At 44.7% G+C, this 121,896-nt stretch overlaps 1 protein-coding gene across 2 annotated transcripts; it reads right to left on the bottom strand.

Moving 5' to 3' along the window:
* Positions 1–7,518: 7,518 nt before the first annotated feature.
* FRMD1 (FERM domain containing 1) lies at positions 7,519–68,748 on the bottom strand. Of its 2 annotated transcripts, none has more exons than XM_082217104.1 (14): positions 68,446–68,748; positions 44,673–44,871; positions 36,266–36,356; positions 31,251–31,330; positions 29,294–29,370; positions 28,047–28,233; positions 25,099–25,254; positions 21,913–21,978; positions 21,655–21,723; positions 21,291–21,465; positions 18,061–18,396; positions 15,985–16,101; positions 14,741–14,820; positions 7,519–11,093 (listed from the first exon to the last, which is right to left on the bottom strand). In XM_082217104.1, exons 2-14 carry the CDS (start codon positions 44,766–44,768, stop codon positions 10,806–10,808), a joined length of 1,818 nt encoding a protein of 605 aa, XP_082073230.1. In that variant the 5' UTR covers positions 44,769–44,871; positions 68,446–68,748; the 3' UTR covers positions 7,519–10,805. The 2 variants fall into 2 exon arrangements, with proteins under 2 accessions (XP_082073230.1, XP_082073231.1); XM_082217105.1 differs by lacking the exon at positions 68,446–68,748 and adding an exon at positions 45,197–45,292.
* Positions 68,749–121,896: the final 53,148 nt, after the last annotated feature.

The following is a 121,896-nucleotide window of genomic DNA, read 5'->3' as shown; positions in this document are numbered from 1 at the left end:
TGCTTCACTCACTCCCTGCTTTTTCCCCACCTCCTGCAGCTTCTGGTAATCTTGTTCCACACAGAACATAATGGTAAGCAGCTTCAATGGGGCGTGAGAGCAGGGGATGGCCCACTGTCATGAACTAGCAGGAAGACAGGGGGGAGGAAGAGAATTCCATTGAGGGGTGTAGCTGGGACTGGGACACACAGGGACAAGCAGGGGAAGGAAGTACTCACCGGGTGATGAAGGGGCACAGGAACCAGAGTAGCAGGACCCATCATCAGAGCCAGAGGGGCCCCTGTCTCCACAAACACGGCAGGGTCTGAGGCATAGGGAGCAGTAGGCAGGGCACTCCAGGAGGCTGAGGCAAGCAAGGGCCCACAGCCCAGCTCCCTAGCTGGCCAGGTGGGGCTCTGAGAGGAAGTTGTGATTCCTCAGCTGGAGTAGGCTCAGGTCAGGTGCGGGTCACATGCCTAATCAAGCCCAGGTGTTGCAATCAGCATGCAAAATACAAAAGGGAAGCAGAGCTGAGGCGCTGGGTCTGCTCAACTGCCCATGTTGGTGGACCTCGACTTGGATACTCCTGGACCTCTATGTGCTTTGGACTGTGTCCTGACTGCTGGGCTTCAGACTTGGTCTACTTGGATTGACCCTGCACTGTGTTCCCTAACCTCAGACTTTGAACTTTGGGCTCAACATACTGACTTGCTGCCAGGTAAGCCAGGGGTTCAGGACACCAACTATAGATCTCACTTACACACCCAATAGCTACACTGTGAGCTCAGCAGATTCCAGCTCATCAGGACATTTGTTCCCTATGATGTAGGAATCTGATTTTTCGTGTGATGGCACCTACCCTTTAGAAATCCTCCCCAATATACTTAAGACAGGCGCGGTCTTCATTATCTTTCAGCACTTATCAAATACTATTTATTCCTTTGCGTGTCTCTCACAAGTGAATTGCCCCTGTTACTTTTATACAGCTGTGCAGTTTACCATGGCATGGAACATGTAAGGCATGAGTAGGCAAACTAAGGCCCAATCACCTTCTAAATCCGGCCTGCGGACGGTCTGGGAATGTGTGTTTTGACATGAGTAGAATGTGTCCTTTTATTTAAAATGCATCTCTGGGTTATTTGTGGGGCCTGCCTGGTGTTTTTACATGAGTAGAATGTGTCCTTTTATTTAAAATGCATCTCTGGGTTACTTGTGGGGCATAGGAATTCTTTCTTTCTTTCTTTCTTTCTTTCTTTCTTTCTTTCTTTCTTTATTTCTTTTTCAAAATATAGTCCAGCCCTCCACAAGTTCTGAGGGACAGTGGACCAGCCCCCTGCTGAAAAAGTTTGCCGACCCCTGATGTAAGGAGAGGGGAAATAGTGGATAAGCAAATACCCACATTGATGTGGGATGAAAAGTTACATGCATCACTGTGGGAACAAGTGTTTTGGCAGGGGTGGAATTGCTGCTGCGTGAAAATGGAGCTTGCTTTGTATTTGGCAGCGGCTAAAAATGTGTCTGTTGGGAAACAAAAGGCACCCGAATGCCACACCAACATTAGTGAGGTTTTGAGCAGCAAGGCAGACGAGTCCTAAGTAAGTTGCCAAACAGCACTTGAGAGTTTTCACTACAGCCTAGAATGCTATCTGGTTGTTTAGTTAGGCTTGTGGGGCCTTGCCAGGTGCTGTGGTTTGCTGGAGTGTGTGCGTGCGTCTATGGGCAACTGCCACTAATCCATCCCTGTTGTCTGGGGAGATGACGAGGATGTCCCTAGATGCATTGCTGTTCTTGGAGTGCCACTTTCCCAGCTAAATGGGGTGGCTTGTAAACAGCAGTTCTTATCCTTGCAACAGGCTTGTGGCCAAGAGACTGATCTACAAACCAGAAAATCTCTGGTTCAGATTTCATTTCAGTCATGAAATCCACAGCCCTGGATCAACTGAGATGTCTTTCTCGATCTGGCCCAATGCCTCTTGGGAGTCAGTGTGCACTGCCTATTCCAGCCTGGCTGGTGCATCAGCCTCTGCCATCCCCCAAATGGGACAAAACACCAAAATGTACACGTGTACAGTTCAGCTCACAAAGGTGGAAATTGTGGGCTTTGATGCACTACCTCGTTGTAATGATATTTTTCTTCCTATGCTTGTGGAACTATATGTGCATCAATGTTGCGTTTCTGTGCAAACATACAAGGCTGATGGAGATGGAGATGTGGACTGTTGTGCAGTGTGGGCTGCATGAATGTGGTTCTCTTCACTGCTTTAGTCGGGACTGTTGAACTGTTGGGATGTCAACAGTAGCAATTTTGTCATAATAAGAGAGGAGCTGCGTCTTTAAATGACCCCTTTTAGGCTGTGCATTGTCATTCTGTAAACTGAGCTGCGCATAGCGGAGAGCTGTGGGTTTTCAATGTTTGATTTTTATTTTTTTTTATTTTGGTATTGTTGGAAGCTGCCCAGAGTGGCTGGGGCACCCCAGTCAGATGGGCAGGGTAGAAGAAATATAGTATTATTATTATTATTTGTCTTGCCTCCTGCTTGTTCTTTGCATTTTCTGTCTTCAGATGAACTTAGTTTGAAACCTCCTGAAGTCTCCTACTGGAAACATTTTTTTAACTCCATGTGCTCCTGTGTGCTTTAACAGCGTTATAGAGCTTGGGGCTGGTGCAACAGAATGATTCTGATGTTATGTTGCTGCAATTTTCACAGGAGTAACTGTGCACTGACATAGACTCCCGAAAGAAAGAAAGAAAGAAAGAAAGAAAGAAAGAAAGAAAGAAAGAAAGAAAGATAGATAGATAGATTCAAGGTAGATCATGCACTTCAAGTTGGTTTAGGTGTTAACAGAGCTGACATGGTACCTTTCTTTATTTGAAGTAAATTAGCAGAAACCTGAAACACAGTTTGATTTTTCGGGAGAAATGTTACAGGGAAGAGTAAGGGTTTGACCCTATGAGCTGCTTATGGTACCATGTTTCAGACTAGGTTTTCAACTTTTTTTTTTTAATGAACAGAATTTCTGTGCCTTTTTATTATGAAAAAAAGCAGACAAAAATCAGCTGATGATGTACTCCCCTGCCCCTGTTACTGCTTCTCCATATTGAGAAAGGATCTGTGTCTGTATTTCCGGCTGCTATTCATCTGCTGAGGGTACAGAGCTTCATAAGAGCCTATGAAGGGCCCTGCTGGATCAGACCAAAGGCCCATCTCACCCGCATCCTGTTTTCCACACTGGCCAACCGAATGCTTCTGTGGGGAAGGCCACATGCAGGGCTTGAAGGCAGCAGCTGTCTCCTGTTTTGAATCTCCAGCGATAATCTCCAGTGGCCGGTGATAAGTGATGCTGGAGGTTGCGTACAAGCCCAGACCCTTCAAGTGTCCTGATTTTCCTGGAACATTACTGGAATTACAGAAGCCACCCCAGCTTCTGATTTGATCCCAGAATGTCTCATTTTCCCCTCCAGAGTCATCACTGTCAAACTTGGGGAGGAGGGTGAGCCAGCGCTCTTGCCAACACTTGTGTTTGCAGTGTTGCCCCAAGGGTATGTTATAGTAGGCTCCGGGGGCCTACTGGTGGTTCCCTCGCTGTGAGAGGTGAGGTTGCAGGGAACCAGGCAGAGGGCCTTCTCGGTGGTGGCGCCCACCCTGTGGAACGCCCTCCCATCAGATGTCAAGGAAATAAACAACTATTGGACTTTTAGAAGACAGCTGAAGGCAGCCCTGTTTAGGGAAGTTTTTAATGTTTGATCTTTTATTGTGTTTTTAATGTCTTATTGGGAGCCACCCAGAGTGCCTGGGGAAACCCAGACAGATGGGCAGGGTATAAATAATAAGTTGTTGTTGCTATTGGAAGCAGGCCAAGGTATGTAGTGGTGGCAAGGCAAGCATGGGCCTCTTCTCACCACCTTCTTGGGCCCATCCCCACTTGAAGCAGAACCTGGGGGGGTGGGGAGGCAGTTTGCTGCTGCAGCAGAGGCAACTGGCGCTCTTGCCGGCCCCTCTCTGCCAATGCCACCACTGTCACGGTGGCCTGAGGTGCCCCATGAGAGGAGAAAGAGAGAAACGCCACTCAACTTTCATCTCAGGAATGTTGGAGGGTATGCAAGCATAGGAGCCAACTTCTAGGGGCTGAGGTGGCTTCAGTCCCCCCAATAAAATGTTTGAGGGGGCCAGCCCCCCCAAGTTGATGGTCATTGCCATTCAAATGATGTGCGTGCACCGCATCATGCAACTGATAATGTGGGACAGAGCCTATCTGGGGCCCCCAATAATTTATTCAAGTTGGCACCCCTGTATGCAAGCCATCATAACTAGTAGCTGTTGATAGCCTCACACTTCATGCATTTGTCTTGTCCCATTTAAAAACCATCCGAGCTGTAGATGGTTGCAACCTATGGCAGCAAGTGTCATAAACCAAATATACGTGGTTGTCAAGAAATGCTCCCTTTTGTCTTTCACAAATCTAATTTGTTCTAGCAGACACCTCTAAAACATGTGCCAGCCCTATTTGAGATGAAAAGCATGAGGGTGAGGCTCCTCAACACCCTCCGGTGTGTCTCACCTGCCTCTCACTTTGCTGTGTATGTTCAGCGAAACCCTGTACCAGCAAGAAATGGTGCTATCATGCCACATTGGTAAGGAGAGTCTCTGCACAGGTGTGGCACAAGGGGAAATACTTCTGTGCATCTGTGCTGAGGGATATGCTGTGCCCCAGGGAATTTTTGGGTCCAGGACAGGCCCCTAGTGGAATCTAGACAATTCCCGTTTTGTTGCCTTGTGCAGCTGCAGCCCAGCCAGAACAACAGATTGTATTCTTGATGCTGCAACCAAAAGGTCATTGTGGCAGTTAGGAAGGATACATTATAATGGCAGATCATTCTTTGTGTGTGATTCTTGAACAGAACTGTACGGCTCTACACCACTTTCCATGCTTACATTCTAACTATGCCCAATTCCAAAGTTGAATTCCATCTGCTAGTCTATCTGAAATGGCTAATAAGAAATAAAGGAATAAGCCCCCAAACAAATAACCTAGGAAAAAAATATTGGACAACTTGTCAAGCTGATGCTCAGAACTGACTAATGAACAGATCCCCCATTCTTTTGGCTGACAGGATGTGCTACATAACTCCTCCAGTGCCCTCTACTGTCAAGAAAGGGCCATGCATCCCACCCCTTGCAATGCAACTCGCTTTGGAAACAATTCCTATTAATGTGTTGGACTCGGAGAACAAAATAAAGTGTTGAGTATATAAAACACAGTTTGGGGTCCTGAATCAGCAGTCAAATAGTGGACCTTATTCTGATTGCCCCATCTAAGAACCTTGCAACCTTTGCAGTCATCTGCTCCTCTTGATCTGCCAGGAGAAAAGACACTGTAGCAGTGGTTGGGTGACCCTGAATGGACAGTAAAAGAGGAGTGAAAATCTTGTTCCTCAGGTCTTTATAAAGAGTGCACACCAGAAGGGTGTGCGCCACTGATTTGGTGCTGCCATCTCTGCAGGGACATAAGCGTTTTTCGTGTGGAATCTTTTGGAATCACCCCTCAAGTACAGCCAAGGGCAATACATTCAGTCTTGCGAGGGTAAAAGCGTGTCTATATTTTGGAATTGCTAGGTTGTACAGGTAGGGTGCCAGAGAATCAAAGTGGGAAGATGGAAAATGGTCATACCACGGGCAAAATTTCCTTATTGTGACCAGGTTGTTCTGACGCTCAAATTAGACTGTTTGCTTTACCCACAGTGAGTAGTTATAGTGGGGATAAACCACAAAAGTAGTTTTCATTGGCAAATTTAGACCAGGCAATGCAACTCGCTTTAGAAACAATTCCTATTAATGTGTAAATGTGTTGCACTCAGATACAACTAGAAGTCCCTTTTGTGGCCATGGCAGCGCCCATGTGTACTGTCAGGATTGTAGGAATTCCTGCAGATAATGCTGGGAATTGTAGTTCTGCTGGAGGTAAACTACGTCTCCCATCATTCTTTGGAGGAAGCCATATGCTTCAAATGTACAGCATGTATATTAAAATAAATGAAACCATGTTACAGCTATTAATCCTATTAAAGGTCTAAAGACAGGGGGGAAATCAGCCAAACATTGTCCAGCTGCTATGGCTCACTGGTTTTATGTTGTGATAATGGCTCTGAAATTGCTCATGGATTCTGGGTGATGGACTGAACATCATGAGGTTGAACACGCCTTGCATGCAGAAGGTCCCCTGATTCAGTCCCCACCATCTCCAGTTAAAAGATGGAAGCCAAAAACTTCAATAAAATGTGCAATGGCTCATTAACCTCTTAGGTACTCAAAGGCTAGCAGGAAATGGATGTGCCAAAGAATAGCAAAGATGGTAAAGAGCTTTTCAAATGTACCCATAGACCTTAAAAGGCTGGTGACCACTGTAATAATTTATTGGGCTGGCAAATGGGAAGCAGTTTTAGTTCAAACCCCTACAGTGCACTGCTGGCCTTGGGCAAATAACTGCCACTAAACCTACAAGATTGTTATGAAAATTATATTTTGGAAGACAAATGACACACTGAATAAATTAACTATGCAACTTGCATATGTTCCAGGAAACTATAGTGAAATCCTAGCTGTCACATGCATTAGTCACACGTGACAATGTAATAGTAATACTGATCTTTTATATAGAGGCAGGGGTCCTGTGGCCCTCCAGATGTTCAGGGATGATGGGAGTCATAGTCCAACAATATCTGGAAGACCACGGGTTCCCCACCCCAGCATGGTGCTTATAAGGGCTCAAAGCATTTCACATGCATGTTCTAGTTGTACTTCTTACAACAATCTGGTAAGGGAGGGCAGTATAAAAATCTTCCCTATCACAGGGACTGAGACATAGTAACTTGCTTAAGGTCACCTAGGGAGTGCATGACAGAGTCAACATTTGAACTCAAGGCTTCCCGATTCATAACTCAAGTCTCTTTGCCATGATGCTATCCCAGTTCACAGGTGCAACCCACTGCTCCCTACACAAGCCTTTTCTGTTTAAGAGGATATACAGTTAGCAGTTCTCTGTGCTAATGGACAAGTGAGAGAGCCAACAGCACCCTGGGGGAAGGGCTATATTGGAAAAGGAGATGGTGATTGCTGACTGGCTGAGTTAGAAACTTCGGAGTCTTGATTTTAAGAGTGGAAGCACTTCATACACTATACCTGATCCTTCAAATTATGGCCACTTGGAAGTGCTCTAAGAATATTAAGGAAATAAGGCCTCAACAATTAGGAATGAGGTGGCATCAGAGGGCATGTTACCCAATTCTACATCCAACGTGCCACCAGCCATGGTGAAGCAAGCACACATTCACTGGCTATTGAAAAGCATTTCCCTAACTAGAATAATTTGCAGTCTCCAAAACACCTCAGAAATACTTAGTCTTCAAACGCAAAGTCTCATTGCTGCCCAAAACTTACGAAGCTGTTTACTGGTTTTATGTATTCACACTGTGCCTTTGGGCCTGTCAAGAGTGGCTTATCTTGGCAATAGGAGTAGTGGCATAAAAGCTATGAGGAAGAATACAGTTGGCAAATACTTTATTTCCCTCTCTCTGAACTTCATCTCTCTGAGGTGACCATTTTCACATTTCTCTTCCACACTCAAGTAGCACACGATCAAGACTGCTTTTCTAGCAAGCTTTTATTACATGTGTGTACTGTATATGTATGAGTGGGAGTTAGATGGATCCATCTGCGTGCAAGTCTGCCCCCCCCCATACAAAAGTTTTCCTTTCATGGAAAGGAGGAACACTGACCATTTAAAAAAACGGAGAGGCTGCAACAAGTAACTTACAGCTGAACAAATATTGACAGCTGGTTTCCATATCTTCAGCAGATTAAAAGGCCCTTTTCTTTAATCACATACCGCAGCTAAGCTAAACATGAAACAGAACCTCAAGATTAAAATCAATACATATATATATCAGAACTCATACGTTTACATGAACCAAAAGGAGGCTGCACAGCCATCATAGTGGCTGAAGAGGTTTCAAGACAAGGGGAATGAAACACTTAGCCCGGGTTCTCATGTTACCTTTTCAGCAGATGGAAGGGAAAGGGGTGGGGGCACAATCCCCTCAGAAGGTAAGAAGGGACCCAGCTGTGATCCTGCCCAGTTTAGGCACTTTCCATTCTATCGTTTAATGCTGGGCTCTTCCCATTTGAAATAATCAGTGGGCCTTAATGAGGGGAGTTAAACTATGATGCAGTGGAATATGAAAGGGCTTAAATTTGGCAGCTGGCTCCCCATGAGAAGTGGTCCTCACACCCTGAACACAATTTGGGTGCTCCTTCATTTCCATCTCATCTATTTCAAGGAATCAAGACATGTGGAAGTCTGCTGTTCCCTCCCCCATTTTTGCTCACTACAAATAAATATGACAATACAGACAGAAATGCAAAGCTGAGAGAGAGAATCTATGAACATATTAAGCAGTGGGCAATGGACAAATGGACTAATTCAAGGGATTGGCACCAATTCTTCATATGTGAACTATGGAAAGTTAACTTCATTTTTTAAAGGAATAAAGCCTTCAATAATTTCTCAGTACAGTACCAACAATAAGTATTGCTGGTCTAAAAATGCCTACAGGGTGACTAATTGGCTCATGGGGGTCAGGAGATGTCAAACCAGAAGGTGGTGATAGAGGCCACAATCTACTGAGACATTCTCTTGCACAACCTCTGCAGGAGAGCAGCTTCCATTCATTCCCATCAGGCTCCTGCAAGGGAACTTCTTACTGGGAAGTGTCCAGGATTTGAAACTGATTTCACACCTCTCGTGAAGAGGAAACGCCTAGGAGAGTAGAAACCGCTATAGCAGCTGCCTTTCCATCTCCTCTTCACTGTCCTCCCTATTCCTGCTCGTTAAATGTGTGCAAAAGGATCAACAGCACCAAATTGGGATCTCACTAGTCTTTCTAGCCCTATAATTTTGTGGAAAACTTTTTTTTTTTAACCTTTAGTTTCCTTTGCTGACAACAGCTGGTCCAGAAAGAGCCATTCCACAGAAATGGGGTGGGGAAATCCAATGTGCTCTTGCCAAACAATTAGGTTAATGCACATTGTCTTAATTGTCTTAATCCCCTGATTCTTACATTAGACAGAATGTAATGCTACCCCGAAGCAGGCAAAAGTGAGCCTAGAAATATTCAGCACGAGAATGTAAGAAAAGTCCTGCCATCTAGTCCAGCAGTCAGTTCTCTCAGATGCCTGTGGGAAGGCTGCAATGTGGTTAAGTGCAGCAGAGCTTTTCCCACTTGTGATTCCCAGAAACCAGGAGTCAGAGGGATAGTGCCTCCAACAGGGGAGGTAGGTACATAGTCATCATGACAAGTAGCTACCTCATCCCCCTTTAGGGCCATGGAAGTTGATGGCCAGCCCTAGTTGAAAACAACTGTGTGTGCCTCCTTGGGTCTTCTCTAAATTTCCCAACATCCAGCTTCATTGGAATGGGCTGCATTCTCATTACTGAGACAGGGAGAAGAACGTCTCACACTCCACTTTTTCCACACCATGCAAAATTGTACCCCCCTCCCTTGAGGAGGTCTTCATTGCCCAGCACTTATTGGCACTCCATCAAATGGGCCAACTATTTCTTTCCTTTCATACAAAACCATCCAAAGTTTAAGCTGACCTATGTCTCATTGTCTGTGACCTGCATATGAACATGGACCTACATGGGAACTTCAACCATGCCTGTACAATTCTGGGAAATTCCTGTCCCTACAGAACTTACTGATCAATGACCTCTATGCCATTTCCACAAATCGTGTGACATCTTGCCTCCGTTTTTCACACTGTTGTTTTGTGGCACAATTCAGCACTCTGTGAGCAATACTGTACCAATGCTACTTGTCCCCAAGAATGATGCACAGTGGGCTAACCAGGCAGTTTTCAAGAAATGGTTGCAAAAGAAATAAGGAAAGGCATAGCCTGGAAGTGACATTACACCCTCCAAAAGATTTATTGGTGATATAAATATGTCTGATAGATGTGAGTAAATATACATGTTTGGGCAAAGAGCATTCACCTCGATCTAGCAAAGCTGCTATGGTCCTTTACTAGATAAAGGCATAAGAGGGTTTTTTAATCCAAACGTGTTGGGCAAATTTACATTTTGAGGTAGTGCTTTGAGATTCTGCCTCTCCTCTGGGGCTGCCCCTCTCTTTCTTCAAGAAACAGTTGGAGGGGCATGTGTCACAGGCATGTTTCAGATATGATATCTGACTCTTTCCAATACTGCTACTTGACAAGTGGCATGGGAGAGGAAAACTGCATTTAACAGAAGACAAGATTCTGCTCCTTATGATGCCAAATGGCAGTAGAGGCTTGAGCATGGCAGACAGTTGATGGAGACACATTTTAGGAAAACAACATCCCTAAGGATTACACATACTGAAGCAGTGTGAAGAAAAAGTGGTGAAAATTGGACCAGAGTTTGGAAAACAGGAGGCAAATATTTCCGGGTCCTGAGAATATGTTCAGTTTTTTGACCACTGCTGGTCTTCATTTTTTTGTTTTCAGTAAGAAAATTGTTCCTGAACAATTATCCTGAAGCGTTCCTCAGTTATCCAGTCTGCAATCATAGCATTTTAAATGCTATGCTTTAATGCTATGCAGTTTGATCAGATCTGCTGGATCAAACAACAATGACAAACCAGAGAGGGCAACAATAAGGAAAGGATCCCACACAATGAGGTAAAATCAGTATCCATTTCCCATCAGAACGGCAGTCACTCCTTTTTTTCTTTTTCTTTTTTTATAGGTGACCTTTGGCAAGATGGTCCGAAAGCTTCTCGTGTGTGTCTACACCACAAATTCCTCTGGGAGCTGATCTTCCCCCAAGAGATCCAGAGACAGGCAGTTCATGGACCTCTTCCCATAGAGGGCAGACTTGGTTTTGCAGTCGGCTGTTGAATAAACACATCCATAGCTGGCCAGCTTATCCTCTAAGGCGCAACCAAACGTATAGCTGTGTGAGGTATCTGAAGATAATGTGGCACTTAGTGGAGGATGAAGACACTTGTGAAGGCGGATGTCATCTAGACTATGGCTGTGCTGGTCCGGGCACTTCATAGCTTTGGGCTGTGCAAGCTGCCAGTTTAAGACAAGCATATATTAAAGCAAACAACTTTAAAACAAACAAGCAAGACAAAAGAAAAAGATTGCATGCGTGCAAGCTCCCATCTCGTCTCAAATTGTTAACATTCCTCTCATTCTCTTTAAGGAAAATTGTCTTAATGAAGAAGCTGTGAAGCATTATGGAATTGTGAAGTCATTCAACTATTAACGCCTAGATTCTGAGCTTCAGAACACAGTGTCCCCCTGGCATGTACAATGAACTGAGTGTTGGAAGGGAAGAGTTTGGATGAAACAACGGTGCTTGTCTAGGTTGGAAAAAGGAGGGGAGAGCCAAGAGGGGTGTTGCTTCTTATAGTTAAAAGGTTTGATCATGGTAAGCAGAAGATTAATTTGTCTTCCTTTTAGAATCACTATATTTTGATTGGTCCTTCAATGTCAGCATTTGTCGAGGTTACCATGTCCTTGTGGAGATCTACTGAAAATTAAAGTTTCATGGGATGGACTTTATTGCATGAGAGGCCATAGGAAGGAAGGAAGGGGGAAAAATAAGCCACATGGAAGTGGTTTAGGAGGAAGAACTCCAAAACTTATGAAGAACTTCAATTTCTGACAAGTTCTTATCCCTGAGGATGTACTGAAATAGAAAGGCAATAGGAAGTGCCTTCCTGGGTCAGACAAAAGATCCCTCCTATCCAGCACTCTGTTATTTTCAGTGGTCAGCCAGAGGAGCAAGGAGCCATTGTGGTGTTTTGATTATAGACTGTTGGACTAGGATGGCTGAGGAGATATGGGTTCACTCAGCTCTGAAACTCACAGGTTGACCTTTGGCCACTCATTCTCTTTCATTATAACCTACCTCTCAAGATGTGAGGAGAAATGGCTTCGGGGGCATTTATGCTGCCCCATAAGAGGGGAAAGTGGGTGATATCTGGTATTCAGAATAGGAAGCCTCTGAGTATAGAAGTTCCCTTTAGCTATTAAGGCTAGGAGTTGTGCTTATGTTTTTCGACATAAGCATGCAATAGAATCTCTGTTAACCAATTTTTGGAAATTTCCTGAATGTTATATGTATGATATGGGTGTGCATATTCTGATTTAGTGCTTTGGGAAACAGCCCATTTTAGACCAAGGGGGCTTCTAGGCTGCCCAAGCCAGTTTCATTTCTCTCCCTCACCACTTCATTTCTCCCTCGCCCTCTCAGAAAAACCAAAGAACAGCGGTAACTTTCCCTCCTTTTTGACAGAAGTGGATAAATTATTGGGAGTGACTATGGATCAGGGCATGACTTGGAGCGCAAATACCACTGCTCTGGTGAAGAAGGCCCAGCAGAGAATTTATTTCCTCAGACTTTTAAAAAAGAACAATCTGAGTGAGAGACTGCTGGTGTCCTTCTACCGAGGCTCCATAGAGAGCATACTTACATACTGTATTTGTGCTTGGTTCTCCAGTTGTACAGCTAGGGAGAGGAAGGTGCTCCAGAAGGTCATAACCACAGCCCAAAGGATTATTGGTCACCCTCTCCCACCTTTGGAAGAACTGTACGGTTCCTGTTGCCTTAGGAAAGCAAACAACATCCTGCGGGATCCATCTCACCCGGGATACAGTCTGTTTGCACTACTGCCTTCTGGCAGGAGGTATAGAAACATCAAGTCTAGGACAAATAGACTGAAAAACAGTTTCTATCCAAGAGCTGTGGCCTTTTTGAATGCTGTAACTCGATAGTGAGACCTGGGAGTTTGATGGGTGTGGGTGTGGTCGGAAGGTGGTTTGTTTGGTTGTTGCTGTTGTTTTGCTTTTGTTGTTTTTAAGGGTTGGCATCCAATTTCGTTGCACTTGTGCAATGTTGCACTAGTGTAATGACAATAAAGAATCTATCTATCTATCTATCTATCTATCTATCTATCTATCTATCTATCTATCTATCTAAAATGGTATGTATGAAGGGGCATGGTATGAAAAAAGGATGACTGCTACCATCAGCACAATGTATATTCAATTATACAGGAAGCAACGTGCTTCCCTGAACATTTTTTTAAAGCAGCCCTTGGACCACTGTGTAACTTTTATTTGATTTCCAATGGTTTATGCAGATATTTAAAGAATTTTCTGGAATTATCCTAAAAAATCTGCACAGGAACAGGATAAGGAAGTCTTTCATTTTCTATAGCTGGTTTTTCTGCCTCCCTTCTGTAGGGACACGTGTGAGTGTGCGTATCTATTATAGATACAACGCTTCGTGCATTTAACTGAGGGCTCTGTGCCACAATAATTTTCATAGTCTTTACAGGTGTCACCAGACATTTCTTTGTTTCTACTACAACAGACTAGCATGACTACCAGTCTGGAACCTATGCAGAGAACCTGTAGCTCTCCAAATGTTGTTGGCACTCTAACCCTGCCAACACAACCAATAGTCAAGAAAAGGGATGGGGAAGAGTTTCCATTCTGTTTGCCTTTAAAGGCAAATCTATCAAATTCACACTTTCTGAAACAATAGGAGAACCAAAGCACAACCATCCTCCAAAATTCATACTTGTCAGAATTTTGCAAAGTTTACAAAAAAGGTATATATTCACGGGGAATGTGCATAAATCTAATGTATTAGTGAAAACAGCATACAAAATGCAGCATGTTTGCTAGAGAAATTTGCACTAAAATGTTGGTGAATTTTCATGGGCACTTTTAGGACACAGCTTGCAACGTATACCAGCCTCATCCTATACTCTGAATTCAGTGGGTTATATTTCCAAGTAAATGCTTTTAGTCTGCAGCCCTTAATCACATGCTTAACTCTCCTACTGAAATAAGAGAGACTTAAAAGTGCATAACTCCAGCTGGGTTGTGCCCACTAGTTAATCAGAATCAGCCCTGCAGGCTGTCTCAGTTTTAGACGTATAAACCATCTTGTTGAGCACCCTGGATTATGGCGAAGTCTACTGAATTAATTCAAGCTAGGATTCCTTTGGTGCTGTTGACAGAGTGAGTCTGATTTTACTTTCAGATCTTTGCTGTTATGCTGTGCTGGCGAACGAAACGTTAGATACATTCTTAGCGGAGCAATTTGTGCACTAACCACAGACCAAGAATAAACAGTGGTCCCACAATGCTGAAGTCTACAGTCAAAGGATCTTTCCCCCCTTTCCTGATGATGGCAACCACATTTGGAACATAGAAACATTAACATTAAAATGTAAAGATAGAAGTATTCTTTACAAACCAGAACGTGATTGCTTAAGAAACAGCATCTGATTACACCACTAGAAACAAAATCCATGAGTTAAACCCAACCCTGTGCATTCTTTATTTTGAGTTGGATCCAGTTTCCCAAGTGATTGATGCTATCTTTTAGGCTTAGAAATAGATGCTTCAAAAGAAAATGTCCTGGGAGTTTAAACCCAGAACTCATCCTAATGTGGCATATGATATTTGCCAAATTTCTTATTACAGAGAGTAAATGAGACAAGAGTTTGGTATGGCTCATAGCAACATAGCAACCTGCCTCATACTATCTAGCTCATTGATTCATCCAGCTCATTACTGCTTATACTGATGGACAGCGGCTGTCTGTCTCCTACCAGGAGATGCAGCAGGTTGAACCTGGAACCTTGCAGCTGCTTTGCCACTGAGCTACACCCTTCCCACACCAGCCAACATCTTACCTGGCGAAGCGATTCCTCACTCTGGCCTCTGACCTTGATTAAAGTGACTTGCACTACTGAAAGATGGTTCGGATTTGTGTCTGTTGTGGGGGTGGGGAGAGAGAGAGAGACAAAATCAAAATGATAAGATTCAAACTGAAAACAAAAATGTGGATCAAAGCTTGTAGACATACTGGCCATGTTCACGTGGTCATGTCTCAGCGTATTAAGCCATGATATATGCACAAGTATTTTACCCACACATGCCATACCTCTTTGCTCCTTCCTTGGATATGAGCTGCAATTAAACCAGGAAGGTTTTAATTAGCCATAGTTTTCCATTTCATCTGAATTGGGAAAATACAGCTGCCAGTTTCTGAAAAAGCCAGGATATCAAACCATGGTTTGAAGTGGGTTTAATGCCCTGGCTTGTTCCTGGTTGCCATCACTTTCTATAGCATAAAACCATAAATTATGATTGACTAAAGATTTCCTGGTTTAAGCATGGCTAGTGGCAAAGGGGGTCTGTAAGTGAATGAAAGGCCTGTCCGAGCTGGCTCCGTATATTGAGAAATGTGATATGGCAGAAGCATCAGAAGGAGAATGCTCAGGTTGCAAATTCCTTGAATTTGAAAGGCATTAATAGTGGGTATCTGCTACTTCTCTCTTCCTCAAAATATTCCTTACTCCTGGCTTATATTAAGATTCTGTATAGAACACCAGGCAATAGAGTGTTAAATGCACCAGTTACTGCACCCAGTCCTATCCATGTCCACCTTTTGTACCAGCAGATGTCAATAGATTATTCAAATTATTTTCTTAAGCAGGCTGGGGAGAGAGCAACAAGATGCAAGTTTAAGAATTACAATTCTATTTATGACAGTAGGTTCTCACTTCGAGATGCTTGGTTCAAGCAAGTTCCTAGCTCATTGTTACGAAAAAAAGTCATTGTGGGGACATGTATATTTAGCTAAACTTCACACAGGAAATTGGGAATTCCAGCACTTGAAGGAACTCTGCTTATTTCACAATTCTTTGTGGCTTTCAGTCTCCACATTTTTGTGCCCCTACGACCTTTTTAAATGATGATACCCTGAAATACTTTCCCATGTTCCACACACCCCTTCACTCCACAAACAGATTTCTTCAAATTTAGTAAAAGAAATGCCACACTGGAATATTTTATGCAAGTCAGAAACTTGAAACACCGTGAAACAGGATGCAACACTGACAAAGTTCAAAGAGTTGCGCAAATATCAGCTCACCCTGGCAGCAAACACCATCTTTTGCAAGCGAATCTACAGGTTTTCCATGTATGACGTCCTCTAACTGAGGCTCATCCACAGGCACCTCTTCCGACTCATCCACTGTCAATTCAACTTCTGAAAATTACGAAAGAGAAGGTGGCACAGTGATATATCTTTCTCTAAAGTCCCCTGCTCACCCATTCATCCTACCCACCGCGCTGCTCTTAATTTTGTTCCCACAGAAATTTACAGCATGCAATGCTTTGAAAGAAAATGTGATGAAAATGATGTATAGGTGGTATATTACCCCTGTGAAATCAGCTAAAATGTATAAAACAAATAATAAATGTTGGAAATGTAAAGAAAAGGAAGGAACTTTTTATCATATGTGGTGGGAATCTAAAAAAGTGAAAAACTTCTGGAAAATGATATATAATGAGATGAAAAAGATGTTGAAATATATGTTTATTAAAAAAACCAGAAACATTTTTACTTAGCATTGTAGGAGATGATATTAATAGACAGGACTGTAAGTTGTTTTTATATGCAATGATGGCAGCAAGAATATTCCAAAAATGGAAGCAAAAAGAATTACCGATGAAAGAAGAATGGCAAATGAAATCAATGGACTATGCATAATTAGACAAATTAACAGGAAGGATTCAAAATCTGTGGGATCAGAGATTCTTAGAAGACTGGAGTAAATATTTGAACTATTTGAAAAGCAATTGTAATAAACAGATTACGCTAGTAGGACTGCAAGAAGTTCTGTAAGGAAGACAATTTGAAATATTGCAAGAAAGACTATGATGAGAATTATTGGTTAAGGATAATTAAAAGTACCGTATTTTTCGCTCTATAACACGCACCTGACCATAACACGCACATCATTTTTAGAGGAGGAAAACAAGGGAAAAAACATTCTGAATGAAACAGTGGATGTATCATTTTTGTGCTTCATGCTGTGGCCACAGACATGTGATCTGATGGTGAATTTGGGCTGACCCAATGCAAATGAGGATCCATGTGGATCCATGCTTTGTAACCACGTTTTTGCACCATTGCAGCCCCAGACAACAGTGGGTGCGTGATTTGGGGGGGCAGGCTGTAGCCATGGACATGCTATGTTCTCTGGTGGTGAATTTGGGGGTGACCCAATGCAAAGATCCTGAGGATCCATGTGGATCCATGCTTTTTAACCACATTTTTGCACCATTGCAGCCCCAGGCAACAGTGGGTGCATGATTTTTGGGGGGCAGGCTGTAGCCATGGACATGTTATGTGCTCTGATGGTGAATTTGGGGTGACCCAGTGCAAAAATCCTGAGGATCCATGTGGATCCATGCTTTTTAACCACATTTTAAGTGGGGAGGGAAGGAAAAACACAGAAGGGCTAAGAATGCAGGAGTGGGGTATAACGGGAGGGAGGAAAGGAAGGCAAAAGTTTCCCCCACGCACCCACCCAAGCCAGCCAGCGCTCTCTCTCTCTCTCTCTCTCTCTCTCTCTCTGTCTCTCTCTCCCACCTGCATGTTTTCAGTAGCACCGGAGCACAGAGAGGAAGGAGCGGAGCACAGAGAGGAAGGAACGGCACTCTGCTTTCCTCTCTGCTTGCCTGGAGGGGAGGGGCTTTCCCTGCTCTTTGTTCCGTTTGAGCAAACACAGTAAGGAAACAGAGAGGGTGGGCAGTAAGACCCTGAGGCAGAATGCAGGAAAGCACCCACTTCCTCTTTTCAGGTTTGTTTCCCTTCTCCCTGAAGCGCGATTTGATTTTTGCCCGATTTTTCGGCTCCAGGGACCACACATTCGCTGCATAACACGCACAGACATTTCCCCTTCCTTTTTAGGAGAAAAAATCTGCGTGTTATAGAGCGAAAAATACGGTAATAGAGAAATTAAGAAATGAAGAACAAGTGATAAAGAACGGAAAATCTTCAGAAGTGGTTGACAGAAGTCTAAAATATTGTATAAGATAAGAAGTTATGTTAAGTGATTGTTGGAAATGATATGTTAAAAAAACAATAAAAATGTATTAAGTTTTTTTTTTTGTTCCCACAGAAAAGAAATATCTGCTGGCCATTCGTTCCAAGCCTTACCATCATCCTGAGAGTCCTCTTCGGCTCTCTCTTTGCCACCGCTATCAATGCCAGAGCTTCCATAGCTGATGTTTGAGCTGCAGGACTTCTCCTTCCGATGAACCCGATCCATCCCAAAGGGTTCATCCACCGACATCTCCACTGAAATCCGATGCCTTGAGTCGGCCTCAATGCCCGACGTGTGAGAGCTGCCATGGCTGTCGGTCGACTGTCGAGACAGACGGTTGTTCTTTTCACTTCCTCTGCTGCTTCCACTGCCGTGCGAATGCTTGTCGGATGGGTCAAGGTCCATCTCCAATGTGTCACTGATGTAGGATTCCCGATATCGTTTCTTCTCTGCAACAAGTGAGTAGGGTGGAAAGAAAAGTTTGGAAAAAGAGAAACTTAAATCTCTTGCCACCAGTGCTGGCCTGATCACATGACAACACTGCATACAAATAGCGATACATATATTTAATAACTATTATGGTGGAAGGAAGCTCTTCACTGGTCAGACTAGCACATGTGGTGGAAGGCTCACCACCACCAGAGTCTCTGCATGGAGCAAGTGCTCTTGGGAGTGGCCCTCACAATCTATCCAGCAACCATCAGTCTTACCCAGAAGTGAAGCAAAAGGAAGAAGGGCCATGGAGACAAAATGGCTATAGTGGTTTCTCATTCATAAATCTACCCATTCATTACATTTCCATGTGGCCTGATTATAATAAAACTTTCAAACCTCCAACTCTGTCCATTTTCCATTTTTAACTGACACACCTCATTGGTGGTTAAGAGGATTTTCAATATTTGTTTTTGAATTCTGAAATCATATGTTTTATGACTTTTAAAAATCTTGTTGAAATGTGGAATGATACAAGCTAGCTAAATAATTTTTTTAAATTGTCACGTTTAAAGGACTGGAAGGGTCCCAGGTGCCTTCAAAAATAGGGGATTAAGTTCTTTAACAACTGAGGTTAGAATGCAAGGGAGACTGGGCCCACGTTCTCCTTGCACGGTGGATTGTAGCAAAAAGGCCATGCCTTTGAACAGTGGCATGACATCAGTGCCAGGATTTTGTGAACCCTACAGACCACATGGGAAGAACCAGAGATCTGTTCAAGAAAATTGAACAGATTGGAGATAAGAAAATTGGAGATATGAAAGGAACATTTCGTACAAAGATTACCATAATAAAGGACAAAAGTGGTAAGGATCTAACAGAAGCAGAAGACATCAAGAAGAGGTGGCAAGAATACACAGAGGAATTATACCAGAAAGATATGGATGGCTCGTACACCCCAGGTAGTGTGGTTGCTGACCTTGAGCCAGACATCCTGGAGAGTGAAGTCAAATGGGCCTTAGAAAGCACTGCAAATAACAAGGCCAGTGGAAGTGATGGTATTCCAGCTGAACTATTTAAAATTTTAAAAGATGATGCTGTTAAGGTGCTACACTCAATATGCCAGCAAGTTTGGAAAACTCAGCAGTGGCCAGAGGATTGGAGAAGATCAGTCTACATCCCAGTCCCAAAGAAGGGGAGTGCCAAAGAATGCTCCAACTACCGCACAATTGCACTCATTTCACACGCTAGCAAGGTTATGCTTAAAATTCTACAAGGAAGGCTCAAGCAGTATGTGGACCGAGAACTCCCAAAAGTGCAAGCTGGATTTAGAAGAGGCAGAGGAACCAGAGACCAAATTGCAAACATGCGCTGGATTATGGAGATAGCTAGAGAGTTCCAGAAAGACATCTACTTCTGCTTCATTGACTATGCAAAAGCCTTTGACTGTGTCGACCACAGCAAACTATGGTAAGTTCTTAAAGAAATGGGAGTGCCTGATCACCTCATCTGTCTCCTGAGAAATCTCTATGTGGGACAAGATGCTACAGTTAGAAGTGGATATGGAACAACTGATTGGTTAAAAATTGGGAAAGGAGTACGGCAAGGCTGTATATTGTCTCCCTGCTTATTTAACTTATATGCAGAATTCATCATGCGAAAGGCTGGGCTGGATGAATCCCAAGCCGGAATTAAGATCGCCAGAAGAAATATCAACAACCTCAGATATGCAGATGACACAACCTTGATGGCAGAAAGCGAGGAGGAATTAAAGAACCTTTTAATGAGGGTGAAAAGGGAGAGCGCAAAATATGGTCTGAAGCTCAACATCAAAAAAACGAAGATCATGGCCACTGGTCCCATCACCTCCTGGCAAATAGAAGGGGAAGAAATGGAGGCAGTGAGAGATTTTATGTTTTTGGGCTCCATGATCACTGCAGATGGTGACAGCAGTCACGAAATTAAAATACGCTTGCTCCTTGGAAGAAAGGCGATGGCAAAACTAGACAGCATCTTAAAAAGCAGAGACATCACCTTGCCAACAAAGGTCCATATAGTTAAAGCCATGGTTTTCCCAGTAGTGATGTATGGAAGTGAGAGCTGGACCATCAAGAAGGCTGATTACCGAAGAATTGATGCTTTTGAATTATGGTGCTGGAGGAGACTCTTGAGAGTCCCATGGACTGCAAGAAGAACAAACCTATCCATTCTTAAGGAAATCAGCCCTGAGTGCTCACTGGAAGGACAGATTGTGAAGCTGAGGCTCCAATACTTTGGCCACCTCATGAGAAGAGAAGACTCCCTGGAAAAGACCCTGATGTTAGGAAAGATTGAGGGCACAAGGAGAAGGGGACGACAGAGGACGAGATGGTTGGACAGTGTTCTCGAAGCTACCAGCATGAGTTTGACCAAACTGCGGGAGGCAGTGGAAGACAGAAGTGCCTGGCGTGCTCTGGTCCATGGGGTCACGAAGAGTCGGACACGACTAAACAACTAAACAACAACACAGACCACATACATGACCTCCTCTTCCCCACCACAGCTGTCTCTGTCTTGAGCAAGCAGGCCACCAGTCAGCCAACAGTTGCCAGCCGTTCCTCCTCCTTAACTCTCATCTGCCCACACATCACCTCTGGGCCAAAGAGTTGGCAATCAGCCCCGTGGTGCTGGTGAGTGGCAGCAACCAAGAGGCCTTCAGTGCTGGACCTCATGCAAAGTGTGGGCCTTGGAAGGTGTCCGGTTATGGCAGCCACTGATGTTGGCCCTGCCTGCCTCACACCTTTTGAACTCGACACAACTTTCTGACCTTGCAAATATCTTTAAGCTTTTGTGAAAACCAATGTCTTTGCATCTGCCCTGTGTTTGCCAGAGGCCTTGGCCCTTGTCAATGCAAACCCTCACCCTCACTTACCTTCTGCATCTTCCAGCATCTGGATCTGCTTAAGGATGGGTTGGATGTTCAGAAACACACGGTGGCTGTTGCTGAGCAGCTGCAGCAAATGCCGAGACCGGAAAGGGCACCCTGTGTAGTAAACCAGCTTCCGAGCTGAAGGCAAACCATCAGGCTGGATTACAAACTTCTTCCCCTAAATTACAGAGAGGGGAAAAGGAAAGTGCTCTTGGTAAATAGGACTGCACATTTTATTATCTCTTTATAAAAAACAAACAAACTCTCAAACCCTATTATGCATTTGCCAGCCCTGAGCCTTTAAGAAATCATGCGATTCAAACTGCAAGTAATCCAAATTAACACTGTCACGTTCTGCAACACTCACCAGAAATGCTAGCTTCCCAATGTGTGACCAGGGGAAGTCATAGAGCAGCTGGCGAACATGGTTCACCTCCTACAACAATGCAAACAAATGGCAAAAAAGGGAAAGAAAACGACATTGTGAGATGCACAGGAACAATAATCAGACTTGTAAAGTCTAGGACACAGGAAGAAGTTGGAAGTGCTGGCAGAGGAACTGTGTGTGTGAGAGAGAAAGAGTGTGAGGTGTTAAGGCCAGATTTAAAATCTTTCAACTTCTTACCTGATAGATGTGCATCCCTTTAAGAGTCAGGCCCAAAATGATGGTTGGGCGATCCTCCTTCTTGTCCTGGGAAGACACAAAGGTGCAAGGTGAAAAGACAGACTTTGCTTTGGTGATAGTCAAGGAGGCTAGGAGGCTACCAGAACAGAACTGTAGCCTGGACCACTCCTGAAACTGATGCTGCACATATACAAGCTGTGACCAGGATCACCTGTATAAACTACACCCGTTTCTTGCATGAGATGGATCTTGCCACCCTCATGCATGCCTTTAGGCAGACCACTGAAACACCCTATGATCTATTTGCAGGTCACACTAAGCCAAACCATGTCCACGTGTAGGGATTTGAAGGCCCAGAACCACCACCCTGCTCCAGGGGAAAATGAAAATGTTTCCCCTCCTGCTTTTTCTCTGCCCAATTTTTCTGGTTTTCCCCTGGGCCTTCACACCTATGGGCAAGAGTACAAATCCAGTTCCAGACTTCTCTTTCTGGAAGGGCCCCTGGTTAGGCACACTTGCCCTACTACTCAGAAATGGATGCCGATATAATCATAATAATATAAAGTGGAAACGAAAAATAAATTCCTATCAGCATATGAAAAAACAAAACCACACACACACACTCACACCAGTATTTCAGGTCAGATGGGAATTCAAGTATTAAAGTGACTATTTCAGATCTTTGGCATCCCTAGGCACAAAGCGTGTCAGATCTTGCCCCATATAACCCTTCCAGCTTGTACTTGCGCAGTCTCAATCAGCAAACAGCTTAGACTGGAAGAAATTGCAGGAGTGGGTAAGTCTTATAAGTGGTAGGCACAAGCAGGGCTTTCCTTTTTATATTTTCATTTATTTGCTTTTCTGATAACCTTCCACATCAACAAAGCATGAACCAAAACGATGCAACAAAGAAAAAGCTTTCCTTTCAAAGATTTCAAAGAATCGACCAAAAATCGCAAAACATTCCTTGACTTACTATCATGGTTCCTTTTAACCCCTCTTTTCCTCATGTTTTCTGAGTTCACACTATCTATCACAACCACTTTTATATACTTTAATTCTTATTCTGCTGAAAATGTTACCATCCTGCTAGGCAAATTTGTTTGCGTATAATACTTTTCCATATAATCTATAAATCGTATCCAGTCCTCTTTAGATCTTTCATCATTTTGATTTATTATTCTAGTGGTCATCCCTGCTATCTCTGCATATTCTAACAGTTTAATATGCCAGTCTTCTTTGGTTGACCCTTTTCTATTTTCCAATTTTGCACTAATAATACATGGGCGGCTGTTGCAGCATATAGAAACATTTTTTTCTCTTTATTGAAAACTACTGTTGTTATTAACCCCAGCAACTGTGCTTCTGGGTTTTCAGCAAAAGATTTTTAAACACTTTTTAAAGTTCAGTATAAATCATTTCCCAATAATTTTAAATTATGCTACATGACCACCACGTGTGGTTCTTCCTGTTGTTTTACACTTCCAACAGTTACCCTTTATTGATTTTGACATTTTTGCTAATCTGTTGGGTGTCAGATACCGCCTATGCTGCATCTTCAGGAAGTCTTCTCTTAACATATAGGTAAAGGTAAAGGTACCCCTGCCCGAACGGGCCAGTCTTGACAGACTGTGGGGTTTGTGCGCCCATCTCACATCTATTGGCCGGGGGCCAGCGCTGTCCGAGGACACTTCCGGGTCACGTGGCCAGCGTGACATCGCTGCTCTGGCGAGCCAGAGCCGCACACGGAACGCCGTTTACCTTCCCGCTGGTAAGCGGTACCTATTTATCTACTTGCCCCTGGGGGTGCTTTCAAACTGCTAGGTGGGCAGGCGCTGGGACCGAGCAGCGGGAGCGCACCCCGCCGCGGGGATTCGAACCGCCGACCTTTCGATCGGCAAGCCCTAGGCGTTGAGGCTTTAGCCCACAGCGCCACCCGCGTCCCTTAACATATAGCATGCTGTAAATCTTATATTTACTTTCCACAGTTGTTCCCATAGTATAAAATCAATATTACGTCCAAGGCCCCTAGCCCAACTCATCATTGCAGATTTTACTATCTCCTCCATTATCTCCCACTCAAGCATTAAATTATACATTTTTGATAATATTTTGAGCTTGGATCTTAGTATCTCTTCAAACTGTGAGCTCTTTTCAGCAAAACTGTATTTTTTGTCCAACTTAAATGTTGCCCTTAACGGGTAGTAACTTAACCAATCTGTCATTTGGTCTTTTATCTCTTCATACTCTGTTTGTATTCCTTCGCAACAAGGTTTAGGAGGATTCTATATGTACTCCAGTTTGTCTCTGTGTTAATTTTTTTTCTTGCCACAGCCTCTGTTGGTGATAACCACATCAGTGTTTTCCTTTTTAATAGGTTTCTTTTTTTCTTTTTAATAGGTTTTTATATTTTCCCCAAACCCTATAAGGTTTTTTTCTGATTATATGGTTTGAGAAACTCTTAAATATCCTTGCCTTTCCATACCAGAGGCACGCACGCCATCCAAATTTTAAATCATACCCGTTCAGATCTAATATGTGGGTGTTCTTTAATAAAATCCAATCTTTTAACCAGCATCAGCATGATGCTTCAAAATATATTTGTAGGTCAGGGGGAGCAAAACCCCCTCTCTCTTTATTATCATCCAGAAATATCAATGCTGACAAGCAGGGCTTTCCTATTGTCTGCTACAAAAAGGGAATGACCTTGTACACTCACAAATCATCATATTCCACAGAGGGCAATGGAAACCCCTGAACATAGTGAGCTACAGTCTGCTATCTGCAATCCTACTGGAATGACTCTAAGTTTTGAAGAATCATTTGCACTTAAGTAGAGGCCTTTGCTGTAATATTATGCATGCTATTGTGAGCTGGGTCAGGGTTGATGGTGGGGAGAATACAGGCTTTGTCTGAGTCAGGTGGAGACATCCCTGGATCGGTTCTGGCCACCCAGAGTGATCTGAAGGTGCCAGGTGGTGGAGCATCAGGTGGGAGGAAAAGGGCAGACTTCTGGTGTGAAGGGTGGATGGGAAGAAGCTGCAGGGGGTCTACCTGGCAAGCACCTTCCTCCCAACCATTATTTCCATTTGTTTGTTTGCTTGCTTGAGAAAAGAACTCAAAACCGCTGTATGCATTTCAAACACAGCATTTCAATGCTTGAAGCAAGAATCTGCCCAGTTTCACCTTCTGCAGTCTGTAGAAATGGACAGGCACATCTTCCAGCAAGCAGGACTCCTTGACGTACTTCAGAATGGCTTCCCTCGTAGACAGGCCTTGCTGTTCCCGGTGCATCTCTGGAGCGTGCTTCAGGATATAGTCACTCCCTCGCCTTGCAATAATCTGCCATGGGGGAAGTAAAGAGACAATGTCAGCAGCTTCAGTCTCTCTTAAATAGGTCTGCAAGACAAGGTGGCTGAGATCCACAGCATGGTTCGTGAGACTCAGGCGAGGTACTCCTCCCCCCCCCACACACACCAGAAGCTCTTTGAATGGTGCATCATTTAAATATTCTTAAAAAGAAGAATCCTGCTATAAGCCACTAAGTGTGTACTAGGAAATTCCTCAGTGTCTTCCTCTTTAATTACAAGGCAACAACAAAGAGGGGGGAAATCCTACTAATACTTGTGACAATTGTATTCGTAACCTAAGAACATAAGAATAAGCTGGTGGATTGGGCCAAAGGGCCATCTCCTTCAGCATCCTGTTCCCTCAGTGGCCATGGAAACCCGCAAGCCAGACCCAAGGACAAAAGCACTTTCCCCTCCTGTGGTTTCAAGCCACTGGTATTCAAAGGCAGTACTGCCTCCAACCGTGGAGGCAAAGCATGGCCTTCATGGCTGGTAGATATTAATAGTCTTGTTCTCCATGATTTTGACTAATTGTCTTTTAAAGCTTTCTAAGTTAGTGGCTATCACTGCCTTCTGTGGGAGCAAGTTCCATAGTTTAACTATGCCCTTTTAAGTATGGTTCTCAGCTAGGTTTACAAGATTCAATACAGAACAGGGGAATTTCAGCTGTTGCAAATTTTCCTACTAAAGGGTAAAGAGGAACACACTGTCATTCCTCTGTTTCCCCACCCAAGTGGTGCTAATCATTCCAAATCACTAGAGAAATAATCACCAGAGAAATAATTTTCACAGGGAATCAATCTCTTTGGGTCAATATTGCAATATGCACCTGAAGTTAATAGCCCAAATTAAGACAGAGTATCCGTGTCTTTAATTGTGATGGGAAGCTCCTTCTTTCACAGTGATACAGTGAGATAAGAAACTGCACTTCCATGCAAAACTTTTAGAAGACATCTGAAGGCTGCCCTGGAAGTTTTTTATGTTTGACATTTCATTATGTTTTTATATGTGCTGGAATCAACCCAGTGGCTGGGGAAACCCAGCCAGATGGGTGGGGTATAAATAATAAAATCACTGTTATTATTATTATTTATTATTATTGGTACACGAGTAGCATTCCAAGACAAGCAGTAGGCAACCCTTCTGAGCAAAGTGACCAGGGAAGATCAAAATAGTATAGCAATAGGAAAAACACAGTGGCTTTCTCTTGCTTAGAAGAAGAAAAAAACAACAGGCGGGGTGAACAGGGGTCCCACCAGGTGGCAGCGTTGAGAGAGGTTTGAAAAAGCAGCAAGTGACTGTAGTGGATGTCAGAGCTGAGACCTGCTACAGTCACTGGAAGACTTCTTACCATGCAAATTCAGTGTGCAAGACTGATCGCTTGCCCAAGCAGGAGAAATTCCTTCCAGGCTTCATCTAAACTGTGTGTAATAAGAGCTCATTGCAGTTTAGGTTGTATATCTTATTTCTCCCTTTCCTGAATATCACTCAACACTTAAGAGGCACTTAAACCCAGTCTTTACAAGGGAACAGTAAGCCCTCGAAGGGGATGTTCTTGCCTGAATGTCTTCTATTCCCTTAATTACAGGGAGGCTCCCTCAGGTCGCCGTACCACGGTCTCCCTTTGTCAGACTTCACATGGCTTTAATTATCCTGCTGCCACGAAGCCTGATCTTTCTTAACTCCACTCTGCCTCATCAGCCAGGTGCCATGGGTCTCATAAGCAGACTCCAAAAACAAGGCTGCCCGCCTCCCAGCTCTTGCCAACATCCTTATCTCACTACCGTGCACGATGCAGCAATCCTGAGCTGTGGAACCGAACCAGAAGCATTTGATACATGATCTCGCTGCAGTGCCCCGGGGACAGGGAGAGACACATCCTACCGGGTGCCAGGTTCCATCTCTGGCTGCCAATTCTATCAACATGCTTACTTGCATATGTGAGCTAGTGTGGACTTGGGTGCTGCGAGGTCACAAGCTTGCAGGGATAAGAAAAGATCCAAGACCCTTTTCCACCTACAAAACAACCCATGCCATACTCCTCACAGAATGGCAATTTCAAGAGTGATGAAAGTTTTGGCTGGGACTTTCTGTGCCAAACAGAGAGCTTGCCAGTGTGTGGAGTCTCAACTTGCCCGGCCTCTTAAAAGTTGCCTCTCTTCAGCTCTTCTTGTGGAGGGTGGGGAGAGAAAACAATATTCACTGATTCCCCCTGCAGTCTGAAAATCTGCTCCAGAGGATTGGGTTGTCCCTTGGAACAACAGTGATAGCCTGAGTGCTGCGGATTGCAAGGGAAGTTGATGCAAACTGCTCCCTCCAACAGCAGCCTCTAATGGATCTCAACTGAATGGGGTTTTCATTCACAGTGCTCAGGACGATGGGTTGTGGCCCCCTCTCTGAAGGCAGTAGCTTTCTGAAGATTATTGGGATGGGTAAAGTGCAATGAGATGGGGTCCTGCTTATGCAAGATGCCTCTACCTGATTTTCCCACTCCCAGTTTACATCCCAGACTTTTCCCGGGGGTCTCCTAACCCCCAGGGCTGCAGTGGTAAGTAGGGGGTAAGGAATTCTCCTTGCATGAATATCTTTACATTCATGCTTCACTGAAAGAGCATGAGTAAGTAATAGGGTGAATTCAGATAACCTACTAAGCCTTTCATGCAAAGTCATGTACAGGAGGACTTGGGGGGGGGGAGAGAGCTTAAAAAAGAAAAGCTTATTTATGTTTTGTTCAACTTGAAACTCCTTAGTGATTTTGCTTCCCTATCATAACACAAGACTTACCCACTGTGGGAAGTAAGTCTGAGGTTCAAAGTAGTTCCCTCGGTGGAAGTTCTCCTGGAAGTCCCCCACGTCAACCTGCAGGCCATAAGCAGCCAGCAGGAAGTAGACTTCTTCTTTGTCAGTGCACCGGGACCTCAACACTTGCTCCCGGAGATGGCAGTAGTAGTAATGGCGTGCTACCTTGTCACTGCAGGATAAGGAACAGCATTGGGTTAGAAAACGACAAGAACGGAAGAAGGTAAAGGAAGCACTGCAGTTAGTTACCAGAGAATTATCATTCTGATAGAAAAGACTATATGTGAGGCACATTATTTTTTCCACCATCAATCATTATATAAATTGTTCCCAGAACGTTCTAGAGCCTCCTTTCAGGCTGAGTAGGATTTGTTAGGAGTTAAATCTTTTGCTCTCAGGTCTGACCCTACCATTAGGCAGAGTGGGGCGGCTGCCTCAGGCGGCTGGTTTTGGGGGTCCTAAAAGGCTCATTATTGTACACTGACTGCCAGGGGTGTTTTGGGGAGCCACTTGTGGGATTTTACTTGATGTTATTTATTAAATGATTTATAAGCCACCTTTCAGGGCACAATTGTCCTCTTAAGGCATAGCACAAAACTCCTTAAGACATAAAACACAGTATGCATCATAACGTTTTCTGTTGAGAGGGCTGTCAGAATAACTTGATTGCCCACAGAATACTTTAACTTCAGCAGGGCAGAGCATTTGTTGTTCTGCCTCAGGCAGCAAAATGTCTTGAGTCAGCCCTGCTCCCTCCGAAGCACAAAATGGGCTGCTTTTAATGAAGGGAGGCAGAAATATTCATCTTGTGCTGACTAAGGTTTGAATGACATGTTGACAGGTGTGTTATAAAGGAGGACAAAGAGCCTATCACAAAACCAAGCTGCTTTTCCAGGATTGTAGCCTGGATATATACTTTGAGGAGGGCTCGTAATTACATGGTTTTTGTTTTAATTTAGGAGTTTTAAAAAACAGCGAAAGGGAGGTTGAGGAAATAAAGAGTTCAGTGATCCAGGATCAATGAATGAACAAGTAATACAGTTCTGCCCAAGATCTGATGGTTCCCCAAACTTGTGTGGAAAAGATATTAGCTATCACACACAATTTCAGACAAGTGGATCAACTGATATTATACCAAAACCCTTTCCCAAGAGCTACTATAGAGTGGCAGTAAGCAGAAAGAGTACAAAAAGAGAAACATGTATAATTTTCAAAGAATTGGGCGACTTTACCTTATAACCCGCCCATTTTCAACATAGTACTGTACTCTGAAGAAAGCAACCAAAGGAGGGCTGAACTTCTCTGTTGCCTTCAAAAGAAAGATGGTAGGGAAAGGAGGGATTACACAGTGTCCCTAAGCACATGTACACACAACACTAAAAAATGCTTTAGCTTTACATGTCCAAGCCTCTGCCAATCCAGACAGGGCCTTAGGCTTGAACATCCCCTGTTCCAACTCATAGCACAGCAGCTTCAAGGAAAGCACAACTTAAGTAACTCCAAAAGAAGACAGTGAAGAACTCCAAATAATTTGCCCATGTACTTGCACAAAAACCAGTAGATCTAGCTGAAAGGTAATACATGAGGATCTGTACCAATCATTGCAATGCATCCCTAATTATTATTATTATTGTATAATAATATTATTGTATAATCATGGAAAGAGTATGGTTGTGACTACCATGAAGGGACCTTGTACAGTGGTACCCCGCAAGACGAATGCCTTGCTAAACGAAAAACCCGCAAGACGAAAGGGTTTTCCGATTTTTAGAGGCTTCGCAAGACGAATTTCCCTATGGGCTTGCTTCGCAAGACGAAAGCCCATAGGGAAATCTCCTGGGACAGCGGGGAAACGCAGCGCACCTTCTCCTCTGTTCCCAGACCTGCTAAAGAGCGCCCCTCGTGCGGGGCAGCAGGCTGCTATCCGCAGCTTGGAGAGCCCTGCGGGGAGGTCCTGCAGGGCTCCCCAAGCTGCAGGTGTCTGCCCCGCGCGAAGGGCGCTCTGTTCTGAATGTTGGCGGTGGGGAGGAAAAACCCTCCTCCCACCGCAAGCCCCGGGAAGGCTCTCCAAGCTGCGGATATCAGCCTGCTGCCCCGCACGAGGGGGGCTCTTTAGCAGAGCGCCCCTCGCGCGGGGCAGACATTCGCAGCTTGGAGAGCCCTGCGGGGAACTCCTTCTTCCCCCGCCAGCCTTCAGAAAAGGTCTGGGGACAGACTGTCCCCGGACCTGGTCTGAAGGCGGTTTCCCTAGGAACGCATTAATTGATTTTCAATGCATTCCTATGGGAAACCGTGCTTCGCAAGACGAAAAACTCGCAAGAAGAAAAAACTTGCGGAACGAATTAATTTCGTCTTGCGAGGCACCACTGTACAACTGAGCCACAGACTTCCTCCTTGATTTATAAACTACTACTACTTCTTCTTCTTCTTCTTCTTCTTATTATTATTATTATTATTATTATTAATAATAATACCCCGCTCATCTGACTGGGTTTTCCCAGCCACTCTGGGCGGCTCCCAACAAAATATTAAAAACATGATAAAACATCAAACATTAAGAACTTCCCTAAATAGGGCTGCCTTCAGATGTCGTCTAAAAGTCAAATAGTTGCTTATTTCCTTGACATCTGCTGGGAGGGCATTCCACAGGGTGGGCAACACTACCGAGAAGGCCCTCTGCCTGGTTCCCTGTAACCTCACTTCTTGCAGGGAGGGAACCGCCAGAAGGACCTCAGAGCTGGACCTCAGTGTCCGGGCTGAACAATGGGGGTGGAGGCGCTCCTTCAGGTATACTGGGCTGAGGCCATTTAGGGCTTTAAAGGTCAGCACCAACACTTTGAATTGTGCTCGGAAATGTACTGAGCGCCAATGTAGGTCTTTCAGGACTGGTGTTATATGGTCTTGGCAGCCGCTCCCAGTCACCAGTCTAGCTGCCACATTCTGGATTAGTTGTAGTTTCTGGGTCACCTTCAAAGGTAGCCCCACATAGAGTGCATTGCAGCAGTCCAAGGCATGCTTACCCAAGAGTAAGCCCCATTGAACACCGTGGGGTGTCCTTCTGAGTACATGTGCATTGGGCTAAAAATTGGGCTAAAAAATGTCCAGTAGTTTCAGCTTCCCACAGGAGGAGCCTCACCACACAACCATGTCAAGAATTCAGTGTCAGGAATTTATACTGGCAGGACTCACTTTGCTTGCTTCTTTCTTCCACTCCTTTGGGAAATATTTGCAAAGCTTCTGCTCCAGGTCAATGAATACATATTCATTGTCTGAAAAAGAGACAGGAGAACTGATAGTAAATAGAAGGCTTCAGGGACAAACTGTGACATTTTCAACAGTGTGACACACACTTCTAATGTTAGTAATTATATATAGGCATAAAATTAAATACGCAATTAAATCATTTAAATTTGAAACCTGTTCTTTCTTTTAAAAGAATTTTCCCACTTACCAAATCTTGGAAATCATGTCAACTGGGCAAAAATTAGAGGAGCTACTTTATCCAGGCCTCTGTTGCCTGAATACATACAACCTCTGCTATGTGGCAGAGAGAAATAAGGATTGTTTCTACATGGGGCCTCTTTACTCCTGGGGCGTAGGGTTTGGGGCACAGAGTGGCAATTTCTCAAGGCACACTTCATATCCTGTAGCAGCACACTAGAATTAATACTCACACTTTTTACGAATGAAACATTTGGGGATCACTGCTCTAAACTATACTGCTAGCTGAGTTTAGTGGTGCTGAGCTCCTGCTGTTAGAGAACATAGATCGGGTCAACATATAGTTAAGCTCACAGTTATAATTCTGATTTTTTTAAATTAAAAAACAGCAAGTAAAGACAAGGCTATAATTGAAGAGTACATTCTGAAAAGGATCTAAAATGTCAGGCAAACTCTCTATATAAGCACAAAATACCACACACCCCTCTCCAAAAAGTGCTAGTTTTGTGTCATGAGCTTCTGTAGGCAAGAGCTTATGGCAGGGTTGGGAAGCCTTATGGTTGGGGTCAAAGGCAGCCCTCTAGACCTCTCTGTCTGGCCCTTGAGACTTCCCCCAGGGCATGCCTCTCCTCAAGCCAGACCCAAGATGGAAAAACGTGTGTGTGTGTGTGTGTGTGTGTGTGATTTTTGTGTAGTTAAATGTACAAGAGTAAAAATAACATCCATTGCTCTTCCCACTTTTCCCTCTGGCCCTGGCCACTAATGGAATGTGGCCCCTGTAAGGTTGCCCATGAGGAAATGTGGCCCTAGACTGGAAAAGGTTTCCCACCCCAGTCTATGGCTTCCAACACATGAAGGGGCCGACAAGTACATGTTCTGCCTAGGGGAAAGGGGAAGAGAGGCGCGTGTGTATGGTGAAAGCCAGAGTACCGCTTGCCTTGAGGCAATCCTAACTCACTAGAAGAGACCACACATTTGATGTTCTCTATCAACAAACCTCCCCTCTCCCCAAGAAAACTCCCAAGAAATTAATAGTGTGATGTTCTGGCGCCAGCTGAAACCTTATTTATTTGCCCAGGCTTTTATTTAATGATGGCTGTGTTTTTCTGCTGGCTATGTGGTCCCCCCCTTCCCATTTTGTCTTAATGTATATTATGTATTGGGTTTAAATATAATGCTGTCCAGGATTGCTTTGGCAATGAAGAGCGAGGGGAAATGGTTTTGAATAAATAAATAAAATAAAAAGTCACACCGACAGCAGGCTGAGAGTAGTAGCGGTTACAGATATTCTATGACCATATGGAAAAGCAAATTTATTCATATGTTTGCATAAAATTTGATGATCAATATTATTTGGGTAGGGGGTGGAAGCAAGGGAGGGTAGCGATCAGGAAAGCAGGATATCAAATTGTGGCATAAATTAATAACATAGACGCACATAAGCCAAGCTGAAGACAGTTTTCTTTTTTCCAAGCCAAATTCCTGGTGTAGAGGTTAACCAAAGGAGATGTTGAGGTGTATTATATGGCAAATCAGTATGGCTCACAGTCTTCCAGCTGTTCACTGGAATATGCCAAGCCACACTGATATATGGCCAAGGCAAAGGGCTAAACCAGATTTAAATAACGTGTATGTTTTTAAAAAATGCAAATAGCATTAGCTGGTGGGGTGAAGCGGCTGGCTCACACCTCGTGAGGAATTCTTTTTGGTCTGAAGTCAGAATTTGCATTGGGAGAAAAGTCTCACATGGACCCCCTTATGGGGAATTTCACCCCAGCTTCAGGAAAGGAATTTTACCTCAGAACCAAAGCAGGGAGAAGAAGGGGTTAAGCCCTCCTTCTAAGCCACTGTGATTGTTGTAGTAAAAATGTTATTTGCATTAAAAGAACACACAAAATACCCACCCTACAGTTCAATGCAAATATCCACAGGCCCCAAGAATGAGCTACTGCTGCTCAGCTGCTCCAGTCTAGTCTGAGGGACCTTACTCACGAGTAGAGCCAGCCCTGAGGACCAGGTACACATTCTCTTCCTCAGCAGCACTAGGCGCTGGGCTTCCCTTTGTGAAGACCACAAATCCCCCTCACATGCTTCGCAACTTTGCACATGAGCCCGTAGTGGTTTGCAAAGTGTTATAGACTATTTGTACCCTGAAAAGCACACCACTTTATTACTGTTTCAGCAGCATTTCTGGGAAAGGGGACATAGAAACCAAGAATTATTTGTATATGGGGGTGGGGGGGTGGCAAACCTACATGACTCGCTAAGCTGCTTTAGGATTTTATCAACAGTGCGTGATCTCCCTGCCTCCCTCAGCCAAGAAACAGCCCTTCTTTCTTTCCACCTCCTCTCTCCTCAGACGCAGCCTGCAGTTGTGGCCGTCCTCCCATCATGTGCAGGAATGCAGCAATACATTCCGACTCTAATGAGGTTAATATTGTCAAAATGCCAACCTGCAGTGTAATCCTTAAGCTACAAAAACAAAAAGTCCTTCCCACCCCCTCCAGCTTTCTCACATAAAAGCAGAGGGTCCAGTCTGTCCCCCCCCCCCAGTTAAGTGGATTAAAGGTTAAGTTTACAGAGCCTTGTCATGTGTTCCAAGTTGCCTCTTTTTTTAAAAAAAAAAGAAAAATTGTGTTCCTTTGATTACATGAAATTTGGGAACAATTTCAAGCTGATTACAGCGGAGGTGTTTGCGTGGGGTGGGGGGGAGGACTTGGATAGGCACACAAATTGGCCAGTTTAAGTGTCGCTCGCAAAACACGCCAGCGCAAAGGCCAAGTTTCACTGGTGCCAAGGCTCAGAGCCCCCAAACACTCATACTCAGTCTCAATGGCTCAGCTCTGGAATCGAAAGCAGTAACAAGAGTGTTTTTGAGAATGTACAGAGCGCATTTTCTGCTCCACTGAGTAAGCACGGCTGGGCAGCACGCATCTGACATTGGGGAGAAAGGCTGATAACAGCATAGGATCGCCAGGTTGACTTGAGTACTGACATTACGCATTTCAGGTTACAATCCTATACGCACCTGGGAGAAAGTCCCATTGAAATCAATGATACTTACTGAATGTGTGTGTATGATGTGCCTTTGCAGGTGTACCCATAAACATTCAGGATCACCGCTGGTGAGCTGTTTACTTGATTTCTGTAGGATGCTATGACATATAGGGAGCCTTTGTACCCTGAAGTGTATGCATATGCAAATGAGGACCACGGAGGACAGCAGACAGTGGCAGGTGCAGTGGGCTGGATCCCAATTCTGCCCTCTACGTGTTCATTCCTACTTGGAATGATCACCAGCACAGGATTTGTGAATGCAAATTATGTCATCCAATTCGTGGTAATTATATTGATTACAAAGATAGGGGCTGGATTTCATTTCTGCTTGCCAGATGGAATGATTTCCCTTCTCCTCCCCCTGCATGCTGTTCTAGGGGTTCTCCTGACACCCCTGAGCCCATCTGGGATGGGGTTCAGGGGCCTCTGCAGAGGAGGAGAGGGGAGGAAAGCCCCACTGATCTAATGGGACTTGTGGCACTTGTCTCCTGTTAGTGAAAACTATTTAGTTAAATGTGGCTCAAGGAGTCATACTCAGAGAAGACCCATTAATTAACCCAATTAGTCATATTCAATAGGTCTACTTTGAGTAGGATTAGCCATGAATACCACCCAAGGGGCTAAATATGGGTGCAATATGAGTTTCCTTCAGTATAAAGGCAAGGCACCTGTGGTCCTCCAGATGTTAGGCTGCAACTCACATCAGCCCTGACCATGCTGACTGGAGTTGATGGACTTCCAGCAACATCTGGAAGGTCACAGGCTCACCACCTCTGATAGAAAAAGGTGGCTGAATTTTATTTCATCTTGAAAACTGTGAACGTGCATCAGTCCATGCATTGCTGCTGCCATCACTTCACACAGTACATTTTAGGGGTAAACTAAGCTTTAAGGCAGGTTTGCCTCTGTCTAATGAGTGAAATGGCCCTAAGCAAAGGTGGATAGTGAAAACATCCTTTGTGTAAGGAGTGGTTGATTCAGAGCAACACCTGTAAGTCTCCAAACGTGCTTATTCCCAATTGTGCAACACCTGGGAGAGCAGTGTTAGCGTATTAAGGCAACCTTGGGAAAGGCAACGACTGGGAAACCAAGACCAGTTTCTCCTCTCCCATTAGATCCTGGCGAGCATCAATACAGTCAATGTTTGTTTTATCTATTAGGCTTTCCAAGTTCTGAGAGATTCCACTTGTGAGTCATATTATATACAGTACTGGTATCAAAGTGACCTGGATTATCGAAAAGAATGCTCTGGCCTACTGGTATGCTTCTTCAGCCTTCTCTGTAGAATAATTTAATCACGTTCAAACTCCTCCAAATGTCAGTAAAAACAACATTCCTCACAAATTATGGCTTTGAAAGCACTGAATACATCCAGTCCCAGACTTTCTAGATACAACCTCACCATACAACCAATATTTTAGAATTCTATCTAATGGAGAGGGAGAGAAAGAGATAGAGATAGAGACAGAAGACAGACAGAGAAAGAGAGAGAGAGAGAGAGAGAGAGAGAGAGAGAGAGAGAGAATAGCTTTATAAGACTAAATTTAAAAGCTCAAACCCCTCCTTTTTCTAATAGACATGTTCACAGGCCAATGATAAAAGGGCTTTGACACGAAGCTCCTGACTAGCGACCACACTACACTGAACGTCTCAGACCTACATCCAATCCCATGGATACTTCTGAAACAATTTCTCTCCATGCTTACTTTTTACAACACTGATGCCAAAGAAGTGAGGATCTTTAATTCTCAGTGCGTCACAAACTTGCTCGAAGAGTTCCTGTCCAGTGGCTTTTACCTACAAAGGAAAAGATAATGGTAAATAGTTTACCGTTTGAACAAGATAGGATAGTTTCCCCTTGCCTGAGAAAACTTAACAGGTATTTGGACAATAAAAAACCTGAAGGAGCAAAGTCCGTGCCTGCGCAAACCTTCGTAGTGAGGGAATTTGCGCTGCCTCGTGGCTCCATGCTCCATTGCATCATTGCATCTGACAGCGTGAACCGAACATACTGCCATAAAGCACATCCACAGCTGGATGGAAACAATTAAGATTGCTCTAGAATCCAATCTCTATTGCTAACATGTATATTGCTTCACAGTCAGTGAACTTAAGCCAGCTTAATGCTGTGTTAGATAGACAGTGGCCAGTATTTCATAGTGATGAATTAGAGGCAATATTATTACACATGTAAAACAGCGCCATGTTGCATGATATCCTGTTGTGCACTGGAATCACAGGGCAATGTAGAATAGTAGATAGCATGGATGAATCTGAACACTGGAGGTCAAGGTGAAAACCTGCTCAGTCATATAAAATCATTGCATGGTTCCCCCTCCCCGCCAATAAGTGGATTAAAGGTTAAGTTTATAGAGCCTTGAATGTTTTTCAGCAAGTCACAAGTTGGGGTTTCAGACATATCATGATGCCATGGTTTGTTTATCACAAGCTAACAACTTGCCCGGTAGCCATTTGCAACCAGGAATTCCATGCTGGCAAATGTGTAGGCTTGTGAAGGAGACACAGACCTCTCCATTTTTCCTTGGCCAGTCCTCTTGGTGTTGCCATCCAGCTGCTTATGCTAAATGCTAGTATTCTGTGTTTCCAAGCTGGCTACAGAAGAGCATTTCCCCTTCTCCTCTGCCAGACTGGGAACACACTCAGGAGGCCAGTAAAAAACAAAAGAACCACAGGCTAGTAACTTTTATGGCCTGATTTTCAAGACTGGGCTAGTACAACCAGGAGTGAGGAGGCACAGGCTCAATTGTTGTATGTGGCCATTCCATCTTCTCTATCTGGCCCTTGTAATTCTTAACGTATTATTACTGTATTTTTACTTCCCGGGAGAGCAACTTGCAGGATTTTCTGCCTGGCATGTCGAAATAACCTGCACAGCCTAGAGTACTCCCCCTCATTATAAAGGTCATCCATCAAGGTGACTGAGGCTGAGTCAGTCCCAAACTCAGGCCTGAATCCATACTGGCATGGATCCAGATACAGTGGTGCCCCGCAAGACGAATGCCTCGCAAGATGGAAAACTCGCTAGACGAAAGAGTTTTCCGTTTTGGAGGTGCTTCGCAAAACGAATTTCCTATGGGCTTGCTTCGCAAGACGACAATGTCTTGTGAGTTCCTGCTGGTTTTTTCCCCTCCCCCCTTTTTCTAAGCTGCTAAGCCGCTTATCAGCTGATCCGATCAGCAGATAAGCCGCTAAAAGCCGCTAATAGCGCTACTCCGTCAATGGGCTTGCTTTGCAAGACGAAAAAACTGCTAGACAAAGAACGGATTCTTTTCGTCTTGCAAGGCACCACTGTAATTAATCACATCCAGGAACGTCTGTGGTTGCTCTGCCACAGATGCTGCAAGAACCACTTTCAAGAACAAAATGAAATAGATATGTGGCACTGAGGGAGCATGGGAGCGGAAATTCAGAGACTGGCTTCATCATTTGAGACCCTGTTGCAGATCTCTCAACACCATGAGGCACACTTGGCAGTGGCCAAAGGGGTGGGGTGGGGTGTCTGTAGTGGCCCTCACATTATGCCAGTGCTTTGTGCCAGGCAAGCTGGATCAGGCCCCCTCACTGTATTGTTTCTGATGGCCACAAATAGATTGCTGTTTAAAAAGGGCTTTGGCTTAACATCCCCCCCATTCTGACATTCAATTCTGTTGACTCTTTTGTAGTTGTTATTGTTTTCTTCATTTTCATGCTGATATTTTGATTTAAAATTTGGTTGAATTGTGTAATGTTTTATATTATTGTTCACTGCCTCAATATATGGGATATATACCCACATGCTTGTGCAAGGAGGAAGGGAGTGTGGGGAAGCATATAGGTTTGAAAAATGCCGAGAGATGCATGGTTACTTGGATCTAAAGTCCACTGCATAAAGCCAAGTGACAGAATTTCAACTTGGTAGAATACAGTCCCACAAAACCTCCTGCAGCGTTAGGAAAGAGAATGGGAATATCACACAAAGTCCCTTCCTTATCAAGATGTGGATCTATTCATGAGCTTCTTGCATCCTAGTCAGTTAATCTCCCTTCCAGGAATTCTGCAAGTATTAATATAGATCTTCACACACTCTGAAATGCAAAGGGTGATGCAAGTCCCATTTCCTTATTTCTAGAGTAGAGGAAGAGCTAAGAACACAACTCTGGCCTCAACAAGCCTCTGAAAGAAGCACTTTCTATGTCCTGGGATGCACTGCAAAGCCTTCTTGTCCTGCATGCTGACCCTTCCTAGTTTTTATGGACAAATAAACCATGCACAAAGTAGAGCCTTTTCTGTTCAGCCGCAACTTGCCAGAACTCAGTTCTGGCCCCTCTCAGGTGGGTACCATTGCCATTCTAAGAAAATGAGGGAGGAGTTCATGGTGAGTTCCGGCACCCCTTTTTCTAGAAAAATAGCACTGCCCCCAAAGTATTTTAATCCTTCTGGAGACACTAAACCAATTCTGTTCCATGGGAAGAGGGAGCTGAGGAGGGAATGAATCGGATAAAGAAAATGGTTCTATTTTAAGTAGCCTTTCAAGGGCCAAATTTAATGCTACAAAGATGGGGCATGCAGATAAAAGAACTCATTTGAGAAATCAAGATTACCTTCTTTAGTGGTAGCACCCTCTGAAAGAAGAGCTACTGGGACACAGATAATCAACTAGGGACTTACTTGATGGAAGTTCTGGTTCCAGTACTAGTAACTCGTGTGCACACCAGAACATAGACAGCTACTGCCACAAGGAGAAATATTCAAACCACTTCTTATCGTGGCTGCCTTCCTGCCACAAACTGTGATGCGTGCAGCAACTCACAATAAAGAATGAGAGTGACTTTCACCATACTATGGCTACCTCCCTCACAATGGAACATAGAAAGCTCTCTTATCCAGAGTCAGACCTTTGCTATCAACACCAACCTTCCCCACCTGCTACACCCTCCAGATGTTGCTGACCCATGCTCAGAAGCTGTAATGTTTCTGAATACCAGTTGCTAGAAACCACAGGAGGGGAGAGGGCCTTTGTGCTCAAATCCTGCTTGAGGGTTTCCCACAGGCAACTGGGTGGACATTGTGAGAACAGGATGCTGGACTGCATGGCCCATTGGCCTGATCCAGCAGGCTCTCCTTATGTTCTCATTAACTCCCATCATTCTATCTACTGGCTAAGCTGGCTGGAGCTAATGGGAGTTGTAGTCTAAAACATCAGGAGAGCAGCAGGTTGAGCCATACTGACTGACAGTGGCTCTCTAGGGTTTCAGACTTTCCTAGCCTTCCCTAGTGATGCGAGGGATTGGACCTGTAATCTTATACATACAAAGCATTGGCACCACCTCTAAGCCCAGAAAAAATAGGAAACCGCCTCATATATGAAGCTCATGATCAGCTGCTGACCATAAATGACTAACTGCAGGAAGACCACTGACATGGCCAGCAAGCAGATGAGAGGAGCCTCTCCCTGCCATTTTGCACGTACCACACTTGATCGAAATTGCCAACAATCGACGGAATTCAAGCCCATTTGAGCTGCTGATATCACATCAGCTCTTAGCAGCATGGTCTGGGTCATTGGTATGCCCATTACGTAGCAGACTGTTCTGAAATATTATAGACCACTGTGTTGATGCCAGAAAACTAGAGCATCCTAATTCACCACTCACTACGCCAAACTAGATTGTCTTGTTTTAATGAAGACACTTCGCAGCAATATTTTGGTAATAACATATGTATTGAAAAAATGGCACTCTATGGGGGAAAAGAGTAGGGTTGCCGTATTTCCAAAACTGAAAACCCAGACAGAGGTGCATTTTTCCCCTCCTCTGAAACCTGCCTGTTCCCTCACTGCCTTTGCACGCACCTTCTCTGCTGCCCCTCCACCTCACAAAATTCTCCCTCCAATATCGCAAGCAAGATTTATCCCTCCCTCCCTCCCATCTACCTGGCCTGTCCCCTGCTTCCTCCAGCCTCGTGAAGCCACCACCCTCCTCATGGAAGCAGCGTCTGTACACTCCATGCTCCACTCTTGCCCGCAAACCACCACCACCACTGCCTTTTTGCTTCGCAGGCTTGCCAGTCCATGGGGGGGGCGCCCTGGTCCTTCCTTGGATGCCCAGGCCTCTGGTTGACAGCATGCAGCCGACCTCAGCATCACTGTGGGGGCTGCCGCTGCTGCCGGCAATGTATTCCACCCCCATTGCCATACATCCCGGTTTCCCCACAGATTTTGCCAATTCCGGAAATTTCCCCCCGAACGCCGTTTTTAAGGGCAGAATCCCAGATTTGTCCGGGAGACCCCGGATGTGTGGCAGCCCTAGGAAAGAGAAGAACCTAAAAGAAGCCCTTAAGTCCCAGCAGATGAATGAATCAGACTAATCCAAGGGACAGTTTATTATAAATTTCAAGTCTTTCTCTACCGAGTTCCATTTTTAAAAGACTGCCCTTTGGCAAAGTGTCATCTGTATACCAAGTGACTCTCCCACCACTTAGATCTTTGATGGAGCGCTGTACTTGCTAGGTATAATCCACACTGCAGTGTGTCAGTCGGTGCGTAAGTTCAGGGTCACCCCCTTCCTATCGCTCACGGAATTTTTCAAGAGCTCAGAAATCTCCTGCTCTTTAATCCGAAATGGGTTGTTTTGACAAAGTGCCCAACCATCAAGCAAGTATAAGCTTAAAAGTTTAAATCGTGAGTGTTCTTCCAATTAAGGGTTTCTTCAAGCTACTGCCACAGCAGCGTGGGAACCATATTTCTTGAACTCTGTGGGTGCCCTTTAATCTGGGGGTGGGGAGGGGAACCGCCAGGAACCTGCCCTCCCAAGGTCAGCCGCATTGTGGTGCTTACCAGGAGGGGTGCGGTGGTGGGTACGTTGTAACGGTTCGGGTGTTGTGGCAGAGTCAGCCTGCCATTGTTCCCACCCCAGCTTCCTTGCTACCTTGGATCTTCCAGTAAGCAGAGAAATGTGACTGACAGCAGAGCAGGTGCATGGTACCACCACTCCCTGCTTAAAACCTTCTCCTAGTGGGGGAACAAATCCCCAAGTGGCTTGCAAATTGTGCTAGGCACCGTCAGTTATATTCGCCTTTATCATGGATTTAGCATCCTTGCTGGGAAGAGCAAGGTTCACGGCAAAGACCCACACGATCAACCCTGCCAACATGGTTGAGTCATTTAAATTTTATCCCAGCCCCATAGGATCTGCTCTTGCAAAAATTGCTCATATCTATTAGGAGCTTGTCCACACGTCTGCTTGTACCGTGCCTAGAAAACATGATTCCGAGTGGTCTCCTCCTTGCCCCACTCCTTTCCCAGGGTAAACCTGCTCTTTAGCTTTGAATTGGAACAAATGACAATCCGTGGAGAACCTGATTGCTGTTTGCTCTGATTGAGCACTAAAGAGTAGTTTCCTCCAAGGGACAAGAGGAAGTATGGATAAGCCCTAGGAGAACATTTAAAGAATGCTGGGTGTAAGGTTGTTTGTGTGAGTGTCACACACACAAGGACTGCCCAGTTAGAAATAAACAGATGCTAGACAGCTTCCTATTTCTCTCTCTAGATTAGTCATGTCTACTCTGACTGGCACTGACTATTCAGACCTTAAGCAGAGGTGTTTCCCATTATCTGCTACCTGATCCTTTTAACTGAGGATGCCATGGACCTTCTGCATGAAAAACATGTGCTCTACCACTGAGCCATGGTCCCCTCATCTTGAAGTAGACTGGCCCCAACCAGGGCAGTTCCAGAGCACAGATGCTTACTGCACAAGTACTGGATCTCACCATGGAGAAACAATTCCTATGCTCATCCATGGAAGCAGATGAGACCAGCTCATGGTTAAATTGATCTGTTGCAGGCAAAAAAGAGATTATTGTGGTAGTGGTGACAATGACAATTCTGTCACTGCTCTTATGACTAATAAAGAAAAATGGCCCGGTGGTGCATCCCTCAGCCTGCTAGCTAATAGGTTTCAAACTGTACACTGAAGGGCAATATAGTCATGAACATTTAACTGATGCACATGGACTTTGAGGCTGCATACACATGACTACTTACCATGTGATCATTGCAGCATGTATGACAGAACAGATGAGCTATCCCAGTAGCTATCCTAGACAGATCCCTTCAGAAATAATGGGAGTTCAATTGCAAGTAGAGTCTTACATAATGGCTGTCACATCAGAGGATTGTAGGAATCCACCCCATTCTGTTAATCCCCGTTAGTTCACTATTGGGGTCCACATGGGACCTGGTCTGCTGTTTGTACACTACCCCCCAAAAAAGCTCAAGGGCTGAAATAATTGGATATTTGCTGAATCCATTCAAGACTGTAGCTGTATACCCACCAGACATTTAAAACACCTTTAAAGCTTTTTTCTTCTTCCAAAGAATCATGGGAACTGTAGTTTACCCATCACAGAACTTCAGCTCCCAGGATTCTTTGGGAAGGGAGGGAATGTGCTCTAAATAAGGTTTAAATTTATGACATGTATGCAGCCTGACTTTTCTTTTCCCTCTATTTCTGATGTTCAGGCTGTGCATGCCATTGCTGATGTATGCAGAACAGCCTACCCACGAAAAGAAAGGGGCATCAGCAGGCTTGGCGGGAATCCTGAGGTTTGCAGAAGTACAAAAAATCATTAGAAGTATGGGGGAAACACCTAACTGGGAGGCGCGGATAGTCCCATGGGAACTGTGTGCTCTCAATGGGCATGGAATTCTGGGTGAGCATGGCTGAAATTCTGGACAGGAGCACTGCAGACTGCAGGATTTTGTTGCATTTCCAACGTGTGCTCCCTTGGCCTGAAGCGAGATGAGTGCTGCACCCCATAGTCGCCTTTGACTGGACTTAACGGTCATGGGGTCCTTTACCTTTTTTTTTTACTATTCCAATGTGTTACTATTCATAAAGATTGCCTATGCTAGACTGGGCAGAAGGTAGACTGAGATCTACTAGTCGGTCTCTGGGTGATTTGATCAGCAAGGATTTCTGACCCTCTCTTATCTATCACAAGCAACTCCCCTGCCACTGGAAAATAGGATGACATCCAAATAATACCCCTTTAAAGGGCCATGTTACTGAAAAACTGAGTGGGATAACACAGAATAACCCCTTTGATCATTTACTTTGAACATATACTGTTCTATTTCCCTCCAGAGGGGACTTGAAAGTGATGGAAACTTTATACCTATCAACAACAAAAGGCTTTCTAATAAGCTTTCTAATAAGCTTTCTCTTCTTTATAGGTTGTTGTCACTGTTGTTATTATTGCAAGCCCGGTTTTATTGGCCAAACACATGAAAAGGAAAACAGGCAGTTCTATGCATGGAAATAAATAGCTGGCCTTTTCAAATACAGACCCCCACCAAACAGGTGCATGTTGCATAAAAAATGTGAATCTTGAAATAAATCTGAGCCTAGTAAACAAGACTACTTTTTGTTCATTGAGACATGGATTGTGAAAATCAGGAAACTGCCCTTTTCTCTTTCTTAAAACAGATAAATAAATAACGGAGCCCTGAAACTAATTCCCATTAACATTTTGAAGTGTATAAAAGCTACCACAGACAGTGAAATACATCATTCTTTACTTTAAATATTGGGGTTAATAATTAACATTTAATAGTCACATTTCTGTAAGGGTCTGTTTTAGGGAGACTTTGCATAATATAGTGCCACTTATATTTTGCCCCATATTATACTAGGAGACAATACTGTGCAAAATATGTTTCCTAAACATCTTCTGTGTTGGAAAAACCAACACAAATGCCTGAGTTAGCAGACAGATGTGTGTCTTTACTCATATGCAAGTGGACCTTTGGTTTTCAAATGCTGTAAAACCATTAGGGAAGATGAAAAAGAATTTAAGAAAAACAGTCATCAAATGTAACAGAGTTCCTAAATCCACAGAAACAGATCCTTCAGCTAGTCTGGTCCTCTTCTTTTGGGAAGTAGGTACTGACTGGGGTAAATGGGATGATCTTTATAGATAGCTTCTTGTTGGTAAGCTTTCTGTAAACAAAAGACTTCTGAGCCTCTGTTTTACCACTCTCACAAGCTACTCAAATACATTCTTTTGCGTCATTCATGCTGGTTTCCCAGAAGGCGGCAAGAATAGACTTACCCCAACCATCACATTGAGCTGGTCTCGGTTTGGCAGGAGCACGCACATGTTTCTAAACTCCGGTGGCATCTTGTTTTGCAGAGCTTGCTTGCTCATTGCAGAACCGGTTGCAAACTTCTCATACCCACTCCGCCAAGTAACGATGCAGCAGCCAGAGTCTCAGGAACCAAGCCAACTCCTCTCTCTCTATCCTCCGAACCTGAGAAACACAAATCCTTAAGAGTTTGTTGTTCAGGAAAATAAAGGTGGACGTCGCGAGCGGCAAGAAGCCGATATGTTAAAGCGATCTCTTGAGCTTCATTCTAATAACCAGCGCTAACAGCCAAGCGTCTCCCAAGGCTGCATTCACTGGGGCAGAGTCATAAGTAATTCCAGCATTAGTCAGCTCTTTCGACAATTAACGGCTGGTTACACTGGGCTCGGGAGAGTGGCACACATTCCCTTCTCCTGAGTCATTAGCCTTGTCCCCCTCATGCCAAGTATCACAGTCCAGGGTTTTGTTTTGCTTTGTGGATTTGTCTCACCTACGTGGGCAATCAGCCCTCAAAAGCACATTCTCCCTCATCTGAGTCACTGGGAAGTAATGCAAAGAGCAAGGAAGAATAGGGAGAGGGGATCCATAGAACACCAGGCGCAAGATTATGAAGTCAACAGTAAACAGTACCACAGGATGGGCAGCTTTCCAAAAGGTGAATCAGGGGAGAAAAAACACCACAGTCACGTGCCTTTGTGAGTTAAGGAGTATTAGTAAAAGTATGTGGGGAGGAATTTATTTTTTTAAATGTCAGCACAGAATGATTGGAGATGACACTGGATCTCGGTGGAAATGAGACACAGAGAAGGTATACACCATGCTGTCTAATAAGCCATTGCTGCATTAGTGTTTCTCTGAACACAAGATGCCAAAGGGGCCATTAAGTGGAGAAGAATTATTACCCACACACCTTGCTTGCATCTGGCTGGCTACATCTAGAAACAGGATGTGAGACTAAGAGGACCTTTGGTCAGTTGGGTGGCCAATGTTTCCCATGTTACAGAGGAGAGCCCTATCTGTGAAGGACTGTCCAGTCCCAGCCCAGTCTAAAGATACAAAGAACCCTAAGAAAGGAGAGCAGGAGAAATCTTGAAGTTGCCCACCAGCTGTTAGCATTTGGGCAGCAGACTGAGAAGCCACACAGGTCAGTCTTTCTCATTCCAGTGTGATGTACTGTATTCAGTTTAAGGTAACTGTTTCAAAATTTGCATCTATACATCCACATTGGCATACGCTCCTTTAATTTATTCATTTATGTTGAATAAGAGTCCACACCACCTTTCAGGAATGAAACCCTTCTCCAGGCAGTTGGCGTAACACTGGGGTAGCCCATGTGGTGATCTCCAAATGTTTTGGACCTCAGCTCCCATCACTCCTGGCTACTGGCTAGGCTGGGACAGGTGGGAGTTGTGGTCCACAGTGTATGAAGACCACCACATGGGCTGGCGCTGGTAGAATATCTCAAAGTACAACAGTAAAGTGCAATAGATATTACATGAAAACATTCCGTATTATTAAAGCTAGTGACCAAGAGCAGCCCAGTGTTAGAAAACACAAAAAAATACACCACTATGCTAGCAAATCCCCACATATACTGTATTTTTCGCCCTATAGGACACACTTTTTCCCCTCGAAAAATGAAGGGGAAATGTTTGTGCGTCCTATGGGGTGAATGCAGGCTCCTTGGCTTCAGCGATAGCAACGCGAAGCCTCCAAAGCCTGCGCTCTGCCAGCCCCACAAGCTTGGGGGGCAGCAGGAAGGCATGCAATGCCTTAGCGCTGCTCCCCGACCTGGCTTTGAGGCTGGCGGTGGGGGAAGCTGGGTCGAAAAGCCCACAAGCTGGGTCGAAAAGCCCGCAGGCGTCGCACGCTCTTTAAGGGGTGCGCGGCTTCTGCGGGCTTTTCTATGAGGTGGGGGAATTCCCTCCCTTCGTAGAAAAGCCCACAGGAGCCGCACACCCTTTAAAGAGCGAGCCGCTCTTGGGGGCTTTTCCCCGAGGAGGGACAAGGGACTGACTGGCCGTTTCAGTCCCTTCTCCCTCCTGGTCGAAAAGCTCGCAGGAGTTGTGCGCGGCTCCTGTGGGCTTTTGCGGGAGGTGGGGGAATTCCGCCACCTCCCGCAAAAGCAGGGAGAAGGTCTTGGAGTAGCGCACAGGCTGCGTGCAGCCTGTCCGCTGCTCCCAGAGCTGCAGGGGGGGGGATCATATTTTTTTCCTTGATTTCCCCCCCTGAAAATTAGGTGCGCCCTATGGGCCGGTGCACCCTATAGGGCGAAAAATATGGTAGTCTGTCCATGTAAACCAAGCTAAAAGGTACAAGTTTTTCAAGACAGTTGGAAAATATCCAGGGACGGGGACTAGTGTCATGGGGCAACTCTATTCCACAATTGTGGGGCCACCACCAAAAAAAGCCATAGCTCATGTGCTTGCTAGGTTAACTTCCTTTGTGAGTGGGCATTTCAACAAGGCTTTATTTGCTTTAATGTAAATCTGTCCTGGCTATTGATCTTGTTTTTTTGGTGATGTGGAAGTGGTTACCTTTTTGGTGTGATAGAGCAGGGCCCAGGCAACTCCATGCTTAAGGCTGACCAGTGAAAGTCTTTCTGGTATGGGGAAGGGGAGGAATTATGTCAGATCCACAGAGAAATGCAAGGACCTTCTAATAAAGGAAAAGCAAAACTCCAGGGTCGAAGCAAGCTAAAGGATGACAATTTTGAAATGAGACATTATGTAATCATGTATTTTTTTGGCTTCACCTAGCTGCCATTCAACAGTTGTTAGGATAAAACGAACTCTGAGCAAACCGTGCTTACGGGCTCAGTAAACTAGCACATTGAAACTCATTTTCACCATGCTGCCTCTGGATGTGCCCAATACTCAGACACAAAGAACAAAATTCTTAATATTGCAGGTGGGCATGTCATCAATGCTGTTTTTACAGCAAATGCAAACACCTGCCCATCACTTTTGTGGCTCAGATTTATAGGTTCTCTCTAAATAACAAAAATATGCCTTGGAAGCTCCCATACCACAGCAAGCCCCGAGTTGATTTCGTAGTATTGGGGAAGCTGTGCTCTTTTGACTGTAAATAAACAGAGAAAAATTCTGCTAACCTAAGGACAGAAGGATTCTGTACTCTGGAGTTAAATAATTTTGCAGGTGATTTCCTTTGCTTTTGTAATGTATCTTGCTAGACCTGAGAAATTTCAATAAAAGTATGGAGGCCACAAGGGCGATGGAATTTCTTTTTCCAGACACCCCTTTCCACCCTAGTAAGAACATTCTCAAATTGCTATGAGTAAAAATAGAAACATAATAATAAAAACCTAGTTCTGTTATATTTTAAGTGATCTGATTATAGTGTTATCAGCCACATGTTATTAGGAGAGTCTATCCAACATGTGGCATGAATCATTAAAGGCTAGCCACAACAGTTAAGGGAAGAAGGAAAGTAGGAATAATGTCATTTAGTAGGGGATGAAAAATGGAATTATAACTCGCCAAGGTTCCTAGACTTCTCTTACAGAGAATCAAATTATAGGGATATTAAATATATGGAAATCATATTCCTACGGCTTTTGTGAATAATAAAATATTGTTGAGGTTGAATTGTGAGGATTCTCACTAAAATCAGCAGGGCATTCTAGATGAGCAACATCTAGAGACCACTAGAAAGAGCTGAGGTGTCTCCAAGTTGTTTATCCAGACTACAATGGAAAGAGGCCACTGGCTTTTTTTGTTATTCCTAGTGATATTTTTCTAGAATAGGATGTGCCAGCACTCACCATGACGCCCCCGTGAGAGGCAATGACGCCCATCTGAGAGGTGCCAGAACTGAGTTCTGGCTGAAAAAAAGCCCTAGTTATCCCTTATTCCAAAACATTTCAATCCTCCAACTCCTAAAGAACATAATGGACATCAGATTCCATTGTTGTGAAATGCCTCCTATTTCTGTAAGGTGGCTCTGGTAACTCTCTCTCTCTCTCTCTCTGTGTGTGTGTGTGTGTGTGTGTAGCATTTATTTATCAATTTGACAAAAATTATACACCACTTGATTGTATCAAAACCTCTCAAGTGGTTTACAAAAACTGATCAGGGAACCTTGTTCTCTCCCTCCATCAAGCTGAATGGTGCTAGTAGCAACAGTCATTCTGGCAATATAAAGGTAAAGGTAAAGGTACCCCTGCCCGAACGGGCCAGTCTTGACAGACTCTGGGGTTGTGCGCCCATCTTACTCAAGAGACCGAGGGCCAGCACTGTCCGGAGACACTTCCGGGTCACGTGGCCAGCGTGACAAAGCTGCATCTGGCGAGCCAGCGCAGCACATGGAACGCCGTTTACCTTCCCGCCGGTAAGCGGTCCCTATTTATCTACTTGCACCCGGGGGTGCTTTCGAACTGCTAGGTTGGCAGGCGCTGGGACCGAGCAGCGGGAGCGCACCCCGCCGCGGGGATTCGAACCGCCGACCTTTCGATCGGCAAGCCCTAGGCACTGAGGCTTTTACCCACAGTGCCACCTGCTGTGGCAATATAGAAACTCTATAAATAGGGGGCAGGATGGGGGGGGGGATGCCACTTCTGCTGGGCTCTTCTTGTCCCTGCTGGTTCTTATAATGAGTGTGACTTTACTGCATCTTGAATTTCCAGGGTGACAGCAATCAAATCAAAGAAGCCCAATAAGGAGGTAAAAGAGAAAGGAAGCTTCTCATGCCCTGTTATATATTGAAGGAAGCAACCACTGCCGTTACTGGACTGTATATGCACCTTGATGGTAGCTATTCCTGCGATTAAGAGAGTATTTCACAGTATTGATGCAATACCACAGCGTAGCTAATTCATGTTAGCCATGGGCAAACATGCATAGAGATTAAGGTTCTCAGTGTTCTCAAATCCGATGGTGTAGCTGTACCATATAGTCATAGTGTGGGTGTGTTATCTAAAGTGTATACTATGCCATAGTGGAGCTGAGGCACATTGGTCATGGACAAGTATCTCCATGTGAACATGAAGGTGATCCATGTTCTTAGATCCTGGGGAGATCAGAGGCCCTGGTCCCCTTCAAAACATGCTGTCTCCTACCAAAATGGCGGCATCAGAAAAGATGGGTGTGGAGGAGACAGATAGTAGCTCCAATCTCCCCCCAAAATTCAGCTATTTTATGTTCTGCCAGAGCTCCAAGATAGTGGAGAGTAGGGAGATCTCTCTAGTTCCCTTTTCCTATGGGATTGTCATAGAAGATTGACAGGTTGGGAAAGTGCAGCACAGAAGCTGCCTTATACCATATCAGAGCGTTGATCCTGCTAGCTCAGTACTGTGGTTTGGGAGGATTTCAAACAGGGGTCTCCCCCAGCCCTACTTGGAGATGCTGGGTGTTGAACCAGGATGTTCTGCACGCAAAACAGGTGCTCAGGACCTGGCCTCCATGCTTCTGACTTTGATGGAGCTCTGAAGATAAACAATGGAGGGGGTGTATCACTGCATTTATTTTACCCTTCCTCTAATCCACTTGGATGAAAAGTTTAGAATCACATCCCCCTATGCAATCAACACCCCTGCTTCCTCCAAGAAGATGAAGATGAAACTCTTGATGAAGTGGTTTAGAAATCTTTTTCCAAAAAATGAAATAAATTCTAAACAGGTGTGTGCAAATGAAACTGCACCCCTGTGCTTTCCTCTACCAAACTGGAATGCAACTTTGAACGTCAGGTGTCTGTGTCCAATTTTGAGCAATTTCCACTTCCTGCCGCAGCCACCTCTGTCCATCCCATGATTTTCTGGATGGTGCCCCAATCTTCCAGAGTGACTTTTGGGGTGTGCAAAGGGACAGAAAATCTCCCTTCTGGAAAACCTCCTTCTTAGGATCCAGAACATTACCTTGCAGCCTAACGTACCTCAGAGGGTTGCTATCAAATGGGATAATTCCATAAGCATCATCGTGGGATCATGTGTTGGATAGAGACATAGAGTAACAAAAACAATGGGTTGCTGGATTAACTGATGTGATGCAGTGACATTAAAGAGGCTAACACAGGGGTGGGGAAACTGGCCCTCCAGAAGTTGCCCCATCTGTCTCAGCCAGTGTGATCTATGGTCAGGAATGATGGAAGTCATAGTCCAACAATATTTGAGGGCCAAAGGTTTCTCATCCCTGTGCTAAGAGAAGACACAAATATCCTTCTCTCTCAGCATGGTATACAATATAATCTATATAGTTCATTAAAAGCAAATATCTAAGTTAATACCACAGTATGATGAAGCTCGGGCAACCAACCAAAGAGCAGTGCAGGTTTGCACAATTGGATTGTGAACCTGGAGACAAAGCACACATACTTATTATACGCAGATGGTGTCAAGACTGTCCATATGCCATGCTTTTTGTTTATCACCGACGCTGACCTCTAAATCTCAATTAAACTACAAAAGCCCAGTGAATGCATTGCAGAAGAATTAAGAAAAGCTGAAGTCGGTCATGTGTCTCTTAGGCTGTTACTTTGCCTGTGTTTTAAAAATGGCTTGGTGTTTTAAATTCCATGAAAGTGTGTTTTAAAAATATAATTGCTCCAACTGGGACCAATTTAAATTTCCTCAGAAGGAGAAAGAATCACCCTGCCACACACATTTTGGGTGCTCCTTAGACTCGTCAACTGCCTTTAGATAGAAGTCAATAGTATATGGTAAACATATCATACTAACAGGATAATCATATTAATGTGGACTCAGAAGCAAGTCGCACAGTTATTAAAACATGAAGGGTGCAAGTCATCCTTGTGCTGTTCCTGTTCTGTCAGCACAAGCATTTCGGCTGGTTGGATGGAATGATTCCCCACCCTCCTCCCAGTGTGTTGTGCTGTTCTGGTGGTTCTCCCAAGCCCCTCAGAGCCAATTTTGTGGGGCACACAGGTGAAGGAGAGCAGGGGAAAGTGCAGTTGCACAAGTGGAAGTCTTTGCACAGGACATACACTGACAGAGTAAGATAGGTGAAAAATATTCTACTCCCCGCCTCCTGCTCCAAAAGAAATGTAAAGTGGCCTACAACCACAACATCAAAACCGAATTCACAAAATGCATTAAACCACCACCAGAACATACCACCAGTAGAAGAATGGTTAAAAGCAGGGTGGAGACTGAGCGAGTGATGGGCAGAGAGTATGGGTTGGAAAATGGTGGGTGGAGTGGAAGGAGAGTGGCTGTGAAGGCCAGAGAAAAAGGGAGAATGAGATGAAAGATAGAATGGAGTTAGGGTTGCTGTTAGGACAGCAAGCATATCATTAAAACACATTCTAAAAGCCTTTCAAAACATTTTAAAAACAGTTTTAAATGGTTCCATCCTCTCAGCCCATGGTTTCAAGGTTGTCAGGAACAGCCATCAAATGTCTGAGTAAACAGGAATGTTTTAAAATTCCTCCTGAAAATCAATAATAAGGGAGAACAATGTACCTCATCAGGGAGGGCATTGCACAAATGGGCAACCACCACTAAGAAGGCCCTGTCATGGGTCAACAGTCATGGGTCAACCCTCACTGGCAGCACCACCAACACAGCCTTTCACTTGCTGGTTAATCTCAACAAAGAGGGCATTCCACAAGATGGGTGTCATAACCAAAACAGTCATTTGTTGTTCACTATGCCTCAGATGACTGAGGAATATTGAGTAGGGCCTCAGATACTGAAGACAGCATGCAAGGAAAAACATATGGGAAAAGCTGGTCCTTGCAAAACTACTCATGGAACTTACTCCCAAGTGTGTATAGTACTGCGATATTAAACTTGTTTCACAAAACATAGTATAGGGCTAATGTCTGGGACTGCACAAACAGAGCATATTACTTCAGTTCTTTTGGATTCACATTTGCCTATCCATTTGTGAGGCCAATTTAAAATGCTGCTTCTTACCTTTAAAGTCCTAGATTTAGGAAGGTCCTGCACCCTATCAGAAGCTGCGGAACCCACATGGGACGTTTGGGTTCCAAAAGAATGTTTGGAAACCAGAACACTCACTTCTGGGTTTCAATCGGGAGCCAAGGTGTTTGAGATCCAAGGTACGACTGTATAAATCTTGTTAAATTAAAAACAAACTTAACAGATGGTGTGGGAACTGGCTCCCTTAAGGGCTGCCTTCTGCCGCATGTGCCCCTCACACATTCTGCTGGAACACCTGAGGTCCAGCTCCAAGCTGCCCTGTCAACTGAGGTTCAGCAGATGGGCAGCAGAGGCAGGGCCGACTTTTTGGATTGCCCTCATCACTATTTGCTTGCCAGCAGCAGATGAGAACCTGGCTCTTTCAAGAGGCCTTTGATGGAAGCTGAAGCAATCATTGGCTCTGACGGCTGATTTTTTATTACTGTATTTTACTGTATTGTTTCCACGGCCTTGAACATTTTGTATTCCTGTACTGTTAGCAGTTTTGAGCTCCCTAGCGGAGGAAAAGCAGGGCAGAATTTTCCTGATGTGAAAAAACAACAATACCAACAAATTTCCTCCTGTTTTCATCAATAAAAGATGTTGTGTACAATTCACTTTCAGTAGCTTTACGTGCATTATTTAAAATGTGCAATGTTTCACGATAATCCTCAAGGTAATGCTTCACTCTGCACAATAATATTTGGCTCCTGGAGCTGAAGAGTATCACATCCAAATGTCACACTTCCAGAAATTTATTTAAGGTTTGCCCTCGCATGGGCAGAAAAGCAATTTCCCTTTCCACAGCAAATCTAACTTGCCACTGACTGTGAACTGTTTCAGGCCTATGACCATGAACCAGGGAACAGCTCAAAGTAGACACGTACAGAATTGAACAGTTAATGGCTTTTTTCTCCTGAAATGTTCAATACTTTCTGCTTTGGTACAAGAAAATGCTCTTTTTATAAAGTAATAAATTGTGCTAAAATTGAGATTTGGTTCCTGGACTTGGGGGCTAAACAACTGCCTTATGAGAGTGGTATTCATCTATGGTTTGTGCAAAGCAGACCTACTGAAACTAATGGAACTAACTTAACAATGTTTATTAACTTCAATGGGTCTACTCTGAGGAAGACATAGTTGAATACCAGTTTCGGGTTATACGGAGGGGCTTTGGAATTTCTCTTCAGTAACTTGATAAGTAAGGCACTCCCCAAACTCCCAGGAATTTTAGAAACTGCTTTGATGCAGTGCAAAGGTCAGTAATGGTGATGGGGGGGGGAGATAAGCAGGGGAACTGGTACTTGTATGTGAATGTTTGCACTCACCTAAGGGGAACTTTAAATAACCTCACTGAGGCTTGAGGGACTAAGACTACTATTGCACTTTAAACACCTCTGGTTTAAAGTATTTAGAGGACCACTCTCTCCCACCATAAGCAAGTTGTACAATTATCCCTCATAGGTCTTATCCATGCAAAAGTTCTGACATGCACAGACGTTCCTAGTATCCATATGAACAGCTGCATGGATTTTTGAGGGCCACTCAAATGCTAGAAACCAGAGTGGTAGCTGGGGGCGGGGGGCTAGCCCGGTTTTTTGCCCCAGGTGAAGGGGGGTTGTCAAACTGGGTCTTTGACCCAGGTGAAATAAAGCCTACTTGTGCCCCAGTAGAAAGCTAGATGCAGGAGATTACTCTGGAAATGTGTTACTCTTAGGGGAATTCTTTCGCTGAGGGCAGAGGGGTCACACTAGTCTAGCAGCTGGCAACCTAAACTTTGCACATTAAGTCTACCCATCCCATTTTGTGATGTCATAGTACCTAGGAATGAGGGATATTATTTATTTAGATCTCAGAGCAGTTCACAAGGTGCAACAACAGCAGGCTGGCATGCGATCGTCCGAGAGACAGAACGCCATGTTTCAGCATGTGAACGGCTGCTGCATGACTAAGTGGTCTTTTGCCAACTATGCACTGAACTGCCCTAAGGCCTACAAAGCAATCGGTCTTAAATGTCAATTCAAAGCAGGCTGCTAAATCTTCTGCAGAGGGACATGTGGCAATTTAACGATGGTCCCAGAGGGAAGTAACTTATTAGGCATTCCTGGTTCATGAAGCGTCTTTAACTTTAGGGCTGCACATTCTTCAGGACAACAAAGCTCTGTTCTGGGGTGCACTCTGAGCTCTTTGAAGAAATAGTGGGACAGAAATATGATTTTTTTATTTTTAAAGATGGCTCCCTGGATGCTTTTTGACAAATTGCTTTTAGCCTTGTAAATTGAAGTTCAAGGGGTAGACACTCCCACTTTACTCAACTGAGCCCCATATTTCTTCCCCTGGTCATTTTTCGACAAGTTTTAAAGGAAATTATAAGTAAGTATGGGAGAAAGGTCCATAATAATACATTTTCGCTGCTGAGCAAGCCTGGGAGAGGAAATACTCCTCCCATTTAAAGACATCTCAAAAAGGTAAAATTAAAACCTAAGGGAAAATACCAGCATTTCCGGATTTCAATTATGACAGGCCTGCTCATTGCTAACACAGGAAGAGCACATGTTTTACTGTTTATTCTAGAAATTGCACAGTGACTGAGAACTTTCATTAAAACAATGACTGACAGGAAATGAATGGGCAGCACATGACACAGGCAAAGCATGTTAGATGTTAAGGTTGCAATCCTATACACGCTTTATGTCTAAGAAAACAGGTATGGGTTTGCACCATTCAGTGGATCAGACCCACATCTAGCCATGCTTGGAGTAGACCCACTGAGATCAACAGGACTCAAGCTAGACCCAGACAAAGGCTGAACACCTAACTATGTCTACTCATAAGTAAGTTCTATTGAATCCAGTGACTAAGTCTGCTTCAGTTAAAAACCTTCAGCCCAGAAATATTGTGTGCTTCAGCATTTCACAAGCGGGATACCAAATGTGCTGCCAAAATCCATTTTAGCAAAGTGCCAAACGACAAATGACTCACCATCATCATCAACAAAAGGAACACATTCCTGGCCACCCCACAACAGGTATGCCTATTTTCTGGAGGCAAGTCAGCAGAAATACAGGACTGCAAAAATGATAGGTAAATAATTATGTATGAAGCTGCCTTGGGTCCACCCAGCTCCACAATGACTGGGAGGGACCCTCCAGCATTTTAAGGCAGGAGTCTTATGCTAGCACTGGGAATCGATCCCAAGTCCTTCTGCATACAAAACAGATGCTCTGCACAATTCAAAGTGTTGGTGCTGACCTTTAAAGCCCTAAACAGCCTCGGCCCTGTATACCTGAAGGAGAGTCTCCACCCCCATTGTTCTGCCGGGACACTGAGGTCCAGCTCTGAGGGCCTTCTGGTGGTTCTCACACTGCAAAAAGTGAAGTTACAGGGAACCAGACAAGGAATCAAGCAGAGGGCCTTCTTGGAAGTGGAGTCCATGCTGTGGAACACCCTCCCATCAGATGTCTAGGAGATGAGTAACAATATAACCTTTTGAAGACATCTGAAGGCAGCCCTGTATAGGAAAGCATTCATGATTTTTTATGGTTTTTTTATATGTTGGAAGCTGCTAAGAGTGGCTGGGGGAACCCAGTCGGATGGGCGGGGTACTACTACTACTACTACTACTACAGTGGTACCTCAGGTTAAGTACTTAATTCGTTCCGGAGGTCCGTACTTAACCTGAAACTGTTCTTAACCTGAAGCACCACTTTAGCTAATGGGGCTAAAGTGTTCTGTAACCTGAAGCGTATGTAACCCGAGGTACCACTGTACTACTACCACATTTTTCTATGTATAAGCTCAACAAATCTGGGCAATCACACACACCCTTTTTTTGTTGCAGTCCCAAAAAAATAGGGGTCGTCTTATACATGGGATCGTCTTATACATGAAAAAATATGGTGGTAATAATAATAATAATAATAATAATAATAATAATAATAATATACAGTGGTACCTCGGGTTACATACGCTTCAGGTTACAGACTCCACTAACCCAGAAATAGTACCTCGGGTTAAGAACTTTGCTTCAGGATGAGAACAGAAATCGTGCTCCGGCAGCACAGCAGCAGCAGGAGGCCCCATTAGCTAAAGTGGTACCTCAGGTTAAGAACAGTTTCAGGTTAAGTACGGACCTCCGGAACGAATTAAGTACTTAACCTGAGGTACCACTGTATAGCTACAGCTTTTTTTCCATGGCTGATTGTTTCCCATGTGTGAGCTCCTCCAACCCTCATTTCCTGATATAGATCTTTATTTCACCCTTGTTGCTGGTGTAGATCTTCATTTGTCCCTTCTTCTCTGGTTGTGGCAGGGTGCCATTTTGTTTTTACCTCAGGTGCCAAAATGTCTTGGGCTGGTCCTGTATCCAGGCATTCTAACTTGAGATTTCAGTTATTCTAATAATTTTTAGGGGGTTTTTTATTGTTGTAGCGATACATCTCTGAAATCCTAAAAAGGATGAAGGGTGGTATACGAATGCTTTAGATATGGAAAACAAGCAAAAATAATCGTGGCAGGGAGAGAGTGGTGTAAGATTTTAATGTATAAAAATCACTTGCTAAAAGATCCTGGGCGGAGTGGGGACTTAATAAAAAGAAAGGGGGAAAATGACACTTTGAAATGCTGACATAGCATACCAGAACTGGAGTAGAAAAATTAATTAAGAAAATGTACAGAGGGAGGCGCCAAATGTAAAGAAAGTCCAGAATTTTTTAAATTTGTTACTGAGCTATTGAGTTAGTTTATCATTGGCATTGTTAAGGAAATATATTTAATGTTAGATTCTTGGCTTTATACCTTTTTGGATTTCAGTTGTACTCTGATCTATGATACCTTTTTACAAAAGCATTTTCATTAAGTATTTTGAACAATACAATGTAACAGACATGTACAAACATTTAGAAATTAAAATCAAACTGCTCTGCTATCGAATATGGAGTGACTTATTTAAGCAAGTCAACTTGGCTACAGTAGCACATATTTAAAACCAGGCTTTCTTTTGTTACTGATTTTGTGATGTTACTCTCTTTTTTTGTTACTGGTTTCTTCCTTTTATTATGACTTTGTTAATAAAATAAAAAGGCAGAGCCTTTCGTCTTTTATTCCAACAGATCTACAAGACACAATTGTTGCCTCTTCTTGACTCTGTAGCCTCAGGAGTACGATTTATTGTTAAATAATGATTTGGATAATCCTACTTTTTAAAGATATATAGACAAATCTTAAGCATTTTTAAATGGAACTATGTCTGACTTTCTAGTGCTGTGTAATTCTATGCATGTTTACTCAAGCCTGGAGCTTACACTCAGGTAAGTGTGCTTAAGGAATGTTACCTATATATCTGGATATGTTCAAAGACACCACAATTGCTTACTGCAAACTAAAGCTACAATCACAACAACTTGAATTAACGCTTAGTCTGGTACGACTTTATTGCTGTCAATAAGTTTACATTTTATTGATAAAAATCATACTATCTCCACTCTTCCTCCTTCACAGTCTTCCACTGGACATTTCATTTCAACTCAATGCCTCAAAGCACTGCCGGTGAAAACAATTGGCATCACACCTGAGATAGAAATAGGAAATATCATTTCTATCATGGCTTCCAAAACAGTCAATTACTACCCAGAATAATGTTTCCAGTGGATAGTTTCCCACATACTCCAACTCTGTTAAGTGTCCAGATTAAAGCATGGAACAACATGAGAAGTCAGTATTATACCCAAAGGTGATCAGAACACTCATCATTTGCCACCAATGGCTGATTATAATTCTCTATGTACTGTATTGGCCCGAATATAAGCTGCACCTTTTAAATTCATGGCGGGGGGGGGGGGGGATGGACAACAATACCTGAATATATGCTGCTCCCTTAAAATTCAGCAGGTGCAAACAAAGTATCAACAAAATAAGTAGATAAGTAACATAATATTTATTTTCTCTTTAGTTTATGCATACATGTCAAATGTTGGAATGTTCATTGTGTCCAATTGTTTATTGTGAATATTGACATGTATAAAAAGGATGGCTGTAAACTAATTGAAAAACCAATAAAGGTTTAAAAAAAATTCAGCAGGTACTCACACCTGCTCCGTTTTACCATATGTCATTTCAGCAGTGATCTTGTAAAAGCCAATATTTGTAAGGTCATGAATTTAAGCCACACTTTAACTTTTCGGAATTTGGGGGGGAAGTGTGGCTTATGTTCGGGCCAATACGGTATATATGGGGCATAAGAAGTTTGCTATGGGAACAAAACCCCAGACTTGACCATGGCCACCATTTTCTCTGGCTTGGGCTTTAGTTGGTGAAGTTTCATGCACTGCTTCAACAGTTCAGACACTGTTTCACAGATAAACCAACGATATTAATCATTGCATTTCAATTCTGCTTCTCCCTTCCACCTTTAGATTACATTAAACCAGTTCTGTAGAATTAGAACAGCAGCATTTGGAGTTGAGACCATTTCTCAAAATATGTCAATTGTGCTTTTTTCACAAAAAGAAAATGTGCGGATGACCAGCAGATGACCCCTGAGCACACCTAATCCACCAAACTTCCCTAGCAGTGTGCAGGTCAGGTCAGGTCAGAGAGCAGAGATAATGTTGATGGGTGCCACTTGGTTTCCAGATACATAAGGGTATCCACAACTGCTAACCCAAACCTGCCTACATTACAACAGTGAATCCCAAATGATGGATTAGAATGTCTGTGCTGGGTAGTCTCTGGAATGGCAACTAGGAATCAGCACAGTCAATCCAAAGAGGTAGGTAATTTCAGGGTCAGAGTTTGGCACTTGCAGATCTGTTCTGAACAGACTCAAACCCACTGCCACTCCTCAAAGGGCATGGGATTGTCTTTAGGAAAATATCTAGAGCCAGGGCGTTATTAGAAATTTCATTTCAGAAGAAGCAGGGATTTGAGAGAGAGATTTTAGGTGCTTTCCCATTTTACTTTTTTGGATGCCATCAGGAAATAGAAATAGGCAGTGGACGTTCTGGCTCTGGTATTTTGCATCAAAGAACAAGAAGAGCCTTGTTGGACCAGACAAAACACCTATCTAGTACAGTATCCCTTTTCTCGCAGTGACCAATCTATGGGAGGCCAACAGAACCCATGACAAATGATGAGTTTACTACTGGTATATATGATTCATCCACAAAGAGCTTGCAGGCTAAATGCTGGTCCCACTGCACTTACCTACAGGCTTTTGTTGGAATCCTGAGATTCCAAGCCATCTTTGCTCTTTTTTGAAAGGACATTTCTATCTTCAGACATACACTTAAAACATATGACGACAGTATGTATTAAAACGGTCCAGCACCAAAAGATAAGTAAGTATGGCATTCCTGTTAACACAAATAAGATACAAATGGTTTCATTTGCCTTGGACTACAATAGAAGATTCATTTCAGGTTCCTATCATCTGTGGTCTGTTTCCATTACAGTCCTTACTGTGAAATAAGCCAAACATCCTTACTTTTAAGAACTGCTTGGCAAATATTTGCCACGGCAGCAATGATTAAAAAGCTTTAGAGAAGATGAAGGCTAAACCTCCAGGACATATCTTTCTAGAAAAATTCTGCCTTGTTTAACTCTCATTACTATACATATTTACCTATGGAACAATGGACCGATTGCCTCACCTCCTGCTCTGACCTTTTGCCTGCAATTCACTTTGTTGCATAATGAACTGGATTCCTCACATGGCAATAGATTCCCAGTAAAATTCATTGGTTTGTTTCTGTGAGGCACCTGGTTGTCATCACTAGCCAATAAATATAGATCATGAACATCAGTATGATTTATAAGGTTGCATGTACCACAAGAAGCTGTCTTCCAGCCAGAAAATTAGTTCATCTAGGTCAGTATTGCCCATTTTTACTAGCAACAACTCTCCCAGGATTCAGACAGGAATCTTTCCCTGGAGATCCCAAGGATTTAACCTGTGACCATTTGGATGCAAAGTATGCATGCCCCATCACTGCACTGTGTTCTCTTCTTATTCATCTGAAGATATTGCAGGTGTAACAGTGGTTGCCAACACAGCAGCTGTGGGTTCAATAGCACCCTTAAGGTCTTCCCTGATACCTATGAATTCTCTGAGCCTCCCCACACACTGCCCCTTTGATCTTGAGTTGGTGAGAGTGGTTACCTTCTTCTTCCTTGAAAAGTACATGGAGCTGAAAGATGAAGCTGAAAGAATGACACTCTTTCCCACTTCCTCTTCCAACTATGGATTTTTCAAGACTCAGGTTGATTCTACTGGATCTCTCTTTTAACCAGAGGCACTTAGGAAAAGCAAAGTGTGTGCGCATGCACATTCTATTTTTCTGTTTCTCCAGGGAGGAGAGAGAAAAGTGACGAGAGGCATGGGATCCATAGAACTTACTCAAAAATCCAAATCTGCTCACGGTCATAAAAAGACTGGAGATTGCTGAGCTGTAAGAACTGACCAGTTCCAGCAGGGAATTATCTGGTACAGAAAGTGATTGCCTATAGTATGGAAGAAGTGGAATGTGAAGCCTCTCATATCCTGTCTCACTGTTCTGTATAATCATATCTTACCCGTAAGCAGCCAGTTTAAGTCTGTTCGGCAGACCACTTTGCTAATATAGGTGAGTGCAATTTAACTTAAAAGCACTTGAGAGCGATGCAGTCAAGCACTTTCCAAAGTAACAAAGACCCATGGTGGCCTCGGAAGTCCAGAAATAAATGATCAGGTGACAAGAATGGTACAAGAGGAGATGGTACCAATTGTGCAGAAGCCCTAAACAGATAGCTTCCAATTCTAAACAATGTTGAGTAGCTGTGGTATGTTAAAAGCAAAGGGTTAAGGATTACTTCTTGAAAATTTGAGCATTTCATCAAGTGCAATAATTGTGAATAATCCCTTTGTTATGACAAAGACTCTTTGTTTCGGTGCTGTGGGTTTCAAAAGTCATGAGATCTGCTGAAGAGAAGCAGACAGAACAGAGGTAAAAGGTGGATAGTACAGTCAATTCAATACTTATAACTTGCTCTAGCAGCGGCCTAGGAGGCGATAACCATATTACTTTCACAATCTTAGGCAATCTTTGTGGAAAACACAATGGCAGGAAATTTTCCCTGCTTCAGACCATTGGTCCACATAGCTCAGTACTGCCCACAGTGAATAGCAGCCTGTTTCCAGCTGTTTCCCAGCAGCGGTGTTTACCAGATGCCAGGGACTGAAACCAAGAAATTCTACACAAGAGATAAACAATGTAGTATCCTCTGGAAGTTGTGGACTAGAACTCCCATCTGTCCCCAGTCAACAGTCAATGGTCAGTTAAGATCAAAACTGTGGTCCACAACATCTGGAGTGGAAGGTACCATTTTTGCTACATGAAAAGTCCTACCACTGAGCCATCGCACAGGTGGTTCATTTGGGAACAGCTTGGATGGCGAGGAAGGTTCTTCCTCAGCTCCCCACAAAGACAGCCCAAGCAAGCATTCTTTGCTAAAGTCTGTGAAAAGCTGAAGAATACCTGGTGCTCCTGTCAAAACACATTGGTGACTTGGGGGCTGCTACAGAGAGGGAACTTCCACACATTTCATCTGCAAAGGCATGAATGTCAAGTTGCTTTGGAAAAAGAAAGTGCACTGTGACCTGGCAGGTCTTCCTGCTTGTTTGCTCAGATAACCTGCCTCCACAATGGGCTTTAGCAAGGGGAGAGGGGAAGAAATTAAACCTTCCAAATGTTGGCAGGCTTCACAGCTAAGCCACTTCTCAGCTCAGCTTCCTGGTTTTACTGTACTGTCTAGTCGCAAGGATAAAAATGACAAGGAATACTGGTATTTGGCCTGAGCCTAATGCTAGATACATAAGCTAGAAAGCTAGCAAGCCAGGGAGAATGTCAGGCTACAACCTCTTCTCCTCATGCTTGCATTCCATGTGCAAGCTTTTTTTTTTATGTGATGGCAAATAGGTAGCCTCCCTTACCTACATGCCACTACTGTGTATCTTTTCCAGAATACAGTGGTACCTCAGGTTAAAGATGCTTCAGGTTACAGACTCCGCTAACCCAGAAATAGTACCTCGGGTTAAGAATTTTGCTTCAGGTTGAGAACAAAAATCGCACAACAGCGGTGCGGCGGCAGCGGGAGGCCCCATTAGCTAAAGTGGTGCTTCAGGTTAAGAACAGTTTCAGGTTAAGAACGGACCTCCGGAACGAATTAAGTTCTTAACCCGAGGTACCACTGTATTTTGACTTCGCTCTTATGACTGAGTATGTCTGAATGTGTCATAAAGAGTAGAAAAGGGAAAACTCAACAATGTGTGGGAATGGTTGAATATTAGAGACGGAGAGAGGAAGTGGAGATGCTGTACAGAGGGGCCTTTGCCAAGTTGGTGCCCTCCAGAGGTTTTGGGCTTAAACTCCCATTAGTCCCAGCACAAGGCTGATGGGAGTTCTGGTCCAAAACCCCTGGAAAGCACTAGGTTTGTGAAAGCTGGCCTAGATTCACTCAGTGTTGGAAATGTGCTTTATGCCTATGCTGATTTCTATCCCCCTTTCCTCCTCTGCCCCCCTTAAGCGCTAGCACAGCAGAGAGAAAAAACAATGCAGATTACAATCAAGTGGTTCACATGACCAATAAAAATTAGTAGGAAGACCAATAACAGGCCCAATGAACAGATGCTAACCTATAATCCATTTTACGTAAGATGCTCTGGACATACAGTGGCGGCAGCATTTGTACTCAGAAAACTTGGCTTTCGAAGAGGCTGGAAAAAATGTTTTCAGAAGATTGCTCAGCATCCCTTTATGAATGCCAAGGAACAAAATTATTACACCCCAGCCAGACCAAGCTTTCCAAATGCAAAAAGAAAGAAAGAAAAAGCTTAAAGCTACTTAGTAAAGAAGGCAATGTCTAGAATTATCTTGGACAAATGCCAGTCTCTGGGGGACAATACTAGTTAGAGGGATGAGATTGGCCACTTTGGAGAAACAGAACGCTGAACTAGATGGACCTTCAGTCTGATCCAGCAATGCTACTCTTGATGTTTTTGTGTTGCCTTTCACAGAAATCATTGAGTCTTCATCCCCAACCATAATAAAGGCTACATACATTCATACTTTGTTACCCTTGCCTCCCACCCACCTCACTTTCTTGTGTCCTCATCCTCCTGGCCTATGTCTAAATTTGAAATGTATGTGCTTCACACCAGGGGACCACCTTTTACTTACATTATTCTGCAGAACAATAAAGGTATATGAATGAAATGTCAACAGTGACAGGGCCTACAGACCTTCTGAGCTCTAAGCTGGTGTTGCTCAGCGATTAAGATCCTAAGCTATGATAGAGGCACCCCTAGTTCAAAACCCCAGTTCAACCATGAACTCACAACATACCCTTATAGCTACAAAAGGTGAAGAGCGAGGTAAACCTCAAACAAGTGCCAAGAGGAGAAAATAATGAATTGCCCACAGCATTCCAATTAAAACTTTATCAGGGTAATAACTACAAAATGGAAGATGTTATCAAAACACCTTGAGCAACTCTGTAAATTCTTCTCTGTTACTCTCCTCTCTTTGCTCCTTTGTTAATTCAGTCATAATTGTCTCCTGTGCTTTACAGAAGTCGCTTTGTCTCCTCAGCCCTTTCCATGCCTTTATTTCCATGTGAGGCAATTGTGGGTTGACTGGGAAGCAGCCCCACCTGCAACTTCACATCCACTTCCTGGAACAGTCACACACCGTCAGCTGTCGTCTGTATGAAACACACAACACGTAAGCTTCTGCTGTATGTAAGAACATCACACTTACAGGATACCTGCACAATCGGGTGACCCAATTGTGTAGAGCTCCTACTGTATGTGTCAGCAGGCATTTGTGGCTTGAGGTTTTTATTACAGAGAAGCAGGTGTGATGTTGGGAGCAGGGCTAAATGTGCAGTCTCACTTTTCGGTCAAGACACAATTGCCCTACACCAGCCTTTCTCAAACTTGGGTCCACATATGTTAGGCCCACATCATCCCTGACCACTGGTCCTGGTAGCTAGGGATTATGGGAGTTCTAGGTTCCAGGGAACCAGGCAGAGGGCCTTCTCAGTAGTGGCGCCCACCCTGTGGAATGCCCTCCCATCACATGTCAAGGAAATAAACAACTATCTGACTTTTAGACGACATCTGAAGGCAGCCCTGTTTAGGGGAGTTTTTAATGTTTTATCGTGTTTTTAATATACTGTTGGGAGCCACCCAGAGTGGCTGGGGAAACCCAACCAGATGGGCAGGGTATGTATAAACAAACAAACAAATAAAATTATCTAGTCCAACAACATCTGGGCACCCAACACACAAGGCTGCCCTACACACAAGTAACACATGAATGGGTTTTTAATTTTCAACCAGCTTTCCCACCCATCGAATACATGGGGGCAATAGTACCGGCCTACCTCAGAAGGTGTTAGAAGGATAATTGAGTTAATGTATGTGATGCACTTTGAGCAAGAGGGGCAAGGCCTGCAATCTGAGAAGCATGCACTAGTAGAACTTGGAATGCCTAGAAGATTCTGGTGCTCAGCAGGACAATGGACACCTCCTTTCCTATCAAGCTACGATCCACCATTCCCTGGGGTAGCTCAGATGGTACAGCAGGAGACTCTTATCCTCAGGGTTGTGAGTTTGAGCCCCACATTAGGCAAAAGATTCCTGAATTGCAGGGGGTTGAACTAGATGACCCTCATGGTACCTTCCAACTTTACAGTTCTATAGTTCCATGATTCTCAGGGCCCCAACAGGTGTGTTGGGAAGGACTTTCACCCAACCCCAGAAAAATAGGAGTAGCAAACAAGCAGCCACCCAAGCTGTCTGGCTGGGTACAGAAGGGGGTTTCCCTACTCACCAAGTCCAAATCCCCTTCCTCCACTGTCACACTTTCCCCCATTTGACTTTGCTGCTAGTTCTCACAGGCAAAATGCAAATCTCTGTCAACATTCGGATGAAAACTAAAGAAGAATGTGCCGCATGTGCAGTTCAGCTTATCTGCCTCGAGAGAAATGTATTTTAGCACAGATAAAAGTGTCGCTGAAAATATTCTAAGAAAACCGAGACTGATCACCAGACAGATTATGCCGAGGATAAGACTAAACACAGTCTGTCAGCTTCTGTGCAGGTATCTGGAACCAGATTCCAAGGGAAGGTTCCAAGTCTTTGGTTGCTGTTCTTTTTTAATGAGATAAAATTATGGTGAAGATTATCTCTCTTTTGCATAGCTGCAGCTCAGTTTCCTAAACTGCAGGAGGAAGTGAACCACGAAATTTTCGCATCACTAGAAATGAAGCAGAGTTATATGTGCACCCCGGCCCTCTTCTACACTTTGGCATTTGTGAGCTCGGTGCAACAAGACCAGCACCAGGTGCTGGAGTTGCCAGAGGCTGGGGAAAAGCACTCACCATCTTTGCCCTCCCCAGCACTCACCTTTACCTGAGGGTAGTTGAGAGAACCAATTGTAAATCATCTAGCCTGGTGAGAAGACCTACCCCACTCCCTCTGCACGACTTTCATTTTGCTGTCTATTTATATATTAAACTCAGATTATATCCTGGTAATATTGGTTTATTCTATATTCATTGATTTGGCTGTATTTGAATTTATTGCTGTTTTGTATACTGTACTGGTCTTTCTCTCTCTCTCTCCCTCTCCCTCTCTCTCTCTCTCTCTCTCTCACACACACACATAGACATTTTTCATTTTGATAACTGGATGTTAGTTGCAAATCACTTTGGGCACAGTGATTTGGGATACAGTCATACCTCATGTTACGTTTGCTTCATGTTATGTTTTTTCAGGTTGTGTCCTGAGGCGACCCGGAAGTACTGGAAAGGGTTACTTCCAGGTTTCGCTGCTCGCGCATGCGCAGAAGTGCTAAATTGTGCTTCACGCATGCGCACAAGCACAAACTGGTGCTGCGCAGATACGGCGCTTCAGGTTGTGGGCTTTTCATGTCGCGAACGGGCCTCCAGAATGGATCCCGTTTGCAACCAGAGGTACCACTGTATAAAAAAACTAAACTAATGACTTGTTGAGAAAGTGGATTACTAGGCCATACCAGGTGGGGATATCATTTCTGAATGTTCTCCTTTGCAAAAGAACAACAACAACAACAACAACATGTAGTAAACCAGAAATCCAGTAAAAAGGTTTTTTTTGTAGCCCTACCCAGGGCTTTTAAAAGAAAATATGGGTCAACGTTCGACAGAATGACACCCCATCTGAAGTCTAAAATAGTATAGTCCAGAATCCCATCACCTCTGTCTCCCTACCACCTCATTTGGCATAATGGGTACAGTCATAAATACGAATAGCAACCTCATTCTCAGAGTGCTGATCTGTATAGGGGATCAGCTGAGGAACCCCAACTTTTTCAGGAAGTACAAAAAACTTTAGAGTGGGAATAAGGGGGGTAAGAACCAAAAACAGCCCAATCTCCACTGAAGGTACTCAATGCTCAGTCAATGCTGATTGGCTGATGTGGGAAAACACAAACACAGTAGGATGGAAGAGGGCATGGCTGGCTGGAATCTAGAACAAGAGAACTTCCCGTTGCAACATTTTGTTGCAAGTTTCCATTGTGGCCCTTATTTCAGACTGCCCAAACCTCTGTCGGTGATATTAATGATGGGAGAATAGTTGAGCAGATGAGTCAGAACTATTTCATATCACAATCAAAAATTTTCTTACATGGGTCAAGGCGGAAAATACACACACCTTTGTGTGTGAATATCATTCCACTGTTTGCTGTGCTACCTAGACCTGTTAGGAAGATGCTGCTTCCAGGAAGGTGTACAGATGGCAAAACAAGTACTCCTCACATACCATTGCCCCAATATCATGTAGGAAAAATGTGTGTCATGCAGTCTGCAAATATAGGCCCTGACAGTTTCAGAACTGTTAAAAACACCCTTCTTTGGTTTTAAACAAATTCCCTTGAAAAGTATGATTTCCTGGAACACGTGAAATTCTAAAGAGTTTTTTCTTTCATTTAAAAAAAGTCACTTCTTTTATTGATCTGGACAAGTGAGGAAGTTTGGCATAACTGAAAAGTTTAAATACAGTATTTAGATTGAACCAAAATGAACAGACAAGAACGGTTGCAAGAGTGTTGTCTAAAGTGACCTATATTCGACCACACAAAAAAACAAAGCGACAGAAAAACAGAGAGTGGGGGGAGAAGGGGGAGGAATTACTCCAAAGCTGTGTTCGAAATTCATTCATTCACATTAGTGATACAGTCGACATCTAAATTAATTGGATCAGAACGCTCAGGCGGATTCATTAAGCCTAGAAATCAGATCAAAGTCTGCACGCGAAATTAAACAATACTCTTCGGAAAGGGAGCCCGAAGGGACTCTCCTACCCAGCTGATCTTTTCGTGTGTGCAGAGCTAAGGAGTGCTAGGAAACAGTCATCTGTAGGAAAGGTAATAATGATTCTAGGCTGCGCAGCGGGGGTATCCAAGAAGTGAATATGCAAGAATACTCCTATGGAGTCCGGCGCCTGTTAAACCTGTTGCGCGTTACGCTGCTCTGAAAATTAGCACCGCGCAAAAAGCATCTGGGGACATAAAACGAAGCAAATGCAAGAGAAGGCGCCAAAACAGCAATTAGTTGATCAATCAATCAATCGCGTAAGCAAATTAATGATCCATCTCGACAGCATAACTCCAGCCTGTCGCCATCGGCGGATAAAGAAACTTGTGTCAGGTGTGGAGGTGGTGGGGAGAGGTTAGATGTGCAGGTTGGGGATCCGACATAACAAGCAGTACTTCATATTTTATTGGTCAACCAAATACAGTTTATCGCCAAGTAGTACTTACAGCCAGGTTCTGCTTGCAGCAAGCAGCAAACGTGAGGAGGAAAGACTGCTGGGTCCGGATCCTGACAAGTGCAGCGCGGCTCCTTCACAGCTCAGTCAGATTCACCAGCCTCCCTCCACCACCACGCCAGAAAGAGGCGCCTAACAGAAGACGGAAATTAGGAACCCGGAGCTTGCCTTTCGAATAACTCGCCCCCTGGGAAGAAGGGGCAGCGGGGCAGCCGAGCCCTGCCTTGCGAAGAGCCCGCCAATCCCGAGCGCCTCCTCCCACGATCCCGCCCCCTGAGGTCGCTTTCGGATCCTTCCCAGCGCGGCTGCTTGTAAACAGTGCGAGAGAGACGCTTTGTCGCCTTCTCAATGGAAGCCCACGTGGAGAGGCGGGGCGCCGAGCGCGTAGGAGGAACCCGGCGGGCGGCGGGGGCGGCGGAAACGGAGCAGCCTCCTATTTCCCATCGCTGCGATGCGATTGGCCGAGCCAGGAGACGCCCTTTTCACTGATCGGTGGCACACTCAGGTAGTGCTCCTTCACTGGGGCGGCGCCCCCATAGCTATCCCACTTAATATCCAAGTTGGTGACCATCACTGCCTCTTATGGGAGCAAATGCCATAGTTTAACCACAGCGACTTTGTTAAGATACATTATTTTGCCTGCCCTGAATCTTCCAACATTGAGCGCCAGTGGATAACCATGAGTTATAGTAGAGGGAGAAAAACTCTGCCCCGTCTGCTTTCTCCCATGCTTTACACCTCTTACTCACCTATTCTTGAAACCCCAAAGCTTCAAATGTTGTAACTTTGCCTCCTGGTGCTTCAAGACAAGTGGTCATGGATAATGGGAGATGTAGTCCAAAAACAACTGGAGACCAAAGTTTGGGAAACACTGCTATACTTCTTCCAAACACTGAAACGTTTTGCTTGATGCAATGTTATATAACCTCCTTGCACAGGAATTATAATGAATGCTCAGTATTCATCAGTGTCATCTAGGCTGCCTCTGTAATCTCTGTGCCAACGTATCAGCTCGAGGAACAGGTTGTATGGCAGTGGCCTAAGAATTCGTTGTGATATTGCTTGCAGAAAGTTTTTGGGGAGGCCTTATGACATTCCATCAATCAATTGTTAATCTGGAATTGGTGCTCTTACACAATAAACCTGCTAGACACGGAACATCAGCATATGACGGGCAGTGGACAGTACTTTTCCAAACCAGACAAACAGGGAATTGGTAGCATGAAACACTTTGGGAGATGCAATAGATCTTGGCTTTCCTGGATTATATGAGATGAAAAAGAGTTTGTAACATGAGCCTGAAATGCTATAAATTCAAGGAGTCACACAATGCTCATCTGTAATTTATACCTGTTTAGATCTGGTGGACCTCAGTCATTTTCTTCCAAAGGCTTCCAAAGGCTGTGTTTAGCAACCAGAGGATATAATTTATTTCCTGTGGCATCCAGGAATTTCATAAATGAATCATGTGTTAATCTAACCACACCTTGGGGAAGAGGTGTGGTCTAGCTTGCTATAGTGACAACTGTCTTAGTAGGAGATCTGTATTGTAATATATGGGCTCTTAGGAACGCGAGTGGTGCTTTGGTCTAAACCACCAAGCCTTTTGGGCTTGCCAATCATAAGGTTGGCAGTTCTAATCCACGCGACGAAACGGCGGCTCCCTCAGTGGAATTCGACTGGACTAAACCACCCAGGAGTCCTTTACCTTTACCTTTTACATATGCTCTCTTAGCAATGGACACCAATTTTTCTATGGCTTGCCGTCTCTTCAGCTGTATATTAGAGATGACTACATCTCAAGTGGAAGATGTTATTATTACAGGTGTCATTCAAGGGCTAGCCATTGTGAAATTGCAATTAAAACAAACTGCAATTAAAGCACTGATGAAAAAAAGTCATCATATTGAACAGTGTTGCCAGTTAGCCTGAATTCATAGGCAATATTGGTCTTCTATACTTTTGAAAAACATGGCCACTATTGCCTATGGAGTCATACCATGAATTATAACCAAATTTCAAAAAGTGTGATTTATCCTGGAATCATGCCCTACAGACATCCAGCATGGTTATGCACTTGGGCAAAAAAAAATGAGAGGCACAAATACAAGATGGGTGACACCTGGCTAGAGAGCAGCACATGTGAAAAGGATCTAGGAGTCTTGGTTGACCACAAACTTGACATGAGCCAACAGTGTGACGTGACAGCTAAAAAAGCCAATGCAATTCTGGGCTGCATCAATAGGAGTATAGCATCTAGATCAAGGGAAGTAATAGTGCCACTGTATTCTGCTCTGGTCAGACCTCACCTGGAGTACTGTGTCCAGTTCTGGGCACCACAGTTCAAGAAGGACACTGACAAACTGGAACGTGTCCAGAGGAGGGCAACCAAAATGGTCAAAGGCCTGGAAACGATGCCTTATGAGGAACGGCTAAGGGAGCTGGGCATGTTTAGCCTGGAGAAGAGGAGGTTAAGGGGTGATATGATAGCCATGTTCAAATATATAAAATGATGTCACATAGAGGAGGGAGAAAGGTTGTTTTCTGCTGCTCCAGAGAAGCGGACACGGAGCAATGGATCCAAACTACAAGAAAGAAGATTCCACCTAAACATTAGGAAGAACTTCCTGACAGTAAGAGCTGTTCGACAGTGGAATTTGCTGCCAAGGAGTGTGGTGGAGTCTCCTACTTTGGAGGTCTTTAAGCAGAGGCTTGACAACCATATGTCAGGAGTGCTCTGATGGTGTTTCCTGCTTGGCAGGGGGTTGGACTCGATGGCCCTTGTGGTCTCTTCCAACTCTATGATTCTATGATTCATTCTGGAATCAAATCAGATGGCTTCTCTAATTCAGGGATGTCCCTGGAAAATAGGGACACTTGGAGGGTCTGTGTCTTCCGACCATAGCTGTTTGAAGATACATATAAAGTTTTTGCTTGTAACATAGAACTATTCCTGGTGACAGCAGACTTTTCCCTTGATGGTGTCATAGCCCATAAAATAGCGTCTTAACTATAATCTTTTGCCAACTGCTAACACTTATTCAGTAGAAACAATGAGAATTTCCCTGCTGAGGTTTCTGAAAGCTCTGGCCTGTTCCAGCCAAGACAGGATGACTCAGAAGTAAGAAATCTGGGGCATTTGTCCTCCACAAATTTTGTAAATAGAGGACCAACAGGAGGTATGCTCTGGGAATCAATAGGAAAAAATAACTCAAAAGGAATAATAGGTCATTCATTCAAGAAACTTAATCTTGATGGTGATAGAAAAGGGCACAGACAGCACAATCCTATACATGCTTACTCAGAAGAAAGTCTCGTTGCTTTCAATGGGTCTTACTCCCAGGTAAGTTTGCACAGGATAGTGTATAGCCTTAATAGCTGACATAGCTGAAAATAATTTCCCACTTTAAAATATTATTCACTGGTTATATGGACTATCATTACCGTCAAACTGCATGACGATGCTCAGAATTGGAAAAGAATTTCACCTGGTGGGATTCAGCTTTTACACACAGTTGACCTAATGAAATTAATTTACTTAACATAGTCACATTCATTAATTTCAGTGGGTCTGACCTAGGTTAATAATAAAAATAATAAGTTATCTTGGTAAGTTTAAAACAGATGAATAATTTATTCTGGTAAAGTACATCTGCAATGAATTTTGTTAATCAAAATAAGTAAATAGTGTGTTTACAGAAATGCCATAAGCAATGAAAGCAATTTACACTAGGCAAACCTTATTAAAAAAAATCTATATTTTAAATTTGAGACTAAGGACACATCTAGGCAGTTGCTATTTTACAGTGGGATTCAATCATACACCCACAAATTTAGGTTGTGCAATTACAGTTGATTTGGAGTTCTTCTGGAAAAAACCCACTTCCTCCCAAAGTTGAACTTTTTGGAATAAGGAAAACAATGGCAAAATCCAATGGAAAGTGTGGGATTACATTTATTTGACACAGATTTACCGTATCTAACCCGCCTGCAAACAAATCAAAATGAATGCTCAATAAACAGGTCACCGGGAAGTGACCTAATGATGTTCTGGTTGCAGGGATGAATGAATGAATGCTTACTGTCTTATTTTTTGGCAGGGGGATCCTGCAATTAAATCAGTGGTCCCCAAACAAGACATATGAGCAATAGTTGAGAGAGCTAGGTATGGTTAGCCTGGAGAAGAGAAGACTGAAAGCCATTTTCAAAGATCTGAAGGGATGTCACGTGGAAGATGGAGTGGTTGTCTTCTGCTCGGTAAGGTAGGACCCAAACCAATGTGTGATTTTTTTGGTTTTTGCTGTTGTTAGGTTTTTTCCTCCTATTTGTCTTACATTCTTTTATGACTGAGAGCTGTTTTGAACTTTTTCTGGAAGAAAAGTAGGAGGGGGAAAAGCACGTTAAATTAAAACAATGAATAACAAGTCTAGGCTGTATGTCATCAAAGCCCCTATTCATCAATTACAATTTACATGGGAAATTCACGGAAAGGGAATGCAGAAGAGGTTGACTGTATTGAATTAAAATATTCAAGTTAAACATGGCCTTGTTTTTGTCCTGAGACTTGTTTATAGAGCATGGCCTTGAGTAGTGGCCAAATTGCCTATTACTGGTTTGTGACTGACACTGCTGTAATGAGCTGGAAGGCACCAAAATACCTCTCTCAGACCAAAAGAGTTTTAATTGTAGAGCAATATATGGAATTACACTGATGAGCTTCTGAAATCATGCTGAAATTATGGTTTTAGTTTATAGGGAATGCCTCCTGGATGTGTTGGCCTAAACTCGGAGCTAATTCACATTCCCACTTTTCGGAATGCCATCCACTTGCTTCATTTCAGCCCAAATTCAACAATTCATGAAGTAAGTACGGTCATCTAAATACCAATTTGTCATGTGCAAAAAACAGATTTTTAGTCATGCCGCTGCAAATCTCCCTAATGTGATTTGAAGACATAATGCTACATTTCTCTCCATGCTTGTGATATTTGAATCACATGGCTTGAACAATTTAATCCAGGGTTATGCGGAGTATGTTAGCATTGAAACACTAACAGGAGCTGAACTGAATAATGAATTCCCGCTAAAGGAGCACACTGTACGTGAGGGCTTTTTTAAAAAGAAATTTTCACGAGGTGGGTACGTGTGTGGAATAAACTCAAAGGGGCACCCTGCAAATCATGCAAAAAGGCATTTTTAATCTTCATTTGATATTGTTAAATGCAGATTTAAATAAAATAACAGGTGGGTGTCCTGCCCACATCTAACACAAATCCTGGCTATGTCCATGCCTGTGTGTTCAATCTTGAGCAAGTAGTGTTCCAAATTAGTTTGATTAAAGCGGGTAAAGGTAACACTGTGGTCTAAACAACTGAGCCTCTTGGGCTTGCTGATCAGAAAGTCGGCAGTTCGAATCCCCACGATGGAGTGAGCTCCCGTTGCTCTGTCCCAGCTTCTGCCAACCTAGAAGTTCAAAAGCATGCCAGTGCAAGTAGATAAATAGGTACTGCTGTGGCGGGAAGGTAAACGGTGTTTCTGTGCACTCTGGTTTCTTGTCACAGTGTACTGTTGTGCCAGAAGTGGTTTAGTCATGCTGGCCACATGACCTGAAAAGCTGTCTGTGGACAAACACCGGCTCCCTCGGCCTGAAAGCGAGATGAGCACTGCAACCCCATAGTCGCCTTTGACTGGATTTAACTGTCCAGGGGTCCCTTACCTTTACCTTTTACCTTGTTTAAAGCAGGAATTGAAGAAGCACTAGATTCTTGATTTAGTAAACACATTTCAATTTGTTGCCCTTGATTGTCTGCTCTCCCCACCACCTCCCAGCAGAATTTATTCAGAATTGCATTCTGGGAGCAGAATAGAATAGAGGCTCTGAAAGATACAATCTTGGGAAGCAGCCTTGCCTACTAGTCCCTTGCCTATTTAAACTGAAAGAAGAGAGTTGGTGCTCAGAGCGGAGGAATTGAGAGAGCACATCAGGAGGCAGACATGACTAAAACCGGCTCTACATGGGCAAATCCTTGAAACAAAAGCAATTGGCTGGAAGCAATTGTCTCAGCAGAAACTGCCATTTACAAATTCCTCTTCATTTCTCTGTTTCTCAGCAAGCCAGAGTGAGATGGGATCAAGTCTTCAGGTCCCAGCCTTTTCAAAAAATGTTGCTTAGAGGCAAATGACATGAAAGTTTTCTTCCTGAAAAGCAAGGGGAGGAGGCATTGCACACAACAGAGGAAGATTCTTAAAAACCACAAAAACAGCGTCACAATTTGGCATTTTCCCACCATATAAAAATGTAATTAATATAAAAACCTTCATGTATTTGCATAAATCCTTCCCAAGAATCATTCCACAATGCTGGGGAGTTGTCTTTAATTACAGAAGGGATGTATTTTGTTCCTTGTGTAAAACCCATCAGCCCAATTGAGAATGTTTTAAAGGTACTGATGTCTGATTCTGCCTGCTTCATTGCTCGCTGGAGTCCATCAATGGGAAATGAAATAAAAATGAAGCGTGAAACAGTTTGGTCCTGTGCCCAGAAGAATTTTATGGTGAGACTGAGAGCTGATTCTTAAGCTATGATTTAACAGCCCTTTTCCAGTTTGCCAGACTATAAGTGCAACAAATGGGAAGTTCTGCTGTTCGTGTAAGACCCATAAGATCCTCTGCTTTGGATGCAACATGTTTTCTCCAGAACTCAAACTATTCTGCATTTTAGTTACATGTTTCATTTGTATTGTCATAGATCTAGGGTACCAGAGTCTGCTAATGAATGGCAGAAATTAATAGATGGTAGTATTTACCGGTAGATAATATTGGGGATAGGAAGGGAAAATACAAGCTGCAGAACTGGCCGGGCCATGAAATTCCTGGGTTAGTTTGGGCAAACTAGCCTGGCTAGGCTAGCTAAGTCCAGAGCCATTAAGGAACAATGGGCAGCCAGTACTGGACAATTAAAGCCAATTGGCAATGCAAAAAGCTATTCTTCCCTGCTCAAGTTGACAGGAGATTTGGAAGGTTGCCAAGGTGATGGGGGAGCATGATGTCACAGGAAAAATGTGTCCTTTTTGAAATCTAAAGGTGTTCTGGGAACAAGGCAGAACTCCATGTGGCGTTGGCAAGTATTAGAAATAACCCCAGAATTGGCCTTACTAAACATCTTCCAAGACAATAATGCCCACTTACACCACAAAGAACTCATAACCCACCTACTTTTAGCAGCCAGAAACATCATAACCAGACACTAGAGAGACCTGTCCGGAGTAAGCATGGACCAATGGTACCAAATAGTATGGGAAACAGCCTTACTAGAAAAATTAACCAATAAACTGAAACTGACACGGGGACAAATAGAAGAAGACACACACACAGCCCAACAAGACAATGACAAAAATCCACCAACAGCATACAAATCGATATGGCTAACCTGATCCAAAACACCCACCCACCCCACTCACACATGAAAAGAAAGACCACCACAGCCAACCACAAATGGACAACCACACCCTAGGCCAGTGTTTCCCAACTGGTGTTCCGCGGCACACTAGTGTGCCGCGAGACGTTGCCTGGTGTGCCGTGGGAGGGAGGCGGGCGAGTCGGGCGGCGAGAGGCGGGGCGGCGGCGGCGAGGAGAGGCCGCCCAGCGCGGGGCTCTCGCCGTCTGCCTGCCTGGCTGCCTGCGTGGCGCTGACGTCACGGGGCTGTAACGTGCCCCACATAGGCACACACGGGGCGGCGAGCGAGCTCCCTCCCACATCCCATCGCCGCTCGCTTCGGCCGGCCTACTGGGCTGTTGCAGGCAGAAGGCCTGCGCATGCGCGAGGTTTTCGCGCCTTCAGGATTCCCTTCACGCCTTCCTCCTCCCGGGTCCTTGAGAGCGCGAAGCAGCAGCGCGAGACCGGCGTTGAGCCTGGTAGGTATTGCGCTTGCCAAGGCAGTCATTTGGGAAATGAAAACTTGCAAAGCAAGCAACCAGTTCAATCTGAAGTACATGTATGCTTAATATCCTGTATCTGAAACCTGTTCTGCCCCCTCCCCCACACTTGGTGCCATTTTCATCTACACATGCAGCAGAGTAAGTTGACCCAGAATAGTACCAATTCAGATGGCAGATGGGAGAATGACAGTGCTGAATGCTTTCCCATGTAGAACAGTCCCTGCAAATAAAAACCTAGCATATTTGGAAGAGGGATGCTAGCCTAACCATTACCTTCTATGCTGTTACTATTTTTTAATTTTTTTTTACATAAGTAAAAAGTGACCTTTCCCCATCTGGCATGGTGGTGTGCCTCGAGATTTTTTTCATGAAACAAGTGTGCCTTTGCCCAAAAAAGGTTGGGAAACACTGCCCTAGGCCAACCCCAACCTCTCTCACCACCAAAGAAACACAAATGAACAGCAGAGAACCTGCACAAGCAACGCTGGCACAAAACCGCACATATATTAAGTAAAATAGAAACATCGCCAACCAACCCCACCCCCACCCATCTTTCTTTCCCTCCACCTCTTTCCCCCCTTTCTTCCTAATGTCTCAACAAACGAAACCAATTTGTAAAAAAATGTTACATGAAGAGAAAAAAATAAGAGAGAGACACATTGCATATACTTTTGTAAATCAAGAAAATCTTTAATAAAAATACATTAAAAAAACCTGATTGCTGCTTTGGATACAAACTTGCTAAATGAGAGGAGCAAAGGGGACACTCTTAAGGTGTAATGTTCTATGCTCCCTCCATTGAAAGCTTTAGCTGTAAATATATGTAAAATAAACCTGTTGAATAGTGGGTAGACATGGCAGACGACACAGCGATTTCTCCAAAGCAGCTCTTTATTTTGTAAGCTGGAACAGAAACTGAACAGCAAACAGCTCAGCCAGCCTGCTTTTATAGGCAGCCGGCTGTCAACATTGTAGCAACAACAACCCAGGGTTTCCCGCCTAAAATAACTGACGTGGACCTGAGTGAAAACTATCTACAGTATCCCCCTGCTGGCCCAGGGTGAGAACTTCAGTACATAACGCCCCTCACCACCGAGATAAGGCGTTAGTTACAATCGTAATGGTTTCCTTATATACAGCACTACACGTAATGGTTCAATTAGGCACAAAAGCATATTGGTTACATTTCCCATACTTAGACCAACAGTGATACATGTCCAACAACATAGTCCTTTAAATAAGTTGGGCGCTTGGAAACTCTGCCAGATCGCCTGGGACTGGTAGCCAAGTCCGGGGGGCCACCCAATTCTTGCTGAGGCTGTGGTGTGACCCTAGGTGGCGTTGAAACCAAATCCCCTGGATCCGCTGCTGTGGGTGGAGCCTCCACAAATGGAGTGGTCTGAGTCTGTGGTAAGACTGGCAGACCCTTTGAAGCGGCTTGGTTTGGCTCCACGCTGGCAGTTTGCGAGGGAGGTGTAGGTGGAGCCTCGCCATCTGTAAGTGTCTCTTCTGGAGCCACAAGCGCAGTTGGGGGCACCACGATAGTGTCCAAGTCCCCAACCCTGCACCTAAGCTGGTCTATGTGACGGCGCCACAAGCGTCCGTCTTCGAGTGCCACCTGGTACGAGCGAGGTCCAGTGACTCCCACAACTGTGGCTGGCACCCAAGGAATGTCCCCCACATAGTTCCGGGCAAAGACCTGGTTTCCTGGAACAAATGACCGTGGCGCGTTGGCACAGCCTGGGGGTTCGGCTACGGCAAAGTCCGGGTGCAGCCGGTCGAGCGGTGACCTGAGGCGGCGGCCCATAAGCAGTTCAGCAGGACTCCGCCCTGTGGCTGCATGAGGGGTGATGTGTTGCACGAACAAGTATTTGGCGACCCGCTCGTGCCAGTCTCCCCGGTCCAGGCGCGCCAGTGCCTCTTTTGCCGAGCGCACCATTCTCTCCGCTTGCCCGTTGCTGGATGGATGAAAGGGTACTGTTAGGGCATGGCGGATGCCCAGTCCCAAAAGATACCGCTCAAAAGTGCCTGACGTGAACTGCGGTCCGTTGTCGGAGACAAGGACATCAGGACACCCATGCGTCACAAAGAGGCCTCGCAGCACCCGGATGACAGCCTCAGTAGTGGTGGAGGGCATCAGGGCCACCTCCAGCCATTTGGAATAGGCATCCACCACTACCATAAAGGTCCAGCCATGAAAGGGGTCAGCCAGATCGATGTGCACCCTCGACCAGGGTGTCTTTGGCGTCTCCCAGGTGTGTCCCTTAGCTGCCGGTGGCGGAGGCCTCGATTCTTGGCACGCTTGACAGGCGGACACCCAGGCAGTGATGGCATCGTCCATGTTAGGCCACCAGACGTAACACCGAGCCAACGCCTTCATTTTGACAATTCCCGGGTGGCCAACGTGCAGAGCCTCCAGGACGCGATGGCGGAGTCTTTGGGGAATCACGACGCGGTCTCCCCACAGCAGACAGCTGCGATGAGCCAAGAGTTCATGTTGTCTGGTTGCGAAGGGCTGGAACTCCGATGCAAAAGGCCCTTGTGGCCACCCCCTCCACACCCAGTTGAGCACACGGCTGATGGTGCGATCCTGGGCAGATGCAGAGGCCACAGTGGCAGCTGATACAGGCGCTGCCGGAAGATCCTCAATCAGGAGGAGCGATGAAGCTGGAGCCGTGTCTTCCACAAACGCTGGAAGAGGGCAACGGCTGAGGGCGTTGGCATGGCCCATCGATTTCTCCGGGTGATGGACGAGCCGGTAGTGGTAGGCAGCCAGGAAAACAGTCCATTGCAGCATGCATGGTGAGAGGAGAGGACCGGTGGAGTTGGACGATCACCAGCGAGGAGGCCCAGGAGTGGCTTGTGGTCAGTGATGAGGTCAAAAGTCCTGCCATAGAGGTATTCATGGAACCTCTTCACTCCAGCCACAAGTGCCAGTGCCTCCTTGTCGAGCTGGCTGTAATTCCATTCCGTTGGAGATAGCGTCCTGGAAAAGTAGGCGAGCGGTGCTTCTCTTCCGTCTGGAAAACGGTGACTAAGGACAGCGCCGATGCCAAAAGGTGAGGCGTCACAGGCAAGGACCAGCGGCCTGTCTTCACTGTACTGTACCAGCCCACTGTCCGGTGAAAGGAGAGCCTTGACCGCCATCAAGGCTGCCGTCTCCCGATGACCCCAGGACCAAGGCGTCTTTGTGCTGAGGAGTCGGTGAAGAGGCTCAGCCAAAGTGGCTTTGTGGGGCAGGAACATGTTATAAAAGTTCAGTAGCCCCAGGAACGCCTGCAACTCCGTCTTGTTCTTTGGGATGGGGGCCTGCTGGATAGCGCGAATCTTGGATGTGGTCGGGTGAAGGCCGGAGGCGTCGATAAGATAGCCCAGGAACTCTACCTGTGGAACAGCGATCTGGCACTTCTCCCTCTTTACCTTGAGCCCGGCCTCTTGGAACTTGGTCAGCACGGCACGGAGGCGCTTGAACAGCTGCTGGTGTGAGTCTGCGGACACCAAGACATCATCAAAATATGGTACCATGCCCAGAAGCCCTTGCAGGAGACGCTCCATAAGGCTTTGGAAGATGCCAGGAGCCACACTCACCCCAAACTGCAACCGGCGGCAACGGAATGCCCCTCGGTGGGTGACGATCGTCTGGGCTTCAGCAGTGGCATCATTGACGGGCAGTTGTTGATAGGCTTGGGGAAGGTCCAGCTTAGCGAAGACCTTACTCTCACCCAGGGAATGCAGCAGGTGTTGGACAACAGGAACCGGATAAGCGTGCTGCTGAAGTGCCTTGTTGATTGTGCACTTGTAGTCAGCGCAGATTCTCACTGACCCGTCTGGCTTGACAGGCGTGACGATGGGGGTTTCCCACTTGGTGTGGTCAACCGGCTCCAAAATTCCTTGGGCGATCAGCTTGTCCAGTTGTTCATCCACCTTAGCCTTGAGAGCAAAGGGAACCCGGCGTGGCTTTAGCTTGTGGATCAAGGCTAAAGGAGATGGTCGTACCTGTATATTGCCCCAAAGTGCCGTCAAAAACCTCGGCAAAGTCTTTGACCAGACCCTCAGCCTCTGCATTAGAGATGCAGTTGATGCCGGTGATTTCCAGGCCGAGGGCATCAAACCAGTCTAGCCCTAGCAGGCTTGGCCGCTGACCTTCGACCACCACCAACCAGAGCAGGCCCGAAAAATCCTTGAAGGTGATCCGGAACCGGCCAATGCCTACCACGGGAATGTTGTTTCCCTGGTAGTCTCTCAGGTGTACGCGGTGAGAGTTGAGTTGCCTTTTGGACACTCTGGGTACCAGTCTTTTGATGGTGCTCCAAGACACGATGGACAGGGCAGACCCGGTGTCGATCTCCATGTCACATGGAGCTCCTTCAATGAGCACCATGACATTCAGCTTGCGTCGCGTAGGCGAGTCGGTTTGGCCAATCGTGGTTCCAGACGGGCAGCGGCAGTTGGTGAGAGCGAAACAGCTTTCCTTGGCAGACTGGAGTGAAGACTTGGACTTGCGAGTCGGTGAAGGGGGGGTGTCAGACGGAGCCGATCGGCAGACCTTAGCGATGTGGCCCCTTCTGGAACACTTCCTACAGGTGGCGTCTCTGAATCAACACTTGGCATGGGAATGGTTGCCTCCGCAGCCGGCACATTCTGGTTGGCTCTTGGACTTCTGTTGGAACTTCCTGCGCTCCCGCTTTGTCTGGTGCATGTCATCGTCCTCACTGGAGGATGCCTCATCACTGCTGGCCTCTTCATGATGCACTGGAACTGGCTTCCTAGCAAGACGCGGGTTGCTGGACTTGCGGATCTCCTGGGCTTCTGAGCAGCTTCTGAAGCCACAGCCTCCTCAATGGTTTTCTGTAGCGTGAGGTCTGGCTTGGCGAGGAAACGTCGTTGCAGATGGATGTCCCGCAGACGATTCGATCCATCAGGACATCGTCTAAGTCTCGGAACTCGCAGTGCATTGCAGCCTGTCTGAGGGCAGTGGTGTATTTGCTGATTGACTCCCCCTCTGCCTGGTTCTGGTGGTAAAACACATGGTGGGCAGCAATTTTGGACGGCTTTGGCGCGTAGTGGTTGCGGAGCTTCTCTTGGATCGTGTCCCATGGTGTTGCCTGGACTGCTTCAGGCGCAACCAATGCTCGGGCCGTCTCAAACGCCTCAGGCCCACAGAGGCTGAGGAATAGGCCCCGCTTCCATTCCTTTGAAACTGCTGTCAGCTCGTTGGCTTGGAGGTAGCAATCGAACCGAGCGAGGTAGGAGTCCCATGATTCAGAGGCTGGCGCAAACGGCGGTAGAGGCACAAGTGAAGCCATGATTCCGATGCCGGCGTGAAGGGCGATGGATGGAACACCGTTCTCTAGCCAGAACAGTCAGCTCTGAATTGGTTCTGTCCAGTGATTTCGCTCAGTGATTTCGCTCTGTGATTCAGCTCAGTTCAGATGATGGCTGCATCTGGCTGTGCTCTGATGTCCACCGATCCCATCCTCGTCACCAGTGTTGAATAGTGGGTAGACATGGCAGACGACACAGCGATTTCTCCAAAGCAGCTCTTTATTTTGTAAGCTGGAACAGAAACTCATTTTGGTTGCCCTCCTCTGGACATGTTCCAGTTTGTCAGTGTCCTTCTTGGATTGTGGTGCCCAGAACTGGACACAGTGCTCCAGGTGAGGTCTGACCAGAGCAGAATACAGTGGCACTATTACTTCCCTTGATCTAGATGCTATACTCCTATTGATGCAGCCCAGAATTGCATTGGCTTTTTGAGCTGCCGCGTCATACTGTTGGCTCATGTCAAGTTTGTGGTCAACCAAGACTCCTAGATCCTTTTCACATGTACTACTCTCAAGCCAAGTGTCACCCATCTTGTATTTGTGCCTCTCATTTTTTTGCCCAAGTGCAATACTTTACATTTCTCCCTGTTAAACATCATCTTTTTTGTTTTTGCCCAGTTCTCTAATCTGTCAAGGTCGTTTTGAAGTGTGATCCTGTCCTCTGGGGTGTTAGCCACCCCTCCCAGTTTGGTGTCATCTGCAAATTTGATCAGGATGCCCTTGAGTCCATCATCCAAGTCGTTAATAAAGATGTTGAATAAGACCGGGCCCAAGACAGAACCCTGTGGCACCCCACTAGTCACTCTTCTCCAGGATGAAGAGGAACCATTGATGAGCACCCTTTGGGTTCGGTTAGTCAGCCAGTTACAAATCCACTGAGTTGGTAGCATAGTCAAGACCGCATTTTACCAGCTTCTTTACAAGAATATCATGGGGCACCTTGTCAAATGCCTTGCTGAAATCAAGGTAGGCTACATCCACTGCGTTCCCTTCATCTACCAGGCTTGTAATTCTGTCAAAAAACGAGATCAGGTTAGTCTGACATGACTTATTTTTCAGAAATCCATGCTGACTATTGGTGATCACAGCATTCCTTTCTAGGTGCTCACAGACTGTTTGCTTAATGATCTGCTCCAGAATCTTCCCTGCTATTGATGTCAGACTGACTGGGCGGTAATTATTTGGGTCCTCTCTTTTCCCCTTTTTGAAAATAGGGACAACATTTGCCCTCCTCCAGTCTGCCGGGACTTCGCCTGTTCTCCAGGAATTCTCAAAGATGACTGCCAGTGGTTCTGAGATCACACCTGCCAGTTCTTTTAATACTCTTGGATGCTGTTCATCTGGCCCTGGAGACTTGAATACATCTAAACTTGCCAAGTATTCTTGTACTATCTCCTTAATTATTCTGGGCTGTGTTTCCTCTGCTGAATCATTTGCTCCAAATTCTTCACTTCAGGTCGGGCATTGTTTTCTTTATTGGAGAAGACTGAGGCAAAGAAGGCATTGAGGAGTTCACCCTTTCTGTGTCCCCTGTTTGCATTTCACCATCGTCTCCTCTGAGTGACCCCACTGTTTCTTTGTTCTTCCTTTTGCTACGGACATACCCATAAAAGTCTTTTTTGTTGCTTTTAACCTCTCTAGCAAGCCTGAGTTCATTCTGTGCTTTAGTTTTTCTGACTTTGTGTCTACATGTGCTGGCTCTTTGTTTGAATTCCTCTTTGGTGGTTTCCCCCCTTTTCAATTTTTTGTACACATCCCTTTTTAATCTTAACTCAGTTAAAAGTTCTTTAGATAGCCACCCTGGCTTCTTTAGGCACCTTCCATGTTTCCGTCTCATTGGTATTGCCTGAAGTTGTGCTTTTACTATCTCCCTCTTAACAAACTCCCAGCCATCATGAACTCCCTTTCCTTTTAGTATTACTGTCCATGGGATCTCACCCAGCACTTCCCAAAGTTTTATGAAGTCAGCTTTCTTAAAGTCAAGAAATTGAGTCCTAGTATGCTTGGCTGCTCCTTTCCGCTGTATAGTAAACTTCAGAAGAGCATGATCACTCGCCACCAATGATCCTTCCACTTCTACCCCACTAACCAGGTCATCAACATTGGTTAGGACCAGATCTAAAATGGCTGTTCCTCTTGTTGCTTCTCCTACTTTCTGGACAATGAAGTTGTCTGCAAGGCCAGTGAGGAATCTGTTTGACCTTATGCTCTTGGCTGAGTTTGACATCCAACAAATATCCGGGTAATTGAAGTCCCTCATTACTACTATCTCCCTTCCTTTTGCATGCTTGGCCATCTGTTCCAGGAAGGCATCATCTATGTCCTCCGTTTGGCTTGGGGATCTATAGTAAACTCCCACAATGAGGTCTCTGTTATTCTTCTCTCCCTTAATTTTGACCCAAATGCTCTCACTTTGGCTTTGAGGTTCTAAATCTTGGATCTCTTCACAGGTATACACATCCCTGACATATAACGCCACTCCTCCTCCTTTTTTGTCTGGTCTGTTTCTCTGAAATAGATTGTATCCCTCCATTATTACATTCCAGTCGTGGGACTTATCCCACCAGGTTTCAGTGATGCCTATTATGTCATATTTAGTTTGCTGTACCAAGAGCTCAAGCTCATCTTGTTTATTTCCCATGCTTTGCGCATTAGTGTACAGACACTGAAGTCCATTAATCATTCCCCCGTGTCTCTTATTTAAGGATTTTTTCCTCCCACCACTAGGTCTGTGTGCTGTTTGCTCCATTTGGTTTATGACATTTGGATGATCATCTTCATCAATTGATAGACTCCTACCTTCAGGAGCACTGTCTCCCTCCCCCACATTAGTCAGTTTAAAGCCCTCCTGATGAGGTTTCTGAGATTTTTGGCAAAAACATTTCTCCCAACCGTTGTGAGGTGCAGCCCATCACTTGCCAGAAGTCCATCTTCAAGAAACTGCAGTCCGTGATCTAAGAATCCAAACCGTTCCTGTTTACACCATTTGCGAAGCCAGCTGTTCACTTCCACTATTTTCCCCTCTCTCCCTGGGCCACGTCGTTCAACTGGGAGGACAGATGAGATGACAATTTGTGCATTTAGTTGCTTCAATTTCCTGCCGAGAGCCTCGTAGTCTCTTTTGATCTTCTGGAGGCTATTGCTTGCAGTGCCATTGGTTCCCACATGAACCAAGAGGAAGGGGTATTTGTCAGTGGGTTTTATGATTCCTTGCAGTCGTTCAGTTACATCTTGGATCTTAGCCCTGGGAAGACAGCACACTTCCCGAGACATCTTGTCAGGCCCACAGATCACTGCTTCTGTTCCCCTCAGTAGGGAATCCCCTATCACCACTACACGCCTCCTCTTGGGTTTGGTCGGGGTTCTTCCGTGAGCTGTCCATTCCAAGGTCGCCTGCACATTCCCTGAGGACTGACTTTGCTGCTCGTCTTCATATACCTGATCGACAGTAATGAGGGAGAGATCCTCAAATGGAGTCTGCTCTTCATCTTCCATGCTAGGGAAGAGGACCTCAAAGCGATTGTGTATTTCTAAACAATCAGAGCGAACCCTGGGCCTCCTACTTCTATGAGTCACGCTTCTCCATATATCTGGCTCCTGTGTTGGTGAACTAGCCTCCTTCTCAGGGGAGTCACCTGTCTCCTCCTTGGTGGAGACGGTGTGCTCTGTTGCTTCCAAGAAGAACTCCAGCTCTCTAATTCTTTGGAGCGTAGCTACACGTTCCTCCAGTTGCTGGACTTTGTCTTTTAAGAGGGCAATCAACATGCAATTGCTGCAGGTAAAGCTGCCTGCAACCTTTGGCAAGATGGCAAACATTGCACAGGAACCGCAGGCGACTGCAGCTGTTCCCTCCCCCTCCATCTTGAGAACGTGTTGTTGGGGGTGGCTACAGCGGTCCTCCATCATAAAAAGCGTGAAGACAGGACAAATAACTCCTGCCACAAAAAAACCAACCTAGGTCTCCCCCAACAAACGTTTGAGACTAGCTCCCCTAAATCTAAAAGATGGATCAAACTGTGCGCGCCACTAGGCGCACGCCGCTGCCCTGCTAGCTCTGATAAGCTCCTCCCACAGCTAATCACCTGCCTCAACAGAAACCCTGCCCCCTCTGACCTTTGCACAGGGAGAACAGCTAATCAGCCACAAAGAAACACACAAGAAAACCCTTTTTGCTCCTTCTTCAACTGCTGCCCTGCTAGCTCAGGTCTAGGTTGGAGGGCAGCCACACAGATGATGGGGCTCAGGGGTGAACCTGAAACAAGAGGTTTAGATTACACAGAAGGGGGCAACTAAACAATAGGAATAAGTTCCTGATGGGACGAGCTGCTCAACAGTGGAACAAGCTGCCTCAAGAAGTGGCGGATTCTCCATTAGAAGTTTTAAAATAGAGGTTGGACCTATGGATGTTGTAAACATGGCTCTCCATCAACAAAGGGTTAAACTAGAAAACCAACTTGTCCCCCTTCCAACTCTCCAATTCCACCATACTCATGAAAAGATTTCTCCATACTTTGCCTTCAGATTTAGCGAATCTTCTATTTTGCTGTCTAAACAGTCTCTCTGCAACCCAGTTGACTGCTACTATTTGTCACCCTCCTCTATTGCCATCTTATCCTCTAGCTGGAAAAAATGAGAGGCTAGCTTTGAGCTCCTGTCCTGCTTACCACCTAGTAGGCTGGAACCTTTGCTCTTTATGCACCTGGGATGCTTGAGCAGGTGGGAGGTGTTTTTATTTTTTTGTGGAGCAGACAGGAGGGAGAAATTAAAGCTCTGGTTACCCACACAAGCTGTGCAGGCCTGATCTAGTGTGGTTTTCTTTGTTGATCTTCATGTGGCTGATTTTCTGTGGTGTTATTGTTTTGTTCTAAATGTTCTACCCTTGAGTATTTTAGTATTTTATTAGAAAGGTGGGATTTTTTTTTATTGCAAACAAGTTAAAAGCTGCCTCTAGACAGATTGCTCCTAGCGCTAATACTCATTGCTCTTCCTGCAGCAAGAAAAAAGAATGGAAGCAGATCAGGGAAAACACACAAGGACAATGAACATGTGGACACTCTATAAAATATCCAAAGTAATAAACAATAGGCTATTGGTCCACTTAGAACTGGAGACCCTAACTAACACATGTGGTGGACCTGTGCTGCGGCTAAGGCTATGGGGATTGGTTGATTTCCATTCTTTTTATTCCTCACTTTTCCAATCTTAAATTCAGTTCTTTACATTTCTGCATATATTGTGATTTTTTTATTTAAAAAAAACTTAATGAAAATTCATCAACATTTTCGTGGAAATTTCTCCTAATGAACATTTTTCTGCAGTTTTGACTAACAATTTTTGCAAACAATTCCCCCCAATGGATGCATCTTATTTTTGTATATTATTTTCACTACTATATTAATATAAGCATTTTAATAAACATTGTATGTTTGGAGAACCGCATCGCAGAATTCAGAAGGGTAAGAATTCCAAAGGATGGCTATGTTTCAGTACTCATATTGTTTCAAAAACTAAGAATTTGATAGATTTGCCTTTAAATGTGAGATGAAACACATTTCTCCCCCAACTCAAGCGCTCATTGAGCATGTAGATCATGTACCCCCATTGGTTTGATCGTTTCTATCTCCCATTAACACTTCGTAGTGCTTCTGAAAATGGTGTTGGAAGACCATATTCCCTGTGGAACTTACCAGGATGCAATAGTACAAATGACTGCACAGTGGAGGAAAATAGGTTGTGTGAATCTACCCCTAATTGCCTTAATTAGAATTGAGCTGTCAAGGAAAAGGGTCACACTGTTCTCAGCCTGCAACTCACTGCTTGAATGTGTTGACATATCAGCTAGTGGTGCTTTTCACTTTAAAGGGATTCAGAGGATTAACTCACCTTGTTAAGTTATAAAATTTTATGTCTGCTTGTAAAGGGAGAAAAATAATGATGGCAGCTATTTTTAAAAAACCAAAAAAATGGACCGGACCACCAATACTCTTGCAAATTAGGAATGTGGCTCTAAAAATCTAATCTCTGCAGGGGATCAGCTTGTAGCCTTTCATCTCCAAAATGGAACGAAGCACATCGACTCATCGAGCCCAGAAAAGTGCAGGCAGGGCAACAAGAAAGCTTTGTGTAATAAAATGTGAACTTGTGTGCTTAAGTATTTGGCGGTGGTTGAGTGTTTCAAACTGTCTTCACTACAACATAAATAATCCCATCAACTTTGAAGGGAATGCAAGGTTAACTCTCTTGCTACCCTGTAATTTATCATACTGATATATCAGAAAGAGCTCAGTTTGGGTCACCAAAGTTGTATCAACAGGTTGTTATTTTTCAGGATCCCTTAAGCCAGGGGTGAGCAAACTTTTTCAGCAGAGGGTCGGCCACTGTCCCTCAGACCTTGTGAGGGGCTGGACTATATTTTTTTGGGGGAAATGAACGAATGCCTATGCCCCATAAATAACCCAGAGATGCATTTTAAATAAAAGGACATATTCTACTCATGTAAAAACACCAGGCAGGCCCCACAAATAACCCAGAGATGCATTTTAAATAAAAGGACACATTCTACTCATGTAAAAACATGCTGATTCCCAGACCGTCCATGGGCCGGATTTAGAAGGTAATTGGGCCGGATCCGGCCCCTGGGCCTTAGCTTGCCTACCCATGCCTTAAGAAATCAAAGAAGATTTTCCTACTACTTTTTTCATCCTTTAGCCTAACACTGAACCAATTCGCCAAGTGCGGATCCTTATGCAACCAAAATGGCACCATCCATGGACAAGAAAGAGGTACCAGGAGGCTTGAGGGAACCCCAAGGTTTGCAGAAGCAGGAAAAAACAAAGGCAGAGAACTCAGAACAGTGAGTTTAGACCAGCCTGTCAAGTGTGTTATGCTATGAGGTGGCCGTCTGTCTTCTTTATTAAAACCCTGTTCTGTTTCCTTATTTCCCTCGCCTCTCTCAGGATTGCTGGTTGTCTGTAGCACCACCTGTAGGAATTTATGGGGAGCTTAATTATTAACAGCATGATTCTTTGAGAGGAAATGGGAAGCCCATCCACCACAAAGCAGATGACTAGTTTTCTGAAAGAAATTGCACAAAAGTGGGGAGGGGGAGGAGAAACGGGGCCATTTGGCAGATCTTTGTTGTTGCTCCCCCCCGCCCCCCACCCCAATGCTGTGAGTGTTCAGTTTAAAGTTGCTGGAGTGGAACACCTTGCAGACACACTTTTCAGACAAACCAGCCTATGCTTGTTTATTTGGAAATATTTTTATTTTAGCTATTTATTTATACAGTCTATTGCATCCACATATTGACCAAGCTCAGCCTTGCTGAACTTCAGCAAAGCTACTGCACAAGGTGTCTTAAACTGAAACCATGCCCAGAGAATAAAGTCCCAGTGAGATCGAAGAGGCTTGCTCCTGAGTAAGTACACAGGACCGCAGCCCAAGAAGATGAGCACCAGAAGCCTGGTAGGTGGTCTCAGCCTGATCACTCAGTCTTCCTTGCCCATTTTGTGCAGGTTAAGATGATGGGATTTCTAGAGTCTGTGCTTTGCTTGCAGGTTCAGTGCCTGACATCTCCAGTTAAAAAGATCAGGTTAGCAGGTGATGGGAAGTAGCTCTGTCTGAGGTCCTGAACAACCACTGCCAGTGTGGTGTAGTGGTTAAGAGCGGTAGTCTCGTAATCTGGGGAACCAGGTTCGCGTCCCCGCTCCTCCACATGCAGCCGCTAGGTGACCTTGAGCTAGTCACACTTCTCTGAAGTCTCTCAGCCCCACTCACCTCACAGAGTGTTTGTTGTGGGGAAGGAAGGGAAAGGAGAATGTTAGACACTTTGAGACTCCTTCGGGTAGTGATAAAGCGGGATATCAAATCCAAACTCTTCTCTTCTTCTTCTTCTGCCAGTCAGAGCAGATATTTATGGGTTAAATGGATAAATAGTTTGAGGAGGCAGCTCCCTGTGTTCCTAAGAATTATTGAAATAATGTACAAAACTAGCTCTGAACCCCACCCCCAAATGGTGCTGTACAACTATCAAGTCTTGTGCTGACATTTCAAAGCTCTTTTAGAATAAACAGTTCTAACAGGAGGTTGTGTGTGTTCCATGGGGGCAGGAACAGATTTTTCTGACTTTGGTGACTTTCGGGGGAATTTGGGACTGTGTTCTAGAAACTCACGGCACTCCCTATATGTAAACTGAACTCCCAATGTCTTGATATGCAAAATCCACACCTGCGCATGCCTTTCTTGGTAATCTTCCCTGGCAACAGCTACAGGCATGTGTGCATGTGTCTGTGACAGATTTTTGAAATATTCCCAAACCAGTTCACTATGCTAACATTCCCTTGGCTCCACAAGCCACCTCGTCAAGTATAAAACTGGCATGTGACAAGAAACTCAAAGTTTGGATGTGTCTCAAAAGATATCTGCCTGCATCCTTTGTTTATTGTACTCGCCTCCCTTTCGCCTTGCTTTTTCTATTGTCTCCCCACTGTTTACATTTAGATTGTAAATCCCACTGGAGAGGGGCTTTTGCTTATGCCACTCAGTAAGCAATTTATCACATGTTTGGTTGAGGGAAAACAGAAGAGAAGTTATCTAGGCCAGGAAAGCATATAACCATCAGCTTCAGAAGGGGCCTGATAGACCTGCTGGGGCAACCCCTCCCCTGCACCTTCCCAGGGTCTACTTGAAACCTGTTTGCCCCAAGGGAAGTGTGGAAGGCCAGGGAGTGTGTGCCCTCAGCTCAGGTCCTCAGCTCCTGAGAGGAAGCCCATCAGTCACCTGAGAGGATTCTGCTCTTTAGACCAGCTGTTTCTTTTAGTACAGTGGTACCTCGGGTTACAGACACTTCAGGTTAGACTCCACTAACCCAGAATTAGTATCTCGGGTTAAGAACTTTGCTTCAGGATGAGAACAGAAATTGCCTGGTGGTGGCAACAGGAGGCCCCATTAGCTAAAGTGGTACCTCAGGTTAAGAACAGTTTCAGGTTAAGAACTGACCTCTGGAATGAATTAAGTTCTTAACCTGAGGTACTGCTGTATTGTAAAATCATAAACCACCTTGAGTGCCTTGGTAGAGAGGCAGTATAAAAGTATCATTAAATAAACAAATTGCACCACCAATAGACTGATAACAATCATGTTACATGCTCCACACTTCTTCAAGTGAGGAGAAATTGTGAGGGCGGCATACTCTGCTTTTAACTTTCTTTGGGTGAAAGAGCACTAGAGTGTGTGGTTTTTAAAAAAATAGTAATATGTGGCTTGAACGTGGGTGGTGCTGTGGGTTAAACCACAGAGCCTAGGGCTTGCTGATCAGAAGGTCGGTGATTCGAATCCCCGCGACAGGGTGAACTCCCATTGCTCGGTTCCTGCTCCTGCCAACCTAGCAGTTTGAAAGCACGTCAAAGTGCAAGTAGATAAATAGGTACCGCTCTGGCGGGAAGGTAAACAGTGTTTCCGTGCGCTGCTCTGGTTTCTCCAGAAGTGGCTTAGTTATGCTGGCTACATGACCCGGAAGCTGTACGCTGGCTCCCTTGCCCAGTAAAGCGAGATGAGCGCCGCAACCCCAGATTCATCTGCAAGTGGACCTAACGGTCAGGGGTCCCTTTACTTTTAATATGTGGTTTATTTGAAAAATATACAAGTAGAAGCAAGAAGTGTGTGTGGTCCTGCCATGCAACAGATCTGCTTTCAAACATCAGATCTTCAGCACAACAGATATGGCATCTCCAAGGTGACTTCAGCTGACAGCTATGTTCTCCTCCTCTTGGGCTATCTCCTATACAGAGGAAGATTGCCCAGTCATTGTAACAACCATGACCATACTGTTGACCTGTATCTGAGGTAGGACAAAGTTTTTTTCATACTCTGTGTTTATGAATGCACTTTTTAGAACAAATATCAGTCTTTTTTTAAAAAAAATGCTGAGGTGCATTCCAACATCATGTATGAATCATTCCCAGGGCATATGCTTCAGAAGAAATGAAAAGCTGATTGGCTAAATACCTTATGAGTTGGGGTGGGGGATTGAAGCAAAAGTTGTGCTGAATAGTTTCCTGGGAAGACTATGGAGAGCCAGACAGAACCATTTATTTAACAAAATTCATATGGCAGCTTGATTGTGGAAAAACCTAAGCAATTTCCATGAAATACTAAAATTATAAATAAAACCAGTTAAAAACAATCACAACCATTTAAAGATAACAGTAATTAGCAGTATATATATTAAAAACATTTTTAAAAACGTGAGCACCTGCATGTCTGATCCACCTGCTCAGAACCCAACATGGTATTTTACAGCTCACATTTTTTTCCATCTTATGCTAAAATTCTCACCCTTCTTACCACCAGGAATTAAGCTATGATGGATGATTTCTAGAAAACACACACATCCCCATGAGCCCCCTCCATGCTTTGGTAGCTATTGCCTCCCCACTCAAGGCTATTGTTGTGAGCCACCCACAGCCCCCTGCTCAAAGTCACTGAACAATTTCCAAGTGCCATTTGAGCCCCTCGCTTAGTTTGCATACATGGCATTACATCACCTCACAAAGCATCTATCACTCAGGCTCCACACAATGGGAAGGGGTTGTCCGTTCTCAATTTGGGGTTAATAGTTGCCAAGGGAATGCTTCATTCCAGCGTCAGCTGCTTATGCCCGGAGCATGCTGTTTGGAGTGGGCCAGGAGCAGGCCATGGGAAAATTCATGCATACTTTAGGAGACTGAAAGCAAGCCTGCTTTTTTCCAAAACAACACACAGTGCACAATAGGGCCTCTGCAAAAGTGCCAGGCCTTCAAATTGGGGAGAGGAGGGCCAAAGATCACAGGGTTCTCCTCCTGCTAGTTCTGTCCATGCAATATTTCAATACAATGTGCTATTTTTGGTATCTATACAAAACATGAACACAGACAGAAGTGGGTTAGAACAGTTGTTCTTGCATGTCGTTCTGACCAATGCTCAAAGACAGCTGTCGCTGAAAGCACCTTTGTCGAACGGTTAATACTTAACAAACACCTGAGATGAGCAAAGCTCTGAAACCCTTCAGAAAGGGAACTATGAGGTCTTTTTCTCCTTCCTCTCCTGTCTCTGTGGGCAGCTCAGCATCTTAACTAGGAATAGCACAGCATCCTCTGGCTTAGAAGGCCCCATTTCACTCTAAACCCATCTATTTACTGACAGAGAAGGCACAGAACATATGGCATATCTTAAGCAACACTTGCTGTTGTGGAAAATTGGTTCTGGTGTTTTTTTTAAAATGATACCAGGCAGCAATGTGAGCATGTGTGCATATGCATGTCTCCTCCAGCTTTTGGCTCTTCACACAAACAGACAAAACAGACAAACTGGGGAAATAGCTAGGTTCCACACACACACACACCTTTTTGCTATTGTTTGCTTCAGTTCAAGAAAAAAAGAAGAGAGTCTAACCTTTAGTTAAAGCGAGTGTGAGACAGTAAATAGTAACACTGGAAGGCAAGAGGTCTTCAAAGGCCAGAATCAAGACAATGGCACTTTGAAATTCACGGGATTTGTTGTGGGGAACACCTCCATTCAAATCCCTCATATCTTCATCTCAAGTGTATTGTTCTTGTTAACAGCAGGCAGTGTACAGTGGTACCCCCCCCCCCGTTTACGAACTTAATTCGTTCCAGAGGTCCATTCTTAACCCGAAACTGTTCTTAACCTGAGGCACGCTTTTGCTAATGGGGCCTCCTGCCGCCGCCGCCGTGTGACTTCCACTCATATCCTGGGACAAAGTTCGCTACCGGGAACACCTACTTTCAGGTTAGCGGAGCTCATAACCAAAAGTGTTTGTAAGGAGGACGGTAGGTAAGCCGAGGTTCCACTGTACTCTTGTGAGCTTTCCATTTCAGATGTTCAGACTGTGGCAGGTTAGCCATGTTCTCCACTTTGCAGAGGACAACTCTCTATTTAACAGTGTCCTCTTCTAAGTGGCTGCTGCTGCCCATTGGGGCTGGAGGGGTAGAAGGTGTGGAGCTTGACAGGAGGTGGATCTGTAGCTAATGAAAGGCAGAGCCAAATTATTCTTCCTTTGTCCCCATCCAAGCTGAAATGGTTTTAAGTAAGGAGGTAGGAAAGTGAGGGCTGGTTGAGGTTCGTGGGGGAGTGGCCCTGTAACCCTAATGGACCATTCTCCATTGCAAACCAAGTGTTTCTACCCTGGCTCCAATCTGGCATTACAGTTGTCTCCATTGAAGAGGCATCACCACCCTGGCAGAAGCTTGGAGCCGGGAGATTTCCCCATAGACCTATCCCCACATGCAGCAAACTGCATGCATACAACTGCACCCGAGAATCAAGGAACGCGTGGAAAGGTGGAGTCAGAACAGTTGTAGAAAGGGATACACAGTTAAACTGGAGGCCACAAATCCAAAACCACAACAGGATATAAACTTCTGTGCTGCATGTAATTGTATGTCTTGCCTGCAGCCACAGGGTGTGGCTGGAGTTGGGAGAAATGCTTGGACAAGATGGGGGTCGAATGGCTAAGAAGCACAATTCAGATCTGTGCCTGTCAAACAAGGAGGGACATAAAAATACATGTAAGGGTTAAGCCAAGCTCTAAGTACCGGGGTCGGGTTGAAATTAAAGCTGGCTGAACTTCCATGGCCACACTATTAAAAATAGAAGGAGGAACTGTAATTTCTAAACCACTAAATGATCTTGGCTCTGGAGTGTGTACAGGAGGGCAGCTACATATTGGTTTGTTATGCACTAAAAAGATGGAGATTGCAATGTTAGTTTTGTTAGTATTTGCATTGTTTAAACAGAGGTGCAGCAGGATAAGACAGGCAGGATAATAATTGCTGAGATTTCGGGGCAGGTTGATATTTTTGTCCTAGTCTATATTCTTGTGAGTCCATGGGACGCCTCTGCTATTGAGTGAACGGGCTTCATTTTTGTTATGTAATGAAGTTCTGACCCTGGTTATAGGATTGGAGTGTCAGACCCACTGCTTTGTTGATTCAATGGTGCTAGCCAAACCTGATAAGCATCCTTTTTATTAAAGGTTGACTAAGGAGTTGACTGCATTGTCTTAGAAACAAGTAGCTAGAGATGCTTTCCTCCCATCACCTAACTGGAGGTAACGTCATCCTAAGTGTGGGAGAATAATAGACCAGGGGTCAGTCTTTGCCAAATCTCATCCAGAGCTGGGTGGAGCCTTCCCCTCTATGCTGAACCCAAAGCTATGACTTTAGGACTCCCCTCCACCCCGAAACTTAACTGAAGAGTTTTGTTGCAGTAGTAGTGCTGTTGTTCCTTATTAAGCTCAGCCTCGTGTGTGTGTGTGTGTGTGTGTGTAAATAAAACTATATATCTAAACAACAACAGCCCCCAGTAACCTTCATTCCAAGGAAACCAAACATTAGGTGGTATCACCACCACCATCATCGCCAGTTGGCCTTCACTAGAAGGTGCTAGGGAGAGTTACAGCAATATAAAATACAGTGTTAAAAGCGGCTGAAAACAAATTATAATCACAACTAGAGTGGGTCCTTAAAATATCTCTCTTGGGTCTGTAAGGTGCTGGTAAAGAGGTGTTTCTTCAGCATATGGTGAAAGCTGTACAGTGAAGGTGCCAGATGCACCTATGTGAGGAGGGAATTCCACAGTTTAGGGGCTGCCACGGGAAATGCCCTCTTCTGGGTCACCACCCCCTGAGCTTTTGAGAGTAGTGGAATGACCACAATGTCTGTTTGCTGATCCTAACACCTGAGGAGGTCTGTAGGGAAGCCACTATGGCCACTGATCCCAACTGGCTCAACAGCACTTACACCTGTTGCCAGGTCCTGGGTGCCATTCAATATTAGGTCCAGGGTTGTCACCCCTCTAGTCAGTTCCATGACTTACTGTTCTGGGGAGCAGTTATTTAAGGCATCTAGAAATGCTACCTCTTTGTCCTGACTGGAATGCAAAAGTACCCAGTCTGTGTGAGATTAGTTGAAGCCATCTATAGCTACAACATTTCTTCTTTTGGATGCTTCCTTGATTTCATCCCTCACCTCAAGATCTCAAGAACATATTTATGAATAGACTCATGCAGAGCTGACATGGACAAGCAAATGACTGATCTGTACCTCCTGAGGACTGACAAGCATTTATAAAGCCAGAGAGTGGGTGCTAATGCTGATGTCACCCTTGGCCTCTTTCTAGACTTGCAGAAACCTTGCAGACTTTACAAAATTAGCAATTATTTGCAAATGTAGATGCATTTTATGTGCCACAGAACCACAATTTTCTTAGCAGAAAATGTGTGTCACCGTAATGCATATTTACAATTTTTATTTTAAAAACAAACTGTGCACAGTCCTGCCGATACAGGGGGAATTTACGGAAACTTTGTCAGCCTGGACTGTTACCGTAATTGCATTATTCTCTATAATCTTCTATAGCATCTCATGCTGCCCTCTGTCAGAGATCAAATCCACATTATTGTGAATGTTGATCTATTTTTGCCTCAACAAGGCCATCTGTATTTCCTTGTCATTTCCTACATTCTGAATTTGCTCATAAACCTGGAATGTTTCTCTCCCCGCTCCACCTCTGTTGAACAGACTGCCCTGCCTTTGCCAAGACGTGGGACTATAATCAATGTTTTGAAGCAAAGGACTATTTCACAATGCTTTTTAAATGAACAACTGTTTCACAAATATTTACCTTTCTCTGAAGTGTCATAGCTGTTAAATCTAAAAAGCTCGAAGCACTGTGGTAGAATACAAAGGACAGGACGGTTATTGGAAAAATAGTAGTGGGAGCTTATTTGTATTACTAACATTGATGCAATAAAGAATAGTTGCAGTCATAAATGTGAAACAATGCCGTCTGTTGTCTCATAGAAAAAAAGACTTGGAGCAAGCCACAAAGACTTGGAAATAAGCCACAAACTAGATGTGTCCTGCAGCTTCTTCTTAGGAAAGGTGAATGTACGTGTGGGAGAGAGCCAGAAAATCTATTTTATTTTCTCCAGTGTTTTGCTACACAACGTTTTGTGGGTTTTTCTTTTCTCCCCTCACCCAGCCCCTTTTAAATTGCCTTTTAACACCAATAACTTCTTCAGGTATTCAAGCCTCCTCCTTGCAATTAACACTTGGCTGCCGCAGATGGTTTGCTTCCTATCCCAAATCCTCTCAGGAATGATAAGAAAAACAAACCTCTTGGCATTGTGTCTCCGGATACCACAATGGGGGAAGTCACGTTATGACAAAGTCTCTGAACCAGATTAGCAGCATCTTACCAGGGAGCAAGGCCCCGAGCTCTCCCCATTTCATGGGTAATAAAACACACGGACACCAATATTTTGGGTTAATGGAAGAATTAAGGCCACAACTTTATTGGTTACAAATGTGAGTGGTATTGGCTTAGGTGCTGGAACTGAATCGACTATATCTGACTCCTGCCCACATGCAGGTAGTCTCATAAGAGTGGGCCACCAGTAGGGGAAGCCCTGTAGATGTACATCAACTGAGAGCTCCCCCAGGGTCCCCGATGGGGTTGTGGCATGGCCCTAGCCTCCACACAGGCTTCAGACAGGATCCACACCCCCAGATCCCTTTAACGGAATACATTTAAAGTGGAGAGGCAGGTGAAGGCCACAACCTCCCTTCCCATAAACCAGGTTTACCAATGCCTAACCGCCAAACCTTACAAAGTTGTGATGATTGCTACAAGGCAGGCAAAAACCACATGGCTGCTGCCAATTTGCCAAGTGAGGAAATTCCTATCTGGCCCCCTCAACCAACTGTGGTCCATAGAAAGGCCAAGATGGTGAACGCATGAAAATAGGGTGGGAGGGTGGGAGATCTGATGAAGGAGAAGGTAAGTGGAAGGAGCTCCCCGGCTGCGCGGAGGTTTAAATTGGGGTAAGCCATGCCCCTGGTCAACCGGATTGGTCAGCCATGGGGCGTGACGCGGCTGGGACTCCTGGTGATGCAGGCGGCGTCACCACGCCCCTACTGTACATAGGGAGTGCATGTGGCCCGCCTGCAACCTCACCCCCTGGGAAGGGGAGCGACCTTCTTTGCTGAAGCCAAGGCCTAATCCTCATCATTGAGGGAACAAACCACGGCCTAGGCTGCACCAGTTCCATTTGCTTACACGGCAGAGGGCTTTTCCACATTTATCTTTTGCCCCACTCTTTGCAGGCTCAGCTCCATGCTAAAAAGACTTTCCAATGCTTGAATACATGGAACTAGCATATATGACGGAAAAGACCTTAGATTGTTCAACCCAAAAGTTCAAAAGGGAATGGGAAATCTATAGAGAATATTTAAAAGAACAGTGTCCCCATATAAAAACTTTAGAATGCTTTGAATAGCTCTCGGAACTGACTAAGGTATAATGAAGTCAAGCAAGATTTAATAAGGATAAAGTTTATTGGAAAATAGAGGCAAGTAATTAAGAAAACAAAGAACCGATATCGAGGAAGTCGGAAGTTGATGGAACATTTTTGTGAATTTTTGATGTATTATTCTATTGGTTTTTGTTTGCTTGTTTGTAAGAGATGTATTGTACTTCTTTTGTTAGGTTTTCGTTTTCTTTTTTACTTTTTTCAAGCTTCTGTTGTGTGTGTAAGTGTTGATTTTAAACCAATAAAGATTATTTTTTTTAGAAAAAGCTCCATAACCGAGTGCTTTGTGGGTTTTCTTTTTGCCTCAGAGCTTTCCGCATGAAAATTTACTCTTGATTGCTCAGTTGGAGCAAACATCAGTTCAGGTTTTCCGAGGATTGCTGTTTGCTCCAATCGAGCTTTAAACAAAAGCAGGTTTTCATAGGGAAAGCTCTGGAGGATATTAAAAAAATGGTGATTTAGACATGGAGGTGGACTGTGCCCTGATGACTTCTCCACACAAATCCAATTTTATATGCATACAAAAGGCTGTACATGAGAGAGAAAAGGATTCTACCCCAGCTTATTCCTTGATATGGACTTTCTGGAAGCACCTCAACTGGGTTCTGTTTGGGGCCTCTATAATTATAAAAAGCACACACCTACTGTCAGGGAACTGACATCGGAGGAAAGGGAAGTGGTAGGGCTCCCAGAGACTGGGAGAGAGTCAACAGCCAAAGCAGGGACCAGCAGGGGGAGCGCGGGGTCTCTGGAGGGGGATCTCAGTAATGCTGAGAGAGACGCAGCAGCCCAGGCAGGAAGCAGCAGGGGAGAGAAAGGGGTGAGAGACACTTCGAGCGAAAATAGCGGGGAGGTGTCAGAAGCAACTGCAGGGAGACCTATGCTTCGCCGGAAGCTGTCACGTCGTGAGTCCAGGAGACGCGTTTCCGTTAAGGAACTTCTTTGCTGGAAGCGCTTCAGCAGACAGCCACTGTCGGACTCTACAAGTGACTAAGAGCAGACATGTCTGAGGAGCTCTGTCACACACAGAGGTTTGTGGGGTCGCACAAACTCTGAAGGGGCACTATTTTAAGCACAAGCAGCTAATCATCCCCTGATAGCAGTCCGACAGTCTCTGTACGCTGCCTGTGCAGGAGAAAGCATCATGAGCGACCCAGCAGGCGCCGGAGCCGCAGGGGGTGGAGCTGGTCCAAGCTTGGAAGACAGATGCCGAGCATTGGAGGTCCAACTTGCGCTGCAGACGGCGAGGCTCGAGGAGAGGAGGGCTCAAGATGCAGACAAGAAGGGGAGAACCACTCAGTTCCCCAGAAAGGTACCAGGATTAGTGCAGAAGTTTGGGGGGGACCCCAAGGATTACCATGCCTTTAGGACTGAAATGCAATATGCCCTGAATGTGCAGTTTGATGAGTTCCCTGATGAGGAATCCCGAGTTGCTTTCGTAATTGGGCATCTTGAGAAGGGGGCTCGAGATTGGGTTCGACCCCTGATGGCAACGCACAACGATATCCTGAAGGACACTATGAAATTCTTTCGTGCAATGGATATCATGTTTTCCAGCGATATTGAGGAAGGGGTGGTGCGCAGACAGCTAATGGCTTGCAAGCAGGGAAGCAGATCTGTCCGTGAGTACTGGACTGAATTTACCATGCTGATTCACAGATTGGGGTGGGATTTATCGGCAGCACCCATTCAGATGCTATTTGAAGAAGGTCTTTCTTCAGCTGTGAAAGACGAGCTGGCCAGGAGCCCCAGGGCGGTGTCTATGGATCAGCTGACCAAATCTGCGCTGACCATTGGAGCGCGCCAGGAGGCAAGAGCCTTGGAGAGGCGGGAAGGGAGAGGGGAACGTTGGAAGGAGTTACGCATTCCAGACATTCCTGAGCCAGCTTTCCCGCCGGCAGAGCCGATGGAAATCGGAACAGCCCGCGCGCGCGCAGTTTCAAAGCCCAGTGAGGGGGCGAAGAAGGAGGGAAAGGGAGCCCGGAAATGCTATCTCTGCCAACAGCCAGGCCACTTTGCCAGAGTCTGCCCCCAGAGGAAGGAATGGCAAGGGATGGTGGGAACTGTTGAGGGGGAAGAGCAGGGAGAAACGGAGCAGGTAAAAGCCAACGCCTGGTTGCCAGCAGGGCACTGCAGCCAGGCCAAAGAGCAGTGAAAGTGCCCCTTCCCCAAGTGCCAGTGCCAGAAGCTCCTCGACCTGCTCTAGTGATTGAAGTGTCGCTAGAGTTGCAAAATGGACACCCCCTAAAAATAAAGGCGCTGTTGGACTCAGGCAGCTCCTGCAATTTCATGAGCAAGGAGTTTGCTGCTGAACACCAGATACAGACTATCCCCTTAAGCAACCCCCTGCAGGTGACCACGATCGATGGCAGGGAACTGTTGGGAGGAGGCGTCAGCTTGCAGACCATCCCAATGATAATGAGGGTGGCAAGGCACACGGAACTGATAGCGTTTAATGTGGCCACCTTGGGAGGCGCTCCCATTATTTTGGGAATGAGCTGGCTAGCCCTACATGATCCGCTGGTGGGCTGGCATCAAAGAGTGGTTTCCTTCGGTTCGGCACATTGCTTAGAACACTGCAGGGGGGAAAAGGGGTCAGCAGGGGCCCAAGCCACCTTAGCAGGGACGGAAGTGATGGAGAAGGGGAAGGTGCCATCACAGTATGCTGATCTCAGCGACGTGTTCAGCGAGAAGGAAGCTGACCAACTACCCCCGCATAGGCCCTTTGATTGCCAGATCAATTTACTCCCTGGAGCCCAGCTTCCTGTAGGCAGGTTGTATGCCATGTCAGACAGGGAGATGCAGGAGTTGCGAGCGTTCATTGACAAGAACCTGAAGAGAGGCTTCATCAGAGAGTCCAAGGCAGCGGGGGGTAGCCCAGTGTTTTTTGTGGATAAAAAAAAAACGGACAAGCCGAGACTGGTATGTGACTTTCGGGCCCTAAATGCAGTGACAGAGCCGGTGGCTTTTCCTATGCCCAGGATTGATGATATTTTGACCAGGGTGCGAAAAGGAAAGATTTTTACCAAGCTGGACCTAAGGGGGGCGTACAACCTGATACGTATAAGGAAAGGGGATGAATGGAAGACCACCATGTTCACCCCTTTGGGGGCATTTGAATATCTCGTTATGCCTTTTGGATTACAAGCGGGCTCCGCGTGTTTTCAAGCCTTTATGAACCATGTACTGGGGCCTTTGCTATACAAGAATTGCGTGGCCTTCTTAGATGACGTGTTGGTGTATTCGGAGAATGAGGAGCAACATGTGAGAGACGTCAGAGAAGTGTTGAGCAGGCTGCAAGCCAACAGGCTGTGGGTGAAACTGGAGAAGTGTCAGTTTCATACCAAGGAGGTGGAATTCCTGGGGTACCGCTTGTCAGACAAGGGGTTGGCCATGGACCCCGGCAAGGTTCAAGCGGTGCTGGAATGGAAAACACCCAAGACTAAGAAGGATGTGCAGAGGTTCCTAGGGTTTGGAAACTTTTATCGTAAGTTCATCCGAAACTTCGCTCACCTGACGGCGCCCATCACGGACTGTCTCAGCAGCAAAAAGAAGTTTGTTTGGACGGGGGAGGCGGAGCGAGCGTTTGAGGAACTGAAAAGGGCCTTCGCCTCTGACGAACAACTTCTACATGTGGATTTACAAAAAAAGCTGAGGGTCGAAACAGACGCTTCTGACAGAGCCATAGGGGCGGTGCTTCTTCTGCAGCCGGGGAAGGAGGGGTCAGAGTGGCGACCGTGTGCCTTCTTTTCGCGAAAGCTGAACAAATCTGAGAGAAACTACACGGTGTACGACCGGGAACTTCTTGCGATTTATGAGGCCTTCCGGAGATGGAGGCACCTACTAATTGGTGCACAACAGAAGGTGCAAGTGCGCACGGACCATAAGAATCTAGAGTATTGGAGAACTGCGCGAGTGCTCAACCAACGGCAGTTGAGATGGGCCCAGGAGTTCTCTAAATTTAACTTTGAGATTTGTTACGTACCAGGTCCGGAGAACGTTAGGGCGGACGCTCTCTCACGCAAACCTGAATATTTGGAGGGAGAGGGTGCACCCGAAGAGACCCATGTCATTCCCGAGGACCGCTGGGTGTGTGGGGCGGCATTGGTGGGGCTAAGGGAACTGATAGAGGGAACGGTGCAGGATGAATATGCCCAGGACAAACTCAGGGGTCTCAGGAGGGAGGGAGACAAACCCGGGGGTTTTGAGGAGAAACGGGGCGTTGTACTACAAGGGAGCGTTATACGTACCTGAAGGGGAATTGAGGGAAAAGGTACTCAAGCAACTGCACGATAGCCCCACAGCAGGGCATTTTGGGCAACACAAAACTATGTGGCTGGTTACCAGGGAATTCTGGTGGCCCAAGGTCAGGGAAGATGTGCGGGAGTATGTGAGAGGGTGTGACCGATGTCAACGAGCCAAGGGGGAGAGGCGGGCACCGGCAGGTTTATTAGAACCACTACCCACGCCGGAAAGACCATGGGAGGCAGTGGCAATAGATTTTATGACTGATCTGCCCAGGTCCAAAGGGAAGACAGCCATTATGGTTGTGGTAGACCTGTTAACCAAGATGGCCCACTTTATAGCCTGCTCACATGCGGTCACAGCAGAAGAAACCGCTAAATTGTTTGTGGAAAATGTGTTTAGATTGCATGGTGCCCCCTTGAGGGTGGTTTCGGACCGAGGGAAACAATTTACTTCCAGGTTCTGGAGGAAGCTCATGAGCTTATTGCATGTAGAGGTGAATTTTTCCACTGCCCGCCATCCAGAAACCAACGGGCAGGCGGAAAGAGCTAATGGTGTCCTCCAGCAATATTTGAGGTGTTATGTGAATGACAGAGAGAATGATTGGGTGGAGAAGCTGGCGTTGGCAGAATTTGCCTATAACAATGCAGAGAACGTGTCCACGGGAATGAGCCCTTTTTTGGCCAATCACGGGTGTCATCCCCGAGCCTTCCCAGGGGGGGAGGGGGAGAACTGGAGCGTTCCAGCCGCAGAACAGTTCGTTGAAGAAATGGAAGCGATCCATCGCCAGCTCCAACTTAATTTAAACAGGGCGAAGGAGGAATATAAGAGGCAGGCAGACAAAACCAGAAGGGAAGGAGAAAGCATTAGGGTGGGGGACCAGGTGTGGTTGTCCACCCAAGGGTTACCATTTAAAGGAGGTTGTAAGAAGTTAAGGCCCAAAAGGCTGGGCCCATTTGAAGTCACGCAACAGGTCAACCCAGTGGCTTTCAGACTCCGGTTACCGAACCACATGAAGTTGCACCCAGTGTTCCACAGATCATTGCTGTCACCGTATATAGGGGACAGAGAGGGGAGGGTCAATAGGGGACCAGCTATGGAGGAAAAAGAACACAGCTACCATGTAGCGGAGATTCTCGATTCCAGGTGGAGGGGAGAGCAAGTAGAGTATTTGGTAATGTGGGAAGGGGAGCCGGAGTCGGAAAACACCTGGGTCAGGGCAGAGGATGTAGATGACGAGGTTTTGATTGAAACTTTTCATCAGAGATTCCCTCGGAAACCCCAGCCAGTGGCGAGGTTCCGGAGGGAATACTTCGCCACCACCGACGAAGAAGAAGAGTTGGAGGGGTTCGCTGATTCCGAGGTGGAGGAGGATTCAGCGAGTCGGAACAAAGACCGATGGAGGGAAATGTTCGAGACGTCTGAAGATGAAGAGGATTCTTTTAGGGGTTTCAGCTCCTCACCGCCCAGAGGAGAGAGTAGGGGCGGGGGAGAGGGGGGCCCTGGAGGGGAGGTGGATGTCAGGGAACTGACATCGGAGGAAAGGGAAGTGGTAGGGCTCCCAGAGACTGGGAGAGAGTCAACAGCCAAAGCAGGGACCAGCAGGGGGAGCGCGGGGTCTCTGGAGGGGGATCTCAGTAATGCTGAGAGAGACGCAGCAGCCCAGGCAGGAAGCAGCAGGGGAGAGAAAGGGGTGAGAGACACTTCGAGCGAAAATAGCGGGGAGGTGTCAGAAGCAACTGCAGGGAGACCTATGCTTCGCCGGAAGCTGTCACGTCGTGAGTCCAGGAGACGCGTTTCCGTTAAGGAACTTCTTTGCTGGAAGCGCTTCAGCAGACAGCCACTGTCGGACTCTACAAGTGACTAAGAGCAGACATGTCTGAGGAGCTCTGTCACACACAGAGGTTTGTGGGGTCGCACAAACTCTGAAGGGGCACTATTTTAAGCACAAGCAGCTAATCATCCCCTGATACCTACCATATCTTTTTTAGTAGATATGAGAACAGATGTTTCTCCCTAGTACTATGAAGTCATATCTGCCCTTTCATAGTTTGTTTTAATTATTTTTAGACATTGTCATCAAACAATCTTTCAAGAACGCAGCTCGTCTACAAGCAAACGTAATTTACACAACTAGGCTGGAGTTAATAGTTTATATATTTGCAGAATACTTAGAAATTTCTTCACAAAGATTTCCAATACAAGTATCAAGCAAACTACATGTCCCATTTGGTTATCGGTGTGCATTATGGAGCAGTGTTTTAGCGAATATTTGTCTGCTGCTGTAATTTTTTTTGTTATTTAAACATTTTAAAGTTGATACTGTGTGCTATTTTATTGTTTTTTTAAGAATTTGGAAGCTTTGTCAAAGTACAATTTGTTATTGTATTTATGCAGGCAGTGTTGTGAAGGTGGATACCCTGAAAGCGGGGCAGAAAATAAAAATAAAACCAATATATTACAGTGGTACCTCAGGTTAAGTACTTAATTCGTTCCAGAGATCCGTTCTTAACCTGAAACTGTTCTTAACCTGAAGCACCACTTTAGCTAATGGGGCCTCCTGCTGCCGCTGCACCACCAGAGCACGATTTCTGTTCTCATCCTGAAGCAAAGTTCTTAACCCAAAGTACTATTTCTGGGTTAGCAGAGTCTGTAACCTGAAGCGTATGTAACCTGAAGTGTATGTAACCCGAGGTACCACTGTATTTCTATACCACCCATCATCTGCAGATCATGAGGTGGTTTACAATATAAAAACTCAAAAATACATACTATACTAACAACCAAAACAATGCCCCCACAACAGTGTAAAAGACCATAGACCGTTTAATTGGACAAAGGCCTTGGAGAAAAGGATTGTTTTAGCTTGTTCCTTTTCACTGAGTTTCCCCCCACAGGGTCATTTCCTCTCCTGTCATAGTTATTTACTCATTTCCCAAAGTTTTCAATTATTTGACCTGGCCTTCCAGTGTGCAGGAATCTTGCACCTTCAGCGGCCAGCTATTTCCCATTTATCCACCTGTATATCTATCCATGGAGTCATTTGCTTGTGAGCTAGAAGTTGATGTACTGATTTTCAGCAGACTTGGCACAAGGTGACAACTTTATATTTTTGTTCCAGATATATCCTCAAAACCTTATTCCAGCTGTACACATATCTAACTGTTCCATTATTTAACCATTCTGGCACCATTCTCAAAAAGGTTTATTCCGATCTGTTCTCTCCAGCATGCTTCACCTGCGCCAGACCATATGTTTTCCATAAAGGCTCAGTCAGGGATACTATTTCATCTGTTTTGAAAGATTCTACAGGTGAAATCCTCAGGCTCTAGATTTAAGCTATCCCAAACTTTAATAATGCAGGTCACTATTATATTCTCATTACCCTTAACTTACTTCTGCCATTTTTTACTCCAGGGGAGGAATTTCAATAAATATTTGGAACATTCTAGTTCTGACTTAGACCAGCCCCCCTCACTATGATGGTGCGTTTTTAAGCTAGTTATCCTGCTATCCTGACCCATCAGTACACAGCAAATTATTCAAGAAAGAACCTCTCTGAAGAAATTCCTTTGAGAAATATATCCCTAGGAGAATTACCGTATATGAGGTGAACTACAGTATGTGATGAATAATATTTTCCACTTCTCTGTGGCTGCAGATACATAAACAACCATTTTACAGGTATTTTGGCATACCTCTCATCTAAATATGCTGTGGACATAGTTTGTAAATCCCTTCCCCATTGCTTCAACCGATAATTCACAAAAGTAATCTAGAAGACTATAATCAGTGCTTTTTTTCTTTAAAAAAATTGTTTAGGGGTACTCTCATTTTCACTCAAGAAAATCACCGGGAAAGGAAATGAAGCTGTCATCAGATTCACAAAATGTTTAGGGGTATGCGTACACCTGCATTCCCCTAGAAAAAAAGGACTGACCATAATCACTCAGATTTCACAGAGTAATATAACTGTGAAAATTGCATTATTTGGACATAATATCTAGGTATCGGAAGGTCCCATCTCAGTTTTTAACACACTGCTTTGCCATCTTGAGGGCACCGACAATCAGACCATACTTGATTAGAAAGATTTCACATTTGTTGGCCCAGCTTTGTACAGATCTATTAGAAATTTGCTCCAAATAACATTTTGGGGGGCAATCTTGTGTCAGGCTCTAAATTCAGCCAAGACAGACGCAAAGCAACATGAACTCTGGATGATATGGAAAATAACCCAACCTCAGATCTTATTGTGACAGTGGGAGAGTACCATGGGACACCCAAGAGTGAGCTCAAAAATAAATTATGAAGAGTTTTCAGTTTAATAGTATTTCTCCAGCCCCATAAATCTGCAACATAACTACTTGTGGGATTTGCCCCCCCCCTAAACCACCCTTAAATGCAAGGGCTACTAAAGTTAAAAATGGCCTTAATCAGTTAAAAATGGCCTTAGTTAGTTGTGAGGCTGAGAGGTTTGTAGGTTTCAAATGCCTTGCCCAAGTACAATTTTGGCTGAATTTAATTCCTAGATACTTAAAATCCTTAACTGTATTTATATGCTATATTTTATCTTAGTTTCAGCATAAATTCATGGTAAGAAATTCCTTTTTTACAAAACAAACCAGGGTCTCTGAGAAGATGCTTTTTACCTCTCATAGTTGTAGAAAGAAGAGGTACACCATGTGCATAGAACAACATAGGCTTACAATCTGTAGGCCAAAAAATACTGTGTCTCTTGGACATCCTGGATCCTTGGAGATCCTGGATTCTATTTATACTGAAATGAAACATGAAAGGAACTAGCAGATAGCCTGGTCCTAAACCCCTTGAGGTTGGAATCACATTGGTAAGATGCCCATTTAAACACACGCTAACACCAGTTTGTGAATAAAGGTTTCTAATATAAATCAGTAATCTCTTGTCAACACTCGTATTAAGAAATGCGAACCCCACTTTCTCTCTGTTTATCAAGTCAAAGGAAAAGGCTTTTATCACTTCAAAGGCTGAGGCAAAACCAGATGTGAAAGTGGAATAAGCGTATATACTCCAAGCAGTGATTCTGTTTTAAACTGCCTCCATCTCTCTGGGGAGACACCAAACAGTTGCTACCTCCAGGCTTAGCTTTGCCGGAAGCCTTTTTCATGTTGTTTAAGGTTAGAACTTGCAAACAAAGTGAAAAGAAATCCCTTTAAGCAGCACATTCCTATGCATGTTACTCAGAAGCAAGTCAACTTTGTTTAATGGTGCTTATTCGAGCAGTTTAGTGTGCGTAGGGTTACAGCTTTTTATTTTATTTCCATTTTTTGGTCTATATGATAAAATATGCCATCTGGCTGCATTTTCTTTTCTTTTCTTTTAAAAAACCCCCATAACATCATGCATTCCAGACTGCATGCAAATTAAAATGCTATTTTTATTAACTTTATTTTCAGTCTGGGTCAATAGGTGGAGAGTTCAGACCCAGAATGAGAGCATGCAAATTTAGATTTTACAGGTATGCAAAGACCTTATTTAAGCGACTCAGGATACAGCTTCTTGAAGTCAATACTGCATTTCCATTAGTCAGCAAAACTCCCCTGAAATACCCAGCGTCAAGCTGATGTTCACCAGCTGTGGATCTGGACTAAAGCCTAGCTAATGAAACATTCCAAGGAGGACAACTTTTGCAAGAGTGGCAATCCTCTAGCCACAGCGTCTTGGAGAAATTCCAGTTCTGGTAACGGTGAACTTTCAACATAATATAATATTTCTGTTTGCTTTTTTTCAAACTCTGTTGTTGTGTGCACATCTGTTTGGGGCATGTATGGATAATGTCGTTATATAGTTTAGTCACTAGATGGCATTGGACTTATGTTTGGGCAGAGTCAGGCATTTCCTGTGTCTGTTGCTCTTCTGGGCAGAGTCAAAACAGTCTCTACCTAGTTTCTGGATGAATGTGTCCTGTAAGCCTTCCACGATCAGGTCACAGAAGATAAATAAATGTTAGAAACTTATATGTAAGAAACAGAGAGCAATCAACTGAGAGCTGTTTCCCATCAATTTTACATTGCCATTAGAGATTATACATGCCCTTTTTGGGGTGGGTGGGGGGTAGCAATAGCTATCATGGAGATAACTTAAAGGTAAAGGTAAAGGTACCCCTGCCGGAATGGGCCAGTCTTGACAGACTCTGGGGTTTGTGCGCCCATCTCACATCTATAGGCCGGGGGCCAGCGCTGTCCGGAGACACTTCCGGGTCACGTGGCCAGCGTGACAAGCTGCATCTGGCGAGCCAGCGCAGCACACGGAACGCCGTTTACCTTCCCGCTGGTAAGCGGTACCTATTTATCTACTTGCACCTGGGGGTGCTTTCGAACTGCTAGGTTGGCAGGCGCTGGGACCGAGCAGCGGGAGCGCACCCCGCCGCGGGGATTCGAACCGCCGACCTTTCGATCGGCAAGCCCTAGGCACTGAGGCTTTTACCCACAGCGCCACCCGCGTCCCTGGAGATAACTTACTGACAGCTAATAAGACCTTACTGGTGGAGCCCATTTTGGGTGTGTGTGTGTGTGACAAGAACTACAAGAATATTGTGCCAGATCAAAGAGTGGGTGTTCCCTCAGGAAAGGGAATGAAAACCATGGGAATAACGATGACTGTCTGCATTTATTTAATCTCTCTTGTTTATCCTGGTTCTATGGAAACAAACTAAGGATAACATGTAGGTTTTATCTACAAAAGCAAATAATACTAGGATGTGCCAATCAATAAAAACCTGCAAAAGCCTAGATGATCCACATTCACCACTGTTTTAGGTAAAGCAGTTTGATCTAATGATGGTTTAATGGCAAGAAAGCAATTAGTATTGCCAAAATGTAGTGGAAGCTGATAGTAGAGACCTAAACATCTTGGTTTTTTGGAAGTGGGTGCAATAACTGCCCTCCACAGCTAGAGACTAGAGGACTGTTTGGAGGCAAAAGGTCAAACATTCCAAGAATCTCTCACAAATCTGAGGGGCTTTATATATCCTTTGGGAGAACAAAACCTACCAACCTCAGCAGATCTCCCTTTCCTTGGCTCATAAATAGCTGGTGCCTCTTCCCACTTTAATGCTTGTTGCTTGCCCCTCAGTTTGTGCTCAATGCCCCACCCCCTGAAGTGCTAAAAAGCATGTATTTCTTCAGTGAGACATCCTCGCCCAAATAATTACTTCTGTCGATTAAGATAAGAACATACCTTCTTTATCAAAACAGAACTCCTGGCAAGAGTTCAGCTATTCTGAGATAAGATTTGAGAGTTAGTTGTAAAGCTGTTGAGATCTGACCTGACTGGCACAACAAAACCAAAAAAGGGGGATTGTGTCTACTTTTCAGCCTTTAAAAAAAGAATCAAAGACTTCTTCATGTTTTGTATTGTTGGGGAGAAGATCAACCTATCAGGAAATTGCAAATTCAGCTGTTGTTGATTTTGATAAATGATAATATATAAAGGGTGCATAGCCAGGCCTGTGTGAGTGTCCTCTTCCTTTGTAGGATAGTGATAGAAAGGATTCAGGGATAAGGGGTGTTTGCATTGGCAGTCTTGAAGTGCAGGAGTGTGATCCAGGTGGACCTAGCAAATTCAGTCACTCAGATAGCAGCTGGAGACTGTCTGAAGGGACACTTGATTAAACTTGTGACCCACCAAGCTTAATGCAGTTCATCAGACACATATGATGGCCCATCAGAGACTCAATAAACCTCTTGATTTTGCTGGGAGTGGCAATCAGGTAGTCAGTTCTGTGGGTTCACTACTGTTGTGTTTTATTGCTTTTGTTAATGACATAAAGATGGCATAGAAAACAAAATATTCTTAGAAATTCGAGTTTGATTTCTTATGAAGGATCATTGTGCCTGGCTAAAATAATAATAATAAAAATAGAGCAGGGGTGTGGCTGGATGTCAATTCACAACAGGGCTTATTGGTGGCCCTAGAAATTACTCCAAACACAAGTCATTTGTTGACAATCAGTTCCTGAGGCATGTGTAGCCATCACTACACCCACAATTAATCTTTTAGTGTGGCATCATAAAAGGCCTGTGACGATCATAGTCCTTCCTCAGAAGACAAAAACATTAGGCCTGCTGCATTTGGTTGATTGACCAGCTGTGCAAAGGTTTAAAACCTGAATGGGGGGAACTGAAAGCCAAACCAGACCTGTCCAGGGGTCCTAATGTGTCCCAGCAGGTTGTGTCCTCCCCAGTTCCACTTACCTCACACCTGATGTCTTAGGATGCTCATTGTAGGGCAGGTAAAACAATGGCTGTAAAGAAACAACCAGGAACCTTAGAGTGCACTCCTAATCACTTCTCTGCTAGTGGGGCTTGCTTTTGGCACTTAGAAAAAAAAATCCACCTAATACAAGCCCTGCTAGGATTGGTTCCACTCGGGAGCTGCTGATTTGCTATCCTAGTTGGAGCCAATCCCTGCCCAAAGTGAGAAGAATCTTTGCAGCCAGACCTTGTGTTATGTACTGAGTTGAATTGGATCCAAAGTGCAGCAGTCTGATTGGTCCTAGAACAATAGGATCCAAAATGCAGCAGTTTGATTGGTCCTAGAACAATAGGATTCAGAATGCAGCAGTCTGATTGGTCCTAGAACAATGCAGCAGTATGATTGGTCTGCAGGAGCCACCCAATCCAGCTCCAGATGGAAGTGAATCCACAACCTGATTGGCCTACAGGAGAATTCCAGAATTAGCCAATCACATTCAACCCATTGTGTTAATAATGTATATAAAGCAGATACTTTGGGGGAACTTTCATTCCTCCTCACCACTATGAGCTGAATAAAGAGCATGAAATCCACTCTCGACTCCGAGTATATTTCACCTTGAATGCAAGGCAGGGGTGCAAAGGAAGAAAGGAAGACTCTGGAGCATGCTCAGAGTGTGCTTCTGATTCTTCCTTTGAAGTCAAACTTCCTTTGCAGGTTGAGGACTTTTCTTCATTGGAGGTTAATAAGCAGAGGTTGGGTGGCCTTCTGCCATTGTTGCTTTAGCTGAGATTCCTGCATTGCAGGTAGTTGAACCAGATGACCCTTGGGGTCCAGTCCGTCACTACAATTCTGATTCTAGGAATCGCCTGTAATTATATTGCATCAAGTGCCCACCTGTCAAAAATACCCTGCAGAAAGTGGGTGATTTCTGGAGCCAGTTCCCCACCCCTGGTTTAAAGCCTCCGCCATAGACCAAATGGCTGTGTGAATTGGCGTACGTCAAAAACCTGTCTGCTAAATGTAGTCCATAAGTCACCATATCTGCAGGGTCCCCCAGACAAACTGGGATGCTAGACTTAAATGTGGGCAGGTGTTTGTGGCGGCGGGGGTGGGGGATGGGGAGGTGTAATAGCAGCAGATAAGAGCCTTAAACTGAATGTGATTGCCCTTTGCCCAATTTCTTCATAGGTGTCTTATGTAAAATTTGGAGAAGTTTCGCTTGCTGATTGGCTGACTCTCGGTGGCACCATCAGACTGAGCCAATTTGGTGGGAACAGCTGAATTCCGCAGGCTATATGGGCATGTTCTCCTACATTAGGGTTGGCATGAAAATACCACGCTCACTCCCAGAGGAGTAAACCTGAATCCAAAAGAGTGTCTTTCATGCCAATATCTTTATGCAGCATTAGGAAGTAAGAAAAGATGTTGAGATCTGCCTGGGCCTGTGCATCAGGGCAGGGCCAGCCCAAGACATTTTGGCACTTGAGGCAGACTTTAAAATTCCCCACCATTCCACCAGGGGAGAAGGAGTGAGAAAAGATCTACATCAGAAACAAGGGAGGGAGGAAGATTGACATCAGGATCTGCTGAATGAATTGAGATTTGTTGCCTCTGTGGTTCTTGCCACCTGAGGCAGCCGTCTCACCTCTGCACTGGGGACAAGGTGCACCCACAAAATACATATCTCAGAAATGTAACTTCGAGGAAGGAAGGATAACTAACAATTCCCATTAGCAACATTTTAACAAAGCAACACCCCCCAAAAGGTGTGGTAGACAAAATAGGGATCTATGAGGGACTGGTACCTAAAATAGGGACCCTCTGGCAAATTGAGACAGTTGCGATCTAAGAAGATGCAACAGACATGTTCTCTGCTTCTCCAGTAGGTAGAGATTGCAGGGAAGCAGATTTCAGCTAAATACAAGGGGAAGCTTCCTGACAGGAAAAGCTACTTGCCAGCAGGACAGACCACCTCAGGCAGTTGTCAGCTCTAAGTTGCTTCAGGTATTTAAGTTGAGGCTGGTCAGCCATCTGTCAGGGATTCTGCAGGAGGCATCCTGCAGTCCAGTCAGCTGCATTGAACAGGAAGTTGGGATGCACGCCTCTAAAATGCCCTTCAGTTCTGTGTCATGTGTAACTGACAAATCACCAAACTGATTTGGAAATGTATAGCTTGAATATAAATCCAAATAAATAGTGTAGGGAGCTTCTGCGATATGAACTGGAGAAGAATGGCTTTGTTTCATGAAATTTGCAGAGCTGTACAAAAGGAGAATTCGAACACTGAAGCTAACGGATCCCAAAATAAAATGTCACAAGGGACACTCTCTTTTTTTTTGTTCTTTTTGCTTGACTGTTAATGTAGATACAGTGTGTTAAATGAATGGGGACGAGTGTGTTTTTCACATCCCAAAATTGCAAAGTGATTTTTAAAAACGCCGTCTGCAATAATGAAATAAAACAGTTGGAAACACGTAGTTAATGAAGTTAGTGCAAATATTTATTAAAAACCATTATCAATTACCGTAAGTGAATTAGCCCTCTTGGTTGCAGCACAAACTGATGGGAAATTCATTTTTCTGCAGAACAACAGCGCTCCCTAGTGTCCTTTCATTTTTCTACTTTGTCTTGGTATTCATTCACTACCATAAGATGAAGTAAAAAGATTTCACTGAAAACAAGGAGTTCTAGATAACTCTTCATGTCATGTTTCAGCCTGGGAAATAGAAAATGACTACAAAGTGCTATAAATCACTTTGACAAGCTAGATTCCCCTTATCTTGTAGCAGATCTTGGTAAGATGCATATTTATTATCTTTTGGGTGCTACAGGGACATGGTTGTCTAGCACATCAAAGATGATGATGATAATTAGTTGGCCACATATATCACCTCAATAATAATTATGAATAGCCTGTCAGTATTGTTATGAAGTCCTCAAGTGGGTACAACCCTTTCCTTTTCACTCTGTGTTACAGCTAAGCTACCTATAATAGAATTAGGCTCTAACTTGGGTCGGCCCATGGACTGAATGCGGCCAATGAAGACCATTTTACTGGCCCCCGATCTGCCCCCGAACCGAGCTGCCCGCTCGGCCAGTCCCCTGCACGCTGCGCTAAACCAATGCAGTGTGGTGCGGGGACTGGCTGAGCGGTGCCAGAAATCGCATCTGCGCACGTGCAGATACAGTGGTACCTCGGGTTAAGTACTTAATTCGTTCCGGAGGTCTGTACTTAACCTGAAACTGTTCTTAACCTGAAGCACCACTTTAGCTAATGGGGCCTCCTGATGCCGCTGCACCGCCGGAGCCCGATTTCTGTTCTTATCCTGAAGCAAAGTTCTTAACCTGAAGCACTATTTCTAAGTTAGCGGAGTGTGTAACCTGAACTGTATGTAACCTGAAGCGTATGTAACCCGAGGTACCACTGTACTGGAAATTGTGTCTGTGCATGTCCAGATGCCAGAAATTGCTCCTGCGCAGGCGTGCTTTTCGGCATCTGGGCATGTGCAGAAGCGATTTCTGGCGCCATGGACATGCACAGACGTGATTTGCGTCATGACACACACTCCTAGCTTTCAAACAACACACACTCTAGCGTGCCAACAAGCCCAAAGCCCTTTCTTCTTTTCCTACTCTTTCAACTTGCAGAAGCTTTGCTTACTTCTTTTACTCCTGTTCTTTCACTGTATGTGCTCATCATAAGGCATTTAAAGCAGCAATGTGTGACATCATCTAGTAATAACAAAAAGCAATATGATGAAACCCTGGAAATACAATAGCCAGTTGTCTTGTATTCCATGAACTGAAGAGGAACTGCAGACAGATGGAGCAGAATAAAAGTTCCCGGAACAGAAGCAAATGGTGAAGTGGTGAATAAAATTGGAAAGGGTTAAGGAAGTAGGTTTGCACTAGTGACATCTGATGGCAAATATAAAGCACTGAAGTGCTGAACAGTAAATCTTTAATCTGGGTCCTGGTGTTGGTCTGTAGCAATGAATTGCACTCCACCAACAGACATGATTCCCCCACAAGCACCACAAAGACAATATCTAATATAGGAAGACGTTCCTGTCCATTGTTTTAGTTCTGTGCTGTTGTTGTTTTAATTTTAATCTCCAACCTGAATCAATTTATTAGGGCTGACAGTGTCAAGCAATTGTTCTAGCTTCTTGCTTTTTTGAGAGTTAAGAATCAGTAGCATTTATCATTCTCCCCCCCCATGGGCGTAGCCAGGGGGGGCAGGGAGGGGCAGCTGCCCCCCAAATCAACAAAAACCAATAAAAATACATAGCTGAGGTTCTGCCCCCCTTCAACAAAAGGTTTGCCCCCCCAATCCTGGCTATGCCCATGTCCTCCCCACATCCCCTAAATAATTATTTTGACTCCAAGCTAAAATGGAGGTGGCGCAAGACAAGATCACAGGCAGAGCAGAGGGTGTTGGGTGAGCAAGTCACAGGAAAACAGGGGTGAAAGGTCACATGGGGGTCACAGCAAAGGGTGGGGGATTCCAATGGGATTAAATTTCCCCAATACGTATTATAACCACCTTCCTTCAAATCTGCTGGGCCTTGTGGGCATCACAGGATATGCCCCAGCTGCTGTTTATTGTATGGTTAGTGGGCATGCCTCTCTCACTGCCTCCGAACTCTGCACTTCAGTGTTTTCCCAGCTGTCTTTTTTTGGTTGCTCACGCTCTGGCTCTTGCAATGTGGAGACCAAGGCTGAGTGATTGACAACATGCTCGAGCAGGAATTGGGCCACTCTCGAAAAAACAGAGAAGCTTCCTTAAAGGCTATGAGGCTTCCTTAAGGAAGACATCAAAGTTTGCCACAACAATGCCCCTTAGTCAAGACACTGAGAGGCTGAGCCTCTGGATAGCCTTCCAACACAGAACAAAGGACTGAGTCACATGTTCATTGTTGAGCTGGGGAAATCATCCTGAGATTGTTTTTTATTTTCTGAAGTGGTGAACATCTTTTCCGAATACATCTCTGTGACAGGAGTGGGAAATCTGTGATCCCCTAGATGTTCTTGGACTCCAGTTCCCATCAGCTCCAGCCAGCACAGCCAATGGTCAGGGATGATGGGAGTTGTAGCCTAGCAATATCTGGTGGACCACAGTTTCCTCACCCCTGCTCAGTGTGGTGAGGTCTGAAATTCAATCAGAAAGTTTCTTTGTATGTTATTATCTGTTTGAAAAAGGAATACAAAGGTTTAGGATATGACAGTTACTTGTGCATGACCAACAAACATAACCCCAGAATGGGACTATTCATATTGGAAGCTAGAGTGATTGTTAAAGGTTAGAGCCATCAGAGGCAGTGAACAGGTTTAGCTCCAGAGGCACCTTTTTCATATCCCCTGCATAAGAGAGCATGTGTCAATCATCGTTTGGAGGGAAAGTAAAGTTCTGCAACTGGAGGCAATGTTGTTGCAGGGACAAAACTGGCTAACTACTCCTGATGCTGTGTGACCCAATGGCCACCGACAGAAACACTTCAGGTACTAGATGTGAATGGGGGGAAGAGGAAAGCAGAGCATGCTAGTCACTGGTGAGTGGGATTTTGGAAAGGACTGGAATTCTCTATTTAACTTGAAGGACTTCTAGCTGGCAGAAATAGACAAAATGGGTGGTATATGTCTACCATTGAAATTAATAAGGCTAACTTAGTCATGTTCATTCATTTCAGTGGCTCTACTCTGAGTAAAACTTAGCTGAAGACCAACCAATGAGCTGGATTCAGAGGCCTCTTCAGCAGGTAGAACAGATGGCTTTTGTTTTGTTTTGTTTGTTTTGTTTAGCACAAGAGCCTTAAATGAGAAAAGATAACTGAAATCCAAAGACGTGCTTCTGTTTGCACAAGACACTGCAAAATGGTTTGCATAACATCTTGGAAGGTGAATATCACAAAAGTGCCACATCGTTGGGGTGGGGGAACCTGTTCCAAGATGAATGTGTGACGGATAGCTCGCAGGGACTGTGGTGGATTTGGTATGAATGTTCAGAAGAGAAATTTCCCAAGACCCTGTACATGACCTAAGTTAATTAGTAGTGAATGGAACAGTGGGCAGGGAGGGGGGAAGCCCCACTACTTTTTCAACAGCAGGCATGATGACATCATCTTCCAGTGACACTGGGAATGGAAAGAAACTGGCCAATTAAGCTGAATAGAGAAAGGGGGGCGGGAAATTATCCAGTAGCACCTTAGAGACCAACTAAGTTTCTTCTAGGTATAAGCTTTCGTGTGCATGCACACTTCTGAAGAAGTGCATCTGAAGAAGTGTGCATGCACATGAAAGCTTATACTCAGAACAAACTTAGTTGGTCTCTAAGGTGCTTCTGGACAATCCCCCCCACCTCCGTCAGACCAACACTGCTACCTACCTGAATCTAGAGAAAGGGAGATACTTAGGTGAAAATGGAAGCACACCATAGGAGTATCAATAGTCCCTCTTTCGTTTTGCCAAGTCTATAACTCTGCCAGGAATAGCCTTGGCACAACCCAGATAGCCCTACTACTGAAATCTGGGGGATGTGGGTGGCTCAGTGGTTTAGACTTGCTGATCAGAAGGTCAGTGGTTCGAATTGCCGTGATGGATTGAGCTCCCATTGCTCGGTCCCTGCTCCTGCCAACCTAGCAGTTTGAAAGCATGCCAAAAAGTGCAAGTACATAAATAGGTACCGCTCCGGCAGGAAGGTAAATGGCATTTCTGTGCGCTGCTCTGCTTTCGGTCTTCTGTTGCACCAGAAGCGGCTTAGTCATGCTGGCCACATGACCCAGAAAAACTGTCTGCGGACAAACGCCGGCTCCCTTGGCCTGTAAAGCGAGATGAGCGCCGCAACCCCAGAGTTGTCTGTGACTGGATTTAACTGTCAGGGGTCCTTTACCTTTACTGAAATCTGTGAGACCTATCGCATCATTCTCCAATCTTGTTTGCCCAGAGGAGGTCCAGATTGTTTACAAGCATAACAGAAATTATGCCATTTGCCAGGAAATGCCACGAGAAGTGTGCTTTCTTTTTTCATGCAGCACTGCTAGAGTGCCTATGCTTTACAACAGCAGCAGGACCCTGCCCCAAGGTGGTTCTGATCTGAAATTCAATACACTTACAAGTTGTTTCTTTTATGTCCCACATTTAGACATGCACACAATTTGCCTTTCAAGATCAGGTGTTCAAAAGCAAAACAAAACATTGGTACCAAGCTGCCCGACAGATGTTTAATTGGTCCTGCAGAGTAACAAAACGGACTGACTTGCACATTAGCTGAAGCAGCCACGTTTGATACCGTGTCTCAAAAAAGAAGTAGAGTTTGCCTTTGCCTGGATGTTAAATATTGTGCACTGGAGCCTGACTAACAGCTAAAGCGAGAGCCAAACAGCCGGCAAAATACCCCATAGTTAATGGGCATGTAATCCAAAGAGCCATTACACGATTAAGTATCAGTTCCTATTTGCTCCCATTGAGATGAGTTTTTTGCTTCAAAGGCCAGCTTTATCCTTTTTAAAGAGGATGATATGGGAGCCTGTGAATGAAGACATTCTCTGTGCACCAAAGGGGCCATCCCCCCACCCTGCCTTGTGGATACAGAGGCTAAATAGTGCCCTTTCTTGGTTCTTTGGCTCATCTCCTTGCAGTGTTTTTCCTCAAGGAAAGAACTGACTGTCTGAAACTGAGGAGCCATCAATGTAGCCGTCGTTTGTACTTCAGCTCCAGTTAAACATAACCTCCGTCTCCTTTGTGCCACTTGTCACTGCTCCTTGTGGCGCTGAGGTTTGAAGTGTGCTCCGAACAAAAGCTGGGGCTCATCTCCAAATTGCTGGCCTGAGGCGCACTTGAGACGCTCTGTTTGATCCCTCTGCACACAAAAATCCACTTGTAAAGCTTCACAGAAAGCACTTGTAAAAGCTTTGGCCATATGGACTCTGTGATTGAAATGTGTTGTGTTTTGTGTTAGTTAAGGAGGCTGCTGAATTGCTATTCTTTGTCCTTTTAGAAACGAGGCAAGGAAAACTAGAATTGTGTCTCTTGCAGAGTCAATGATAAAACCCCCACAGAAATCAGTTACAGAGCATATAGGTCAGGGGCAGATCATCTGCTTTGCATGCAGAAGGTCCCAGATTCAATTCCTGGCACCTCCAGTCAGGGCTGGGAGGGATCTTTTCTGAAATCCTGGGGTCAGCGTCGACAGAACTGGACACAGTGGTCTGACACAATAGAGTGGTGCAATTACTTCCCTTGATACTAGATTTCTGTTAATGCAGCCTAGAATAACATTAGCCTTTTTTTGCTGCTGCATCACACTGTTGACTCATGTTAAGCTTGTGGTTTACTAAGACTCCTAGATCCTTTATACATGTACTACTGGCAAGCCAGGTGCCCGCCATCTTATATTTGTGCAGCTGGTTCTTCCTGCCTAATGTAGAACCTTACATTTGTCCCTATTGAAATTCATATTGTTAGTTTTGGACCACTCCTTCCATCTGTTAAGGTCATCTTGAACCCCAATTCTGTATTCTGCAGCATTGGCTACCCCTCCCAGTTTGGTGTCATCTGCAAATTTGATGAGCATCCCCTCAATTCCTTCATCCAAGTCACTTATAAAGACGTCGAACAACAATGGGCCCAGGACACAACCCTATGGCACCCCACTTGTCACTTTTTTCAGGATGATGAGGAACCATTAATGAGTACTCTTTGGGTTCAGCCAGTCAACCAGCTACAAATCCACCTAACAGTTACCTCATCCAGTCCACATTTTACCAGCTTCTTTGCAAGAATATCATGGGCACTGGGGGGCTGGGGGGGAGGAGCCAGCAGAGATGGCTTAACACATGTGAAGTATGTGAAGCAATGTGTATTACCTTCTCAGGATTCCCCCTTCCCTTCACATATGGCCATTATTCCAGAGTTTAAAATTACCTAAATGCACCACTGACCAATTATTCTGCTTTGGCACGCAGTATCCAGTTTTGCCTTTTGGTTCAGAAATGGAAAACGTCTTGAGTTTCTGCTTCCAGACACTTTTCAATGTTCCCTCAAGACACCCTCCATAACTAAATGCTGAAATGGAAGATAGGGGTTGCATGGTTGAGAGGACTGCAGGACGCCGACTCTTAAAATTAAAAAGCTAAGCTACTATAAAATGTAAGAGATAAAGAAGTAGACACAATGCAGAAAAGGGTGGTTCATGAAGGCTGCATTCCTATGCACACTTACCTGGGAGTTGAACATAATGGGACCGACATCCAAAAAAACATACATAGATTGCAAGTGACATAGGGAACACCTTTTAGACTTTGCCATGTTTGTAATTACATTTTAAGAGGGAGAGGGAGAGAGAGGGAGAGGGAGAGGGAGAGAGAGAGAGAGAGAGAGAGAGAGAGAGAGAGAGAGAGATTATGGGTGATTTGTAAGTTTTCAAATTGTAAAAATGAAAGATCACTGTCTGCCAATAGATGGCAGGATAGCGCTGCAATTCTAAATGACTTGAGTCCCTCTACAGGTTCTTTTTACACACCGACTGACTCCCTAGAACTCCTATAGTAAAAATGAAGCAGATGATATATATTCATAGGCAAGAGATGATCAATCAGGATTGTACTAAATTATTTAAATCACCGCAGATAGAATGAGTTGGTTGCCCAGAGTTCATCTATCGTATATCACCCAACTCCTGAAGTCAGGCCATTTGGAATTTCGAATACTGCTGCCTAGTTATTCAAGTCCTTCTGACTCGGGTGGCAATGCAGTCATTGTATGTACTCCAGTGAAACTTGGTTATATATTCCAGTTAGGTTTCCTTCTCCGCTGACTTTATTTCTCATATTTAGATCTTGGTTTAGAATATAATAACAATAATAATTGATTATTTATACCCTGCCCATCTGGCTGGGATTCCCCAGCCACTCTGAGTGGCTCCCAACTGAATATTAAAAACACAACACAGCATTAAACATTAAAAACGTCCCTAAACAGGGCTGCCTTCAGATGTCTTTTCAAAGTAAAATAGTTGCTTATTGTCTTGACATCTGATGGGAGGGCAAGCACCACTGCACAGAAGGGCCTCTGCCTGGTTCCCTGTAACCTCACATCTCACAGTGAGGGAACTGCCAGAAGGCCCTCAGAGCTGGACCTCAGTGTCCGGGCTGAATGATGGGGGTGGAGATGCTCCTTCAGGTATACTGGACCAAGGCTGTTTAAGACTTTAAAGGTCAGCACCAACACCTGGAATTGTGCTCGTAAACATACTGGGAGCCAATGCAGGTCTCTCAGGACCAGTGTTATATGTTTCAGCAGCCGTATAACTTTCCATTCATTATATTCCCTAAGCGCCTGTGTAAGTTCATCCCGCAATCTCACAAATTGTTTCTTCCACATTCAGAACCCATGCAGTCAGATCTGGCCCACCTATGAGGTAAGGTGAGATGACTGTCTTGGGCGGCGGAATCCACAGGGGCAGCAGATCCTTTCAACCAGCAGTCTTACCAGACTAGCACACACTTTCTGCACACCACTGATACACATTTACCAAAGACAAATAAGATTTTCGGAGCCATTCTAGGACCTTCCTCTTTGCTGCAGGATTTTTCCTCCCACAACGCTGCCTGTGGAAGAGAAGTGGAATTTTCCTCTCGCCTGACCTCAGAGCAGTGCTAAGCCAGCTGCTGGGATGGCACCCTACCAAGACCATTCAGCAACACCTCCTTTTGTGCGAGGGATTGCTGGCATTAGCACCCTAAATGCTGTGGTTCTTACAAGGTTTATGATGAGCTGAACATTCATTCCCGTGTGCTTCGCGTGCTTTATAGCTGGTGCTGTTTATGACACCCTGTCTCTGAATATACAGGCCTGCTTCTAGGGCAACGTTAGACATAATTGACTCTGCGGAAGGCTGTGCTAAATTGCTGCGCTATATGACCGATAGCAGGAGCTGAACAAAGGGAGAGAGGACTGTGGGTGCCGTAAAACAAAAAAGATTCCCTCAGACTGTGTCATGCCTTAAATTTTGGCCAGTTAACCAACCAGTGCCTGCATGGCTGTAGCAAACGTATAATAACGAATAATTGTGTTTATACAGAGTCCTACCACAACCAATTCATATAACAGTTCCATAAAATCATATAAAATTCGATTTACAATCTTGGCCGATGGCTGCGTATTTGGAAGTTATTCCCATTTTGCTCAGTCATAAGTGTATATAGGAGGACTATAGCCTAAAATAGATTTAAGAAAAATGAGTGTGTCCTGTGGGGAGGGGGTGGAGTGCATCTCTTCAAAGTGGTCTGGCAAATGTAAAGGGGAATGAGCCAGACTGGTGTAGTGG

Source organism: Podarcis vaucheri, assembly GCF_965113315.1.
Source record: "Podarcis vaucheri genome assembly, chromosome: 3".
NCBI lineage: Eukaryota > Metazoa > Chordata > Lepidosauria > Squamata > Lacertidae > Podarcis > Podarcis vaucheri.
Note: the sequence above shows the minus strand (reverse complement) of the source record. Positions and strands in the feature narration are given on the sequence as shown.

Excerpts from the sequence above, each read along its gene's own strand:
- FRMD1 (XM_082217104.1), bottom strand. The coding sequence starts at position 44,768 with ATGAGCAAGCAAGCTCTGCAAAACAAGATGCCACCGGAGTTTAGAAAC. Across the intron at positions 36,357-44,672 it reads AGCTCAATGTGATGGTTGGG|GTAAAAGCCACTGGACAGGA; the intron begins GTAAGTCTATTC and ends TTTCCTTTGTAG. Across the intron at positions 28,234-29,293 it reads GAAAATGGGCGGGTTATAAG|TGACAAGGTAGCACGCCATT; the intron begins GTAAAGTCGCCC and ends CTTATCCTGCAG.